This window comes from Podarcis pityusensis, assembly GCF_964106645.2.
Source record: "Podarcis pityusensis genome assembly, chromosome: 1".
Lineage (NCBI taxonomy): Eukaryota > Metazoa > Chordata > Lepidosauria > Squamata > Lacertidae > Podarcis > Podarcis pityusensis.
Genome location: NC_138028.1, coordinates 58149527 through 58293705, shown reverse-complemented (window position 1 = coordinate 58293705; position 144179 = coordinate 58149527). Strand labels below are relative to the sequence as shown.

Below are 144179 nucleotides of genomic sequence, written 5' to 3'. Positions count from 1 at the left end.
AAGGTTCACTCATTTCATCATGGAGAGACCAGTAATTTGATCAAATGCTGAGGTAATTGGAGAACCAACAATGCACACTTGGCAATAATGCAGATGAACTCAGCCCATATTTGGCACATGCAAAGGCAACTGTGGTAACCAGCTCTCAGTTTTCCTTTTAAATAATGTTAATGTGGAAGCATTTTAATTCTTGAAAAAGTCAACGTATCAAACTTTCCTCAACAAAAAATCAGCAGCTTTGCCATGCATCAACAAAACCGGCTTAGTAAAGCTAAAAGTTTGCATTAATAAAAAGTACTTTGTTACATGTGCCTTTCCATTTTGAAGAAGCGAGAAACAAGTTAGCAAAGAGAAACAATAGCCATCTTTAGCAACTTTTAACACTGCATCCATGGGGCTGGGTGAGCACATACGAAAACCAGAAAATAAAAGACTGCAGACCCTTGCCCTATTCTCCTACTGAAAGATTAAACACTAATCACGCAGTAGTTTTGTTCTTCTTGAACAAAATCAGACATTTCAAAAGGACTTCCAATCTCTGAAAGGGCCCTAGGTATACACGAATACTATTCTGTGTGAGGCCCCTCCACCTTGTAAAACAAAGTAAACAAAAATCTTTCAGTGAAACTGAAGCCAGGAGCATAAGAGCGCAATGTGCAGCAGCTGCTTGTGTAATGCATTTCTCCTTTTTAAAATGAATTTCACTTGTTGAAGGAAGAAGCATGTCCATAACTCATCTTGTTACTTTCCAGCTTCCCTCTCCCAAACCACCCATTTGGTACACAGAACCCTTACCTGTGGCATGTCTCAAAATATCGGTTCTTAGGAGAGCTGGCACAAGGAAGAGGAAATGTATTTATAGAAGGCAAACTTCCCGGGAGTGCTCTGACTTTCAGCTGAAACTGTAGAACAATGAGCCCGAGCCTGTGTAATCCTGCAGCCCAGCCTCCTCTCTCCCCTGCCAATCACACAGCACACCAAAACCAATTGATATGTAAAAGGGAAAAGGCTGAGGGGAAAGTGCAGGTCTTCTCAACAGAGTCACCAAAGGTGCTGCCAGATGTGGACAATTTAGCAGCATATGATCATTGCTATTCTGCTAAACTGGAAATGGAAAAGGAACTTTGCTTTCCAACTCTTAGGATACAAGTAACATTCTATAGCCAAGTGATCAGCCCATTTCCACAACTTCCAAAGTTTGGGGGAGCATTGGAAATCTCACTGCGCTCCAGAACAAGGTTGTTCCCTTCCTGCTGGAATTGAAGGGCAAGGGAAACTGATATAAGAGCAATGATGTTTGGAAACGGGAGGGTTAAAGTGCTAGAACTGCTTCCTAGAAAGGGGAAAGAGAAAGAGACCACAGGAAAGGAAGTGGCTAGAGATTGCCATCTATACAGCCCATTACTGGTCTATCTAGGCTAGAAGAGCTGTGCCATCTACAGTTGAGGAAATCGTACGGATGTTATTGCATATTAAAATGTTGGATTTTCTGACTTCAAAAAAAGAAACTAGAAGCTGAAAAGGTAAGATGTGGGAAGGGCATGTCTTGATCATGAATCATGCAGGTGCCCTATTAAAAATGTGTGAACAAAGCATGATTGTTTCACAGTAAATGCCCAGTAAGGAACCCATCCAAAGGAGATAAGATAGTGTGAAATATTGCCTTTGGAAATGGAACAGGAAGGTTGAAAGAGGAAATAAATGCATTTAGAACTAGAGAACTAGAAAGAAAAAAAGAATGGTTTTTAGAATACTTTTTAAAGAGGGCGTTATGTGAGAAAGGACCAAACCCACTTTAATATGAACTTGAGGGACTTGTGACATGACAAGGACTTTGTCTTAAAACCAATGGAAACATGACACAGACAGGCAACAATAATGTGACTGCAGAATGCACACATCCAGTGTACTATTTAGAGGAGGAACTCAGTCACTACACAGGCGCTGTTAGAACACCTGGGATTTGTAACCCAGGGAGCTGCTGCATTGAGTTACTAACAGTCCATAGCAGTGGAGGTTCCCATTTAAATGAGATGGCAGGTACACCCAAAGGCACATAGGTAAGTTCTGTTACCCACATCTGTGCACATTTTTAGTAAGGATAAGCAGCTAATAAAGAGAGGTGGGGGCCTTTGAGGGAGTAATAACAAGCACCATGCTGACATCAGAATGCCATGGACTGCAAATTATTGGGCAGTTTTCAACTACCATGCCCCATCAACACAAGGATTTCCCCACTCTCCTCACCTGTGTGTGTCCTTAGCCCTCCTCAAAACCTAGAAGAGATTTGGAGGGTGCACAGAGGAAGGAGAAAGAGACGACCTTTGCTACAATTTTTATATGTACTGTAAGCCACCCTGAGATGGGTGAGGTATTATTACTGTATTATTACTGTATTATTATTATTACTATTATTATTATTTCTTTTATACACAGTCATAAAAGCTATGTAGTGCAGCTGAGAAGAAGTCTCTTGTATTCACCAGCCACCCTTTCCCTCAGCAACAGAAGGGAAACCAGTCATGAGCCATCTGATGTGGTGTCTAGTTGGTGTATGGTGGCCGTTCCCTTGGGAAAAATGCAACAACCTCTAAGGCCTAGAAAGCAGTTTGAGGCTTGCCATTGTAGCCATTTCCCTTCAATGCCTATTTTCTAATAATAAATAGATAAATCACAAATTTATTTTCTCGTTTATTTAAAATATTTATATCCCACCTTTGTACATAAATACCATGGCAGGGAATAGAACATAAAATTAACCATCACATAACAGAATAACTAAAAACCAGTAAAACACACAACAATGGCAGCTAAAAACAATAGGACCGGCTAGATACCAGCATCCAATAGCCATGGGAACTCAGCAAGCCACCTTTCTAGTGCTTCCTTTCTACAGAGAAAGGAACAGCCAACATCCAAGGAGGCCACACTCTATCCTCTAAAAAAACCTTACCTTCAATTCAAGATTGCATGTTGGCCTGACTGTGGTTACTCAGTTGTGGGAAAGAAATCACATGCTCAGATGCACTCAATTCTTTGTAATGACTTTGTTATGTTCCAGAGATGATTTCTGGTACTACTCCTCAAAGTGCTAAATTAAGCCTTGGATTCTGCCTGCAGTGATGATTCTCCACTGGGAAAGTCTCTTGTCCCTCTGGTTATGAAGATCCACCCACTTCTGATTGACATGACCCACTAAGGTGAAATCGGGAGTAAAGTCAGACAAAAAGCAGAACACAGGCGGAAAATGTGTAAATGGACCGTTGACATTAACTATCACTCTTTCATCATATAGTCATCTGCCCTGTGTTAAATTACACATTAACCAATGCATTACTTTTTTGTTTGTTTCTTTGGAAAGTAAGCATGAAAGAAAATGTTGTAATAGACCTAGTTGCTTTTTTATCTCTCGATCTCTCTCTCTTTCTCTCTCTCTCATAATAAACCAGTCTAGCTGAACAAGGTCAAATAGGACACAGAAAGGCTGGACTGGATACAGGACAAACAATGACAGAAAAAGTTAAGGAACAGTGTGATTCAAAGGAATATCCATTTTGGAGGCTCCCATAAAAAAACAACAATAAAACCCTTCTGAGGTTTTTCACCTGAACTAGGTCCACACCAAGATTATTCCAGCTCTTATCCATTTCCAGTACTCCCATACTGTTTCATCCCAAATCAGTGTAAGCATTAAGGCTTCATGGTCCAGCACCATCCTTTCTCAATCCATGGGTTTATTCCCCCACCCCAAAAAAGACACTAAATCATACAATGAGGCAGCGTGCTCTTTTCTTTCCCTGTAAGCAAGGTGGGGTGGGGTATTGGGTTGCTGTTTTTATTTTGATTATATATTTTGTAGTTTTATATTTTGATTTTGTTCTATGAACCACCCTGAGATCTCTGGGTATAAGGCGGTTAAACGGTTAAATAAATAAATAAATAAATAAATAGGGGTAGCTAACTGGTGACTCCTGGGCCAGATCCAGCCTCCCAATATTAAATACTTAAGAAGTATTTCCTCCTCATAAGGGTCCTGGGCATAGGAAGGGGGGGGGGAGGGAAGGCAGGTGGGAAGATTTAACACTTGATGGTTCCAGTAAAAGCAAACCACGAAGTAAAAGCAAACCTCATCAGATTGATCTGATGGGCAGGGTAAAGAGGCAATATAGGTAGTCTGTGAATAGTGAGAGAGAGAGTGTGTGGAAAAAGTGAGTCTGCTGCTTGTTATGTATGAGAGTGTGTCTATCAGCTGTGTGTGTGATTGTGTGTGTGTGTGTGTGTGTGTGTGTGTGTCTTCCTCTCTGTGACTTTGAAAAAGAGCTACCCCCTCATCCACTTTGGCCACACCCACTTTGAATATGGCCACACAGACTGCTAGCATTCAGCCTTCAGACAGAGGGTTAGTCAATAGGGAATGTGCCCCTCAAGCCAAAAAAGGGTTAGGCACAGGTTAAGAAGTGTTCAGTACACCCTCCTGAGAGAAGCACCTTGGGAAGGGAAGATACACGAAGAAAGTTAATTTACTACTGCTGTGTGTGTGTCCGTGTCCCCATCACTTGAACTCATTCCTCAGGCATGGTCTACACTTGCAGAAGAATTATGTGGTAGAAACAGGGAATGGAGTGCAGCACTTCAAGCTGCCATTAGGAAACCCCATACTTTGAATGCTTCCTTGTGTGGAAAAAAGGTCTTACCAAGTAAAAAGCAAGAGCACCTGAGAAAAATGTTATAGCAGCCCAGCTCACAGTGCTGGACATGTACCTGGAAGGAATTTATGCATTCAGAAATGGCATCTCCCACCCGCAGTCTGAATTAGCACTGCCCATTTTATCACTCTACTTTGCTGCATGCGTACTAGAGCCAGACCCTCAGTTTAAAGTCCAGTGCAAATGCATATATGGATAGACTTCAGAGAGATGAACTGAGTATGAAATTAGAGATGACTAGCCTGCAATATCTTCTTGAGAAGCCTTCGGGGGGGAAATGCATCAGGATTTGAACTCAGTGGATTCCTTTCCTATCAGGCAAACTGATTAATACATATTCCTTTTGTATGGTCTAAGAGGTGACCATATAATCCGTTTTCTTAGAAACTGTCATGCAGCAAACAGTCCAGTTTTGATTCAGTTATGAGCAAGCTCTCCATGGAAAACTGGTGCTATGAAAGCTGAGTGCAGTGATGTTGCAGCCACTGAAGCATACTTCACAGCCTAAATCTCAATTCAGCTCTTTAAAACAGGGACTTAGCTACTGGTTAAAAAGAATGATAGCAGCATTAATGCATGCAATTAATGGGAGTACTGTGACCTGAAAATATCAGGAAGTTTTACTGCTCACAGTATTGCCTCTGGCTAGGCAGCGAAGCGGAAGCAGCATTTGAAGGGCTGTGTGGAATTACAACTTTCTCTTGCCCTGTTTATACTAGGCAAAGTTGAAGAATGGAGGGGAAGCCCCCATAAACACACGTTTCAGCTTCAAGTACCAAAACTCCATGCTCCAAAACTGCCTTACTGTGTGAAGATTGTGGAAACCCCAAATTTCTTCACAAGCCCCAAACTTTTCCTCGAGCACTTGATATGATGAGGCAACAGAACCTACATTAGCAGTACGATGCGTGGATAGAGCATATTAATTACCTCCATTTCTCTTAGTGAAGGCCTGGGTCCTAAATGTGAAATTAAGAGTCTACCTCTTAAAGTAGAGGTAGACTCTACTTTACAATGTTACAGTTGTAGATTGTTATAATGACAATTTGGGGAGCAAGAATTGCTATACTTTTTCCTGGCAAGGCACTTGCACCTGTTGACTTTCTGTTAAAGGTTCAAAAAGAACAGCAGCAGCATAAAAGGCAGAAATTCCCCATCATTGATGGGAGGAGTAAACCAGTTATTTCCTTATCCAACATAAACTATATACAGTGCAGCTAAAAACAAGTACCAGAACTCTCCAAGAGGAGCTGCCTGTTGTCAAGGTTTTCCAGCGTACTCAACGGAATACTCCCCATTTGTTCTTCTACCTGAGCTACTTGCCATGGGTCTTATTTCAGAGTACACTGAATTCTTTGTTACCAAAGCATAAGCAATTGATAAAGGGCAACTTGATAGACAAGGGGGAACAAACAGGGAATTTATTTCCCCCCACCCACCTTTTCTTTTTATTTCTCAGCCTTTCCTAACAGAGGAAGAAACTTGTGTCCATGGATTCATAGATCTTATTCTTTGCACACATAGTTCAGGCATACAGAAGCTGGGTCAGTCTCTTTTGTGGGGACCCCAAACACAACCCCGCTTTGCCCCTGAATTCTTCTCTGCAGGAGAGGACAAAGATGTGCATATCCGAGGCAACACCCAAAGAAGACCAGGCTGTGAGGAGAATGTGTGTTCAGGAAGAAGGCAGAAAGACTTGAATTCACCTTCTACGGACAATGTAAAGTCCTGACCTTGCCGCATACAATTTGCACAGGGCATGAATGGGCTTCCCCTTGGCGAGAATGAACCCCGACGGCTAAAATGCTAAACGCGATGACTTGCACCGATGGCATTTTACTTGCACAAAGTGTATCTGATCGGCTGCACCCTCCCAGGCATGCATCTCTCAGGAATAACTAATTTCAAATACGCTCCCTGGTAACACAGAGGTGCCTCTTTCCTAGTTGTTAAAAGTTATTTTTTCTTCTTCTTTTTTCCTCTCCTTCATTCACATAGCCGAGAGGCACTGGAAGGGGCGCAGAAGGGGAGGAAGGGGTTAACTCCGGCTCCTCGACATATTCCCGGGGAAACAAGCCTCCCCGGCTCCAATGGGGGACTTGCTCCCAAGTAAGCGCGCAGAGAGAATGGTTCCTTCAAAGTTGAGAGGGAAGCAGGCGAACAAATTAACCTTGTGAGCGCTGAAGCCGCCTCACGTCTCCTTCAAAACACCCCAACAGGCGGCAACCAGCAGCACAAGCCCCCCCCCAAAAAAACAGCCCTTGTTTACTTATCCCTCAGTGGGGCAGAGGGGCAGCGAAGCTTCTCCTTACCTGCGCCCGCGGCAGTGTGAGGCGGCGCGGGGCTTGGCGAGCTTTTCCGCCGGAGACGGCGTCGGTCTTGCGCTCTCCTCGGCGCGCCTCCCTGGTTCCCCCGCTACTACCCCAGCCTCAGTTCCAAAGGATCGGCGCGGCTGCTGCTGCTACTCCTCCCTCCGCCGCCACTTTTGTAATCCGTCATGTTTGTTTTGCCGCGGAATCAGCAAGGCGACGGGAAAGTTGGGCTGGGGATGTGGAAAGGTCCGGTGCGCAAAGGCGCCTGGCAACTTGCTTGGGAAAAGGGGAAGGGAATGGAGAGAAGGAGAGGGAGAGAGAGAGAGCTCCCCAGCTAGCTGGGCGCTGCGCTCCCGTGCACACGCTGCAAATGGATGCGATGTGACAATAGGCGACCGGTGCCCGGCTTCTTCCCCTGCCCGCCCCCCCTGAGGGGAGAAGAGCTCTGTTCACGCCTCACTTCCAGCGGCCCACCCCAGATCCAGGAAGGCGCGCGCAGAAGGGCACTGCAGCCGAGGCTCGGCGAGAGGCAACGTTTCCTGAGGGCACAGATGACAAGAGCCAACCTTGCTCTTGATTTCATACGCATATGCAGCTCGGATTGGGGGGGCGGGGGGGAGAGAAATCTCCACAGAAAGTGCCGTTGTGAGCAAGGAAGGAGCAGCAGCAGCTCTCTTCTCTCCCACCACAAGTCACCTCGGAGCAAAGCGTGGAAGAGCCGGTCGAGTGGGACCGATCTCTTCTGTTTGTCATTGACACAGTCCTTGCGCGCACCTAGTTGGGCGAAGAAGGCCATTCTTCAGCGTGCAGGTTATAGGGAGGAGCTAAGGGTGTCTTCCCAAAAGACTTTTATTTTATTTTCACACACACACACACTTTTCATTGCATTTCTTGCACTTGTCCTACATTTGCATACAAAATGAAGGTCGCATTGACCAGAAGATTCTTCAAGGGTCACTTCAGCTTTCAGTAAAACATTCACACTTGCCAGATTTTATATTTATCACACACACACACACACACACACACACACACAGTGCTTTTTTTTCTGGGGGGACACGGCTGGAGGCATACCCCTAAACATTTTGTTAATCTTAAGTTTGGTCTCACTGAGGGGCAATATTTCAATATGAGTAGGAAATATGAGTAGGAAAATGAGAGTACCCCTAAACATTGTTTAAAGAAAAAAAGCACTATATATTTGCATGTGTGACACTCAGTTGTTTGTTTGTGCCTTTAGAGTGCCTTAATGCATATGGGAAAACCTGAACTGGTGCCTGGAATGCATTTGGGAAAATCTAAAATCTAAAATCTAATTTTCAGCTTAAAATTAGGTGTCATGCTATGGACCGCAGTAGTATTAAAGAATGTCCCATGTCCACCTACAGGCTGGGAAAGACCTCTTCCTGGAACCCTGAAGAGCTGCTGTCAGTTAGAAAAGACCACCTAGGAAACAATTTCCTACATGTAGAAAACTATTATAGGTAGGCAGTCCCTGCCTTCGTCTCACTGTGGATAGGACACTCTTAACATTGAAAAATTGTAATATCCCGCAAATCCATAGCTAAGAAGGGGCAGGGAAATTCAGACAATTTGCCCTGTCATCCCTGCCAATCTGTTCCAGGGCTACAAGCTCTGAGCTTTGATATCTGGGTGAATTGTCAAGCTTTTGAGCTTCCAGAGCCATTGGACAGCAGTTCTTGGGAACTGAATGCAGAACTTAGGGTGACCATGTGTCCTACTTTGTAGACGATAGTCCTTTATTTGAGGAACTGTCTGTTCAAGTCTAGCTTAAAGATATCATATGAAGAAGAGAGAGCAGGAACCTTGAGTTGCCCATCAGCAGTGGACACCTGGAGAGTCAACTGATCACAGCCTTCACCACTGTGATGAAGTGCATTCCCCCCCCCCCATTTAAATTACAATAGTTATTTAGTGTAAATTAAATAGAGTTATATGCAAATGTTATGCCAATCTCTGCCCTCTTCTCCTTTTGGGGGGATGTGTGTGTGTGTTATTATTTATTTATTTTAAATACTGCCTTCCTGAGCAAAGTCATTCCAAAGTTCAGGGGTGGCCGGTGCCCTATGGGACCAGTAGCATGGAAAGCAGGGAGTAGTGGGTGGAGCCAGAGTCAAGGACAGGCAGAGCCAGCTAATTCTAGTTCTGTCCCCACCTTCCTGTCTGCTAAGAGAGTGAAAAGGAGGAAGCTAATTAGCTGGAAGTTAAGGCAGGCTGGTGACACTGGCTGAGGGCAGGCTGGGGTTGGTGGGGCAGTGCCCCATTTGCCCTAATGTGCCCGCCTCCACTGTGAAAGTGGCTTTAAAAAAACAATAAAAACTACATGTATATAGCAAAATCAATTTTAATCAAACCAGGAAGTGTTTAAAATGTCAGCATTACTAAAAAAACAAGAATTAAAACAGATTCAGTCAGAATTTCATTAACATAATGATACACTTGTCTCCATCCAGCAAGTATAGCCGCCTGGCCTGCTATGGCTCTACTGGGAACTCTAATGTGGGGAACTATATGGGGATATTCCCCCTTGAGTAAATCCTGGCATTGCCTCACATTGCCCTGCAATATATATTTTTCTCTGCCAGAGTGGGAAAACCTGAAATAAATTATAATCCTACCTTGCATATTCATTTAACTACCACCCCAGGTGGCTTTGTAGTAGTACATTTGCCCTCCTCATTACTGCCTTTAGACAACAGTTAATTTGACCACTTAGGACTTTGGGAATTAAATGCCCAGGGGTCCAACAGTTTGTGTTTCTAGATTTTTAAAGGTACAGTGAAATATGTGATAATGGCTTTAATTGTATGGCACACCACACTGTGCTGCTGGTTCTACAAGACTAACCTAGGATCTCTTGTCTTCTTAAACGTTTTAGCCATTCCCCCTTTTGGCCTAGAACATATGCATTAGTCGCCCAGAAATTGCCGGGCTCCCACACCCCATGGCAAATAAAAAATACAACAACTTTGCAAAGAGTCGTAGTCATGTCTCCTGCTGTGTAGGAGGAACTGAACTCCTGGCATTCACAAGGCTTCACTGTAGAGTTAGCTTACACTACAATGGTAAGTGTAGACAGCATCTTAAAAAGCAGAGACATCACCTTGCCAACAAAGGTCCTTATAGTTAAAGCCCTGGTTTTTCCAGTAGTGATGTATGGAAGCGAGAGCTGGACCATAAAGAAGGCTGATCGCCAAAGAATTGATGCTTTTGAATTATGGTGCTGGAGGAGACTCTTGAGAGTCCCATGGACTGCAAGAAGATCAAACCTATCCATTCTTAAGGAAATCAGCCCTGAGTGCTCACTGGAAGGACCGATCATGAAGCTGAGGCTCCAATACTTTGGCCACCTCATGAGAAGAGAAGACTCCCTGGAAAAAACCCTGATGTTGGGAAAGATGGAGGGCACAAGGAGAAGGGGACGACAGAGGACGAGATGGTTGGACAGTGTTCTCAAAGCTACCAGCATGAGTTTGACCAAACTGCACGAGGCAGTGGAAGATAGGAGTGCCTGGTGTGCTCTGGTCCATGGGGTCACGAAGAGTCGGACACGACTAAACGACTAAACAACAACAACAACACAATGGTAAGCCATTTCTACTCAGAAGTAAGTCCCTGTGTCTAATGGGGCATACTACCAGGTAAATGGGTACAGGATTGCAGCCTAGGCAGAAGAGGCAGAAGGGGACATGGTGATGTGGTCAATATCACTCTGCTGTGTGAGACACATGTGAGAAATATGCATCTAAGCCAGGGGTGGGGACCCACAGGTCTAATAGTGGGTGTCAGCTGATCGGTGGTGCCTGCAAAGCACTGTGCACAGGACTCTGCAAGTCTTGCTAAAAGGGGCTCCTCAGGTCTTGGTAAGCCGCTTGCAAAGTGTTGCACAAGATTGTCCAGTCCTAACTGCTGATGGGCAGCTTCAAGGCTCCTGCTCTCCTGTCTTATGTTTCTTTAGCTTCAATCTGGACTTGGACTAGACAGTGTTTCAAAGAGAGGTCCGTTCAACATGTGACTACACTATGGCCCTGCCTGTCTTTTCCTTCAATTTCCTCCCCAGAATCTATGTTTTCACCTCCAACAGCAATGAAGTCTGCATGTAACTCACTGTCAAAACTGGTAGAAAAAAGGAAGGGGGTGGTTAGGCAAGACTGCCTTAAAAGAACTGGAATAGCATCTCATCCCATCCCACTTTGATCACTGGTGTAACTGCATTCCTTTCTCCTTATACATTTCTCCTTGCATTTCTCCTTCCTAAGTTCTCTCCACTTTCAAATTTCAAACTATGAGCTCCTTGAGACAGAGGTCTGTTTTTGTTTTATTTTACTGATGCAAAAAGGCAAAACACAATACATATAAATCACATTGTGCAGTGACGGCAATGTGAAATAATAATAATAATAACAATAATAATAAATGTAAAAACATGGTTACCACAAAGGTACAGACAGAGGCATTAAATGCATTTGCAGGTGTAAAAACCATTTTCACATTTACTAGTTACAAGCCATGAAGCTATTTTATAGCATTTCTGTTCCCGCTGTTGGTTGTCCCTTTCTGTTGCCTGTTGTAAGCAAAAGTAAAAAGGCAGTTTTGAAATTTTATCCAGAAATCACTAGCAGAAAATGAAAGAGTAGAATCCATCTTTTAATGGAAGGTTTTCATTCCATCAAACATGGTTAACCAAGGTCTTTAATTTTTAAAGCATATGAACATTTCTTCTTCTTCCAGTTGACGAGAGGAAACTGACTAGCTAAATCCTGTTTCGTAACTCTAGGGATATCACTGAAAATAGGACAGCATGGTTCATGAAGAGGGATTCCTTGTATTCCATTTTCAATAAATGCATTGAAAGCTGTGACCAAACGAAAAATGAAAACCTTAAGTTCTTATTCTGGTAAAACCTGAAGCATTGTCATAATAATGCAGAAGATTTAGGAGGCATGTAAAGGTAATCATTTAGACTAGAAAAAAAATAGATGGAAAGAATAAGGCTTTGAGTGATGTGCCAAATATAACTAATATTTTCTGCAATGTGAACTTGGGGGCAATTATGCCAGTTTACCTCAGTTAAAGATCTCAGCTATTTCTGAGTATCACTTCATAGTTAAAGTACTTCAGCCTCCTGTTTCTGTGTGAGTGTGATGCTAATAAATATTGACTATTCCCCCAATCTGTATTGAAAAGGTACCACATACACTTACATGCACACACACTGTTATGTGCAATTAAAATTTGAATTCAGTTTGAAAAATAGACCAATATTAGGATGCTACATTTGCCTTTCTTTTTTGGTAGTATTTGTATTGATCAATGTCTCATGATGTAGTGATGATAGATTATGACACAGCATTGACAGGCGCAATCATTTTCACGGCTCATTTTAGCTGAGTGTAATAATGCTTGACTGTTTCTGTTACCATCAGACAATATGTTCCTAACTTTCCAGATGATAAGTGAGAACACTGCTTTATTTTTTGAGTAACACATTTCTATACTGCCCCTTAGCATCCAGAGTGGCTAACCATAAGCATAACAATTTGAACTGCTCAGAATCTCATCTGAACATACATAGAGAGGAGTAGGGATTCAGGCTCACAATCACTAGCCCTATCCAAACTTAGGAACATTTGGTGCATGTCTGAAAGAGCTTAATCATTTCAAAAGCACCCAAAGTGTATACATATGGGCTCAGGAACTCTACCTATTCAAAGTTTCCCCAAATGCACATACAGTTTACATGCACATAGGTGCTTTCACACATAGGTGTGAATGCAGATAGGAATGGAGCAGAGTTATTAGACCTAATTCCTCTCCCCACCCCTTTCCCAAGTCTGATGAACAGTGTTAAGATCTTACCCCGGGTTGAGTGCATCCCAGGGCCAGCACCAGGAGGCAGTACTATCAGACACCTGCTGAAGCCTGCAGCCCAGCAGAGGGACTGCTGATAACATCAGGAGCTTCTTGGCCCTGCTCCTGTAGCTGCATGTTCACCTTGACCTCTAAGAGAGTGCAAGCAGTGGCAAGTAGAGATGGGTAAGTTCCTCAAAGCTTTCCTTGCCCAACGGCCCCATAAAACTTGAAGTTGGAACTGAAGCATCCAATGAGTTGTTTCGAGATTACTGAAATGCATCATGAAGAAGAAAAATGTTATAATTGTCTTTGGGTTCGGATTTTCTTTACCTTGTGAGCGGTACACTTATTTTTAAGGTTGGTTTGTTTGTGTTGCCAATATGGTTTTCTAAGATTTATCATTCAATGAAATTGTGATGTCAGTGAGGTACACTGTTTTCTCTCTCTTTGGTACCTCAGTACCAAGCCTGTTTCATTTTATTGTCAACTTCTCTCTCTCTCATGTCTATATAATTATACGCACCTTATTTTCTCCTGTCACATAAAATACATGTTGCATGAAACTTAATTTTATTGGTATCAAAATAGACATCCTGTTGAATAGCTATTGAAATCTCATTTTTATTTTTCAGATAATCTGTGTCTATCTAATGTAGTGTATACCACTGCAACACAGAACCAGAGAATTGAAGCGTCGGGAGGGTCAAAGAGGAAGGGACTACCTCCGAGCCCAACCCCCTGCAATGCAGCGATATTTTCCCCAATGTGGGGCTTGAACCCACAACCCTGAGATTAAGAGCCTCATGCTCTACCAGCTCTACCAACTGAGCTATCCCAGCTGTGATAATGTACTTGTATATCAAGAGCTGGAAAGGAACTTGGAAGTCATTTGGTCCAACCGCCTGCTCAGTGCAGGATCTACAATGCGGGATGCAATTACAGTATCTTTGTCAGGCGGCTACCCAGTCTCTGCCTGTGAAGGACAGCCCATCACCTCCCAAGGCAGCCAGTTTAACAGCTAAAGAGCAATTTACCTTTAGGAAGTTCGCCTGACATTCAATTGCAATCTGCTTCCCTATAGTTTCCACTCGTTGGTTCAAGTCCTGCCCTCTGGAGCAAAAGAGAACAAGTCTGCTCCATCATAGTTCATCATATATTAAAAGACAGTTGTCATGTCTCCCCTCAAGACACTGACCTGACAGTGTGAAAACCATCCATATTTATTTATTTATTACATTTATGCCCTACCTTTCCTCCAAGGAACTCAAAACTGTGTGGTAGGTTCGGCTGAGTAGTGCAACTAACTCACAGTCACTCAGTCAGCTTCATAGCCGAGTGGGGAGTCAAACACTGGTCTCCCAGACCCTAGTTCAACACACTAACCACTACACAACACTGGCTCCCTTTCTAAGTAGCAGCTTGATGTAACTTGTGAATAATATTTTGCATGTGTTTGATCTGTTGTGCTTTATTCCACTGATTAAATCTGGAAGAATTTACACGCAACACTTCTCATATGTCTTTCCCACAACAGGGATTAAGATAGCAGTCTCATGCTAATCTTCAGCTTCCATAGGCAGTTGACAATCACTCTCTCAACCCCCTTGTGATCTGTTATTTCATTACATATTTCCAGCACTGTACACAATATGCTAGCGTAGTGTCCATTACAATGGCACCCGGATGCCCATGTGCACTTTTCTTACTCCAAAGTCAAAACCCTTTGGATTGTATCATACATTACTAGCGGTGGTGCCAGAACTGCTTCCCAATGAGTTCTTTCCATGTATCTCTGAATGCTTGCGCTCAAAAGGGCCAGTTTGTTGCATTCTTCTTCTTCTTCTTCTTCTTCTTCTTCTTCTTCTTCTTCTTCTTCTTCTTCTTCTTCCCTATTTATTTATCCAGGGACTCAAGGCAGCTTACATATTAAAATAAATACAGCTAAAAACATTGGGGTAAACATTAAAAAACTGCACACACACACACACGATCTGTTAAAAACTATCCAAATACAGTGGTACCTCGGGTTAAGTACTTAATTCATTGTGGAGGTCCATACTTAACCTGAAACTGTTCTTAACCTGAAGCACCACTTTAGCTAATGGGGCCTCCTGCTGCCGCCGTGCCGCCGGAGCCCGATTTCTGTTCTTATCCTGAAGCAAAGTTCTTAACCTGAAGCACTATTTCTGGGTTAGCGGAGTCTGTAACCTGAAGCGTATGTAACCTGAAGCGTATGTAACCCGAGGTACCACTGTAATTACAATAAAAAGAGCACAGCCCTTTAAAAACAGTCAGTTCCTGTTGGAACAAGATAGTATTCAACTGCCAGTGGAAGGAACAAGGAGGGAGGCAATCTAGGTTCTCTGGGAAGGGCCTCTCCTGTGTCCTTACCAAGTGAGAGAAGGGCCTCAAAGCCTGGGCAGGTTCGTATGAGGGAATATGGTCTTTCAGATGTCATAACCAGCACTTTGAATTGTGCCCAGAAACAAAGCAGTAGCCAGTGGAGCTGTGGCAAGCATCCTTCCTACTCCATTGTTGCTGGCTGAAAAGCTAGGCAAGTTCAAAGGTAAAAAGAATCCCACCAATGGCATTGTCCACAGGGTTTCTGGGCAGAAAGCAATCACGCCATGGCTGACAGCCAGCCATTGAACTATTTCAGAAATACATGTCATGTATGGGATAATGCAGTTGGTAGAGCATGAGACTCTTAATCTGAGGGTTGTGGGTTTGAGACCCATGTGGGCAAAAATATACCTGCATTGCAGGGGGTGGGACTAGGTGATCGTTGGGGTCCCTTCCAATTCTACAATTCTGTGATTGTGTGTGTGTGTGTGTGTGTGTGAAGTAAAAGCAATGCATAAGTGATTGTGGCAATCAGTCATAAACTTAAATGAATACTAAGTGCTGTTTCAGTCAGCTTATGCCTGGTGGCATAAGTTGAGGGGCATGACCACATGATCATAGTGATGCCCCTGTAGTTTTATTTCAGCCCCACCGGAGAAAACCCAAGCTTTGAGGATCTTATCAGAAGGGCAAATTACAACAGGTGCAGAGCAAAGCAGGGCCTTCTCTGCAGTGACCCAATATTTTGAAATATACTCCTTGACAAACTATGGAAGTGAACTTCTGTGTTGAGCTTTAGCCTTTTTCTTTTTTAAAAAAACAGCAAGTTTTAATTGGGATTTGAAGGCTGCCTGCTTTTTATTGCTGCTTTGATATACTATCATGTACATTGATTAATTTAGTTTGGTTTTGAACATCTGAGTGTTAGAAGTCACCTTAGATGTTTTTGAAGGGAAGGGGAGAAATTTATAAAATTAAAAAATTAAAAATAGCTTACTGTGTGATTAGGCTTCCACATTGTTCCAGTAGCAACTATATTGCCCAGATAATGGTTGCTGCTGAATCAGGTCACAGTCATCAAAGGGCTACAGACTTGTTAAAGTTAATGGACTGGATAATGTTTGGTATAATAATTAAAGGGTTATTAGGAGCTTTCATAGCAAAGCTTTTTTATGCTTTCAAAATTACCCCCTTGAAATTAAAAAGCTGTAACTATATGACTATGCACATGTATTCTTTTAAGGACATAGCCAATCTGGTGCAGACTTCTCCTAACTCAGGTTGCATTCACATTACTACACATTATGCATCCAGTGTGCTTCCACTGCTAATTTTTGAAGCCCCCTTCACACAATGTTAGCCACAACACATATAGATCCTGTAATTTCTTGACAAATACTGCTGTTGGATGCGTCCCCCACCCCAACCACCTTCAATCCAATTAAGAAACTGGATGTGGAGTAAGCAGTAAAATGAGCATACCCTAACTGCCATCACTCAGACACATGAACATGCAAGTTCAGATGACAGCTTAATGAATAAGAGTTCCAGGAAGGATGCAGGAACCAATAAAGTCATGTGCGTCAGATGAAGACATCCCTGCCGCTTCTCTGATGTGGACAACTCTGCACAAATTGGGGTTGAAATGAAGCTGAGAGAAATTACCTTGTTGTGTTTCAAGCCACAAACAGGATTTGATGGTTTTTTTGCTTCTGTGGTTGTACAGCTGAAACTTCTTACCAGACATAAGAACTGTTTGTTGTCCCTTTAGCAATGCTGGCTATCTCACGCCCACCTCTCAAACCAAAAGAAAACAAATGAAGTTAGTTTGGAGTATCTGCTGTACAAAAATAACCACATAATTCAGAGACAAAACATTTCAGCTGAAGCAATATGCCAATTAATATGCCAACACAGGCAATATGCCAATTAAGCGAGAAGCGTTCTGATGCTTGACTGTTACTAGTATTCATCATGCCACCAGAAGTCTCTCTTTCTAACTTCTCAGTGGTTGGACAGAGTTTATAGCCACTTTTCATCTTACTGTTTTGTGTTCCACTCCACATTGTTATGGAAACTTTGGGACCAGCTGTGAGAGCTGATTGCTTGCCAACATTCAGAAGTCACTGGTTGAAATTCACTAATGGTCGGAGGAAGGACATTTATCCTGAATGGGCAATCTACCTGCAGACTGTAAGACTGAGAGTGAGACCAGAGATAGAGGAGAATTTGAAAGTTTTGAACACGAAGAAGAAATATCTGAGAGTTAGCTACAAACTGAGGTGCAGCCTTGGAGGCTGCAACAACAGCTTGCTGAGAATTCAACACAATGTCAGCAGGCATGCTACTTGTTCTACAATACTTTGATTATATATTTGCAAATAAAAGAAATAATATGTCATGGTTGGATTTAAATTTTGCTCCTGCCTATGAGAATATCTCCAGAACAGAATTATACTCAGTGGGTGCCCTGCTGACAAAGCTGGGAAGCCAATTTTTGCCAATTCTAGATGGCTTATGGAAATACTTTCATTACTATATGTTATGTGTTGAAGTCAACAATGGGCCAGCGTAAATAACTGCTCAAAATGTTCCTAAGATCTCAAATTTCCATGTCCAGGTTCTGATAGCTGGTTCAACCATTATTATTATTATTATTATTATTATTCATTGGCACTGTGCCAGTTAAAGAAAGGTTTACAGACAATATAGTCAGCTCCATGTAAGAATTAATTAAAACCTTTGCTTCTGTTCCTTTTTTAAAAAAATAATTTTTATTGATTTTAACATATAAATTATAAAATGTACCACAAAACTTATCACTTATACAATCTTTTTAGACTTCCATCAGCACCTCTGATGATCCACCGTTTTAACCACTTCTTATGCATTTCTTAACTTTATATTGCCTTTACATCTCTTAACAAATCATCCTTCCCCTTCTCCATTTTTGTAATACTTCCAATAATACTCCTCACAAAACTTCTTGCAAACCTACAAACGTCGTCTGATCTTCACAAATACTTTTCGAATAGTCCGTAAATTTACTCCAGTTTTCTGTGAATTTCTGGTCCCGCCGGTTTCGAATCCTTCCTGTTAGTTTATCACCTTTGCTTCTGTTCCTAATTTGAATGTGTTGCCCCATCTAGCAAAATAAGGCAAATGCCTCAGGTGGTGGATCTGAGGTATCACTGAAGGAAAAACATGTTGATTATTAAATTTAGGATTGCCATTCAGAGTTGCAGGCTCATGTCAAAGGTGCCATAATGTCTTTTGATAGCTCTGTCAGAAATTCTGATAGTTTTAACCTGTGGGAATGAGTGTGTTGTCTTATATCACTGCTCTGTTTCCCAAAGATTTGTTCAGTTAATTAGCAACTTGCACCAGTCATTTATTCTAATCTGTGAGTTTCTTTAATTTTATTTGGCAGTCATTTCATGACAATATCCCTGAAACGCTAAAAAGTTCCTTTTTACTCCCCCCCCCCCGCTCTGCTAATTAACTCTCCTACATATATAAATTAAGGTAAAGCGTTCCTTGATAAATCTGTATTTTGGGGATACTGACAAGGTATTGTCTTTCCTCATAACTCTAAAATGAAAACACAAATAAAAACATAGACATCTTGTGAACAGGTTTGCAAACAGCTTGTCACACACAAATTATAATCAATGTGACATGAACATTCTACTTTGGTTTATTATTGAGCTGTAATTCTACCAAAGGGAGTTCTCTCATGCGAACGATAAAACCCAAATCGGCTGTTCACTTTCTATAATTTACCCGTGAGGTTTCTATACAGTTTTCCTTTTAAGGAGAATGGGGGGTGGGAATTGAATAAACTGCCTCTGACTTCATTTAATGCGATTCTTTTTAGAAATAAATATATTTCTAAGTTAGGTGTAGATTTGTTCAGTTTATACATTGCTTCCTGCTTTTAAAAAAAAAGCCTCAGAAGAAGAAGACGCAGCGAAAGAAGAATGGATACAAAAACCTATGGAATATGCAGAAATAGCAAAACTTACCAGAAAAATAAGAAACCAAGGTAACAAACTTTAAAAAAAAATAATGGAAATGGTTTCTTGAATATTTACAATATTTACAATTTATTTATTTACAAATAAATTGTAAAGAACATTGATAAGAACATTGGCAGGATTACTGTAATAACCTGTAGTTTTATAAAAGTATATATTTAAAGTAGATGAATAAATAAGTAGATTAAGTTAATTTGGAATATGCAGAAAATATAAAAAAGAGGGGGAAGTAAGTCGAGTTTTGAAATGTTAAAGATTGTAAAATTATTGAAATGTATAAAACTGAAAATCATAAAAATAATAATTAAAAAGCCTCCAAATGTTTTACAACCAGAGTAAAAACATTCAATAAAATCACATAAACAATGTTAAAAACAAATTGAATAGGACAATATAATATCATTGATGCTGTCCAATGCCCTGGGAAAACAAAAATGCCTTTATCCAGGACCAAAACAATGACCAGGTTGATGCCAAGTGGCTCCTCCAAGAGAGAGCATCCCCAAAACAGGGGGCTACCTTGGAGGCAGCACATAGAAAAGGCTTCAAATTATGAGCTCGGGGAAAAAGGCAAGCTCATGCGGAAAAAGGTAGTCCTTTAGGAAAAGTGATCCCAAGCCACTACAGTGGTACCTCAAGTTAAGTACTTAATTCATTCCGGAGGTCCGTACTTAACCTGAAACTGTTCTTAACCTGAAGCACCACTTTAGCTAATGGGGCCTCCTGCTGCCGCCGCGCTGCCGGAGCACGATTTCTGTTCTCATCCTGAAGCAAAGTTCTTAACCCGAGGTACTATTTCTGGGTTAGCGTAGTCTGTAACCTGAAGCGTATGTAACCTGAAGCGTATGTAACCCGAGGTACCACTGTATATGATATACATCAGATATGAGTCTATGTGACAGACATCATTGCAATAACCTATATTTATAACAAGCGGCATATGTTTCATCTCAGTTAAAGTGTTTTCTGTTTACTCTTTACAAGGTGAACAGGATTTTTAGTTAAAACATAAATTAAGGTATGCAATTTTTAAAAAAGGAAAGAAGCCGGAGCTGGTGTTGCATGGCTAGAGCTGCTAGGAATTGTAGACCAAAACATCTCAAGGGCATTAGGCTGGAGAAGGGCCACCTCCATATTTCATGTTAGCAACTTAAGTATGCCAAGGGTTTAACAAAATGCTTTGCTCTTACATGTCGTGTTTAGTGAGCATATAGAATTCAGCCACTTTCATTCCTGAAAAAGAAGGCCATTGATTGTAACAACTGCAGTACTCTTTGTGGCTCCCTGACTCTCTCCCTATTACCTTATAACCCCAACAATCAAGACCTTTAACAGTGCAGTCCTAGACAGGAAGAACTTGGGAAAGGCCTTGGGATGCTCTCTCTGTGCACAAGTTCTGCCCGGACACTGAGGTCCAGCGCTGAGGGCCTTCTGGCGGTTCCCTTGCTGCAAGAAGCCAAGTTACAGGGAACCAGGCAGAGGGCCTTCTCGGTAGTGGCGCCCGCCCTGTGGAACGCCCTCCCATCAGATGTCAAAGAGAAAAATACCGTATTTTTTGCTCTATAAGACTCACTTTTTCCCTCCTAAAAAGTAAGGGGAAGTGTGTGTGCGTCTAATGGAGCGAATGCAGGCTGCGCAGCTATCCCAGAAGACAGAACAGCAAGAGGGATCGCTGCTTTTGCTGCACAGCGATCCCTCTTGTTGTTCTGGCTTCTGAGATCCAGAATATTTTTTTTTCTTGTTTTCCTCCTCCAAAAACTAAGGTGCGTCTTATGGTCTGGTGCGTCTTATAGAGCGAAAAATACGGTAACTACCAAACTTTTAGAAGACATTCTAAAGGCAGCCCTGTTTAGGAAGCTTTTAATGTTTAATAGGTTATTGTATTTTAATGTTTTGTTGGAAGCCGCCCAGAGTGGCTGGGGAAACCCAGTCAGATGGGTGGGGTATAAATTATTATTATTATTATTATTATTATTAGTGCACTAACAACCATGGAATGGAACAGCGGAGCCATCTCCCTGTGCTCTTGGCCAGCAAACTGGAATTAAAAACATTCCTTTTTCACCCAGACACATTATTGTTCCTTTCAGCTGTGAGAGCATGTGATTGTTTTTGCATGTTTTTATTTTATTTTTCATCGCATAGTTTTCTCCCTGGTGTGTTTGTAGCTTGGGCCTCCTTGGAAGGAAAGAAGGGATATAAATTTAATTGACAAATACATAAATAAATACTTGCATACATATCAGATGTAAGATATATTAGATTCACCAAGTGTAAGGCGGAGAGTGCAGCCACAGTGTTACATCAATGTGATGTGACTACACTTTCCCCTTCATTTATTTTTGATGTACATGACCTACATGGCCTGCCATCCAGAGCTGCTGAGCAAACATAAGAAAAGAGAACTGTGAAATGAAAGTGTTAGTCTTGATCTGATTTAAATAATATTAAATCACTGCAATTAAATATTGTGAGGCAGCAGGGTAGATAAAAACATCTGTTGACCATATTGACAGTGCCCTGGGATATTATCTGAATGCCAGATTTTAAAATGGTGCAATCCAATTCTGTTAAAATCAATAGGAGTTTTGCTTCTTATTTTAATGAGTGTCTGGATTGCATCCACAGGCTACAAACCAATTATTTCCTAAAGTTCAAATGTTACATTATCTGTGCAACATTGTTTTTTCTCCATTGGTAACCCTATTCATCTTCTTCCACTTCCACTTTCCAGCAGGAAGGTGAGGCTGTAGGAGCAAGAATGAAAATGTGTGTTTTGCATTTCTGTTACTTTATGGAACTGGGATTACAGTAAAACCAACCTCACCACCACCACCTAAAAAACTACATCAAAGGAGTGAACTAAAATTTGGACTTGGAATTTTCAGGACACTGAACTGCGACTCAGAAATTTAAGAAAGCTAACAAGTGTAGCTATATTCATTCCTTTTGTGCTACCCCTAAGAGCTCGGCTATGTGACATTTTTACATCCTGGGAATTTGAAAGCTAATTTTTCTATGAAATGCTCAGGAGAAATGCTAATTTATATTCTGTGGTTATTTTCAAAAAATTATCTAGATTCTAGCATTTAAATTTGAGGATAAGCACCAGAGTTCAAACAGTGATTTTTGGTTGTAGCAAACACTTGTCTTTTCCTGCTGGTACGGAACATGTACTTCAGAGCTATTAAATATGGTAAAACCAAGTTCAGCTGTATATCTTTACAGTTTTTAATACAACAATTCACCACATTTAGCAACACTTAAAAAATATATATTGGGGAAAAGTTTAATACAATGGCCTGCAGAGCCTACAGTGTCAAGTTTCTTTCTAGTCAATTTTCTCTTGAATCAGGTAGAAGTTGAAAACTTTATAAGAACCCTGCTGAATTAGAAAAAATGTCCCTCTGGTTTGGTATCCTGGTTACTACAGTGGCAAACCAGATGCTTCTTATGTTAATTCAAGCATCTGAGATTACGTAGCATAATGTAGTGGCTCCCAAACCCCACCCCACCCCACACAGGTGCCTTGAAAATTGCTGAGGGTCTTGGCGGACCACTTTCTAATTTTACTGCCTATTGCAGAAATTGTAGTGCGCTGTCCATAGAATTCAAACTGCAGTGCTGTCGATTGCAATGTAAGAAATAAAAGCAATTAAAATACAATTAAAATTAAAATTTATCGCAATGGGTCCATCTTCCATCTTCAGTCACAAATCCACAGACATGCCAAGAAGAAGAAGAAGAAGAAGAAGAAGAAGAAGAAGAAGAAGAAGAAGAGTTTGGATTTGATATCCCACTTTATCACTACCCGAAGGAGTCTCAAAGCGGCTAACATTCTCCTTTCCCTTCCTCCCCCACAACAAACACTCTGTGAGGTGAGTGAGGCTGAGGGACTTCAGAGAAGTGTGACTGGCCCAAGGTCACCCAGCAGCTGCATGTGGAGGAGCGGAGACGCGAACCGGGTTCCCCAGATTACGAGACTACCGCTCTTAACCACTACACCACACTGGCTCTCTACCACAGTACCACAGGAAAAAGTACCACAGGAAAGAGGCTTGTGAACCATGGGCCACAGTTTGTGAACCCGTGGCATAGTGCCTATGAACCTGAAGGTTGCATATAATGAGTAGTAGCCATTGAAACAACTCTTTATTAATTTGTCAAACCCTCTTTTGAAAACATCTAAGAGGCCATAACCATATCCTGTGGCAGCAAATTAACCATTTTATTTCATTAATTGATATCGTTCTCTCTTCTTTGTTCAGAAGATAAATGTCTCATGTCTTACCTTATCGTGATATGGTGTTTTCCTCTTTAGTTTTCTTTTTCAGTTTTCATTTTAAAAGTTAACATATTTCTTTAAACCAACACAATTCATGGGAAAGTCAACCTTTTAGCACCTGTCTCCAGAAAGAGCAGCTTTAAGTTATAGAAACAGATTGAGAGGATCAGTAAGAAATGCAATTTCTTTCATCTCTCAGATTTCAGCACAATGCTTGGGGAGTAGAACATATGTTTTGTGGTATATTTCAGATAAGAGATAAACAAGCAGAATCACAAAACACTTTTGTAAATTTGCAGAAATGACCATGGCTGTGATGGAAGTGTTGGGATGCGACTCAGTTTGTATTGAAGGTTGGTGGTATGTCTGCATGGGAAAGAGTAGATTGATAGAGAGAACCTCCAAATTTCCTAAACTGTCCTTTCTGACCTAACCTGTGCTGACTTTCCCTCAGGAATGATACTCTCAGGGTTGCTGACCTCTTTCCCCTCCCCTTCCTTCTTCATCCTCAGCTTGAGAGAGGAGACATAGTGTGTCTCCTCTGCTCACAACAACAACAAAAGCATGGTTCTTTGTATCTCCACTGTAGTTACTTAGAACTGGGATCTTTCCTATCAAGCATGTATTTTGTTTAACAAACTTAGCATTTCCAAATTTATATCCAGGGTAAAATGTACTCCTCCAGTGGTGTGCCTTGGCGTGTTGCCAAAATGTTTACAACATGAGTGCCAGAGCTTGGGGGCCACTACTGAGAATGCTCTTTCACATGCCACCATACCTCAGACCTCTAAGGACACATTCAAGGGCAAGTTATACATAAGTGTTGAAAATTCTGGACTTTCACCACACCATGCTATCCTGAGCTTTTTGGAAGATGAATAGGATTCAAATGTCATAAATAAAAACAGGAACTTCCTCAGATTTACTGCATCTTCAAAAATTTGATTTGATTTGCACCAAGATGGATTGGTTTAAAATGATAATAATTATCAACATTAACATCGGAACTAATTTGTTTCATGGTAAATTTAACTTTAAATGAACTTTTCAATACCTCATCTGAGATAGACTGCACACTCCTGAAAGACAATCATATGAACAATTCAGTATTATTCGGCATTAACGGATTAATTTATAAAACATGCAAAACACTTTTAAACTAATAATTGATTTTACGAGCTTCACAATATTAATGCCATCAATACACAAAGCACTGTGGGGGAAAAGATTTGCCTTGGCAAATCAGAGTATTCAGGCACCTAATTCAGTACCCTGGCAGTCAGTACAGGTTCAATTTATTACTTTATTGAACAAAAATACAAGGCTAAGCAATGGCTAAGGATGATAGTCTCGTTAATGAATTCAGCCAGCTGAGAAGTACAAGAATGTGCTCAGTATAAACCTTGGGGTTTGAGTCATTATTATACTAATTGTCTCAGCATCCATGTCCAGCTAATATTAGCAACCATAATAGGTGCAAAATAGACTATTGGAGTAAATGATAGAGCTGCTAGTAAGTTTAATGGAGCTGGAACATACCCAAAGTATAATACAGAACTAGCTGTTTCACAGTTATTAGCACGGCTGTAAAAACTGAAGCAATTAAACATAGCTATGGAGGCAGATCTGTGATTCACATATACAGAAATATAAGATAGGAAAGGAATGTTGTTACATGTGGGTATGTTTAAGTCCTGATAATAAGAATAGTTACTTCAGTTTAACAAATATTAACTCCTTTTGGGGTTTACTGATGGTGCAGAATGCAGGTGGCAATTTACCAAGTAAGTATCATACCACAAAGTGCATGCAAACATGAGGAAATAATATGTGGAGTCTTAGCCTGTGGTAAGCTATGTAAATAAATTTTATTTATTTTACAATTTAAGCTTCTACATTTTTCATCAACAAGAAAAAATAAGAAATTGCCTATGTGGTAAGCAAGATGTTATACTTCACTGCTTTCCTAAAAAATTTTTATTAGATATTAATATGTTTTTAAGATCTCCTGAATAAGTGGGTAGATGCTTTACAGTCGTTGTTGCTTAGTCCCTTTGAACAGAGGTAAAGAAAGTGGAGTGTATTGCAGTTTAAATTTAAAATGTTCCTTTTGCTGCACCATTTATTTATTAAACTGTAACTAGGGTAGGGTCTTTTACACATCTTCTCAAATTGTCTGGACCCACCAAAGAAACAATATTTATTATTTCAGAAATGTTATCATAGCATTCATTAATAGGACATGGGCATTGTTGTAAAGAAAAATACAAACAGTGGGCCAAAGCAATATTATGTTTGCTGACTGGGAACAGTTATGGACCACAGGTATGAAGTTTACGGCATGTAATGCCCTAAGAGAGAATATTATGAAAATGATATACAGGTGGTACATGACCCCAGTCAAACTTGCAAAAATCTATCATTTGCCCGATAATAAATGCTGGAAATGTAAAGAAACTGAAGGTACATTCTTTCACCTTTGGTGGACGTGCCCAAGGATTAAGGCTTTCTGGGAAATGATATATAATGAACTGAAAAAGGTATTTAAATATATCTTCTTGAAGAAACCAGAGGCCTTTCTTCTGGGCATTGTCGGCCAATTGGTGCCAAAGAAGGACAGGACTTTTTTTATGTATGCTACAACAGCAGCAAGAATACTCATTGCAAAGTATTGGAAGACTCAAGATCTACCCACTTTGGAAGAATGGCAGATGAAGGTGATGGACTATATGGAATTGGCAGAAATGACTGGCAGAATCCGAGACCAGGGAGAAGAGTCGGTGGAAGAAGATTGGAAGAAATTTAAAGACTATTTACAGAAATATTGTAAAATTAATGAATGATAGAATGATGTTGAATAGTAATTAAGCGGTTTCTAGCTGTAATGCTTTAAGAGAATATGAAAAAAGGGTAATAAATGGGTTAAAATCTAATGGTAAGGATTTGCTGAACCAATAAATTGAAGTGGAATACAAAAAAGGGAGGTACGATGAGGTCCGGGAAACAAGTTTAAGGAAAATAAGTAACTGAAAATATGTGTGTTTTTAACTGTTTTTATTTTGTATTTTTCTCTTTTCTTTTTCATTTTTACTGTAATATTTCAAAAAACCTTAATAAATATCTTATAAAAAAAATAAAACAGTGGGCCAAAGCAAAATGACATCAAATGGCCCCTATAGAGTGAATACCTTTTAAATGTGTTTACTGAGACAGGGTTTGTTTTATATACAGTAGTACCTCGGTTTAAGAACAGTCCGGTTTTTAAGAATTATTTGGTTTACAAACTCTGCAAAACCGGAAATAGTGTCTTGGTTTGAGAACTTTACCTTGGACTAAGAACAGAATCCAAATGGTGGAAGGGCACTGGCGGCGGAAGGCCTCATTAGAAGAAGAAGAAGAGAAGAGTTTGGATTTGATATCCCGCTTTTCACTCCCCTTCAGGAGTCTCAAAGCGGCTAACATTCTCCTTTCCCTTCCTCCCCCACAACAAACACTGTGAGGTGAGTGGGGCTGAGAGACTTCAAAGAAGTGTGACTGGCCCAAGGTCACCCAGCAGCAGCATGTGGAGGAGCCGAGACGCGAACCCAGTTCCCCAGATTACAAGACTACCGCTCTTAACCACTACACCACACTGGTGTGCCTCAGTTTAGAAAGGGTTTTGGTTTCAGAACAGAATTCCGGAACAGATTAAGTTCGTAAACCGAGGTACTACTGTACAGTGTATAAGAGTTTGCTGTAGGTGGGGTATGTGAAGGGCTAAATTTAAATACTAAGTATCCATTGCTGACTGACAGTTGGCAGTTACTTAGATGCATAAAATTAGTCTGGGAAAAGCTGGTTTCTCTTTTATACTGAGTTAGAGGATTGTTAAATTTCACTTCTGATTGGCTTGCTGGATAGAAATTTATTGGATGGGGAAAGTGGTCTGATGAGGGGGTAGAATTCTATATCACTCCTATCTGATGGATTGAAGGATAGGCTAGCTGGACATAAATAAGCTAGTTCTGAGTGTGACTGGCTGAGGCTGAACCAGAAGGAGCTGGACAAAAAGGCCTTGGGTCTGAGGCAGGTGAAAGACAGGCAAGTGGTTTTTTTAAAAAAAATATTAATATTTTATTAAGGATTTTCTTGTTTTACAGAAGTGTAGTGCCTCATATTTTTTTTTCCATGTAACATTTTTACAAATCCGTTTCATTTGTTGAGGCATTGGGGGAGAAGAAAAAAAAAGAAAAAAGAAAGGGGGGTGGAGAGAGGGAAGATGGATGGGGGTGGGGTCGGGTGGCGGTGTTTCTATTATGTTTAATGTATGTAGAGTTTGGTGTCAGCGTTGCTTGTGTTGTTCACTTGTGTTCCTTTGGTGGTGAGAGAGGTTGGGGTTGGCCTAGGGTGTGATTGTTTGCTTGTGATTGGCTGTGGCGATCTTTGTTTTCGTGTGTGAGTGAGGTGGGTGGGTGTTTTGGATCAGGTTAGCCATATTGATTTGTATGCTGCTGGTGGATTATTGTCATTGTCCTGTTGGGCTGTGTATGTGATAAAGGGGAGCCATACCGGGGTGAAGGCGTCTTCTTCTGTTTGTCCCCGTGTCAGTTTCAGTTTATTAGTTAATTTTTCTAGTAGGGCTGTTTCCCATACTATTTGGTACCATTGGTCCATGCTTACTCCTGACAGGTCTCTCCAGTGTCTGGTTATGGTGTTTCTGGCTGCTGAGAGCAGGTGGGTTATGAGTTCTTTGTGGTGTAAATGGGCATTGTTGTCTTGGAAGATGTTTAGTAGGGCCAATTCTGGGGTGATGTCTATTACTTGCTTAGTTATTTTACATATTTCTTGTATAGCTGTTGTCCAGAATAGTTGGATTTGGGGACACTCCCACCACATGTAGAGGTATGTCCCTGTGGAGGTGCACCCTCTCCAGCATTTTGGTGAGGTTCCTGGGTGTATTAGCGCTAGTTTCCTTGGTGTTAGGTACCACCTGTAGGTGAGTTTCAGTGTGAGTTCTTTTCTTTTCGTTGATATGGATTTAAAGGGGGGTTTAGACCACATTCTGGTCCATTGAGTGGGGTTAATCTCATAGCCTATGTCATTCTCCCATTGTTTTTTGATTGCGTCTAGGGGATTTGCGGGATTTTGGAGTAGTATTTTGTATATTGCGGATACCGTCCCTTTACCGTTTCCCTTTGTTGTTAGGAGGAGGTTTCCGAAGGTTGTCAGGGGCCTAGTTGCTGCTGATTTTACTGTTGGGTTGTTTAAGAGGGCATGTAGTTGGTGTTGTGTTAACCAGGGCATTTGGGTGTCTTCTAGTTTGTCTTGTATTTCTTGTGTTGACAAGGGTTTGTTATTTTTATAAAAGTCTATTAGGCGATATAAGCCTTTGGTTCGCCAGGTTTTTATCTTGAGGTTTTGTGCTGCATGGTGGAATAATGGGTGGTACGCCAGGGGGATTAGTGGGGATGGGGTTGGGGATAGTTTGCCTATTTGTGTTTTCCATGCTTTGAGCATGGTCTGTGTGTACCTGTTAAGTGTTGTGGGAATTTTCTTTAGTTTGTTTGGGAGGAGTGGGTATGTTGTGGTGCAGGTGTTTTCAATTGTGTCCCTCTCTAGGTGTACCCATTGTTTTGTCTCATCTTCTAGTATATATGGGATTATGTGGCGTATTTGGTTGGCATTGTAATATGCTTCTATGTTGGGGATTCCCCATCCTCCTTCTGAGGTGGGGAGGTGCAGGTATTTGGGGCTTATTCTTGGTTTTTTATGTGAGAAGATGAAAGAGTGTAGTTTTCTCTGCCAACTGCGAAGTTGGGTTGAGGAGATCCAGATTGGGAGGGTTTGGAATAGGTAGGTTAGTTTTGGGAGTGAGTTCTTTTTGGGTGTGAGGAGGGGTGTTGAAGCACATAGCTTCTGACTTTGTAAAATTTACCTGTAGGCCCGACACCATTGCAAATGTGTTGAGTTCTCTGATTAGGGAGGTTGCTGTGCTTATGGGGTCTGGTGTTGTGACCATTAGGTCATCTGCAAAGAGCCCTAATTTATAGGTTCTGCCTTTTATTTCCACTCCGTTGATGTCTGTGGCTGCTCGGATGCGGATTGCTAGGGGTTCCAGAGCCAGGATAAATAAGAAGGGATACAGTGGGCATCCTTGTTTCGTGCCTCTTTGGATAGCTATAGTGTTAGAATCCATATTGTTAGTTCTGCATTTTGCTGAGGCTTGGGAGTATATTTGTTTGAGGATTTGTAGGAAGTTGGGGCCAAATTTCATGTTAGTTAGTACTGCTAATATGTATTTCCACTCCAAGCAATCAAAGGCTTTGAGGATGTCTAGGGACATAATTGTCAATGGAAGTTTGGTTGCCTTGCTGTGTTTGATCAGGTTCAGTAGTTTCCTGATGGGGTCTGTTATATTGCGGCCAGGGACAAAGCCAGTCTGGTCTGGGGCTATTAACTTGTGTAGGAAGATTTTTAGGCGGTTGGCCAAGATTGATGTGAATATCTTGTAGTCTTGGTTTATTAATGAGATTGGGCGGTATGATTCTACTTTGAGGCTGTCTTTTAGTGGTTTTGGGATGGAGACTATTTTGGAGTGGGTCCAGGTTTTAGGGATGGGGCCCCCTTTTATGATGTCGTTGAATAGGCGGGTCATGTAGGGCATCAAGGGTTCTTTTAATTTCTTATAGAATTCTGCTGTGAAGCCGTCTGGGCCTGGGGCTTTGTGTGGTTTCAGGTTTTTTAGGACCGCATCTATTTCCTCTGGGGTGATAGGGCTGTCCATGAATTCCTGTTCCTCATCAGTTAGGGTAGGCATTGTCAGTCCTGCTAGAAATGTTCTGATTTCCTTCTCTGGTGGGTTATGGGAGGTGTATAGGTTGGAGTAGAATTCTGCAAATTCTGAGGTTATTTCTTCGGGGGAGAATGTTATGTTGCCGTCTTTTTTGGTGATGCAGTGTATTCTTGTTTTGAGTGCTTTTTTTCCTACATCTATTTGCTAGTAATCTGGAGTTTTTCCCTCCATATTCGTAGAAACGTTGTTTAGAGTATAGAATGTTGATCATTGTTTTGTTAATTTCTAGGGAGTCTAGTTCTCTCCTTTTTTGTTCTATAAGTTTGAGGAGTTTTTTAGATCTTGTTTGTTTGTAGCGTGATGAGAGGGCTGTGATGTCTTGTTCTATTTTGCTAATTTTTGAGGAGGTTTGTTTTTTAAGGAATTTTTTCTCTTTTATGCAAGCTCCTCTGGTGACCGCTTTCATTGCGTCCCATAGGAGGGGGGTTGTTATATTGTTTACATCGTTTTCTTTGAAGTAGTTTTGGAGGGTTTTTGTGAGACTCTCTCTAATTTGTTTGTTTGTAGTTAGGATGGGACTGAAGGACCATGATGGGGTGGTTTATGTTCCTTCTCCTATTTTAACAATGACTTCTACTGGGGCGTGGTCTGTGATTTTAATGTTACCTATGTTTGTTGATTCTACTGAGGGGATCAGACCCTGTGTGAGTAGAATGCTGTCCAGTCTGGACACTGTATCATGGCGTCCCGATTGGAATGTATGGCTGATGTCTCCCGGGTTTTGCTCACCCCAAATGTCGTAGAGACCCCCTTTTTTTAGCATTTTTAGTAACTTGTAAGAGTTCCTGGTTGTTGGGGGTTTCCTTTGGAGGAAGGTTGCCCATGGGGTTGTGGGGTGGATATCTTTCAGGGATATACCTTTCATATTTAGATTGAGGTCCCCTTCTAGGATTGCTTCCCCTTCAGAGAAGGAGAGGAATTTGTTTAGTGTCTTCTGGAAGAATTCTAATTGTTTCGTGTTTGGGGCATATATGGAGCCGATTGTCAGTTTGATTTTGCCATCTAGTGTCCCTTTAGCGAAAATGAATCTGCCTTTTTTGTCCTTGAGGACTGTTGTGGCAGTGAAGTTCAGGTCTCTACTGAGTATTATGGCTACACCACGAGCTTTCCCTGAGCCTTGTGCGACCCACTGTTGACTGAAGCGGGGGTCGCTCAGGAGTTTGCTGCCTTTGGGTGGGTTGTGTATTTCTTGTAGGAAGGTGATGTGTGGTTTCATGGTGTTTATGTATGAGGTGATGCGTTTTCTTTTGATGGGGTTTCCCAGCCCCCTCACGTTTAATGTAATTGCTTTTAGGTTAGCCATCTTGCTTATCTATTATGTGGGGTGATTCTCTGCCAACCCGTTCGGGTTGTCTTGTGTCTCTCTCTTCGTGTTGTTTAAAGAACCAGTGGGGTTGCGCTGACCTAGGGTGTGGTGGGTGGGGGGCTAATGAGATTAGAGTAAGATTTGGGTTAAAGAGTAGGGGGTAAGTTGTAGAGAGTTCCCTATATGTAGTCATATAGGTGTTTGTTTGGGGTATTTTAGGCCATCTGGCATTTAGCCAGTTGGTCCTAGGTCTCAGCTGGTGTGGAAGGCCGTGTTCAAGGACAGGCCATCCCCCCTGTTGTTTGCGATAGGGGGTGATCAGTGAGACAGTGTGAAGTGACTTTGTAATGTCGCTGTCAGGTATAAGGTTCATAAGCAATGTTGCCAATGTTATGAGCAACATTGTTGGTGTGTTGGGGTGGGGATGTGGGTGCTGGTACGCTCTGGTGCCACCATAGTGCTGGTTGGGTATCAGATTTTAGCCTGATTGTGGGTTGTGTTATTAAGGTCGGAGGAGTTGTTTTTCCCTAGTATGGAGTATGGGGGTGTTGAAGGTGTGGGTGATGGGGAATGTGGTTGAGGTCGTCTGGACTGGTGTTGGGGTGGGGATTCCTGTGGGGGTGCAGGGCTGGGGGGGATGTTGATGGTGTTAACTAAATCTATGTTTTGGGGGGGAGAGAGGGGGAAAGGGGGGGGAATCACCAGTCCTTCAGTTTGTGGGTTTTTCCTGGTTGCTTCATTCAGCTGGGGTTGTTGTTGTTGTTGTAGGGTTGTCCATCTGCGATGAATTGGTTTGGTTAATCTTGGTCTGGTTTCTTGTGTCGTATGGCCGGCGGGACGGTTCTGAGCATGATGCTTGCCTGTATTGGTTTGCGTTGTTGTGCCGCTTCTGTTGTTTCTTTTTCTTCTGTACCGTTGTCCAGTTGTTTGCTGTTGTTTCCTCGTGGTTGGGGCTGTCACTTGGTGGGTTTGTCGGTTGCCATTCCAGTGGGAGGTCGAGTTCAAGGTTCTTTAGTATTTGCAGGGCCTCAGGTATGTTGGTAGCCATGTGTTGTGTTGTATTGGTTGTTACAATGAGGCGGAAGGGGAAGCCCCATCGGTATTTGATCCCTGCTTGTTGGAGACGCTGGGTGCATGGGCGCAGGCTTTTCCTCCGGTTTAGGGTATCCTGAGATAGGTCCTGTAAGGCCAGAATGGGGGTTTCTCCATATCAAAGGTTGGTTGAGTTTTTGAGGTGGTTCCATACCTCTTCCTTCTTTTTGTAGCGTGTGAAGCATACAATGATGTCTCGGGGGGGGGGCGCTGGGTTTTGGCATAGGTTTTAGGGCTCTGTGAGCCCTCTCCAAGTCATCTGCCTCAAGTTTCAGGCTTGGGATTGTGTTTTTCAGCCAGCGTATAATTAGGTCTGCTGGGCTTTTCTCCTCTGTTTTTTCAGGAAAGTTGCGGAAGCGGATGTTACAATGTCTATTGCGGTCTTCAAGGTCGGCTTGCTTAATTTTCATCTCTCTGTGTTCTGCTTCCATTTGGTTTACCAGTTCGTCCAGTTTCTTGTTCACACGTGCGTTCTCCTCCCGGTATTGCTCTATTATTCTTTCTTGCATTTGGTTCTTGTTCTCTAGAGCTTCCACTTTGGAGGTTAGATTGTTGCATGGGAGCCATTGTGGCCTTCAGTGTTTCTTCTAATCGTGCTTCTAATCTTGCTTCCATTTCCCTCAGATCTCGTTTCGTTATTGGGTGGTCATCATCTTGAAGGGGAGTTACCATCTTAGCATTGTTTGCCATCTCCCTGGTTGGTGTCATCTCGGTCTCCCTGATGGTTTTAGTTTGAGGTTGGCTTGGCGTCCTCTTGGGGTAGGGCGTGTGGTGGTTAGGAGTTGTGGCAGTGGTGATTCCTGGGTATTGTTGGGTTGCTGAGCTGATCAGGCTTTGTTGGCTGGTGGCTTTTACAGGCAAGTGGTTATTGAATCTAGCGAAGACCCAGACATATGCTCTGAACTGTTCCACTGCTCCCAAGGGAAGCTTCCTCTGTGTCTAGAAACAGCTATAGGTGGCGATTTTGAGATAAGATCACAGGCAGTGTTATTTTTCTAAAAAAAGAGGTGCCTGAACTCACCATGGTCACCTCCCTTGTTCTCTTATAATGGCGATTGGTGCCCTCCTGAGAGGTGCCAGAACTGAGTTCCAGCAAGTTCCAGCTGAAAAAAGCCCTGATCACAGGGGCAAAGACCTCTGTCCTCTAAGCACCATGGTACTAATCTTCCTTAACAACAGTCCCTTAACTTGAGACATTCTCCATTCAAGCAAAACCTCTCCTCAATCCATGCCTTTGTGGGAAAAAACATTCTGTGATGAAAGTCATAGACAGAAGGTCCCATTTAAGACCCCAATAGTTAGCATATTTAAAATCTTGGCATGGGGAGCCCGCCACAGGGAAGCTACACCATCATTTGAACTGTGAACACATTTGACACCAGCCCTTTGCTAACTACATTTACCTTGTTGTCTGTTGCAGTTTGTCCACCTGGGATCTAGGACTGCACTCAGCCGCTGTTGTAAAACAGTCTCTGGCTCATTCTGGCCTATTTAATTTGAATGTTTTAAAACGTTTTCGCTATGTTTTTTCTGGCCTGCCTTATAAATTATTTCAGCATCTTTTACAGCTCTTTTGTCCAAGGGTGGCAGATTTTAGAACACACTCTGACCAATTACTTTCTTTAACGGATTTAATGGCTTGTCTGGAGATTCCTTAAGTGACAAGGCTATAATTGCCATATTAAGCCCGCATTATTTTCACCATGACCATCTCTGAAATATATATTGAGATGTTAAAAGGGCTATCCTGCATGCATGTTCATAAAGAAAGGATGGTCTGGTGGGATGGAGTAGATTGACATGAGGAGTGTTCATGTCAGAGTGGAAAGTACATTAAGTTTCACAGCCAAGGACAGAAGAGCAAGAGACTTATGTGCCTTATGAGCAATAAGGCTTTCATTTGGAAGCTGCGTCTGTTACCACAAACTGCAAGGAGACCTGCTTTTAAGGCCTAATGCTCACTGAAGCAGTAGATCTGTGCCTCTGATGTACCACTTCAGACTCTGGGGTGAAGGTCATATGACTGAAAGCTCTTCCCTTTTTTAAAAAATATCGCTCCACATATAAAAAGGCTAGGCGTTAGGAATACTAGATTACCTATCCTTACCCTGGACATTTTTAAAATGGGCCCTTCTGTCTGAAGGAGCATTGTCATCAGCCCCCTTTTTGCAACCTGAAGTAGTCACAAACCCAGGTTTACCACCTGACTGAGAAGTAAACCCGATAAGCAGGCAGGCCTTGGATAGCAGCCAGACAGCAGTCTTTGGACTATGTTATGCTGAAGATATAGCTGATGTTCTATTTCCTGTGTCCTCATTTCTCAAAATATCTAGACGCCACTACAGTGTCTTTGTTGTCCCATTTTGTAACTTAGCAGCCTAGAGATATGCTCTTCTTCACAGCTGTGCTAACGTGGTCATTCATATGAGCAAATCTACAAAAACAAGTATCGCACATTTGCTGCAATGTAACGAAACCTAGACTTGAATTTTCCATCATGCACAAGAAAGGCAGCCACAATTTATGTGAAACACACACCAATTTTCTGAATGGCTGCAATGTGTTGACCCCCCCCCCCCGCAAAAAACAACAACCTGGGAAGAGATAACATCCCCAAATGTCATTTTGCTTTGGACTGTTTGCACAGGATTTAGCTATTTTGATAATGTGTTCTAAATTAGCTTATAAACAGAAGAGTAGCATTCCCTCCTATTTGATATTATATGTGGAAAACATAATTTCTACTGCTATATTAATTACAAAAAAGCTTTTTCTTCTGAAAAAATGATCCAAGTATTTCCAGAATTATATTTCTATTAAGCACACATGCTTCATCAAGAATATTTCCTTGGGTGAAAGTTTTTGCATGAGGATGTACGTTCATAAAAGCTTCGGTTTCCCATCCCCATTGACTGAGTCCTTTTACACATATTATTAGGGCAGGATGGCAGTATAGTTAAAATCAGCTTATGTGAGCTTGCTTGATTAGTGAAATAAGATATAGAACTGCGTTATATTAGGGAAAATTGCTAGCCAAAAGGCACGTATTAGGGAAGTTGTGTACAAAAATATACATGTTACGATAAAGGCAAACAAAAGTACACAAATTGATGTAGAAATGAAGCGAAATGGCATTAAGGTTGGAAAAATTACCGAGAAAAAATGAGCACCCATTACCTCATGATTAACTGCAGAAATGAATTGGTACTGTATGTTTTGCAGTGCAATACAAACCAAAGATCTGACAGGATGAATAAAGTTTGGGGTTTGTTGGATCTTTGGCCTTCCCAGCTGAGCTGGAGTTATGCCGCAGTAAGTACTGTATGTACCTTGTTCTGGCTGAGATGAAAATATGTTAATAATGTATTTATGACCCAATGCTACTCTGTGTACGTGACTGCACAGGTAGGAATGAACCATTCCTCAGATACCTCAGTGCCTCAGATACCCATCCTGAACAGATGGCCTGGGAGTATATATTGATCAAAAATATCAAAAGACACTGAGTAAGATGTTACTCCACCTGTCTCCCCCCAGTGAAGTTCATCCAGTATTTAATCTGACAGGTGCTGTTCAGCATTTCTGAATCATTTGTATTTTAAGTGTCATGTTGTAAGGATTGTGCTTTTGCTGATCAGAGTGGGCCTGGCTGCTGCTCTCTGTGCACTTAGCTTTGGGAAAATCTCGTCCCAATTTCATTCTGTATTCTGGGGCAGGTAACAAAGGCCAATTAATCACTTTTTCATTCCCTCAAACATTCTCACCTTCTTTTGTCTTTGAGCTGAGTGAAATGCAAAAACTAGGTCATAACCATATAGGCGAGATTCTGTGCCTCCTTTTATATTCTTAAACAGATGTTATCGAAACAAAGCTAACAGGGTGGGATGGAGCAAAGAGAGCTTGCCGCAGCAGCAAAAGTGTGTGCGGGGGGGATGAAATCAGCTGTACAATCTGTGCAAATTGTGTCCTCCCTAAAAGAGGGCACATGTTGCGGTGAGACCTGGAGACTGACCTCCTGTGTTGTGGGTGGGTTGGATTGGTTAGCCACAACACCCGATTGGTAGGTCCCTCAATGTTGGGTTCAATCTGGCCAATGGGGCGCAGTCTAAACAGATCGAGGGACCTTTTTATACCCATGCATGTGACCCAGAGCTTCCTCTTTCGGCTCGTGCATTCAGAACAAGCTAACAGTGTGTCTTTTGTGCAGCTGAGAGACTTACCTTCGACGGACTGTCTTGGTGATTTCTTTCCGTTATTCTTCCCCTTTTTGTTACTGCTTTCTTTATTGTTCCCCTTTTTAAGTTGTCCTCTTCCCCCCTTCCTTTCTTTCTAGCGGGGCTTTGCCCCATAGGGGCTTCAGCCCCTGAGTGCTCCCAGTTGCAGAGCTTGCCACTCCCCGTTGTTTCTCTGCCTACTCGGCTCTCCTTGCAGCGGCTGGTGTCCCTGGCTGCAGCTGCAGCTTGGGGGTTTTAGCTAACATGACTTTGGGCAATTTGCGATTGTCGCTCTCTGGCTGCTTTCGTTTAGCGCTTTGAGTAGTTTCGCTGCATTGAGAGTTCCCTCTCCTTGCAATATTGATTTCTGTGTGCCCCCTTTTGAATAAAGGCTTGTTGGGTATTGTCTAAGGCCGGGGAAAACCCCTTCTTTTCATTCTGGCCACCATTTTGGGTTCCTTTTGCAAGGACAGGTTCATCCCTGTCTAGTTTTGGTGGGAGTGCCATCTTGTTTTGGCAGGAGTGCCATCTTAATGGCCTGGGTCCCATTGGTATTGTGTGAACGTTGATTTGGTACCCCCTCCACCCGGTAAGGAAGGGATCCTGATGCCTACTAAAAGGAATCCCAGTCCTGCTCTCCCTTCTAAGAGGGTGATTAGAGGTCCATCTCAGTCACTGCGTTCAGCTCTGGCCTCTGCGGTCCCTCAGCTTAAGTTGTGTGTGGGCGAAGTGGTGCTGGAGGCAGCACAGGGAAGGGCTCCCAGGGGTTTGCTTTTGCAGGACGTTCGGTTTTCTGATGATGCTCACTATTCAAAATTCCAAAACGGACCAGTTGGGCAGAGGTGCCTTGATGAGCCCACCTGCCAGTGGTAAGCCCAGCCCTTGTCCAGTGAAGGATGCCAAGAGATATTTGTCACTTCGCCCACCTGGGGATGGTCCCTTCCTGGTTTACGGGGATGGGTCCCTGTTAAGGAGGCATCAATTTGCTGCAATAATGCGCAAGGCGCTGGCAACGTGTGGCCTGTTGACCAGTGAGTTTGCACCTCATTCTTTCTGCTTTGGTGCAGCTACTACCGCTGCGCACTGGGGCCTGTCCGTCGCTGGGGCCGCTGGAAATCTGACGCATACAGGGGTTATGTTTGGATGCAGCACTGAGGTGCAGTTATTAATGTTGTTTTGTTCATTCCTAGGTCCGCCTACCCTGCACATCTGGATAGTCAGGCACAGCATTGTCCACTGGGCTGGCAGGAGGGTGGTGGAGTCTGGATTCGGCCGCAGGCTTGGACTCCCCGACCACATGTGCATCTCCTGGGTGTCCAGTTGAGAAATGCATTGGGAGGAGCTTCTCCCAATGGTGCGGGCGAAGGTGTCTGTGGAATGCATGCCTGCGGCAATGGTGGTGCAGCTGGGCGAGAACGATTTGCCGGACGGTCCCGGCTTGAGCCTGCGGACCCGCATGCAGGAGGACTTGGAAGAGTTGAAGGCAGCTCTTCCTGGACTCAATTTTTTTTTTTTTGTCGCAGCTGTTGCAGCAATGTGTGTGGCATGGTAGCCAATGCCCATCTGCCACCGAGAGGGCCAGGAGGCATGTCCAGAGTGCAGTGGCCAAGAAGGTTCTGGCCTTGGGCAGGACAGTGATCTGTCACCCAGGGATTACCTTCTGTGATGCGTCCCTTTACAGGCTTGATGGGGTTCATCTGTCTGTAATTGGGAATGATTTGTGGCTGACCTCCGTGTCAACGGGGTTAAGGGATTGGTTACAGGTGTGAGTGGTTGGCGACGAGCGCGGTGCTCGTGTGGCGGATAGGCACTGGTTCAGGTGATAGGGATGGGAGAGCGGTCTCACCATCCCTATGTGAAGGGTATTCCGTTAAAGGAATCCAGGGACTCAACTGGTTTGGTCAACCACCGAGAGTGGGTTGTGCCTGTGCCTGAGTCCAGGGGGGCATCTGGGTGGTGAACATAGTCTGTTCCCGGCTTTTTGCCTACCCAGGTGTTCACCCTTGGCTGACCTATGCTGGTGCCCTGGGTCAGCCCTGCCTGCAAGGGTGCAGGGAGCTAGTCAAACCAGAGCCTATGCAACCACTCACCTTCAGTAATCAATAAAGTTGTGGCCTAAATTCTGCCAAAAACCAAAACTAAAATTTGAGTCAAGTGTGAATTTATTTAGGGGGGAGGTCTCTGGGTCTGAACACGCAAATGGCAGCTTCAGGGATGCAACCTATTTAGCAGTCTGATAACACGTATGCATCTCAGTTTGGAAACCCATACAAAGGCGTGCGCAATGAGGCCCTTGTCTTCATGAAGAAAGCAATGTTGAAAATCACAAAAGTCATTTCCACGGCTCAACTTTCTCCTGCAGCCCTTCAGATATGTGGGGAAATGGTACCTGAGGGTCAGGAAACCTTCCAGAGCAGCATACAGTGAGGCACAGAAGATGGTCAATGGATAGTGGTGTTGGGTGAAATGCTTTTTAATCAACCTCAGGTGAACAGAAAACCGGAATGCCCTGGTGCTAATGTTTTGTTATTTATTGGTCTTGTGTTAGCAAACAGGGAACAAATAGACAATGACGTTACTGTGGTGTTTTGGGTAAAACAGTAATATGTGTCTCCCATCTGACTTTAGTCTTGCTGAATACATATGAAACACAATCAGCAATGGCCAGCCCTCAGGCAAAGGTAGATTGCGTCAAAGTATTAAAGGGCAAAAGAGCACATTGAAAATGAAAAAAATGTAAGGGTCACTGTCAGATTTAGAGTGGTGGGGGCAACCCCCTCCCCAGGGTCCTGAACCAAGGGGGTATAAAATTGAGAAGATTCATAACTGAGAAGAACTATTTGGGGCACCAAAATTTGGCCTTACGCTAGGCGCCATATTGCGAAAGATTACCAACATCCACTCTCACAAGGGCAAGCTTCAGGCATAGCTGTTTATTTCAGAAATGCATTTTCTTCACAGAGAAGTGGAAAATAGAAAGCAGGATTTTTTTCTTCCAAATTACTCCACATAACACTCTTCAGACATACCTAGGGAGCCTCTAGAATCTTTACAATTCTGATTGTAGTTACTGTGAAATAAGTCCCACTGGAACTTGCTTCCACGAAAATCAGCTGGATCCTAACAACGAGAAGCAGAAATCTGTTCACAGAGCAGGGCCCTCCCTGCTCCTCTTCTCTTCTCAGTCCCCATTTGCTTCACACTACTCCTGAAGGCCTGGACACTCTGCAGTGAATGCAGTGTTCGAGGCTGAAATGTTGTTCCGTCTGCAGCATTTGGGAATCAATCAGCACAAATAGTGACTACCTCCTGTGATAATAAAAGTCTTCCACTTGTTCTAGGGCACTATTAGATCAAGTGAATGTGGTTAGGATTGGACTGAAGAAGACTGATGACTGATGGATCCCTTCCACCCGCAAAAAGAGAAAATTAAGGAACTACAAGCATGGCTGCCATAAGCAAGAAAGGCAATGCTTAAATAAAAAGCTAAAGACTGTTGTGCTGGGGGGGGGGAACCTACCAGTATCTAATGGGTAGTTCTTTGCAATGAATAATAAGGTTGTGGAAGGAATAACATGCATAGACACTAGAAGGCTGGAAATTAATAGTGGAATGAGCAAGCATGGGTAATTCATTAACTGGCATCAGTTTTAATTAATGAAGAGGAAGAGTTCTGTGTAAGTGCATAATATTATTATATCCGAGGAGAGAAAGTTAGGGAAGCTACGCACAAAAAGTGTTCCATGTAAGCACAAAGAATTGGACTTTTTTTATTAAATAAAAGGGGAAAATCAATATGTAGTATTAAAGCCACATCTATGATAACACAGCTCCTTGTGTGGTTTTCACAACCTTTTTCGTGTCTGTTTTTGTTCTGGATATAGTTTTATTTTATTTAAAACTTTCCCTGAATGCATTTGTTTGTTGTTATAACAAAGAAGTCAAAAAGAAAACCAGTATTTCTGTTGCATACCTGGAAGAAAGATCCAGTGCAGGTAATAGGTGCTGACAGCACACATCACCTTGCAGATGTTAGTTCAAAATTTGTTTAAATCCCCTGAAACAAAAACAAAGCTGAAGGAGTTCCATGTAAACATCTGTCACGAGCCCTTGAAGCATAAGAATGCCGACATGCTGTTACTTCCTTTTGCAGGGGAAGGATCTGACGGCCTCATCATATCAGCCGCTGAACTACGGCAGCACTAGGGGAAGCTGTAAAATCCCAGCAGAAATGCAAGGTCAAAATAATCGAGACAAGACTTCAGTCGTATGCCTGGAATCGTACTTTATTGCTGTGGTACAGAAATGCCACAAAAGGTCATAGCTCAATAGCAGAGTGCGTGTTTCGCATGCAAAAGATTCCAGCTTCAGTCCCCACCATCTCCAGCAGGGCTGCTAAGAGCACCTGCTTGAATGCCTGGAGAGCAACTGCCTCCGTTGACAATACTGAGCTGGAAGGACAAATTTTCTGCCTCGAAGTTAAGGCAGCTTCCTATGCTCCTTGCAATAAGGCAGGTTTTCTGTTGGACAGAAAAGACTCTTTTTAGAACCCTCAGACTTTGTGTGGTAACGATGTATAATAAAAGCGCTCCATTATTGCACTGCCAGGTCCCAAGAAACTATCTGGGAAACACTGAGCTATGTAGAAGACACATTATACAGATTCTCCCCTAACCAATCAAAACTTAGACAAAAACTTGCAAGCAACAGAAAGAATTTTATTATTATTATTATTTTGCTCTTTTTGCAATGAAATCACAGCCTCTCCAACCCCATCATTCAGCCTGGGCATTAAGATCTAGCTCTGAGGGCGTTCTAGCCATTCCCTCACTGAGAGAAGTGAAGTTACAGGGAACAAGGCAGAGGGCTTTCTTAGTAGTCGTGCTCACCCTGTGGAACTCCCTCCCATTAAATAAACAACTGTCTGACCTTTAGAAGACATCTGAAGGCAGCCTTGTTCGGGGAAGTTTTTGGTGTTTGATGTCGTATTGTGTTTTAATTTGTTGGAAGAGTGGCTGTGGAAACCCAGTAAATGGGTTTATATTATTATTATTATTATTATTATTATTATTATTAAACATTGCCTATTAACACACTGAGTTCAGCTGGGCTTACTGTCAAGTAAGTATTCGTAGCGCTGCAGCTTTATGCATCCATTGAAGAGAGTGAGAGATTTTGCACAATGCAATATTAATATGAAAATTATTGTTTTTAATTAATTAATTAAATTTGTATACTGCCCTTTGTCCAAAGATAACAGAGTGGTTCATAAAAACACAAAATAAGAACACAAAATACATAATGAAACAAAATTTCATAATGAAATAATAAAAATACAAATACCAAATAAGAACACAAAATACATAATGAAACAAACCAATAACCCCTGTCCCATAAGGACGTTTAAAAGGCTGTCAAATGTTTAATCAGCCAAAGGCCTGGTTATAGAGAAAGTGGGAAAAGACATTATGAGAGACATGGAGCTGCGCTGCCAGCATTCTGTATCTCTCCCCGTTTTTCCTCATAATTTATGGTTTCCTGTGGTATGGCATGTGATATCATTGGGTGGTGTGCTGCCTGCCTCTATATGCTGCTGAGAGGTGAGACGTGAGCTGTGGAAAGGACAGCACATGGCACAATTGCATCATGTTCATCTACATTTTGAGAGAGAGACAGCAACATTTTAAGAGAGGGACTGCTGTATTCACAGATGAAAACACTGAGGGGAGAATTTTGCAAAACATTATATGGGGGATGACAGTTTGGGCAATCTCTGGGGGTGGGGGAACCCAATTTTCCACAATTTTTTTATAGCAAATTTCAGCCCAGTACTCTTGAGGCACTGCTACATTTTATTTTATTTTTCAAACCCCAAACGCCCATATTTAGAGCTGCTGTGAACAAAAGGATGGAGCCAGAAAATTTACAACGAAAACGTGAATGCATAGCCAACCAGTTTAAGCATAGCGGATGAAAATCAGCAGACTTTGTAAAAACAAATGCCAGAGTTCCCCATGAGTATGTTTTCCTGAAATCATAGCCAAGTTTTTCTTTCATGCTCTGCTGAAGTATCTTACGCAAGCTGCTTGCTAAATTGGGTTCTTTAGGGTGACCATTGGTGCATCGCCAAAAAAGAAGACAAAAGAAAACACAGATGTGCATAAAAATTGCATATGCTAATTTGTACATATAGATGCAGTTTAGAAATAATTACTATAATTTAAATAGAAATACATTTAACCTTCGCGGGGAAGATTTTAACCCAATGGGCTGTGTCCTTTGCTTGGGTCCTGTTGATGGGCAACTTCAAGGCTCCTGCTCTCATCTCTTAGGGTTTTTATCTCAAACCAGACTCGGATGGGACATCCATTTAAATAGGACTCCTTTGACAGTCCTTCAAACAGAGAGCTTCCCTACTTCTGTGCTTTGCTATAAAAGCCCATGTGTCACCTCTGAGTGTCTTTATACCCTGTACTTACGCGTGCTTGTGACTTACTGTACCCAAGACTAGATTTAGGTTTGATGAGGCCCTAAGCTACTGAAGGTAATGGGGCCCTTTGTATGTCCAGCTGTCCTTTGTCAACAACAAATTGTCACTGTTTTTTGTGTTGCATATACGCTGTATGGTAATTTCTGGACCTAATAGATATCTAAAGCCATTTGCACATAACAAATAGGAGCCTACACAACACAAAACACTGTTGCTGTATGTAGGTTTTATTTTATTTGTTTTTTATCTTATATTTTAGAAATGTACATCCAAGTTTTTTTCCCCTTAAATTTTTTTGGGGGTCCCCAAGAGAGTGGGGCCCTAAGCTATAGCTTGTTTAGCTTATATGTAAATCCAGCACTGACTGTACCCCTGTAGCCCAGGACACAGCCCCAAAGTGTGAGCTAAACTGTAAAACTTTTAGACAGAATAACATTCATTGAAAGGAGTAGCGGAGAGCCAGTTTGCCAGTTCTGCCAACTTTGTGTAAGTCTGACACCTGCTGGTAGGTGGAAGGAAGTAAACCCCACTCAGAAAATTAGTGATGCAAAATCCACCTGACTACACAACTACATATGAGACATCTGCCATGTCTAATGTAACTGTTTCAGGGAAGAATTAAGAATACATTCAAAGGAAAACAAAACAAAAATTGTCTCATATGCTTATTATATAGACAAAACAGGCAATCGTGTGCTATAACTGTGTGTGTTTGTAGCTAATAAAATGTCCATAGTTTAAGAGGCGAGCTAGGGAATAATGAAGTAGGGCAGATTGTAATGCCACTATAGGAAAGCCACAGTGGTGTTTTATTTTTTCCTTTGCTTAGCTTAGACCACAGATCAGTTTTGACCCAAATCTGATCCCAGTATTCAAGGCCTGAACAGGCAAAAACCCAACTGAGCTTGAACAATGCTGGTGCCCAGACTAAACGCCTATGCATTGTGGGGAATGTTGACATTGCCCGCAGCAGCAGCCCTGACACATGCTTCTTCAAAAGGCTGATCAGAAGCCAAAGCAGCTAAATCTACAGAGCCTCTGTTCTTCATTTCCTGTTACACTGCTGCCTCAATCTCTTCTACTACCTGTTGTAAAGGAGGGTAAGATTCCATCAATGTGCCAGGAAGGAATAAGGTGTGCATTGTTTAAATGGGCTAGAGATTAGTGGCGTAAATAAGGCAGGAGGCAGTAATAAGCTGGAAACTTTTAGGTTTCTGGGTTTTGAGAGCAGAGAAAGTGTGATCCAGCCCAAAATGTAAACATCCAAACTAAAACACTGAAAGGCAAATCGAAAGTAAAACCTAACCTTACCTGGGACTCCCGGCCTTTGGACATCATCAGCCTTCATGGATTAAAAGGATGACTAGAAAGCCCATCATAGGAAAATACTGAAGTTGATTATTTAATCACCCTTCCACAGATCACATGGTCTGTCTTGCTGTCCTGCGATCAGCACGGCAATAACCACAGTGCTGTCAGATATTATTAGTAGTTTCCAACGTTTTCTGAAGTAATTAAAAAATCTAAGCAGAACGTTTGGCAGCTTCCCATATAAACTAAAGCAATTTATGCAATTAACATATCCTGGCATGGCTAGGATGTGAATGATAAATTAAAATTGCAGTATGAACGAGCAATAAATGAGTTTGCAGCAACAGTTTGAAACTTATCCTCATTGCACGGATCTGGGGCAAGACGCTATATAGCCGGGTGTGAAACAGGATACCAGACTAGATATGCTTTTGATCTGATCCAGCAGCAATTCTCATGCTTATGCTTATACAATAAAATTCTTAAAAAGACAGTGCACAAGTAGTACAATCCTATACATATGCAATGAACTTTCCACATTCTCTGAAACTCCAAGGTTTAAGCAGGTAAAATGTAACTAGCTAGTTTCTGTTACCCACTCTAAGAGCCTTTTTGGCTAAAGGGCAAGATATAAATTCCTTAAATAAGTATTTTTAAAAAAAATAAATTAATGTTTTGTTTTCCTTGGCCATTTGTTTTCATTGGTTTAAAAGAAATTTCACTAAAAACCTCTGCCTGTCCTGGTCTGCACAGTTCGTTATTAAACTTTTTCCTTCTGGGTATTTCATAAGGTTTGGTCAAAAGCCTGTGTGTACTGGGTTTTGGGAAAGTAAATAAAAAGTATGTGTAAAATGGAAAGATACCCTGGAAAGTGTGAGCTAACATTTGCTTTAACACTCATCACAAACAAATCAGAAGGAATGCTCATCAAATAGTTGATGTTGTCTAATCTCCCTGCAAACAAACCCGGATGAAAGCTCAACAAACAGGGTGTCCAGAACTACTCTCCTTTAGTTTAAGTGTGTTGGATGCTCTATACATAATAAACTTCCTGGTTTTGAGTATCTGTGGGGGGGGGGGCTCATTTCTCTGTCCCTCCTTTCTTTCTGTTCTCAGTAAGTGTTCTGCAAACCTTCTACCGATGCCTTGAAATGTAAATAAATCTGCAAAGCACCTGAAATATACTCAGAGTCGCAAAGTGATTTCATGCTCTTTATTCAGCTCATAGTGGTGAGGAGGAATGAATAATGTCCCCTCACAGTATCTGCTTTATATACATTATTTACACAATGGGCTGCACATGATTGGCTAATTCTGGAATTCTACTGTAAGCCAATCAGGTTGTGGATTCACTTCTATCTGGAGCAGGATTGGGTGGTTCCTGCCAACCAATCATACTGCTGCATTGTTCTAGGACCAATCAGACTGCTGCATTCTGAATCCTATTGTTCTAGGACCAATCAGACTGCTGCCTTTTGGATCCTATTGTTCTAGGACCAATCAGACTGCTACAGTTTGGATCCTATTCAACTCAGTACATAACACCCCTCCCCTCTAAGTTCCAGTCCTGCCCGGGAGGTCGCATTCATAGTCCTCAAGGTATGCCGGCGGCCTACGTGTGCGTTGTGGCCTGGGGTGTTCCCTGGTCCGGGCTCCGGGTTCTGGCTCGTGTTCCAAGGATGCTGGCTGTGATGCGGCTGTTTGGTCTGGTGCAACCGGCTCGCTCAGTCGTGGTTCTGGTTCCGGTGTCCTTTCGGCCTCACGGGTCCTCTCTGTATTTACTGATTCTGCCTCTCCTGCTGGCCCCTCCTGCTCTATGGGCCTCACTGCCCCGCTGTTCCCTTGGGACTCCTCTGACCTGTCCTCCTCCTGGTTTTCTCCCGGGGATCGTCGCCGTATCTGGTCGCAGTGGCGGCGCCAGCATTGCCCCCCATCCGTTAGCACCTCGTACGACACGGGGCCAGTGACCCTGGTGATTGTGGCGGGTACCCATGCTGGGCCTGCCCCAAAATTCTTTGCGTACACTGGGTCCTGGGCCTCGAAGGTCCGGGGGTTCCTGCCTTCCCCCACCACTACCTCATCCTGAGCTCTATCGGGGTGAAGGCGGTCCAATCTGATTGCAAGGCGCCGACCCATTAGTAGTTCAGCGGGGCTCCGGCCAGTCGTTGAGCTGGGGGTGCTGTGCTGTGCTAGAAGGAATGTGGCAAGGCGGTACTCCCAGTCCCCTTGCGTCATGCGGCGAAGGGTGTCCTTGGTGGTCCGCACCATGCGTTCTGCTTGGCCATTGGTGGCAGGGTGGAACGGCGCCGAACGGATGTGGCGGATGGCGTTCTGCGCTGTGAAGGTTTGGAATTCTCCTGACGTAAATGCAGTCCCGTTGTCTGAGACGAGAGTGTCAGGGAGCCCGTGGGTTGCAAACAGCCTGCGTAGTACCCGGATGGCTGCGGACGTGGAAGTGGACGGTACCAGTGCGACTTCCAGCCATTTGGTGTAGGAGTCCACCACTATGAAGAATGTTTTCCCCTGAAAGGGGCCAGCGAAATCCACATGCAGGCGTGACCATGGTGCTCGGGCGGACTCCCAGGACTGGACTGGGGCCCTTGGGGGGTCTGGGCGGGATTCTTGGCAGGCCTGGCAGTGTTTGACCCAGGCCTCTATCTCTCCATCGATCCCCGGCCACCACACATAACTCCTGGCAAGGGCCTTCATTCTTACTACCCCTGGATGTGTCTCGTGTAGGGCTGTGAGGACCCTTTTGCAGAGGGGCTGGGGAACAACGACTCTGCTTCCCCATAACAGGCACCCCTTGTGGGCCGACAGTTCATGTTTGCGGGTTGTGTAGCCGGCGAATTCTGGCCCGGGGCTGCTGCTGGGCCATCCCCTCCACACCCAGTCCAGGACCCGGGAGATGACCCTATCTTTCTTGGAATGGTGTGCAACTTCTTGTGCCTGAATGGGGCGGTCGGGAAGCAGCTCCAGGCTCATAACCTCTTGTGCAGGTGCTGGGTCAGGGCCTGTTTCCGGTAGTGGTAGCCTGCTGAGGGCGTCCGCATGGCCCATCGCCTTCCCAGGTCGGTGAATCAGTGCATACTGGTAGCTGGCAAGGAAAATTGACCACCTGAGGACGCGAGGAGACAGCACTTGGGGGGTCTGCTTTTCGGGGGCAAACAAGCCAAGCAACGGCTTGTGGTCAGTCACCACGGTGAAGGGCCGCCCGTACAAGAAATCATGGAATTTTTTTACTCCCTTTACGATTGCCAGACCCTCCTTGTCGATTTGCGAGTAGTTCCGCTCGGTTGTGTTGAGTGTCTGGGAAAAGTACGCCACCGGTACCTCTCTTCCATCCGGGAGTTGGTGCCCCAGGACAGCTCCAATGCCATAGGGTGAGGCGTCGCATGCTAGCACCACCGGCAGCCTCTCGTCGAAGTGTGCCAAGACCGAGTTTGAGACAAGCAAGTCCTTGACTGCCTGGAATGCGGCCTCCTGGCGCTGGCCCCACACCCAAGGGGCCCGCTTGTCCAGGAGTCTGTGTAGGGGCTCCGCTACCGCCGCCTTGTGGGGAAGGAAGGAATGGTAAAAGTTCAATAGTCCCAAGAAGGCCTGAAGTTCAGTCTTGCTCTTGGGCGCTGGGGCATCACAAATGGCCCGTACCTTGTCCCCTGTCGGGTGGACCCCTTCTGCGTCCACCATAAATCCCAGAAAGTCCACCTGAGGCACTCCTAGTAGACATTTTTCCCGCTTCACCTTGAGACCCGCCGTCTGGAAACGGTGCAGAACGGTGCGGAGGCGGTCCTCAAACTCCTCTGGTGTGGGGCCGGCAATCAACACATCATCGAAGAAGGGGGTGACGCCAGGAATCCCTTTAAGGAGAGAGTCCATTATATTCTGGAATATGCCTGGTGCCACGCTGACACCGAATTGCAGCCGCTTTACCCTGAACGCTCCTCTGTGCGTCACAATCGTCTGTGCCTCTGCTGTGGCCTCATCTACTGGCAGCTGTTGATATGCTTGGGCCAAGTCCAGCTTGCCAAAAATTTTCGACCCAGCCAGGGTGGCAAGGACATGGCTGACCACTGGCACTGGGTATGCGTGGGCCGTGAGGGCCTTGTTTATGGTACATTTGTAGTCTGCGCAGATGCGGACCGAACCATTAGGCTTGACGGGTGTGACGATTGGGGTTTCCCAGGGAGCATTAGGCACCGGCTCCAGCACTCCTTGCTCTACGAGTCGGTCCAATTCCTCGTCTATACGGGGTTTCAAGGCGAACGGGACCCGGCGGGCCTTGAGCCTGACCGGTCGTACTGCGGGGTCAAGCTGTAGCGCAATGGGGGGGCCCGTATACTGTCCCAATTTCCCATCGAAAACCCCTGGAAATTCCTTGCATATGGCGTCCACGTCCACTTGTAAGCTAGTGTGGTTCACCCCGGTGACAGCTAGCCCCAGTGGTCCAAACCATGCCAATCCCAGTAAGCTAATGTAGGGGCCCTTGACCACAAGCAAGTCCAGTTGCCGCGTCCGCCCTCGGTATTGCACCCTGAAGGTCCCCACCCCCATTGTGGGGACCTTACGTTTCTGGAAGTCCCGGAGGGTGAATGGGGCTGGCCTGAGTTTGGGACCCCCAGTGGGACACAGTTTCCTTAAGGTCCTTGCCGAGATTATGGATAGAGTTGAACCCGTGTCAAGCTCCATGCGGCATGGGGCCCCCTCTATCTGTACCTCTACATAAATTTTCTCTACGTTGGGGTGGGGCAACTGGTATACCTGGAAGTCCGTGAGCTCCGTCGAGTTGCCTTGGTGCGTTGGGCCCCGGGACCTGGGGCTCTTGGATTGGTCATCTGATGCCTGGTGTCGGGTGGGCCGAGCCCGACACACCCGGGCGATGTGTCCCGATTTTCTGCACTGCCTGCACTCTGCGTTGCGGAAACGGCAGGTCCTCCTCTCGTGACTCTCCCCGCAGCTTGCGCAGTTCCCTCCTTCTCGTCGAGGCAGCTGTGGTCTGTGCGCTGCTTGAGTGCGCTGCTGTACTCGGTGCACCTCCTCCCTGTCGGATCCTGAGTCGTCGGTGAGGTCTTCATGGTGGACCCTCGGTTGGGATGGCAGGCTCGGCCGTGCCTCTTGGGTCGACCTCTCGGCAGCTTCTGTTGCCAGGGCCTCCTCCAGAGCGACCTGGAACGTTAGGTCCTTCTTAGCGTAGAGGCGTCGTTGCAGCTTCTCATCCTTCAGGCCACCGACGAGGCGGTCACGAAGCATGTTCTCCAGCTCTGAGAAGTTGCAGAACCGGGCGGCTTGGCGGAGAGAGGTCACAAACCCAGTTATGGTTTCCCCAGGGGCTTGCCGCTTTGCGTAGAAGGCATTTCGACGAGCCACCACTGAGGGCTGCGGCGAAAAGTGCCCCTTCAGCTGTTCCATTATTGTTTTGTATGGAACAGTAGCGACGTCTTCAGGCGCAAGGAGAGCCCGGGCGATTTCAAACGTCTCCTCTCCGCAGACGCTGAAGAATATCGCCCTCTTCTTGGCGTCTTCTTCGTCGGTGACCCCTTTGGCTTCTAGGAGGAAGGTGAAACGGGAGGCGTACGCTTCCCAGTCTCCAGATGCTGGGTTGAATGGCGAGAAGCTGCTGTTGGCTGCCATTCTGAGTTCCTTGTGCCCCGGAGCTGAAGCCTGGATACACGGTGCGAGGCAGCGGTGCGGCAGTTGGCGGTGCTGCGGTGCTGTGTGTGGCAGTCAGCTCAGCGGGATCCCATCCTCGTCGCCAGTGAAATATACTCAGAGTCGCAAAGTGATTTCATGCTCTTTATTCAGCTCATAGTGGTGAGGAGGAATGAATAATGTCCCCTCACAGTATCTGCTTTATATACATTATTTACACAATGGGCTGCACATGATTGGCTAATTCTGGAATTCTACTGTAAGCCAATCAGGTTGTGGATTCACTTCTATCTGGAGCAGGATTGGGTGGTTCCTGCCAACCAATCATACTGCTGCATTGTTCTAGGACCAATCAGACTGCTGCATTCTGAATCCTATTGTTCTAGGACCAATCAGACTGCTGCCTTTTGGATCCTATTGTTCTAGGACCAATCAGACTGCTACAGTTTGGATCCTATTCAACTCAGTACATAACACTCAGTACATAACAGCACCGTTACCTTACTTCATGCAGAATACCTCTGTCAAAGCAAAACACACCATCTGACAGAGACAGGTGGGAAGAGAAGGCACACCCCTGCGGAAGCATAGAAGGCCGTAACATCAAATACAATTAGGCAAAGCTAAAGTTAAACCTTGACATTAAATCCTAAACTAGCACTCCTTTGGCACCGCAATTTACCTGATTTAGTGAATGGATGCACATTAGGCCTGGGTTGAGTGATTAAGTGCCACTTCAGTATTGTTTGTGCTGGGAAATCCAATACTGCATTTAAACAATGCATTAGTAAAACTTACCCAAGTTCCATTAGGAGAGACTTGGATTGTCACAAAGCAATACATCTTTCCCTTGCGACTCTAACATGAAGCACTCCATTTTTCACTTATTCTAACTAGGTGGGAGTGGGATGCATCCAGAATATTCAAGTGGACGAGAATCGTCAGTACCAGTTTGGAAGAAAGTGTAGGTTCATTGTCCTGAATGAACTGAAACTCTGAAATCTGGATTTCAATGCATCTTTTAATCCAACCATCACTGCAGTCTTAAGGTTAGATGTACCGGACAGTGTATCCCAATATCTGCCTTTAACACACATAAAATATTTCATACCAACTGGAATTTACAATTCGAGCCAATCCAAGAAGTTTGGCTGCCTGAAGCAAAGAGCACGAGATGATTCCTCCCTCATTCAGTGTGTAGAAGCCACTCAGAATCTTCAACCCAGGTGACAGGACAACATTCTCCACTCTACTGGAAGGCAGCCGGCTAGGTGAGATGCTTCAGTGAAGACTGTGTGGTACCCACTGCCCTGCTCTCCAACCCCTTGTGGCCACTGGCTCAGCATTCTGCCTGGTGCCTCTACTCTGTAATATATGTGCAAGTGTAATGCCTATTAAAGTATGTGATCTCAGCTGTCCATTTGCAAATATGGGGACAGATGCCTTGTTCTTGGAGGTAGTGTTATGAATTTGGGGAAACAGGTTGTATGTCGGAGCTCCTTCTAATTCCTGGATCCAGCACGGATTCAATTCCTGGAATAGTCAGGCTAGCTTCCTGGTGAGGTGATGGGGTCCTCTAAGTATGGGCCATAAAGGTAACAAAGGAAGTGACTCTGTGTCACACACCCCCCCCCCCGCCCTCTCAATTCACTGGTGGTTAGAAGGGCAAAGACCAGAGGTGAGAGTTGAGTTAGAAGCTAGAATCTGGGAAGCCAGAGACAGAGCCATGAATTATTTCTCTTGGAATCCAAGGCTGTGGCTAAGAGAGAAGCAAGTCCCTCTTGGGGTGTTGATGCTGTGAGCCCCTCCACCATAAGCTCAGGTTGTATATATGTGTAAATAAATCATATATCATAAAGGCAGCACAGTTTCCACTACTATCACTCCAGGGAAAACCAAACCCTGGGTAAGCGACTGGAACCCCTGGAATCTTGCATTGCTGGGAGATTGTGGTGGCATGCAAGAATACATTTAAAGCACTTTTTCTCCACCCCCACCACCCTCAATAATCCTGGAAACTGTGGTTTACCATCACATAACTATAATTTCCTGGTGCTGGAGGAGACTCTTGAGAGTCCCATGGACTGCAAGAAGATCAAACCTATCCATTCTTAAGGAAATCAGCCCTGAGCACTGGAAGGACAGATCCTGCACTGGAAGGACAGATCCTGAAGCTGAAGCTCCAATACTTTGGCCACCTCATGAGAAGAGAAGACTCCCTGGAAAAAACCCTGATGTTGGGAAAGATGGAGGGCACAAGGAGAAGGGGACGACAGAGGACGAGATGGTTGGATAGTGTTCTTGAAGCTACCAGCATGAGTTTGACCAAACTGCGGCAGGCAGTGCAAGACAGAAGTGCCTGGCGTGCTCTGGTCCATGGGGTCATGAAGAGTCGGACACAACTAAACGACTAAACAACAACAACTATAATTCCCAACAAACTACAGCACCCAGCATTATTTGGGGAGAGGATTGTGCATTGAATGTACTTTAAAATCATAGAATCATATAGCTTTAAGAGTTTGAAGGTACCCAAGGGGTCATATTCTCCAACCCTCAGCAATGTAGGAATCACAGCTAAATGTATGTGTGTAAAAAGCTACTCTGAGTAGTTGCTTTTTGAGTAGTTGCTTCTTGTGGGAGGGCAAACCAAGAAATCTGAATACATGTGTCCTCCTTAGGGCCTTTTCCATTTATTTCTTTTTTAAAAAATCATTAGTGTCCTTGAAACTTGACAGCTGCACATTTATTGCACTATAAACTGATTGACCAGAAAGGCCCTCAGAGTTTCCTACCCTGTGCTGTACAGCTTGCCACTTTTCCCCTTAGCTAATTTTCTACAAGGAGTTTTTACATTTCATGTGTGCCTTTTAAAAGAATATTGTCTGAACTGATTTCCTCCACATGAAAAACTTGCTCTTTAGTCTGCTTGGCTCTCTAAGCATTGGTGGTTGTCTTGGAAACGCAGCTCGCGTTCTCCCCTGCATTCAAACGCTGGTAATGAAAGAAATCCCTTTGCATCTCTGGGTCATGTCATGTTAATTCAGTGCTCGCTGTGCGTGTGGGCCAGACTACTGATTTAGCACATGGTGTGCAATTAAAAAATGCTCTTTACAAGAGTGCCGGGGAAAATAAAATAAAGCTGCTGAGTGTGGAGGACTTGCCTCCCGACATACAACAATGCCTGGCAGATGTACGAGGATCATCTGTGTGCAAAAAATATTACATACCGCAGCTTGCTGCCATGGAAGCTGCAGGGTAACAACAGATACCTGGATTTCACTGAGCAATGACTTTCTGCAAATACAGCAATGCAAACAGCCCAAGGGGTGTCGTCTAAGTATTCATTTGGAGTACAGCAGCCTTCATAACAAGATCCCAAGGACTGCTCTTGAGATTAAGTATTGCACACACAAAAGCACATATTTTAAGACTGTTACTGTTATGTACTGAAGTTCGCACCCTGGGCCAGCAGGATTTAAAGGACTATGTTGTTGGACATGTATCACTGTTGGTCTAAGTATGTGAAATGTAACCGATATGCTTGTGCCTAATTGAACCATTACGTGTAGTGCTGTATATAAGGAAACCATTACGATTGTAACTAATGCCTTATCTCGGTGGGGAGGGGTGTTATGTACTGAAGTTCTCACCCTGGGCCAGCAGGGGGATACTGTAGATAGTTATGCAAATGAAGGATCGAAAGTGACGTTCAGTGATTGGATAGTTTGTATGCAAATGAAGGATCGAAAGTGACGTTCAGTGATTGGCTAGTTACAGAAAATGGTTACTGTTGCATTCTAGTGGAGCTCTATATAAGCAGGCTGACTGAGCTCCTCAGTTCAGTTCTGTTCCAGCTTACAAATAAAGAGCTGCTTGGAAGAATCGCTGTGTCGTCTGATATGTTCGCCCACAACTTAACTGTTACTTTGTCTGGTTGCTTCAGAAGAGACAAGGGAAGGACTTCAGCACACCATCCATTACTACCTTGTAGAATTTGCTACCATGCTATATGGTTATGTCTACTAGTGGTTAAAAAGAAGAAGAGACAATTAGATAAATTATTGAGTATATATAAACAGGGCTTTTCTTCAGCTGGAACTTTCTGGAACTCAGTTCTGGCGCCTCTCAGGTGGGCTCCATTGCCATTCTAAGAGAACGAGGGAGGCGTTCATGGTGCGTTCCGGCACCTCTTTTTCTAGAAAAAGCACTGTAAACAGTTATTAGCCAAGACAACTAAATGGACCCTCCCTGGCCAGGAGAGGGCTATACAGAGGAAAGCCCTCAAATTTGAAGGGATGTTTTGTCCTCTCTGTGAAGGTTGTCTTCTGTTTAAAGGGCTGTCCAGACCATCGTAAAGATAAAGAACCATAAGAAAGAAGTACAAGGGACTCTGAAGAAGGGAAAGCTGGAGCCTTGAAGTTGTACATCTACATCACTGGTTCACAAGTCCAGATAGAAGGATCAGTCAATTTCAGCTCCCTCGTTTTCTCATTTTTTCCCACTCTCAAATTCAGTTCTGCAAAATTTTCAACAGCCCACAATTATTATTATTATTTTAAAAACCTCTTCAGCATTTTAGCATGAATAATAAACACAATTTTGACTAATTTGCATATTTCTGCATTCAATTTCTGCTAATACCATGCAATTTTTGCATGGTATTTTCACTAATACACTCATTTCTACACACATTTCCTCTTAATACATGCATTTTTGTAAGCATTGTTTAGTTGGAGAACTACACCCCAAAATTCAGATGAGTGTGAATTTGAAGGATTCTGTTCTCATACAGTCAACCCTCGTTTTTCACGTGTTCAAAGAACGTGTGACCGTGTATGTGTGGGCTGTTTTTAGACCCAGAAGAGGGCAGAATGGGGTGGAATGGGGGCAGGGCGGGGGTAGAATGGGGCATAACAAGGCAGACTGAGCCGGCCCCAAAGAGCAGCATGGAATTGTTTACTTTCAAACAGCTTAGCATTGGTCTTTGAACTTCCAGAAATCAAGGTTCAGAAGGACTTTCTAACAGCCCTGCACTGCACTTTGAAGTCCCAACAGTTGGAGCTTCAAAGCACAGCAGCATCTGATGTCACTATGATGTCTGGTGATTGGCAGGTGGGCAGCCCCATATTACAGCTACCGAAAGCATACACTGGGGTGCTGTCATATGCACTTTGTGGACGAGCTTCACTAGAGTAGCAAACTGTGACAATAGGGTAGGAGTGGGTTAAAACATGTATTACATGGCATACTTCTATAACAGGGGGAATGAGGAAAAAGTGTCCATTTGAATTCTTGTAAGGCCCCTTCCTGAAGAAGAGTGTCCACGCAACATGCTTTCCACACTTTTCAGCATGTTACATCTTTTTTACTGAAGTACATATTCATAGGTGCACAAGTACACTTGCAAAAATTATCATTATTCTTGAGAATCTGGGAGGATAAGCATGAATAGGAAAGATGTAACTGGTTCTAGGGGGGAACAAAGGACAAGTACGTAAATTTAGCAGGATTTCTGGTCTGAACACATTCTCAGCAGAAAAGGGGGTTACATATTCTCTCTCCCCCCCCCCCCAGGACTCAGCATTTACTTAATTCCTGTTTCACAATATATACCAGGCTGTTGATTTTGAATAGGATCCCACATGTATATATTCAAAATATAATCAAGCGCCTTCCATCATGAAAATGAAATCAGCTGCAATATGCAGATTCATATTCTGAGCATGGACAATTCAAACCTCAGTCCCAGCTGGCCTGATGAATATAGCTACAAGACAAGGACTTCTGAATACAGAATGTTGTTTTGCCGGAAAGAGAAAGAAAAGGGGAGATTTCCAGTTATGTATATGGTTATTGCAATGCTATCCATAGACACTGTCCTTCAAGAATCTGCTTCTGCCTATAATTTCTAAAAAAAGAATCAACACAGCATTCTGGTAATATCCTTCAGCAGTATTTTCTAGAGGTTTATTTGCTCCTTAGAGAACTGCCTGCCTGTCTCAGACTGAGTGATTCTAAGCTGGTGACTTTGGAAAACAACCTCAAAGTCTAACATCTCATTAAGCTACTATATTAATATGCTGTCCATAGGACTCAAGTAACCACTGTGCTGTGGCGCCTCTGTGAAGTGCATGGGGTTCCACACTCCCCTGCCCTGACTCTTTGAACAAACCTACAGGTCCCAGAATACTTCACAGATGCTCTTGTTTGGTTATATGAAAATGATGTAAAATGTGCAGGAAATGTCATCCATTTTAATGCATTGATTAAAAAGTAAGTGTGTTAATGATTAAAATAATTATTGATTTGTTGGGAGTTTAATTCCATTAAAGGCACATAAAGGAACACAGATCCGAAGGTTTGCCTTCTGCAAGTCCAATAGGTTTGTCATGTCACCACTTTGTATAGTTGTAGCATGTTTAAGGGGGAGGAAGGTAATTCTAAGAATATATTTTAAATTATGTATTTGGTCTTTGAGAATGAAAATACACCAGTGAGATTTTCCTTCTACACAGCTCCATTCTGAAGTTGTTATGTATTGGCAAGTTGGACAAAAAATTGCTTCCTTTAGAGTTCTTCAGAAATGTAATTTTCTTTTGATGGGGTAAATTTTTCCTCCGTTGAGTTTTTTATTGTCACTCTTAGAGCGACAATTTAAACTAACCATTTTCAGCATGCCTATTCTGAGAATATATACATACATATATATATATATATATATATATATATATATATATATATTGCACTCAGGGTCAGCCTTGTTATGAAGCAATGTGAAACAACTGCTTCAGGCAACATATGCCAAACAGAGGCTGATTCCCCTGCTCACCATCTTCATCAATGTGTGACATAAAAGAGAGTTTCAATGCAGAGTATGAGAGGGCAGCATAATTCTGACATCACTTCAGGCATGAACATAGTTGCCACCACATCCACGGTCAACAACATTTTCCCAGTCACATAAATGATACTCAGTCATGTACCGGATTCAGAAGAAGATGCTGGTGTACCGCGCGTCAACACTAGTTTCAAGAGTATATTTGAATCGTTTTTCTTTCTTGAGGCACTTGACATTTGTCCTTTTTAAGTTAACGTGCGAAAATATATACCCCAGCAAGATTTATTGCTCCAGACATTGGTGCTGAAATAAAATGAATAAATATCAAAGGGAAATAAAAATCATGGTGCTATGATGAAAACTATTGAGGAGATGTAAAAATGGGGGAGGGGAATGCAGGGAACAGAAATAAGATTATTCTAAAAATATTTATCAGATTTATTTTCTAATAAATGCATTCAGGGTTATATTGCTAATCTACTGCTCTGTGATGAAACATTAGCATTTTATTCTCCAAGCAACCACAATGGAGTACAGTACACAGGGATCTATTGGTCATGGATACTCCTTGCAAAAGCGATGAAATCGAAAGTGGGGAAATGGGCATACGCCTTCCTTTACAGCAGAGGTAGAAATTCAGTAGTCCTCTAGATGTTGATGGACTATTCAGTTGGTGCTTTTTGCAGTGGCGTAGCTAGCCACTCGGGCACCCGGAGCGGCGCACGTGCTGTGCACCTGGGGGCGGGCTGCCCACGGGGCAGGCTGGGCCGCCCAGGGGGGTGATTGGCGTGGCGATCCCCGCCCAGGGGAAAGATCAGCACAGTGAACCCCACCCATGGGGGCAATCAACGAGACAATCTGAGGCGATCCCAGCACAGGGGGGATTTTGTCACTCCCCTCAGAGATGGCACCCAGGGCGACCCGCACCCACCGCACCCTACTTCCTACGTCTCTGGCTTTTTGCAGTGTGTGTGTGTGTGTGTGTGTGTGTGTGTGTGTGTGTGTGTGTGTTTTACTAAAACCATAATTTTTGGATAGTCCAGGCCTCTGGGCCTCTTTTCATCCCAGCTCCAAGACTGCCTCACTCTTCTGTTGTCTTTCACATACACACACCTGCTTTGATGACATCAGCTCCAGCAAGGATGTGAGGCGGGAAAGACCTCAGAAGGGAATGTCCAGCTACTCCATTTCTACAATAAGTCACTGGTTTCAGACCAGCCTATCTGTTTTTGTTCAGGTGTTAATTTTCACCATTTTAGTAGTTCCCCATTTCTTCATAATCCAATTCTACAGCTATAAATCACAGGATTGGGGAGGACCCCCCCCCCCGCAAAAAAACCCACTCATTAGTTGGTCTAACACCAGTTAGTGACTGGTGCTAATCAATGCTGAACCAAAAAAACGTGGCTGTAATTCTCCTTGAAGTTTCACAAGCTGCAATGTTCATTTTAATTCCAAAAAATAGGGGTTGCTGGCAATTAAATTGCATATTGTCCCTGAAGGCTGGGATAGTGTGTGTGTGTGTGTGAGAGAGAGAGAGAGAGAGAGAGAGTGTGTGTGTGAGAGAGAGAGAGAGAGAGAGAGAGAGAGAGAGAGAGAGAGAGCGCACTTCTCTTTCTTTATAGGAATTTCCTACAATTAGCTAGATAGTCGGGAGTTCTATAATGAATAAGGGCATATGACTAAATTCCTCATCAATGCAGATAATCAATTAAAAAGAAAATCACTGTGACAGCCCACATAAGCAAGCTCTAAACAACCTCAAAGAACCACATGCCTACTGGCTGAAAGAAAGGAAAGCCTTATGTCTTACACTGGTTCACTATGAAAAACAGAATCTTAACCACTTACAGCCATTCCTTCCTATAGATCACTGTATTTCTTGCCACTACAGATTAGTGCAGTGGCAGGAGGCCCGTTTTCTGTATGTGAATTTTGAGGGATGCTGTGGAAGCTGCCCAGCTGCCCTCTATGCCAGGCTTTTTCAGGGACTTGGGGAAGCTGTCAGGGTGAGGGGAGAGTCACCTTCTACCCCTCCATTCCACAGGTGCTTCTTTGTCTCCAACCCTATACCAACAAATGTATTACATTGTATTACAAATGTATAGTTTGGTACTGGGTTTCTTTGGCATCTTAAGTCACGAAGATAGATTACTATTTGTTTGTAGACTTTACTTACTTTAGTTAACCTGGTTGGGTTAACTAGGGACATTACTAAAACTCCAGGACACTTTGCTACGAATCGCATCTCAAAACAGCTTCTTTTTTTAATAAACAAATTAAAACAGACTGTTCTGGTTGCTTATTCATATCTGTTTAGTGGCTGTGCAATTAATGCAAGTCACATTAGCATTACATGGTTAATTACACAATCATTAAAGCTCCCAATAATTATGATAGCATATTTGGAAGGATTATTATTTATTTAGCAACTATTACTTTTGCCTAACAAGGGCAGCAGCAGAAGGTTAATTAAAAGCCACTTAATTGGCCAAAGCACTCAGGGACAGTGAGAGGAAAAACAAGCCCAATGTTCTGGCAGGTAAATTAACCACACACTTATGATGATTTCACAAAAACAAAGCATTATGCTGAGACTTGAGGGGTGTTGAAATGCATTTCTGCTATAAGGGTAAAGAAAATCAAACATCTACAGTTTGTGTAGTTGATTGTGAACCAGTTTGGCATCGTGGGATAGAGTGCTGGACTGAGCCTGAGAACACCCAAGTTCTAATGTCTGCCCAGCCATGAAGCTCCCTGGATGGCAACATTCACCATTCAGTCAGATGCTTTACACACAAGCATGCTATTCACACAGGAACTAGTCATCATTAAATGTGTGCCTGAAGTTGAAGGAAGCAAGAGGTCTTTGTTCAGCGTTAAATCCTGTTAAATCCTTGTATCCAAACATGGAGTCACATAACTACTCTACAGATGGAGGTTGCAATCCTGATGTGTGAAACCACCAGGCCAAAATAGTTGGTCTTTGGCCTTGGGCTCCATGATTCCAAAGCGCTCCTGGCTCTTCTCTTCCAGGGAGCAGCACATCGGTCAGACTCCTTTAAGAAGGAGGCAGCTCAATTCAGGCACATGGAGCAGTGCTACACCAACCGCAGTCTGCCTTCAGTTAGCACCCCCACCCACACACACCTGCCTTCTTACTTATAACCAGTCCAGGGGGTTGCACGGCCTGTCAGCTTCCTCCTCCTTCGGCCCATTGTTGTCCTCACAGAACTGAGCAGGGAGGAGAAGGATGGGGACAAAACTAGAATGAATTGGCTCTGCCTGAGAGTTTCTCTGGCTCCCCGGACTGTTCATCTCCCTGCCTTTTGCCCTGCTAGCTGCAGTGGACACCAGTCACCATCTATAATAGATTTCCCTATCCCAACCTTCCCCAACCTGGTTCACTCCATTTCAGATGGCAACTCCCATCATCCCTGATCATAGGCCACACTGATGAGAATTGTAGTCAGGGGGGGAGGGAGGCCTGGGATGTTTTGCCTCAATAGGCAAGATGCGCCCCTGCCACCGCCACCACCAGATCTGAGCCTTTCCCTGTCCCCACCATTGCATCCGCACTGCCGCCAGCCCTGCCACAACTGCACCCACAGCTGCGCCTGTGCTGCTGCCACGATGCAGTGGCAAGGGCACAGCATTAGTGGTGAGGGCGAGGGCACTGTGGTGGCAGCAGCATGGGCAAAGTCACAGTGGGGTTGGCAGAAGAGGAGCCGGGCTGGCAGCAGCACAATGGTGGAGATGAGGAGAGGGTTGGATCTGCCACCTGAGGCAAATTGCTTTGTTTTACCTCATGAAAGCACCAGCCTTGGGCACGAGGTTGGGGAAGGCTGCTCTAACTAAACTGGCATTTCACTTATGTTACAGATGATGCACTGGTTATGACATAGGACTGCCAAGTCTTCAGAAGTTGGAATGTTTGCAAACATTCCATTATATTACAGCAACTCCACCAAGAGAAACTTGTATTAAATGGAGGGGGGTAAATCCCATGCTGTTATTATCACAATGCCAATGGGTAATTAATTAATGAGTGGCTACAATTCATCAAATGACAAAGTCCTGTTAATCTTAGTAGCAGGATTTTACCAACTGCTCTTAAAAAAAGTAGAAAACTAATAGTAGCTAGCATGATTTTAGATGTGACAAATGCTATTTCAAAACTCTACCTAGCAATGAAGTTGACTTGGTAGCCTTGGGCAAATCAGTCTGCTTAAGTCATTGGGTTCTTGTGAGGATAAAATGTTCATATTAAAGCCATACAGAGCTCATTGGATATTGCATATGACATTGAACATCTTATTTCAAAGCATGAAGTATTACATCCCGTGGTGAGCAGTTTTAGGAAGCTTCCTAACTGCAATAACTTCTTTAATAACCAATGAAGGATTTTCTAAGGATCCTTGTCATTTGAATGGAAAATATGGGGTGTACATAATATGGGGTGTACGTATTTGAGGCATCCAGAAATGACAAAATCTGTTCAGTTAACATCACCTTTATTGTGTTTTCAGATTAGGCAGTGAGGGAAAGCTTAAACTAAATTTCCAGAGAAATTTGGTAGAGAAACACCACAAGATAACATTTAGCATATTCAAAAGCATTTGCGATGGACAATGGAGGGACCAGATTCCTCATATTCATCTTTGCTGATCCACATTTGCTGGAAGGTCGAAAGAGAAGCCAATATGGATCCCCCAATCCAGACAGAATATTTACGTTCTGGAGGTGCAATCATCTAGAAGAAGGAGGGGGATGAAGAAGGGAACATACAAATTAGGTGACAATCATTCTCATTTTAGTCATCATGTCTTCTAATCCCTATTATTCTCATTCTGGAATATGCAAGCAATACAAGCTCTTGGTTGTGTGACTACGATAGCTACAAAGTGGTATGCAAGTCAGGTCAATTATAAATCAATAAAACCATAAAATTATGTATAATCCTCTGCTTTATGACAAATTTGCAACTAAGCCAATTAGATGAATTCAAGGAGGATAAGGCTATGAATGGCTACCAGCCATGATGGCTATCCTCCCCCACCCTGTTGGCGACATTATGCCTCTATATATCAGTTGCTAGAAATTGCAAGTGAGGAGGGTGCTGCTGTACTTGGGTCTTGCTTATGGACTTCCCATAGCATCTGGTTGGCCGCTGGGAGGACAGAATGCTGGACTAGATGGAACTTGGCCTGATCTAGCAGGGCTCTGCTTATGTTCTTATCCATTCAGCCTAGCATCTTCCAAAACACCCCCCAAGTATCTCAAAAGCAGGTCACAATGGAAATAGCTATATTCAGTTAGAGACTTAATTGTTAGCATGGTGTATATAGCCACTGACAGACCTATACTCCGATTAAAGTGAGGAAGAGCAATCAGGTGGCTTTGAACAAAAGCCACATAAAATCTGGACATAGATCTCTTGTGTTCTAGCTTCTAACCTCCCCCCCCCCCCCCAGAAATCACATGCTCTGGCCTATTCATGGCCTCTTAGATTGATGTTAGATGTAACATTGACCTTGATCTTCATTGTACTTGGAGCCAAAGCGGTAATCTCCTTCTGCATACGGTCCCCAATGCCAGGGTACATGGTGGTCCCTCCAGAAAGCACATTATTAGCATAAAGATCTTTACGGATGTCAATATCACATTTCATTATGCTGTTATAGGTTGTTTCATGGACACCGGCAGACTCCATCCCTGGAAAGAAATGAAATTACGAGGATTGATTGATCACGTATGTCAGGGGTTCAGGAGCAGAGGCAAGGGCAAGGGAGGAAACAGAGAGCGAGGGGGAGGAGGCAGAAGAAAAGATGAGTGATGACGACGACCCGAGATCTCCGAGTCTTTCCAGTGAATCAGAAGATTCACAGAAAGGAGCACCAGTGGCCAGGGCAAGGGGGGAGCCTAGGGGGACACCCCAGGAAGATAGAGCCAGAGGGGACTCAGAGGGGAGCAGTTGGAAATCGGGACCAGCGTCACCGCCAGAGAGCAGGGAAGAGGAAGGGCGCCAGGGATCAAGCGCTGGCAGCTCACAACAGGGGGGAGGGCACGAGTCAGGAGTGGCCACACCTCCATCGGGGAGCGAAGAAACGGTCAGACGGAAGGTGGAAGGTTGGGCGCGCGCGACAAGTTCAAATGCACAGGAAGGTGGCGCAGTAGGCAGCCCGGAAAGGGAGCCAGGTCCTAAAGCCCGCCGAAAGGAGGGAGAAGAGTCAGGGGGGTCAGCGTCAGCGTCAGAGGAATCCCGGAAGGAAGAGACCCCGGGGGGCAGAGGGACCCAGAGAAGAACAGTCAGGCGGAAAAGGTGGAGCAAGGCTAGGATATTAAGTTGGTGTACAAGGGGCGGAGACTCAGATGGGGCTTCGCCGATCTAACCATTAGACGTAGGGTTGCACGCAGCAGCTTGAGAATGGAAACTGTAACTCAATAAAGACTTTTATTTAATGATCGCTGGCTAGCGTGATCCTCTGTGAGCTAGGATCTGGAAGCAACTCTGACAACGTATTTCTAAGCAAGCCACTCTCACTTTTTTAAAAGAGTGCGAAAATGTGATACAAAATAAAGAGAGGCTGATTTTAGATCTTTCCCATTATTTTTGATCAGTAGGGCGGGACATGATAGTGAAAATATTTTTAGGTGGCTGGTCCAGGTGCTCAGTTGGAGGGATAACAGCAATCTAGATTACGCAAACAACAGAAGCTTTATATTTATCCACCAGAGCCCTATTTTGATATTAATTAATCTTGTATAAGGACCCCATGCCATCCGTATGTATGTGTGCCACAAAATGTACTTTTTTCTGACTGACGGTCGAATAAAAATGATGATGATGATGATGTATGTGTGCCTAGAAAGTGTGGGGCATAATATAAGTGCCAATGAGTCCTTTGTGTAACGGATGCTTTTCCCTAAACCAGTTTGTTTGCCATCAGAAGTTTAAGGTTGCATAAGGCATATTATCCAAAGTTTTAAACCTGCAATGTTAACCTAATGTGAAACATCCATTTTCACACACAAACACATCTTTCCCTTTAAGATACACACGAGCTTGATCCTTTCCTAGTAATGAATGTATTTTTTTAAAAGAAAACAGTGAGAAGTCCCCATATACACTCCTTAAATCTGATGCCAATAAACGTGCAGTGGACGCTTGGGTTGCGAACATGATCGTGCGGGAAGCACGTTCACAACTCGCAGCACCGCATCTGCGCATGCACAGGTTGCGATTCGGCGCTTCTGCGCATGTGCGAGTGCCGAAACCTGGAAGTAACCAGTTCCGGTACTTCCGGGTTCGGCGCAGTGCGCAACCAGAAATCACGCAACCCGAAGAGTCTGTTACCTGAGATATGACGGTATTTAGTATTTAGGGGTAAACATTGTTTTAAGTCTTATATGAAGCAAATTCTTGTTAGATTGCTCTGTCTTCCAGGGTACCTCTTCCCATGTATACCAACTACTCAGTCCATTTTGTTAACCGGATTAATCTACAAATGCTCATGCCAAAATAAATTAGACACAACAGCATTTTCTCTCATCTTTACTTTTTTTGTTCACATAGCAAATATGGTCATGGCATCTCCAGTATAGCAGTACAATAGCATGTTTTCTTCGCCTGTTAACCACAGCCACGGGAAACAAGTGCAGACCCACCTATGAACGATGGCTGGAAGAGAGTTTCAGGGCATCGAAACCGTTCATTGCCAATAGTGATGACTTGACCATCGGGGAGTTCGTAGCTCTTCTCCAGAGAAGAGGAGGATGCAGCAGTGGCCATTTCGTTCTCAAAGTCGAGAGCCACGTAGCAGAGCTTCTCTTTGATGTCTCGCACAATCTCACGCTCGGCTACAAACATCAAGCAGTGAGGTGTAAGACGATAGCAGAGGGCTCTTGGGTTACTTATCAGAATCCTTATAAGCACAGTCTTTCCCAGGATGGAAAATTGGTCTCCCTTGGCCCTGCCGCACAGGCAGAACAGAGAAATCCCCAAGAAAACACTTGGGCTACAGCTTTGTCCTTTCAAAGTATGTCTTTTTTAAGAGCTACAGCTTTCCTAACAAAGAGCCAGCCTCCATTTCTCCAAAGAGAACGAAGGATATAACTGCTGCCACTTTAAAGCACACGATTTGAAAATCCCTTCGAAATGTCATGTCTACCAGGGTTAGCCTGAACAACTTCCTTTTTAATTAGCACCTTTCCAGCCTAATCTTTAGGCTCTGAAAGGCGTTAAGAGTGCCTTCCTTATGTAAAAGTCAGCTGACTGGTAGAGCATGCTGACTTAAAAGCCACCTGGGTTGGATCTAGACACATCAGTTTAAAGTGTTGTAAATTTAAACAGGGAAAACAGGTAGAGAAAAACGGGGCTCCACGTCGCCATCTGGTGGCACAATGTTATATCACACATACAACACATATAAATCGTTTTTTCTTTACTAATCTAGCTGAGCCCCTGGGCTATAAATTTGGTATACGGTCCTCCCTTTCCTCTGTCACCTCCTTCAACCATCAAAGGTTGCTATGTGCTGAACCTACATAGGTGATCCCTCCCTGTGTGAGTATTAGGACTCTTCTTGAAGAACCTTAATATAGGATAGCAAGCTTCTTAATTCTTAAGTACCCATCTGCTTTCTTTTAGCCTTTTACGCATTATAAAACAAATGAAATACTCCTAGTAAAGGCTGAGAAAAGATTCTTATTTTCACATGAAAACAGCACAAATCGTTCATTTGATTTCTTCCTGTCAGATGAAAGAAATCACAGAAGTTATTTTGAAAAGTTGGTCAGCTCAGTCCACTTTAATATTCTGGTGTTTCATAAGGGACAGATGTTATCCCTAATGAAGCCAGAAAGCTACTGGTATACTATGAGTGGGGAACCTCAGGTCTAGGGCCAATTGTGGCTCTCCAAGCCTTTCTGTCCAGCTCTTGAAACTCTCTCCAGACTTTGCCCACCCATCGACCACCTCCCTTCTCCTGGCCAGGTCTTCAACCAGCTATAGTGCAATCCCTCCTCAAGTGCTTCTGTCTGACTTGAACATGTCACTGAACTGTGGTATTGCCTCATGCTTGCCAGGATGGGAAATGGAGACATGTGTGGGTATAGAAAGCTTTGCTTTTTATGTAGCTCAAACATAGCATATTACCCATTTTTCCTCTGGTTCCCAAAAGGTTGCCTACAAAGGACTGAGGCCACCAGGCTCAAAAAGGTGTCCCACACCTATGCTTGATTTATGAACTCTTCTTTTGTAAGAAAATCCAGCAGTACACCTGGACAGAGAGAGATCCTGGATGGATCATGCAATGAAGAAATCAATGGCAGGAGCTGATACAAAGCCCAATACTTGAAGCTAGCAGTAAGATCTTGATGTTGGGCTGACCTTCATTCTAACGACCCTTGTATTTCATTTTTGCACATTAGACGGCACAGTGTTGGAAGTTTGCTCCTTATTAAAATTAATTGGGTGTTGCAGTCTTAAACATTTGGCATAGTTTATAGGCCTTTTCCCTTCTTACTCCATGCTCCAGGCTGAAGACTTGACAGTTCAGCAAGCTGTATTCGCTCTCACCATAAGAAAAGTCCTAGATTAGACCAAGGCCCATCTAATCAAGCCTTCTGTTCCCACAGTGGCCAACAAGCCTGCAAGCAGTACCTGAGTACTGCACCCATTTGTGATCTCAACCTGATCTAGAGAAGCATACTGACTCTGACAGTGGATGAAGAATAGCCATTGTGGATGGTAACCATTGATAGCCTTATCTTCCATGAATTGGTCTAATCGTCTTTTAAAGTCATCCAAGTTGGCAGCCATCATTACATCTTGTGGAAGAAATTTCCAGTGTAACTATGCACAGTGTTAAGTCATACTTTCCTTTTGTGCATGCTGAATCTTCCCACATTGCTTATTTTTATGTACCTCAGTCATGTTCCCCCTTACTCCCACTTCCTGTAAAGTAAAAAGCCACAACTGGTGTAACTTTTCAACACAATGGAAGTGTTACAGTCCTTTGGCCATTTTAGTAGCCCTTTTCTGAACCTTTCCCAGCTCTACAATATCCTTTTAGAGGCTGCAAACTGTGAAAAGTAATTCCAAATGCAGGCATACAATAGGTTTGTTTAATGGCATGATGATGATGGCAAACTTATTTTCAGTTCCCGTCCTAATAATCCTTAGCATGGATTTCACCTTTCCCACAACTGCCACATAACCTTGAACTATCAAGGGGTGAGGTGCGAAAGAGTGTGCTTAGCAGGTTGCTGTTAAATCTTTCTTGTCTTTTTCTTTCTTTTTATTTTATTGACTGCTTTTATATTTTTGTATATTTGGGGTGGAAGTGGGGAGCATAAAGAAAACTTTGATTTTTTAAAAAAGAATTAGAAAATCAGAAAATCAAAGAACATAATTCATGCCTCGATGCTAGGTGGTTCTTCAATAACATCATGTTGATAATGATCAAGCCATTTTTTGAAGAGAGAAATAACATATGGTACTTATTTATCCAATATGATAACAGAATATAGAATCTTAAGAGTTGGAAGGGACCCAAGGGCCATCTAGTCCAACCCCCTGAAATGCAGGAATCTCAGCTAAAGCATCCATGATGTGGCAGAATAAGACAGCATTATCAGAAGTAAACAGGAGGTGGAATTGAAATAATGAATCCCATTAGCAGAAGCCCTGCAGAAGGACTTCTGCTTTTGCAGAGGGGCTTCCCCCTCCTCATCTATCCCTGAAATGGTGAAACAATTGCCTTAGCACAACACTATATTCCTCCCTTGATCTGTAAGAAAAGCACTGATTACCTGTAGTAACAAAAGAGTATCCCCTCTCTGTAAGAATTTTCATGAGATAGTCAGTGAGATCTCTTCCAGCCAGATCCAGTCTCATGATGGCATGTGGCAGGGCATAACCTTCATAGATAGGTACGTTATGTGTGACACCGTCCCCTGAGTCCAGAACTATCCCTAAGAGAGAGGAAGAAAATTAGAAGCGTCAGCATTCTTCTCTGTAGACCTTGCCCTGCCCCACTCTTTCTGCTAAATTAAACCCTTTGACAACAACTGGGATTGAAAGGAGAGACTGCAAATGATAATCCCTATTGTCTCCATGCTGAGTGGAACTCAGAGGGAAATTGCTGGCCTATACAAAGAAGAAATTGCCTTCATGTAAGAGTCAGAAATTGCATGGCATTGTTCTCTCTGAAACAGATGCTAATGATAATGATCTTCTTACATTTCTATAGCCTTTCACCAAAAAAAATAGGATCCCAAACAATTTGCAAAGAATATCAAAATGCTGATGTATAAACATACAGATTTGCCACTAAAATGTGCAGGGTTTTTTTTAATGGAACAATAAAACAGCAGCTATCTACAAGGTAACGTATATTGCTGCAAAAAGGCCCACCTGTGGACTCCCTTCCACAGAGAACTCGTGGACTCTCCCTGAACTAGGTGTGAGACAGCCACAGACTGCCCTAATAAACTCAAAAGCTATAGCCACTAAAAACTCTGAATTTTTGAGCTGGATTTTTTTTCTGGCTAGTTGACAACCCTATTTAATGGGCACCTCCAGACTGTCAGTATTTTGCGGGAGGAATTCAGACACAAGCTGGAACTTCAGGTTTCCACCGTTTAAAATGGATTAAAGCACCCCATTGCTCTAGCAAAACAAACCCACTTTAAAATAGAGGACTTTTTGTGGCTTGGGAAAGTCATGGAGAAATGCACTGAAAAGTGGTGGGATGAATGCCTGACTAACAAGAAGAGGTATAAATGCTCTGTAAGCAAATCAAGATGACTGGAGGATGAATGCTCAAGAAATATTGAATATAATCTAAACCAGGGGTCAGCAAACATTTTCAGCAGACCTTGTGGGGGGCCGGACTATATTGGGGGGGAATTAACAGATTCCTGTGCCCCACAAATAACCCAGAGATGCATTTTAAATAAAAGCACGCATTCTACTCATGTAAAAACACGCTGATTCCTGGACCGTCCGGAGGCTGGATTTAGAAGGTGATTGGGCCAGACCCGGCCCCTGGGCCTTAGTTTGCCTACCCATGATCTAAACACTGAGTAAGTTTTGTGCACACAGATCTTGATGAGTGCTCAATAAATAGGTTGTCTGGAGAGGCACCCTGGATTGGTGAAGTTAGCCAACAAGTCACAGCCCTGGTTGGTAGGGTTGCCATGTACCCAGACAGGGTGGTGGCCATGTGTTTCCCGTTCGTGGGGCAGTTGCCAGGAATTTATAGTAAATATAAGATACTTTAACTCAAAGCCAGGAGCATAATTTTCACTATGTGTAATTTAGTAACTAACCCACCATACAGTCACAGTGTAGGCGCTTTCCTTCTCCATCTTTTTGGTGCATAGTTAAGCAAGTTTTCATTCGGCATTTGAATGTATTTTATAAAGCTTGCTGAAGAAAATAGGTCATATCCAATGCAATTAGAAAACAGGCTACAGTTAAATATGCAGCTATTATTTTGTAGGGGGACAACAATTGCTTCAGGAACATTATCAGGGATAAAAGGGTTTTTCTTCCTGTGCACACCAGCGGGCCGGTGGGGGGCGGGGAGTATATGAGTGGCTGGCTTCCAACCACTTTGATTTTTTGATTGGAGAAGGGAAGAGTTTAACTATACAAAACAGCAGTTCTGATTGGTCACAGGCAATTATTGGCTGGAGAGTGAGTGTTCCCAATTCTCTCTCTTTTCTTTCCCTATGTTAATTCAGTATGGTAGGGGCTTATCAGAAGATCTGGTTTTCTCATAATAGCCTGGTAAGGAAAAATAGGGGCCAGTGTATCAAGATACATACATGTGAGGAAACCTTCTTTTTTTAAAGATGGTGACATCAATTTCAAACTCACCAGTAGTTCGGCCAGATGCATAGAGAGAAAGAACCGCTTGAATGGCCACATACATTGCAGGCACATTGAAAGTTTCAAACATGATCTGTAGGTGGCAAATGAGAGGGTCTTAGGATCTCTAAGCATAGAAAGAGAATGCTACAATGCTATTAAAATCTGGTTTTAAGATACCCAATTTTCCTAGCAGCATTATATGCTTGGTTCCAAATTGTGCACAGGAGCTATAGTATCCAAGATAAATCATACTTGCAGTGGTGGACATATGAGAATAAAGGTATAGGAGGACAATGATTTCCATTCCATCCGATGTTTGTTGCTTGCAGCGCTGCTACAGTTCCACTGCAGTTTGGCTTCCAACAAAGCCTATGTTATTTGTCTCACTGTCCACTGTGGTGGAATTTTACAGATTAATTACACAACTAATTAAATTATCTTCACATTATTCCACACCACGCCTAAGTGTATCTTTCAAAGTCCCTAGTGAAGGAAACTGAATGAAGATGACAAATGATCCCAGACGGTTTACACCAAACAAGACATGCAATTTCATTAACAGTATTGAGCGTAATAAATTGAAATAATGTGGTTTCCCCTCTGGATTTTTTAAATGCAGAATTCTGGGCTTGCTGTCTAATTGCAGCCTGACAGCGGTGAAACCCCTTTTATTCTAGCTTTAATCCCTGTTTCTTTTGACAGTAACCTGACTCAGCTCAACTGAAATGGCCTCTAAATTCATTAATTCACAGTCTCTCCGAAATGAGCAGCTCAGCAGTATACTTCTCTGAGAAAAGGTGGATGACTAGCATTTCATTATCTTTCTCCACTTCTGAAGAGCAATAGACCTTACAGACCTACCACTTATCAGAAATCATTTGCTGCAAAACTGTGAAATTGCTCTTTTGCAGAGTCCGCACAGCCATTTCCGCAGCATGGAAGAACAAAGGCAGGGAAGCTCTGCTTCTGATACTTTGGCAGCAGAAAGGTAAATAATTCTGTGTTCTCGGGACATAGAAACTTAGAAATTCGCAATGCATAACTGCTCCTTGTTTCGGTGGTTATCTGTTTGCACTGTAGTCTAAGAGGGTATTCCAGATAGGGGCCTTATGTCTACTGCAAATGGGTCACAAAGATCCTATTATTCTGTTTGTGCATCTGGTATACTTTCATACTTTCAACCTGTCAAGGGACTGACATCAGAACAGGGGAGGGAGGCAGGGGAATACAGAGAGTCTCCAACACTTCTGAGGAGCAGCTCCTCGTCCAGCAATGGGGAAAGCCACACCTCCAGTGGAGCAGAGAGGGAAGGTGCCAGCCAAGTGAGGAGAGGACTCGAAGATGCTGCGAAGAGCCCAAGCGCCTCACCTAGCCCGGCTGGCCAGGAGGCAGATACGCAACTTCCATCACCCAGTTTGTGCAGAGGGGTGAAATGCAAGGAGGGGAGGCACAGATTTGGGATGTCTGAGTTCTTATGTTGGGGGAGAAACTGGAAGAGGCCACTCCCGGATTCTGCAAGTGACTAAGACGGACATGAACTTGTTGGCTCTGCATTGTAAATAGTTTGCACCAATAAAACCTGTAAAAGACAGGTTGGAGTCCTGCCTGGTTACTTACGAGCAACCACCACTCGCATCTGACACAACCCTAAATATTTATTGATATTCTGCAGCTTGTCATCCATACCAGTGGGTGGAGCTTGGTGGAATGCATCTGAGCTGTCCCTGCCCCTCCCTGCCATCACTCCATCCCAGCTGCACCGCCCCGCCCCCCTTTTGGGCATGACAGCCACAGCCACTTTTGTTTCTCTGCTAAAACTGGAGTTTTCTGGCACAGTAGGGAAGCAACATCCAAATAATTACCTGGGTCATTTTTTCTCGATTAGCCTTGGGGTTTAATGGCGCTTCAGTCAGGAGGACAGGGTGCTCTTCTGGGGCAACTCGAAGTTCATTATAGAAGGAATGGTGCCAGATCTAAGGGACAGGTGGTTGAAGGCAAACATACAGGCAATGTGTGTTGAGTGTTGCCCAATGAATCTTTGCATTTCAAACAGCAAATGTAGCAAAATGAATACATACATCATTAAGTCAGAGGTCAAACCAAACCCCTGGACAGTAGTGGCAAGGCTGGATAGAGTGACACACCCACCTCTACTTCTATGGCCCTGCTACTAGTGCCAGTCAGGACAGAACATGAGGGCAAGGAGAAATGCCCTTCTGCTCTGCCAGTTCCCAGGCAGCGAAAGGGCCTGGACTGGGCACACTGCCATCACCGGATGGCAGCAGGGTCAGCACATTTCCACCCCTGAAACACCCCATGTTGTGGGTTTCTGCTGACTACCCAGCATTTGAGTGGGAACACTGGGGGTCTCCTCTCCTCCCTTCCCTGCCGCAGAAGAATCTTCTCTTACAGTGAAGGCTGATAGGGATGAGTGGAATTCATTTCTGCCATTTCGGTCTCTGTTTTAAGGGAAATTCTATAATACCTTTCTGCCAGAAATTTTAGCTATCTATCACGGAAGTACCCTAACAATGTTGTACTCTCAGCCAGCGAGTCTCAAGTGCTGTTTTATATTTTATATCAGATGAAGTGAACCAATTCTTATGAGAACTGCTGGTGTTGTTTGGTCTCAGGCCCCACATCTACGAATGACACTTGGTCTCCAGCAAAAACCTACAAAGTGCCAAGTATAGAGGCTCTCCTATAAAAGCTTTTATCTGGACCCAAATGATATACTCAAATGAGTTGTAGTCATAGTAAATAAGACATTTTCCACACTTAGGGACCAATTCAAATGTGCAAGAGTGTACACAGTATAATCGTCCTCACATAATTGTGTCACGTGGGAACTGCATGACTGAAAAGCTCATTAAAATTCTTATGCATATGGAAAATTAGCACAGAAGAGATGCTCGCTTTTGTTTCTCCACAACATGCTATCTTCCCACTTGCTGGGAGATTCTTATTTAAGGGTACTTTCAAATAAGCAATCTTCGCTTGTACGCTGAGGTTGTACAGGCCCTCACAGCAGCTACCTACCTGACAGTTTGAATAAGCTGTTTGTTCATTGACTGCTGCAGTTTAAGTGCCCTCATCCAAGGATGTTCAATTCAAAGCCTTTAAGATTTTATAAGAGTGGGAAAACTAGCGTGGTTCATATGTGATGCATTACATACCAAACCGGGAGTTTCCGTACCCATAGTACAAAGCTTTTTATGACTGACTAGGTTCCATTTAAGCCCTAATTCCTTTGATTTTGTGAACACCAAAGAGAGATCAGATCTGTTCTCCACAGGCCACCATGGCATTCTCAAATACTTACAATTAAAATGTAAGATGGGGATGTGACCGATTTCCCTTCCATATGCCATTCAAGAGAAATGAACAGCCTCATTAGACATTTATGAAGTCAGAAGAAGAAGATAATGCCCCATTCTTGTGCTCCCCCCCCCTTCCTACATTAAATGTGCAATAGCTGTGAATGCATTAACACTCCTCTAGTACCCTAAGTGAATGCTCACTCTGGAAAATGGAGCAGCCCAGATTTGAATATTGTGAACTGAAGTATATGAGCTGGAGAATGCTTCATTTCATTGCCCATGCATTCCATCTCTCACAGCTCCCTGGGAATGTCCAAATGCCTTATGGCAATAAAAACATGCACATATTTATAGAAACATTGCAATAAATGTGTCCTTTCTGTGGCTTACATCCACTAAATTGTACTGTAAGCCCACTGAAACCAATGGACTTAAGGTTGTCAGGTTCTTTTATTTCAGTGTGTTTACTCTTGAGTATGGCACCATACATGTAAAATGACATGATTCTGCTTTAAAACAGTCATTGCTTCCTTCAAAGAATTCTGGAAGCTGTTAAGGGTGCTGAGAGTTGTTGGTAGATCTCTGTTCTCCTCACAGAGCTATAATTCCCAGAGTTCCCTGGGGGAGGGATGGATTGTTAAACCATGCTGGGAATTGTCACCCTGACTGGGGCCATGCAGGCTGGGGCTGGTGGGCAACATCTGGAGGGCACCATGTTGGCTACCGCTGGTGTTGAGACCAATGTTTCCATAGGGAATGTATTTATTGAAATATTTCAGTACTGCACTTCACCAAAGAAATTCCACAGTAACGTACAATATTTAAAATAAAAAGGCTTTGGCAATGGAGCCATTGGTAAGTGTTTGGGCCCAATCCGATTGGGGTGAATTAAAAGTGAGTCCTTTGCTCCTGCTCTTCCCTAGCCTTGCTTGTGGCAATGGATGAAGGAGGAGAACTGGCAAAAGGACTATTAGAGGAACAGCATCTGCAACTGCTCTCATCGCTTGCTTTGTGCTTTTAAGGGGGTCGGCATGATACCAGGATTGCCACAGCTGGCAGCCTGAAGGACACGGCCTCAAGAGAGCATAGTGAAGAAGCCAATTCAGATGCTGCCTCTTAACTGCAAACCTATGTTGCGACACAGAAAGCTGACATTTTAGGAATGGCGAGGGTGAATTATTGAGATTTAGTGTATGTGTGGGAATCAGGACTGCGTTCCCTGAGGCAGTGAAATGAAGCACAGTGAGAAGTATATGGAAAAGCTATACTTCCATCTAGAGGACGGAGAGTGTAGTTTTTCTTTCCTCTACAGAAAAGCACAGGGAAACTCAGAGGCTGTTTCCAGATGACCTGAGCATGCATCCTCATTTCTTGACAGAAGGTTTGTGGGGAGACTAGATGATGCCAACTGTTTATTGAGCATTCATTCCTCATTCTCTGTGGGGAAGACAGGTGATGTTGCATCAAGTGTGTGGACGGAGGAATAGGGAATGGCCAGCCTTTGCCAGGTGTGAGGAGTTGAACCTTTTGGGGTGGATCCAGCCAGCATATATGCCACTATTAAGTTTAGCCAGGCAAAGCAATGAACTATAAGATAACCAGCCAGACCTGTAAAGAAACCTATTTGATTGTAGTTGGCCAGAGCAGATAATATGGTAAGTTTGGACCTCTATTAAATATGTCTGTGCTTGTGGCTATTCCCTGCTACAGAATTTGCTTCCTCACAGAGGAATAAACACGGCCCCTTACATTTATTGTCCTGGCCATTTAGCTTTTTAAATGCTGAGCCAGCAGTCTGGGAACCATTTCTGTGTGGTGTGATCCCATGGTACCCAAAAGTATGAGTGAATAATGCAGTTGTGCAGCTTTTATATACACATATACACAGCACCTTAGCAGGCGGCGGGGGCAGGGGGGAGCGGGGAGAGTACCAATTAGCTGGGAAAGGCCCATGCAATCAGCCCCATCCATGAGACCATATTGTTCACAGATGCTTCCCTGCGGAGTGGGATTGAACCACATGGAAGCAGTTACCATGTGGTTGGTTGGGCATGAGAAAGGGACTCTTCCATCTGCCCCTGGATATGCCTTAGGTGGTTTTTACTTGCCAGTTCAAAGTGTTGGTGCTGACCTTTAAAGCCCTAAACGGCCTCGGTCCTGTATACCTGAAGGAGCTTCTCCACCCCCATCGTTCAGCCCGGACACTGAGATCCAGCGCCGAGGGCCTTCTGGTGGTTCCCTCATTACGAGAAGTGAGGTTACAGGGAACCAGGCAGAGGGCCTTCTTGGTAGTGGCGCCCACCCTGTGGAACACCTTCCCTTCAGATGTGAAGGAAATACAGTGGTACCTCGGGTTACATACACTTCAGGTTACAGACTCCGCTAACCCAGAAATAGTGCTTCAGGTTAAGAACTTTGCTTCAGGATGAGAACAGAAATCGTGCTCCAGTGGCACAGCGGCAGCAGGAGGCCCCATTAGCTAAAGTGGTGCTTCAGGTTAAGAACAGTTTCAGGTTAAGTACGGACCTCCGGAACGAATTAAGTACTTAACCCGAGGTACCACTGTAAGCAGCTATCCTATCTTCAAAAGACATCTGAAGGCAGCCCTGTTCAGGGAAGTTTTTAATATTTAATGCTGTATTGTTTTTAACACTTGATTGGGAGCCGCCCAGAGTGGCTGGGGAAACTCAGCCAGATGGGCGGGGTATAAATAAATTATTATTATTATTATTATTATTATTAAAAAGCAGAAAATAATCACAAATTGTGACAAATAAACAAAACCTACTGACCTTTTCCATGTCATCCCAGTTAGTGATAATCCCGTGCTCGATGGGATACTTCAGGGTCAGAATCCCTCGTTTGCTCTGTGCTTCATCGCCAACATAGCTATCTTTTTGTCCCATCCCTACCATAACCCCCTAGAAAAGCAAGCCATCAAAAGGAACATATCAAATTCAGTATCACATTGCAAATGTTTGCCAAGAGTCACTTCTATTGTCATTTCTGCAACATAGAACAATGATAATAGGACCAACAGTGCATGTCTACTCAGAAGTAAGTCCCACTGAATTCAATAGGATTCAATGCAGCTTACTTGCAGCAGCAACATCCTGTACGACACCAAAATTCACCCTCCTTGCCTTCCTTTCTACATCATAGTTGCAGTGCCCCTTATGGCACCCCCAAGGCTCTGTGCTCAGTGTGAAGGAACCAGTTGCTCTCCCTTAAAGCTGCCTCTGTTCACAGGAATGTGTGCATAGGATTGCAACGTCAGTAGAAAAAAAATAGTTTTACATGCTTTTCCCATTTCTTTCTTCAACAGTTTCACACAACCACCTCCATTGTTCTACTCAGCAGAGTTAGTTCCTATTTTATTGAAATGACTTTAAAGCAAAAGTGCAGGGAAATTCTTATCCAATAGTGTTTAAAATTAATTTAAAACATTTTCAGATTATGGTAAATTATTTTACCATTTCAAATGCTCGTCTTAGAAGGTAAGCATTTGAAGTTTAGTGTCATCTTCAATCTCCTGCTCATTGGACTTTGGAAATCTAAATACCACAGGAATGAAACAATAAAAGTGAAGCATCTTTTAAGCTGTTAGAATTAAGTGCTAACTTCACAATCCTATGCATGTTTATTTGGAAGGAAATCTCACTACTGTATATTCAATAGGATTACACTACAACCATTAAAATCAATGGAACTTAAAATGCTTAACTTTGGCTGAATTCCACCCCAGCAATAAAATACTTCTAAACAATTCTTATGGAAAGCCAATGTACATTCCAGTTACTCAGTCTCTGCTTTCTTTTGGCACTGACTAGTATGCAGAAGTTACAAGACTTTGATTAGCTTCCAGGTTTTTTTGTTTTGTTTCCTTAAAAAATACTATTTGATGTCAAATATTTTGGATTCCTTTCTTTAAATCTAAATTGCTGACTTGGTAAATTATCAAACTGTGGGATTGAAAATCAATTCAGTGATTGCATGGTATCTGTGGAGGGGTGTTAAATAGTGGTACATATTCAGCAGTTTTTTAAAATCAAAAGTTCTAAACAGCAGCATGCAAGTAACAAGCTTTGCAGCAAGAGTAAAGTAAATCTGACAACTGGAAAAAACAGATTTAATGGGCAATGCTTATTCTGTTTCCTTAGGCCTGCATTAATTAGGCAATTATAAGTTTTTTCCATTGTATACATATTTTTACTAGATGCTTGTTAATTTCTTGATGACCTATGGCATTACTTAACAACTATGCTTACAAATCAAGCTACTAATAGGCATCACTGCAAAATAAGATCAACCATATATGTTGCTTGACATGACATCCACAAAATTTTATGCAGCTCCAAAAATGGTTTATGTATTTCAGTAACAGTATGCACATAGCATTAAATTTAAGGACTTTAAAAAAATGTAAGAACTGTGTTGCAGAATCAGATCAAAGGTCTATCTATTCCAGCATTTTTTTTCCAATCATAACCTAGATGCTTCTGAAAGTTGACAATCTTTTTTCCAGCTCCTCAAATCCAAACAGACTTGTTAAACCAAAAATCAAATGGGTCTGGGAAGAAGCACATCAGGGATAGGCAGTGGTTCTTCATGGCAACATGGAATAATAGAGAGAAGATAAAGAGTTATCTCTTTAACACTGTTCTTGCTAGCAAAAAATGATGCTCTGAAGCTACTGCTGGTGAGCGATCCAACATATTCCGTTGAATAAGAACCCTGTATCTCATTGGGCACATGTACCATGGTTTAGTGGCCTTCTTTATCCTGCCTTAAACATGCCATGGGACTTTTCCCCTTTGAACAGCAGACACCTCACTTCCCCAACCCTGTTTCCCATGCGCAATGCTATTTTGGAAGTTCTGTGTTTCAAAAGTGTCTTGCATGTGGTAGATGTAGAGATGGAGACCCACATCTCTTGATTGTGGGCACAATTTCCCCTTAAAATAAAAACTGACCTGGTGCCGGGGTCGTCCAACGATGGATGGAAAAACAGCCCTTGGAGCATCATCTCCGGCAAATCCAGCTTTGCAAAGTCCAGAGCCATTATCACAGACAAGGGCTGTGGTTTCTTCATCATCACACATGGCTCCTCAGGGTCCTAGGCTGTGGAAACAGCGGTTCAGGGAAAAGCCGATCTGGATTATCTGGGAATAATTAAAACTACAAAATGTAATGTTAGAAAAATGGAAGAGAGAGAGAGAGAGAGAGTAAGTTCTCTGGTAAAGTCAGCAAATTTATGAATCAATCCTTTAAATATATATTGTATATATAATTATTAAATAAATAGGAGCAAGAACCAAACGTAGATTTAAACATATACATAGAATACTTAATTAAGCATAGATGGGTGAGTAAAAATTTATAAGAAAAATTAAAAGATCAGTTAACACAGCTATATGTTTAGGGAAGTTTTTAATGTGTGACATTTTAATGTATTTTTAATCTTTGTTGGAAGCTGCCCAGAGTGGCTGGGGAAACCCAGCCAGATGGGTGGGGTACAAATAAATTATTATTATTATTATTATTAGGGATGGGCTTCAGAAGTACGAATCTAACAATATGGGCCTTCAGTTTAGGATTGAATTGTAGCATAGATCATTCTTCGTCGAATATCTATCATGGCATGTCTTGACTCTGGCCTTTTCTATCTGTTCCTAAGAGATCCTTTTTACTTGTGCTCCATCAAATTTAATGACTTACATTTTCCAGCAACTTTTGACTGTCATTAGCTGTTGTTTGCTCTCTGTGCTCTTTTTATGCTGTTTTAGTGATATGCTGTTATTTATTTGACTTTTTAAATTGCTGGCTATATAATTATTTTGATTTTGTTTGTTTGTTTCATATTGTTGACTCGAGCAGGAAAGGCGGGCTAGAAATTTTATTATAAATAAATAATCCCGGTTTCCACATGAAGCCAAAATTTCCCACACTCCACATAACAGACGGCAGCATCACCCTGCTGAATGCACTGCGCTCTGGTAGAAGGGAATATGTTTAGAGAGTCAGGGACCTTGAGCAAGAGGAGACGTCCTAAGATAAGTGAAGCAAAACAAAAAGAGGGTAGTGGTACAAGAAGGAAAGTGGGAGCGGGGACAGAAAACCAAGTGGCACATGGAAAATAGACAGACAACAGACAGAGAGAACCAGAGGTAGACAATACAAATGGGGGGAGGGTGAGAGAGAATGGTAAGATTATGAGCAAGCATCAGGGATGAGACAGAACACTGGGAGCTGCTTTTTGCTGAGTCAGACTGTTGGTCCACCTAGCTCACTATTAGTCCAGTTCCAGCATCCCCAGGGCTGGTGTTTGATGCACATGAAGTTAGCCACAATCCAGGTAATCTGTAACTTCCTGATCAATGCTGTTTAATGAGCTGTCCCTTAAACCAGCTTCTATCCAAGTAGAAACATAGCTGAGGTGTGTACACACATGACCACTGCACACCTGCTGGTTTGCTAAACTGACAATACAAAAGTGCTACCTTTGGACATTTCAAAGCATTGAAATTATAAAATGCACACGTTGTTCAAAATAACCATTTAAGTCAGGGATGGGCAACATGTGGCTCCATCTTGCCCAGCCAGGATGACGAATAGTCATTTATGATGGGAGCTGTAGTCCAGCAATATCTGGAGGCCATAGGTCCATAAGCCCCACCCCTGATTTAAAGAAACATCTTATTTAAAGCACCACCAAATCTCTACATTATTCCCAAGGATATAAACAGTCATAGCAGCAAAGATCTAAAAATAGACCTTCTCTGGAAAGTGTTGGTTAATGTTTTGGAATGGCAGCTGTTCTCATTAAGTGCTCACTTACAAGAACTATTCTGTATCTGTGAACTGTAAATTCCTTATCAAAAGGACTCTTCTGGGAAGTGCATTGAGACAAGTCTGGATCCACTGACCAAAGACAACTTGCACATGTGCCTTCTGTTTGGGATTCTTCAAGTTCAGTTGCAAGGGAATAGGTGCGTCCCTCCAACTAGCATCAACAGTTGTTGGCATCTGTCTTTCTCGAGAGACAATGGTGTGCACCTCCCGGAGGAGGGGGTCAAATTGCTGTGTTAGCAGCACCAAAGTGACCTTCCCAGGGTACAAGCCTGGGCAATGTGTATGGAGGTTCTGGGCTGCCCAGACAAGGCTCCTTTCTCTGCCTCGCTGGTCCAAAGGAAAGCAGAGCAATACGTTTGGCACCAGCTTGGCTGCAGGAGTTGCCGGAAGGAGGTGTACAAGATGCCATCCAATCATCTTAGGAACAGATTTGTGTAGGGTTTACTCTTTAGTCTTTTCTTCTCCTGAAGGTATCTCATAAGGCAGCAGAAGTTTAGGACCAGAGTTCTTCTAGATGAGCTACCTTCCTAGGTTGATGAACCCTATCTGCTCCTCACTTCCCACTACAGTACATGCAGAAACCACCTTCTTGACTGTTGGACCCACTATTGTTCTCATCTGTTCAATCCACCAGAACCTGTCTTCGCATGCAGGACAAGTCACTAACTCACTGAGGGACTGAGACCCATTAGCTACCCTCACCTGGTTTAGCCAGCCAGACAAAGCCATTCCTGGGGTGTGGTTGCTGTTGCACGCTGACAGCTTTTAGGAGCCACAGGTGAGAGCTGAATGCAGGTTGGGAACCAAAGGTGGACAAATTACTCTAGAAGGAGCACGACATGTCCCCCACCAGAGGTATTACCCCTTCTCTAACATTCCATATGCCCACAGCAACAACAGAAACAATGAACAAATTGCTTCACAGCATAAAGCCAAAAACAAACAAACAAACAAAACAGAATAAAGCACACAAAAACAAGCACTTTAAAAAAATGGACACATTTAGTCCACATTTATGCTCAAGTCGATTTGTTAGTTCCTGCTTAGATAAAAGATCTATTTTGAGGAGAACAAAAAAGTGGTTCTGCAAGACTGACAAAATTGGAAGAAGAAGAAGTTGGAAAAAGAAATTGGAGGCAAGAAGGAACAGGGGTGATAGTGTAAAAACATAGCTTGGGGCTAGGAGCTACAGTAACAAAACTATCAGTACCAAGTGCATATCTGGTCTGGGTTGATATCCTACATGGAAGCAAGTTTCACAGAAATGTATTTAGGATTAGGATGCTAGCCAGCTGGACGCAAATTGATTTCTACTGATGCCTACTTCTGTATGGCGAAACAGGCAGTACTTAAATCATCTCCAAAGCTTCAATTCTAACATTTGGCTCGTCGTTTTTCTGTGACATGTTATCACATCCTGCATGAACACTAGTACTTCTGCCCCATGGAGAGATGTATGCACTCAAGACGTGTGTGGATACATCAGCCCTGTATGGGGTGATGAGTAGGTTTACATTGGTAACTAATTCAATTTGTTTAGGCCTATAGTGTTAGTAACCTGCAGAGTATCCCACTGGAATAGCAGCAATTCATACAGTTCCATCAGATATCAAGTGGTTTTGACAGTCACCAAATGATAGTCAATCTAAAATCAAGGCACTATTTAATATGCTGCTCCAATGGGGTAACTTGAATTAGAAGGGAATGCAATTGTTTGTGTCCTCACAAGGAACAAGATCTTCAAGTATACAGTGGTACCTTGGGTTACATACACTCCAGGTTGCAGACTCCGCTAACCCAGAAATATTACCTCAGATTAAGACCTTTGCTTCAGGATGAGAACAGAAATCGTGCAGCAGCTGCGCAGCGGCAGCAGGAGGCCCACTAGCTAAAGTGGTGCTTCAGGTTAAGAACAGTTTCAGGTTAAGAACGGACCTCCGGAATGAATTAAGTTCTTAAACCGAGGTACCACTGTACTCAGAAGACCAGACACTCTCCCCCCCCACACACACCTGCAGTAACATCAAGTCTTGTTTTATCTTCTAAAAGGTGAAACAATATATGGATGATACTTACCAAACACACCAGGGAATGGTGAAAAACAGCAATAGCTCCCTTGGAACAAATGAAATGATCTCACCTTCTATTTCATTTATATCCAGCTCATGGAATGAAATTCATAGAACGCCTAGGTCTGCCATGCCATTTTTGGAAACATTTTTTTTCCTAGTTTGTGCTTATCAAAGCAACAGCTTAAAGGGCTAGATAAATTAGGGCAGGGTTTCTGATGCCATTGGATGCCTTCCCACTCTAAAGTGCTGACAATGGCTTCCCTCACTTCCTCCACTCTGCCAGTCTCCCTTTTGTCACTTCCTTTTCCAGTTTACACATAGGCTGAAATAATTTCTAAGCTCATGCCTAGAACTAGGGTTTTTGTTTGTTTCATCAGTACCTAGCTCTATGTTTATAGAGCTCTATTTATAACTCTATTCATACTTAACAGGCACTGGTTTCAAAAGCAGAATTTACCATGTACAGTAGTGGTGAGCAAACTGTACATGTTGTTATCAGGATTCTGTAGTAGAGAGGCAGAAAATAGCCACCTTATCTTGAGATGAGGTGACTCTATGCTGAAAATGGGATATGACTCAGCAACTAGTCACTTACAAAGTGATAATTGCAGTTACTTCAGTTCTGTGTCATGCACTTTTGATCTGTGTTGCCTACAGCACATTTTAGTATCTGGTATCTCAAACACTGGAAAATGTATTGTGTGTCCGTCTCTACAGGCATTGGGTTAACTTGGGGCAACAGAGTTGTAGCCATCAGGCAACTTTCAAATCCAGAATTGTTCATAAATGCTTGGCATCAGTACCTACTTTTCAATAGTATCTTTTGAATTTCCTCTGCTCAGAGAGAGCTGACACATGCATTAAAAACTTCTTAAAGGTGACTTATGCTTGTGTCAGAAGAACGTTTGACTCACGTATAGGGGTCTTGCAAACCGTGGCCCCTCACATCCAGAAAAAGCTACTCCAAAGGCCTAAGGGGCTGTCAGGGTAGTAAATAATGCCGGTGATGTGAGAGACTTACACTGGGGGTATGTGTGCAATTGGAGATTTTCTATATGAGAATGGAAGTGCTTCTACTCATACAATTGGATCTATAGATCTAAGCCCAGGTGCAACATAGAGGACACCTGGAAACCGTGCATTTTTGCTAACACTACCTCCAGGCTGGTGCACCACAGAGGCTCAAGTTGGATCCTCCATCTGCGACTAGTCTGGTTTAGAACTATTGGCTGTCCCAGCTCTGCCCCTATTCCCACCCTCTCCCTACTCCCAATATGAGACATAATGGATCCCATCCATTATTCTACTGTGAAAACCAATTGGCACTGTGCCTTAATGGAGAGCCAGTGTGGTGTAGTGGTTAAGAGCGGTAGACTCGTAATCTGGGGAACCGGGTTCGCATCTCCGCTCCTCCACATGCAGCTGCTGGGTGACCTTGGGCCAGTCACACTTCTTTGAAGTCTCTCAACCCCACTCACCTCACAGAGTGTTTGTTGTGGGGGAGGAAGGGAAAGGAGAATGTTAGCCGCTTTGAGACTCCTTCGGATATCAAATCCAAACTCTTCTTCTACTCTTCTTCTTCTGCACTCCTGGCATCTCAAAAAATGTCTCCTATGCCGCTCTTGTTGATCATCTAGGCCAGATCCTCAGCATAATGAAGAGCAAATTGGAATATATTCCACACCAATATATTCAGAAAAATATTTACATGCTGCAGCATGCCCTGTGTGGGGCTCAATGATGGTATGATTATGACAAGAGGTGGTGAAATTTTCTGATAAACATAGCTAGCTTCTCTTTCTGTGTATTGACTCCTATATGCCTATTTACCCATGTTTGAAGCAACAGCCATTATTAGCCCAGCTTCAGAAAAATTCCCAAAAGCTTCCCCTTCACATTATATTCATCCTCGCAAGGAAGTCTGTTAGGTGAGAGCAGCATCTCCTGACTGGTCATGTGGACCTTCCAGCATTCTCGGTATGGATCTACTCTTCTCAGTGAAGTTCTAGCTTTTAACAGACAGCTACACTCTGCTTTTCTATTTATTATAGCTGAGTGGGTGTCTGGCACACCCTATGTACCCCACCTCTGTCCATATCCAACAACTTAAATCCAATTTCTCTGAGGCAGCCACCTTGTGTCTAGGCATTGGAATCCACTAAATAAGACTTCACTCTCAAAGGAAAGAATTTAATATTAAGTCTCTTGCTCAGAAGCAAAAGTTTCAAAAACCACACTTGCTATCACACTTGCACTGCAATCCAGAGGTTTCATGGGCATCCACAATTTTCTCCACATAATCACTTCACAAAATCCCTGAACTACTTCTTAGACTCTTCAATTTACTTTAAAAGCAGCTAAGTATTTGGCATGAGTTCAATAGCGAATGGAAACTACTACTCACAGAAGCATAATAGTCCCCTCTGAAGTCTTTTTATTCTAATGGCAAACAGAAAGCACTTGCAGTTGAGGACTTCGCAGTAGGCATGTTTTCTTCTTCTGAATGTTCATATCTGACAACTTAATCAGATGCTAGTTCAGTTGCTAGTAGTTTCCTTTGGGACTCAGCAGACAATTTCATTTTATGTGACACATTTTAACAATCAGCCCTTTAGCTGTCACATCTCTTTAGACACTTCCTGGTTCAATCATAACTATGGGCCCACTTGCCTTTCCCACCAAGTTTGCTTTCCAGGTGTTCATTTGCCACGTAGGACACAGCGAAGGAAAGCTATCTGTGCATGCATGTCTCTTTCTCAGTGTCAACAACTGCTGATGTGATTATTGTATAAACATGTTTGATCTTTGAACAACTGCCACTGTTTTGGAATTGCATGCCTTTAAAGTGATCTTTTCATGAAAATAATGGATTCCTGTAATTTTGGAGATGGTGCTTGGAACTACCTCCTCTTCCAACCATAATTTCACTGTGATTGCTACATATTTCAACATGGAAGAGATTGCTGAGTGACTAAAAGCACTTTCAGTTTTACAAGGCTTTATTCCAGTGACTAATTTTGGTGCAAAACCATTCTACGTAATTATTATTATTTTTTTTGTACAGTGGTACCTCGGGTTACATATGCTTCAGGTTACATACGCTTCAGGTTACAGCCTCCGCTAACCCAGAAATATTACCTCAGGTTAAGAACTTTGCTTCAGGATGAGAACAGAAATCGTGCTCCGGTGGCGCAGCAGCAGCAGGAGGCCCCATTAGCTAAAGTGGTGCTTCAGGTTAAGAACAGTTTCAGGTTAAGTACGGACCTCCGGAACGAATTAAGTACTTAACCAGAGGTACCACTGTATTGTGATCACTACAGATCTATCTGATCTTGGACTCTTGAGAAATTATCGACCACATGCTATATTAGAATGATGCTATAATACAAGGACACAAACAGAATAAACACTTTATTTCAATATGCAAGGAACAGTTTCAACTGTGTTTGTGGATATCGGATAATTAAATAAAAACAATGGATAATTAAATAAAAACAACTTTGGCTTTGTCTCAATCTATCAATATAAAATGAATAAATGAACAAACAGCGGATAATTAAATAAAAATAAAAACAACTTTGTCTTTGTCTCAATCTATCAAAATGAATAAAGCACTCCATGGTCCTGGACTAGTTTCTGGGAAGCTCAGAGAGACCATCCTCCCTTGCAGGACAGTCTGGCCCAGAATAGGCCCAGAGATGTGGCCTTTTGGGATGGTGGAGTTAAACAAAAAAGAGTAGTTTGGCTAATATTTACATACTGATGATATGGGGAAAGGTTGTCATTCTGAGCTTTTCCATTTATAAGATGCCTGTGAGACGCAAGAAAACAAAAAGATGCAGGGCCACTAAGTAACTGAGAAAGAAATAGCGAGATTTTGCCCTGCAAGTCAGCAATTGGGAGCGGCAAAGTCTTTGTCCCCGAATCCATCTCCTGAAAGAAAGGGCTCCTCTTTTTACCTGTTTAGAAAAGAAGCATTTGGTCCTATTAGCATTGGGCATTCATGCTTTCCAATCAAACCCACAAAAATAAACACAAAAGGTGGAATTAAATGAGAAAAAAGTGTGTCATAGGTAAGTTGTGTAGGGTCTTTATTGCTTTCAATTGCAAGTGATCCACATCTATGCCATAAGATACTGAAGTATTTACAACACAACAACTTAGCATCATATTATGAACCTTGATGATTCTCCAGCAACCACTTTGTAATGTGGAGCAGTGGTGTAGAGACCGATATATATAATGACTGACATCTTGTGTAATAAATGCTTTTCAATTTTTAAGAGCCCAGGTATGGATCATTTGTTTTCCATGGAGTTCCTATAGCAACTGTTGCATTTATTTATATTTCATATAGTTATGTACCAAAACAGTATCTAACCAGTTTACAAAAGATTACAACTACATCTTTTGTTAAACACTCAAAGACTCTTTTGGGATATAAATATATAAAATAAATACAATACTAAAATACCCTAATCCTAGAAAGGCAAAACAACCCCAAAGCAGACACTTTAAAGACATCTGATAGGCCAGGAAAAGCCTATCAGAACAACTGAGTCTTCAGTTGTCATCTGAAGCTCATCACATTTGCAGACTCCTATACTGCAAGAGAAAGAGCTTCCCAGAAGGTCAGTGCTGCCACAGCAAGGCCCACTTCTAAGATATCATTACTGAGGGAAGGAGAACAGATAGCATGTGGTCCAGTAACAATCTGGGAATCTAAATTTCCCAAAATTGAGGTGTGCTACCATTACAAATATGGGGAAATCTAGTATTCCCACCCCCTAACTTCACAGTGAAGGATTTTCCAAATTACTTCAGCTATGATCGAATACTCTTCCTATCTGCCCACACCCCATTCCCCACCCCACCCCCATCACCAAGGGGAAAGCAAGCTTTCTAAGGCTTTCTCTTTTTTTGGCCACCCTGATTTGCAGAGGGAAAATAGACATGTATTGGGGGGTGATCTGAAGAGCCATGGGTGGTCGAGTACTTGCACATGAGGGCTTTAAAATTATCTCCTTTCAGCGTCAGTGCCCCATGGCCTCAAAAAAGATTCCTCTAAGGTTTGGTGCCCTCTGGAGGAACACCCAATGACACTCAATGGGCCACCACCAGACCTGTACCTCTGTGCATGTAAAAGTACTGTACTTTCTATCTACTTATGCGGTAGAGCACAGTGAAGTAGGAATAGGATAGCAACCTAGGTAATTTGGAATCAGAACAGAAACATGCTCCAATTTAATATCTGTATCTTTGATACCATAATAGCTCACCTTCCCATACACAAACATTTTTATGTTTGGCCAACCAACCAATCAACACAAGCCTTATCTTGATGATAAGAATGTATCGTTGTGCCCATTAACATTGCCTGCTGATGCGACAAGGGCAGAATCACTTACATAGGGCAAAAATATATACATCTTAAGCCTTAGCAAACTAATGGAGAAGTGTTCTGGGGTGTTTTTTTAAAAAAAAAGTTGTACTGCTCTCTAATTCAATTGCTGGAAACAATTTTAATATTCAGATATTTTAAAGGTTAACACCAGTATTTCAGCGAAAACCCTTTCGAAAATAAATGACTTACAATTTGGTATTAGTCATCCACATTAAAGAAAATAATGTATCAGATTTACTTTTAAGATTTATAGGCTTACCTTACGTACTACCGTAAGTTCACTAGCGTTGATGATGAAAGGCTGCCTTTCCTCTTCTTCTACCTGAAAAGCACATTGTTCAGATGCTGACCTGGAATCAATCAGTTCAAGCCTAAAAAAAGAAATGCAAAAGGCTTATCAGATTCAGGACACTTTTAAACTGCTATTTATCTATGCTGATCATTCTTTGAATTTTAACTTGGGATATCAGCCCTTTTAAGGAACCTGGTTCATCTGAACTGAGTCAGATCCTGTAGTTAAATGGAATAGGTAATTTCATTACAATTTTATTAACACTCCTTTATTATTGGAGTAGTAACCTTTATTCTGGAAACAGCAAGTAACTGGCTTTGAAGCCCATGCTGCTTGCATCATGTTCATAAGCATATACATGGATGGGGTATACTGTAATATATAGGGCAGGATTCAGTGGAAGCCCTGCACAAGGACCCCTGCTTGCACAACAGGGATTCCCCACTCTCCCCACTCCCACCCCATGGAATTGGTTCAGTGGACCCATGAGAACCTTAAGAACAGCAGGGGGGAGGGGATGGATTATTCTGCCTAGGTCTGGAGACGCCATTCAATCTACAGCAATAGATGTATGAGATGTATATGTCAAATATGGAGCACTTATTGAGTCTTATTGATAAATTGCTCCAATGCAATCAGTGTTTAGGGATGCTGTTGGGCTTGGCCAGCACTGGTGGTGGGCAGGAACATGAAAAGCACACATATACTTATCACACGCACACACGCACACACAATATACATCTCTCTAATAAAGAATACTAATTTATTACTTATACCCCACCTATCTGGCCAGGCCTCCCCAGCATGTGAGTTTAACACACGGACACATTCATTCATACCAAAATTCATGCTCTCAGACAGCCGTTCTTGCATCCATTCTCCCCTCTTCCCAGCTCAGTTCCTATTTTCTCTCAGTCCTTCACTATCTGCTATTGACCCATCTGATTAGCTGGGGGGTCAGGTCTGCAGTGTGGGGCCATGACACTGGCTGCAGTGGACAAAGGAAGCCCTACTGATGAGCCATCAGCCAGGTTCATGAAGAAGACTGATGTCCTGGGCTGCATCTGGAGTGTTGTGGGGAGGTTAAAACAGCACAAGGACAGTAATATTCATAAATGGGGATGGGGATCACTGTGGGGGAGGAAGGTTTTAACTTCACCCTGCCCCCAGCATTCCTGATGCAGCCAGCAATCTTTCCCATGAACCAGTCTTACAGTTGACCATCTGTACACTGAATATAGGGGTGGCCAGGTCCCCTGAGAGTTTGGTGGGCTGCAATGAGAGTGACCAAAGGTTGCATGCATGGGCACATTACAGGTTGCCTGTTTGTGGCCTACCAATATCAGCACAGTTCGAGATCAGCCCCAAATACCTTTCACACGTGTTGCTACCTTTTAATTTGTTCTTCCAAGAGCCCGAGGGCCTCTTCCGCAGCTTCCCGTCTATTCCTCTCTTCTGAGAGAGTCCCCATTAATTCCAATAAAGTTGGTTCTTGCCTCTGTGCAAGCCTAGAACAAACCCAAATTCCAAAGGAGGAAAAAAAATAATGCAAAGCAAAACTAGTTTGCTTTATGTAGTAGTTTGTTCCTATTGGATTATTGTACAGTAATTATTCATCTTAGGTGGTTAAAATTTATGATATGATAATCTTACATCTTATCAAGAGAAATGAGCTCTAGGTTTAAGACCAGTTAATAAAGCATACTTTACAAATGAGTAGAAATAATTCTGACCTTCCGTTGATTTCAACGAAGTCCATGCTGTCCATTTCAATGACTTCAGCTCTTTCTTGAGGAGCTCCTGGAGGGAATTCTGCTTGAGTCTCACCCTAAACAGAGCAATAGGGATATGCTGCTTATGTGGAAACTTCATAAAATCAAAAGATTGTCTAGTACCGTTAACTGATTTCACAATATAGTACTGTATGCAAACACTTCCATGTTTATCTTAATTCCAAAATGAATAATTAAAGTAGGAAGGATGCATGCCCACAATTGTTAGGAAGACTTCTGGAACGCAGGGGAGAAACTGGGTGCATGACAGAAGTGATAGCTCTGAAGAACTATGGAGTGGAGTGAAAGCAAACTTTGGATAAGAAACTGGTTCCTGGTTTAATCAGACCTGAATGTCTTTCTTAAGAGCGGAAATCTCTGTCAGCAGACCTGAATGTCCTTCTTAAAGGTGGAAACCTCTGTCAGCCTGGACCGTGGAAAGCAGAGCTGTTAACAAGACCTAAGATAGTATACCAGTGTGAAGAAAATGTGGTTCGCAGCACTAGGCAAACCTCATGAGTTTTCTTGTACCCTGAGAAGACTTGAGAACAGATCAATCTCGTAAAACAATGTTTCTCAAAGGGTGTGGTGCAGGAAAGAATGATAAGTGTGGCAGGAAGATTCAAGGGCAATCAAAGAAACATTTAAACATTTCAATGTAGGATAGTATAGTTTAGTATAATATCATTTTTTAAAAAATGCAGAATTTGGTTAGATATGGAGTTTGTCTCAAATTAGACCTAATATAAATGAGATTACTGGGCAAAACCAAGCTCACACCTCTCATTGAGTTTGTACACATACTTAAGGTACTTATGTAAGGGGCTCGTTTATAATTCTATTCTGGGGTTGATTCATGTTCTTATGTAGCTGCGTTGCTTTATACTTTTTGGGTGTCCTATGATCACATTTTATTCTGTGAACCGCCCTGAGACCTCCAGGTATAGTGCTGTCAATAAATTCTAATTCTAATAATAATAATAATAATAATAATAATAAATAATATAAAGTAGCTGTGTTTTATGTTATAAATCAAGCACTGCTAGCTGTTTCTTTTGGTTTTCCAATATTATTTCTTACAAATAAAAAAAAATTGGAGTGGCACAAGCAAATTTTAATCTGAAAGTGTGGCCCAGATAAAAAAAGTTTGAGAACTACTGTCCTAAAACAACACACAACTATTTGTGGCCCAGATAAAAAAAGTTTGAGAACTACTGCCCTAAAACAACACACAACTATTTCTGCTGGTGTCTGCCCCTGACCTACCATTTGCCAATACAGTCGTACCTTGGAAGTCGAACAGAATCCATTCCGGAAGTTTGTTTGGCTTCCAAAACTTTCGGAAACCAAAGTGTGGCTTCTGATTGGCTGCAGGAAGTTCCTGCAGCCAATAGGAAGCCGCGGAAGCCACACCGGACGTTCAACTTCCAAAAATCGTTTAAAACCCGGAACACTCACTTCCGGGTTTCGATTGTTCAGGAGCCAATTTGTTCAGGACCCAAAGCATTTGAGATCCAAGGTATGACTGTATAAACTATATTATACTGTTATGGTTGCTTTTTCCCCTCCTCAAGAAGCCAAAAGAAAGTCTGGATTGAGAGTGCTGCTGTCTTTCATCCTTGCCTTTAAAAGAGAAGCTCATTAAAAAAGAAAAGAAAGCACTCCAGGAGATTCATCAGAGAAAGTGTGAAGAATTTGACTCCAATTTATTGCTTTTATACTCTCTGCAGAAAAGGTTGGACACTGATACATCTCTTCAGGGGGAAAAAGCAAAAAGCAGTCCCACAATATATAGTCCTCAGAAATTGATTAAATTGGATTTTGTGGTAGGACAACTCCCCAGGCAAGTTTGATCATGGAAAGGAAATAATAAAAGAATTTTCACAATTAACAACAAAGTTTGCCAAAAAGTCAAGAAGAAGCAAAGCATTTTAAAATTGTGTTGGAAGATATGAGATGAGAGAGAGGAATTCATAAGCAACCTAGAGAAATCAAATATAGAATTATTCAATATGAAAGAGACATTAAGACATGTCAGTGAAGAAAACAAGCAACTATTGATGAGATTAATTAAGAGCAACCATTTCCAATCCCTTGGACAAAATAATTAAAAATGATACAGAAGTTGGTAATGTTAAGTGGAACTTCTATATTTCCATTGCATTCCATTGTTTTGAAAACAATTTTTCTTGCAAATTCTGGCTGGAAAATTAGGCTTTTTTCTTAGCCAGGACAAAACATGTTTCTTCTTGCATTTATTTATAATTAAGTGCAAAGAAGGGAGCGGACTCCAACCTACTCACGGACCTCGGATCAACATATCTAAGCCTCAGAAAACTTCTGGGGCACAGATATATAAAACAATTGGTATTACCTGAAGTGTAGATTTGCGAGTAGGGATGCTGGAGCCAATGGGATGGGCTATGTCCTCGTCATGTGACGCTAGGCAGGAGCAAAGAATTGTGTGAAGCAGGCTGGACTCCTCAGTTTTCTGGATTTGCCAAGAGGCAAACACTGATGGAGTCACTGAAATAAAAGGTCTGCCTACTTCTGCTCAAAAATCTAAAGGAAGAAATGTACTAGGTATCTGAAAGGCAAGGAAATTATTATCAATAGACTATATCTTCAGTAAAGTGCATCGGAAATCTCCCTTGGCTCCAGCATCCCTACCAGCAAATCCACACTTCAAGTAAGACCAATTGTTCTATTTACTTCGTGGGATGCAAGAGCCAATAGGATGGGACATACCACAGCAGATGAACAGAAAATGGGTGGGTCCCAGATCTGAAGATGCACTGGTTGTAAAACCTGATGGAGAACAGTATGGCCAAAGACTGCCTCAGCTGCAGACAATCAGTCCAGTTTATAATGTCTGGTAAAAGTGGTGGGGGACGCGGGTGGCGCTGTGGGTAAAACCTCAGCGCCTAGGACTTGCTGATCGTCAGGTCGGCGGTTCGAATCCCCGCGGCGGGGTGCGCTCCCGTTGCTCGGTCCCAGCGCCTGCCAACCTAGCAGTTCGAAAGCGCCCCCCGGGTGCAAGTAGATAAATAGGGACCGCTTACTAGTGGGAAGGTAAACGGCATTTCCATGTGCTGCGCTGGCTCGCCAGATGCAGCTTGTCACGCTGGCCACATGACCCGGACAGCGCTGGCCCCCAGCCTCTTAAGCGAGATGGGCGCGCAACCCCAGAGTTGGACACGACTGGCCGGTACGGGCAGGGGTACCTTTACCTTTACTAAAAGTGGTGGTGGACGACCAGGTGAAGGCTTTACAGATATCCAGCAAGGGTGTGTTAGCCACGAAGGCTGCAGAGGTGGAAGCTGACCTTGTTGAGTGCAGAAGCACCTGAGTTGGCTGGGGCAATTTGAAGGAATCATAAGCAAGGAAAATATAGGCTCTAATCCACCTCACCAAAGTAGCACTGCTGACCCTAACCCCCAAGGACGATGGGTGAAAGGATAAAAATACAGAGTCTATTTTTTGGAAAGCCTTTGTCCAATGAATGTATACTTTCAGAGCTCTGCTCTGCCATGCTTTTCCCCTGGGATATCTAGCGTTAGGACAAAAGATTGGTAAAACCAGTTCTTGTTGAACATGAAATCGAGAGAGTACTGAAGGAAGAAACTATACGTAAAACCACCTTGTCTTTATGAAAAACACATGTCAAGCTGTCGAAAGAGCAGAAAGTTATGACACTCGTCTAGCTGTGGTGATAGCCATCAAAAGACTTTAAATGAGTTTTGAGGAGAAGTTTGTGTGTGTTTGTTTGTTTGTTTGTTTGTTTGTTTGTTTGTTTGTTAAAGACAGAAATCTAGAGAAAATGACAAGGAGGTGAAGATGAGATGAAACAAGATAGACTTATCTGACGAAAAAGGAGAGCCAGGAGGAATGACTACTGTGTCAGGCAGGAGGAAAAAACTCAGGAGTCCAGCTTGCTTCACACAACTCTTTGCTCCTCACGTGATAAGGACATAGCCCATCCCATTGGCTCCAGCATCCCACAAAGTAAATCTACTCATCACACAGGAGGTCCAGCTCCTCTCATCGCAACTCTGGCAGGACAAGACAAAGGATACCTTCTCTGCCAATGAAGTTGGATCCCTGCTTGCTAATGATCCACACTTTGCTGCCCATGCTTCTCTTAATACTTCCAGTGTCACTGCCAGAAAAAGCTCCCTGATCCCCTTATGAGGAAACGAGGCAAGCTGCTTTTACCTGCTGAAGGCTGAACTCCAACTGGCTCTCAAATTCTCTCTTTCGATTTGATATTCTGTTTTCTTTCTTTTTAAGTTCATTTTTACTACGTAGGTTGTCCTTTCCAAGTCGCTCTATTTCAGCCTTTGACTCATACAGTGAGATATTCTGTAAACAGAGTTTTTCAGTTAGCTTCTGCAGGTCTTCATTTGATTTTGCAAGCTTTCCTTCTGCACTGTTTAAATCTTTCTCAATTTTTTCACTTTCTGAATGTGACAATTTCACAGATTTTTCCAAGTCCAATATCATCTCCTGATATTTAATAGAATCCTTTTGCAACTGGTTGATCTCCTGTTGTTTTCCCCTCAAAAGTTCTTGCAACTCTTTAGTTTTGTTTTTTGTCTCATGATTGTCTCTCTGAGCAGTTTTCAGTTTTTCTTCAAATACTCTGACCAGATGCTGCTGTTCTTCTTTTTCTCTTATTGTGTTGCATTTCTCTGCTTTCAAATTTTCCAACTGCTCTACAAGGAGGCTGTTTTGTATCTGTGTGGCTTTCAGTCTGTCTGTTGTTTGATCCAATTTTTTGATGTGGTTGAGCAACTCTGTCTCCAAAAATTCTCTCTCATTTTTTACTTTATAAGATATTTCTTGAACATTTTCTAATTCTTCTTGTAAGAGACATTTATCATCCTCTAATATTTTAATTCTTTCACCAAGACTGACTATTTCCTGATTAAGATTTTTACAATCGTTTTCCAACTTTAATAAAGAGCTTTCCTTCTGATGCAGAGATTTTTCAGCATCTTTCAACCTTTCTGACAAAGTTTTGTTCTCTTGCTTTAAGATCAACATGCTTTTCTCTTTTTCTGAAATCCCCTCATTTAACAAATGAATGTGTTTTAATAACGACTCTCTTTCACAGAGGGAATCACTTATCTTGGACTGCACATCACACTTGTTCAATTCCAACCGTGTTTGGAGGTCCCCGAGAGCAGATTTTGTTAGACTAAAATCCTTAGAAAGCTCCTCATTTTCCTTCTCTGTTTTCTCCAAGGTTTGCTTTAAAATTTCATAAACTTCCTTTAATTGCTTATTTTCCTCCATTAGCTGCTTGCTCTGAAAAACAGATTCATCAATTTTTCTTTGATAGTCTTCCAAGCACAACTTGTGCTCAGATGCTTGCTTTTCAGCTGCAATCTTTAGCTCACTTATTTCCTTCTGTTTAGCTTCAGTCAGCTGTTTCAGTTGTACACTTTCATCAGATGCTTTTTGAAGCAGCTCCTTAAGTTTATGTGTATCGGCTTCTCTCTCTTTTACTCTGTGAAGAGCTTCCTGCTTTTCTTTTCTAGTGACATCAATAATGTGCCTCATTTCTGCTATTTTACTACTAATATTCTCATAGGCCTGAAGCAGAGACTCATACTCTTGCTTTAATTCACTGTGTTTAGCTTTCCAACCTGTTAATTCAACTGTCTGAGAATCTTTTAAGGAATTCAATTGAAAAGAAAAAGCTTCCTTCTCTTGCCCTATGGTCTGCATGGTAGACTTCAGACTCTCACATGCAGCAGTTAGGTTTTCATTTTCAATTAACAATCTAGCATTTTCTGCCACAAGAGTCTCCTCTTTATACAGTGCGGTACTCAAGTTTTGTTTTTCTCTACCCAACTCAGACCTCAGCTGTCCAAGGGTGTGAACCTTACCAACCAACTCTTTGTTTTCCAAAACTAGTAACTCCATTTGATCTTTAAGAGTTTTGTTTTCCTTCAATGCTTCTTTACGTGATATTAAAGCAGCTTGTAGCTTTCTTTGGAGACGTTCCCTGTTTTTCTCTTCAGCATCATACTTCTGCAGTTGAGGTTGATAGCTTCTGCCATTTACATTTTCTTCTATCCGTTCCCGAGACATTTCTGTTGGTAGAGGATCTTGATCACCTATTCTTTCAGTTAATGTTTTTATTCCTGTATTAGTGACATCTAGCGATTCTCTTTCTGTGCAAGTGACATCTTCCAATGAACTACAGAAGTCTTGGCCTTGAACACTGTTCTCCAGCACATTATCAGAATGTGGCCACAGAGTTTTTGCGTCCTCTCTTACACCTGCCACATTTTTGTATGCACTAGAAACTGGCAAAACCTTCTCACGCAGCATATTGAATTCCATCAATAGTTGCTTGTTTTCTTCACTGGGATGTCTTTCAGTTTCTTTCAGACTTGTTAGGTGATCTTCATGTTTTCTGTGGAGCTGACTCTTTTCATTATTCACAGTTTCAACCATAGTTTTAACAGCTTGCAATTCATTTTTATATGATTCTAGTTGTTGCTTTAGCAGACCTTGTTCAATCAACATATTGTCTCTCTCTTGTTTATACTGCTGTTCCTGTTGCTCAACAGAAATCTTCAGTTTTACTGCTTCTTGCTGTACGCTACCAAGTTCAAGTGACTTATCTTTTAACTCTTCCTTAAACTTTTCTTTTTCTTCCATAAGTCTAGCATAGTTCTCATGAAGTTTCGCCATCTCAGACTCTTCCATTGTCATCATACTTACCGTCTTTCCTGATTTTTCAACCCTGACATCAGCCTTCACATTTAGCTCCCCGGACTCTAATGTTTTCTGCTGAGCATTTTCACTGTGCCTAAGAGATGTATCGGTGTCCAACTTTTTCTGCAGAGAGTATAAAAGCAATAAATTGGAGTCAAATTCTTCACACTTTCTCTGATGAATCTCCTGGAGTGCTTGCTTTTCTTTTTTAATGAGCTCAAAGTCTTTTGTTAGTTCATTAAAATCTCCTCGTAGCTTAGCAAGTTCTTCTTTTTGCTTCTGAATTTGTTTAGTGCTTTCTTTGCGGACCACAAGCAGTGCCTTAAGTTTCTTTTGCAGGATTTCCTTGTCTTTCTGCAGCTCAGTGACTGGATTCATTTCATTAGGTTGGTGTGTTTTGTTACTACAGGAACTTTCGCTATTTAGGGTAGCTTCCGACCCATTCGTTTCCTTGAATGTTTCATCTCTCTTTGCTATTTCACCTTTGAGATTTTCTATGGTTAAGAAAAGTTGTGAACGTTCCTCTCTATGTATTTGATCTCTCTCATTCAGCACAGACTCCATTTGTGCAAGCAGACAATCCTTCTCTTGAAGATGGATCAAGTTCTTATCAGACATACTTTTTTGTTCAGCTATAGCAGCTTTGAATTCTGTAACTGCTTTCTCCAGCTGCTCCAAGTGTTCTGCCTTGGCTGATAAGGTTTCACTCATGTCATTTATCTTCACCTCTTTTTCTAACAATTGTGTCTTCAGTCCTTCAAGTTGGGATTCGAGATCTTTGTTGTGAGCTTCAGCATTTTCAACCTGCTTTACTAAGTCATCAATTTGCTCCAGAAAACATTCTGTCTTTTTATCAAGCTTCTCATTTTTCTGAATTAAGTCCTTCCTTATTAGCAAAGCTGCTTGAAGTTTCTTTTTCAGATTCTCTTTTTCTTGATTTATTTTTTCCAAAGTAATATTTAGCTGCGCCTTCTCACACACCAAGTCTTTTATGGTAGCTTCTTTGTTGGTCAACACAACTTGACTGAGTTCAAGTTCTTTCTTATATTCTTCTACCTGCTGTGATAATGTACTTACCTCTTCTGTCATGCTCTTCCTTATGGCTTCTAGTTGTTGCAATTCGATAGCAAGCACATTTTTTTCCTCAGAGAATTTTACCATTTCATTAGACATGGATTCCATGACTTGAGAAACTGAGCAATCCTTTTCTTTTAACTGCTGGCTTAGAGAAGTAATTAAATCCTTCTGTTGGTTAGTTTGGGAACTAAAGTTTTCTATCATCTGGTTTTTATGCTCTATTTCTTCTAAAAGTTTTGCTGCTTTTTGACATTCAGTGTTCAGTGTCTTGCAACTACTTTCAAGCTCTTTTTCTAATTTATCTGTCTTCTCCTGGAGGAAAACCACCTCCTTCCTCATGTTTGATAATGCAATGTCCTTTTCTTCACAGACAGATTGCTGCCTACGTAATGCATCCTTAGCAGTACTCAGTTCATTTAACAGATGTTCAATCTCAGATTGGTCAGCAGCTTTGGCCTTTTTAAAGTCATTCTGCATCAACTCTTTCTCTTCCTTCAAGGACAACATGCTTTCTAGCTGATTATTCAGGTGATGTACTTCTTTCTCTCTCTCTAAAATAGTCTGCTGCAGTGCCATTGCTTCAGCTTCTTTGCTGATAATAGTATCTATCACAGCAGAGAATTTTTCCAATACAGTCTTAGCTACTTGCTGACCAGCGTCACTGTCACTGTCTTTGAGGAAGTACCTACTACTTGACAATGCAGACAGATGTTTGGCCAACTCTGTTTGAATAATGTCCTGTTCTTGATGCAAAGATTGAATTTGATCCTCTTTTGATTTCAGTTTCCTTTCTAAATTACTCAGTTGCTCAAGATTAACATCATTTTGCTGAGTTGCCCTAGCATGTTCTGCTACCCATCTGTTCTCACTGGCTTCTAATTTTTCATGAAGTTCTTTTAGCTCTTCAGATTTTTTCTCTAATTGCTTCTGGTACTTAACCAAGTCTTTGTTTTCCAGATTCAGTTTATCAAAGTTCTCTTGTAAAAGAGCTTTATCATTTATTAAAGAATCTATTTGTTGTTGCAATTTTTCTATGACCTCAGAATTTAAATATTCAATATGATTAGCCTGTTCAGTGCATTTTTCCTGTACAACCTGTAGAGCTCTCTCTCTCTCTTGAATATTTTGCTTCCACAGCTCAACTTGTTCTGATGCTTTATGGTGCTCTGATTTTGCAGATTCAATTTCTACTATCAAAGAGTCAATTTTCATCTGGCTACTGGCAATGCTTCCATCCTTCTCTTGCAAAAGCTTTTTTAGTGTAGCAGCACTTTTATCTAGCTCTTCTCTAAGTAGCTCAGTATCATTGGTAAGAGCCTGAACATTGCTTTCTGATAGTTGAACACCGATATCTTTAAGAAACCCAGTGAAAATCTCTTCTTTTTTACTCAGGGAAGCACTGAGTTCATTTTTTTGTTCATACAGAGCATCAAATTTGCCCTGCAAAGTTAAGAAAATGTTTTCTTTTTCCTGGGCTAGTTCTTTTAACTTTTGAATTTCTTGGTTCAGTTCATTTCTTTGACTATGAAGTTGAGAAATTAACTGTGACTTTTCTTCATTTATTTTTAGTTCCTCTCTTAGGGTTTTCACAAGATTAGTAGGATCCAAAACAGAAGCCTCTTTTTCTGCTAGCACCTGGCTAATGTCATTTATTAATTTATTCTGATCACTTATTTCCTTTTTCAAACAAAGATTTGATTCTTCTGCATCAGTAGCTTGCGTCTTCAAAGTCTCACATTCATTCTTTTTATCTTCAAGTTCAGCCTTCAGTTCACTATTAATCAGTGAAATGTTATTCACTGCTAACTCCTTCTCCACAATGACTGCTTTTAATATTTCTGCTTCAGAGGTCAAACACTGTACAAGTTTATGCTGCACAGAGGAAGTCTCAGAAATACATGTTTGTAAATCAATACATTCCTTCTCCTTTTGTTTTAAAAAGTTATTTTTCTCTGTAATTGACTTGTTTAATACTTCATTGTTTTCTATCATATTTTTAAGTTGACTCTGGAGATCAGAAATTATTTCCATATTCTCAGACAGTTGAACTCTAAGAAAATTAGACTCGTCAGATTTACTTTTAAGTAATTTTAACTCTTGATCTTGCTTCTTAAATTTATTCTCTTTCTCTTGCACTTCCTGAGTAAGTTGACTAACTTCACTATCTAGAACCTGTACTTGACTTTGCAAATCTGAAATAATTTGCAAATTATGCTTTTCATCTACATCTTTGTTTTCTTTCATTTCCTGAATCAAAACTTCCCTCTGGGAAAGAAGAGCCTCTTTATCACAAAAACTGCTTTTTAATGTTTTCATTTCGCTAACTAAGGTGTCAATTTGGTCCATAAAAACTAAAATATTATTAGTTTGCTGAGACAATTGTGCACTTAAGGGCACTAGTCCTTCGCAATTTTTCATTAATGTAGCACTGGCTATTTCTATATCTGCTTTCAATTTTTCATTTTCTAATTTCAGCATATGAGCTTCATGTTTTGTGGACACAATTTCAGACTGATGCTGTGTTAACTGATGCTGAAAAGCATCGCATTCATTTGACTTAGCATTGCAAACAGCCAAAGCACTATCCTTTTCATGTTTCAAAACATCCACTTCTTTCACTAATAGTGCTAGCTGATCATTTAATTTGGTACACTCTTCTGTTTTTTGTGAAATCTGCCTGCAAAGATCCTCAAACTCCACCCCTTTAAATAATAGAGTACTGTCTTTGTCTTCAAGCTGTTGAGATAGCTTTATGTTATCACATTTAAGCTTTTCTACTTCTTTTTCTAACACAGTCATGATAGCTTGCTTTTCTTTTACTTGCTTAAGTAATGCATCACCATGCTCAGTTTTTTCTTCAATAGATCTGCTTTTTATTTTAAGCTCATTTTCTAGGTCTTTAACCTGTTTCTGTAATGATGAGGTTTTTTCCTCCTCCCGATTAAGCTGTTGGACCATCTTATCATACTCTGTCCGAAGCAATGCTTTGTTTTGCTGCTCATCCTTTAACTGAGTGATATAAGACTGTCTTTCTTTCTCCAATTCCTTTGTTATCTCTCTGCTTCTGGAGAGCTCATCAGCTAAAATGCCACACTGTTTCTCTTTCCCCAGTAACCGCTCTGCAAGTGAATTTTCTTTTTGCTTTACAAGGCCTGAGAGTTCTTCAACTTTCCTTCTTAAAGTCTCTTTATCGTGACTGACCTCTGAAAGCATTTTCTGGTGTTCTGTGGCATTGGCACACAACTTACTCTCCAACTCAGCCATGGATTGAGCACGCATTAACAGTTCACACTCTTTCACATCCAGTAATTTTGACAAACTCTCATTCTCACTAATCAGCTGTTGCTTCTCTTTCTCCATAGTACGTATCTCATTTCTAAGCTTTTCACTGGCTTTAAGCTGATCTGCAAAACCTTTTTCTTTCTCCTCAAGAGCTGCTTGTAACTGCTTGTTAGTCATGATGACAGTTTGTCTTTCGGTTTCCATCTTATTAATTATTTCATGTTTTTCATGCAGCTCATTATTAACTTCTCTCCACTGCATTTCCTTGCTATTCAGTTCTCTAACTAACTTAAGCTTTTCCTGTTCATTTTGCTGCTCCACAACTTTGAGCTTGTCTTTTAGGGATATCACAATCTCTGCTTTTTCTTGCAGTGACTTTTTGACAATTTCTAGATGCTCAGTATGTTCAGCAAGTTGTCTGGATAAATTAGCTAAATCTTCATCTTTTTTAGCATTTTCTAAAGTGAGCTGGTTGTGTGAATCTTTCACTGATTTCAGCTCATTCACAAAACTTTGTTCTTTGTTTTCTTTTTCTTTTAGTAATTTGTTCAATTTCTCCTTTGCAGAGATATGTTCATCGACCTGGGATTTAAGATGGTCTGTTTCCTCCTTACATTTTATTTCTGTTTCTTGCAATTTTTTAGCTGATTTACTTATTTGTTCTTTAAGCAATTTAATTTGTGACTCACACTCCATGAGTTTGTTGTTGTAAGTAACATCACGAGTCTTGATTGCAGAATGAAGATCTTTAACTGTTTGGCTAGTCTCTTTGATTTGCCTAACAAATTCTTCATTCTCTTTTGTTTTAATAGCGTTTTCAGTTTTCACCTCTGCCAGTTCTGATTTTATTGCACTTAACTGCTCAGAAAGTTCTGAAAGCTTTCTGCCTGCACTGTTCACATCTTCGGTTTGTACATCTTTCAGCAACTGGGCTTCCCTTTCAGCCTTGAACAGTGCTTCTTCCATGTCTCGCATTTCATCCTCTTTGCACTTGATCTGGCATTTCAGAATATTAATCTGCTCAGAATACGCATTTATATTTGAAGTAATAGCAGAAATTTCTTTGTCTTTTTCAGCTAAAACCTCTCTGAGGTTGTCAAATTCTCTTTCACGCCTCTGGAGGTCTTGAATTAGTTGAGACCTCTCTTCTAAATGACTTGTGTTTAATCTATCAAGTTCTTCATTTGTCTGTTCAAGATCCAGTTGCATTAATTCTATGGCAGCATCCTGTTTCATGGTCTGAAAACAAAAATAAAGGGGGGAAAATGTCTAAGTGCCCAAAATTTAATATTAACTCAACAGTACTATTTGTAGTTGGAATCCAAAAAGATGTTTAGGTTCATCCAGAAAGCCATAATTTTGGGGAAGTAGCAAAGGGATGGTGCTAACGCAATTTAATTTTCCTTTTCTCCCCCCCCCCAACTGGATGAGTGGCCACCTCCTATTTCCATATAATATACTGTTGCCATATACTTCTTCTTTTAACTGTTGTCGTATCTTATTGTATACCATATCATATATACATGATATGATGTGTATACCATATACTGTTGCCATCTTACTTTGTTTCAGCTACATTTTGATATGATGCATAAGGAGCTGCTTTTCAGGAAAAATGAGCCTCTAAGTTTCCTTGGGCTAATGAAACTACTTTTACAGTTCTGTTTATAGCTATTTGTTATTTTATTGCTCATATATTACATATATCACTAAACAGACAATGGATTGTATCTAATGAAGTTGCTCTGTTTACCCAAGGACTTCCACTTGCACAACTTGCCCTTTCTCTACTACCCCTGCATGCCTCCACTTCAAACCTGTTCCGGGAGGGTCTGGAACAAATTGGGAGGGGGGAAGAAAGAGGGGAGGGTGAATTATGTTGCCAAAGCAGAAATCCTTGCACAAACCAGACAACTTCATTGAATCCAACCTATTTATGTAAGAAGCCACAACAAAAGTTTGCCCTTTTTTACCTTTTCTTGAAAGGCGGTTATTTTTTCTGTTAATGCAGTAATAACTGCTTTCTGTTCTGCACACTCTTCTCCATAAGCACTGCACTTCTTCTGGACATCTTCCAGCTAGTTTCAGGGGGGAAAACATTATTCACTGTTTTCAGTTGTGACAATTCAATTCAATTGTGACAAAAGGACAATATTGTCCATTATATAAGTATACTGACATTTATTTAGTTCAGGGTACAATCTATGGAAATTTACTTAGCTAATTTACTTAACTTCGCCAGTGTTTATAATATGCTTCGATTGTTGGTTCACACATAGGGGGATTGTAAGGATTTCCAAAATGCCAGGGGAGGGAGCAATTAAATGTTCAAAGAACTACTGAGTAAAAAAAAAAAAAAGAACTACTGAGTATTTACCAAAGATGGCAAACTGCTTGACCCAGAAAACAATACAGTGGCACCTCGGGTTACATACACTTCAGGTTACATATGCTTCAGGTTACAGACTCCGCTAACCCAGAAATAGTACCTGGGGTTAAGAACTTTGCTTCAGGATGAGAACAGAAATCGTGCTCTGGCGGCACGGCAGCAGTGGGAGGCCCCATTAGCTAAAGTGGTGCTTCAGGTTAAGAACAGTTCCAGGTTAAGAGCAGACCTCCGGAATGAATTAAGTACTTAACCCGAGGTACCACTGTACAACTTGACTGACTCAGAACTGTAAACAACTCACCTTTTGTTCCCTCTGCAAAAGCTTTTCACTTAGTTCTTTGTTTAGAAGGTCTCTCTCATGAACTGACTTTCTCATGTCTTCTGCCTGTTCTAGCTTTTCATTTGTACTTGAAAGCTTTTGCTCCTTTTCCCCAAGCAAAGTTTCAAGCAAGCCATTTCTTTCATTTAATCTACCAATAAAATAAATGATCAAATATATTATGATAAACATTCTCAAATATATGTGGACATCAATTGTACTATGGGAAACATTTGGAGACATAGCTCCCTGTCTATATCCAAAAGCAAGATCAACTATTCCATTAATTGCAAGAAAAAAAACTAAGAATGAAAATAATCTTTATGAAAGGGTTTCCCCCCTTCAATTATCTGCAGCAGGTAAAAGTTTAAAAACATTTGACAACATATACACCAACGTTCAGATCTGAATAACATATGGGATATAGGGTAGGGAGGCTGGGGAGGGCTATAAATGTTCTATTTTACCCTTTCAGTTGTTCATTCAAACTGGAAACAAGAACTTGGTGTTTTTCTGCATCACGTGCTTGCTGGTTGCGCAGCTGTGTTAGCTGGGACTGTAAACGGTCATTTTCATTCTGTAAGAAAATCATTTACACAGCTGGTATTTGCACTGACTATAAAACAGGGTTATCTTTGAACTACGTGAGTTAGATTCTACCATTATAGCTCATTTACTACCAGCAAAATGTCATCAGAAATCTTTGTTCCCAGTAGAAACAGTGAGATTCTGTTTGAAATGCCTCATTTCTGGTGATCTTATCCTGTGACAATCAACATGGAAAGAGACATCCTATAATATTGATTTCATATAAAGCACACCATGCAAACATGCAATGTGTGGGAGGAGCTTACTTTTAACAGATGTTGCTAAAAAAAGGGGCATGTTTTTAAGAAGCTCCAGTGATGCCTAACAGAATTTTAATTTTAGCATAACTGATCCACACAGAATTAACTGAATTATATTTGTTTTTCTTTGCACTTGTCCAAAAATCAACCAGTGTGTGAAGTAGCAAGGTACAAAATAAATTCTGGAATGTAATCCACAGGGAATGAAGCAAGCTCCACTGACACAGTCAATTTATTATGGCATCTAAATATGTTAGTCTACCCAGCTTCACAAAACTGACACACAAGATTAAACTGCAAAAACACACCATCCAAAACCAGAAGAAGCTCAGAAAAATCCAAAATTGTAATTAAATGCTGGGTAGGTTAGACACAAAATATCACTTCTATGTAAAATAAACTATCACTTGGGAATGGGCAGGACACACCTGTACAGCCCTCAATAGCTGCCCTTCTTCCTCTACACCAAATGCCACCTGTATTGAAATGCTCTGTTACAATGCAATATACATTGACATTATGCTGCATGAGAAAAATATTTTGAGTGACCCCTCATTACACACATGCATTTTAGTATGTTAAGGAAGCTATTAGTCGAACCTTTAGACGAACATATTAATATTTAAAATTGCACACTGTTTGTATAAAACTTAGAAAACTATGTTCATTGTATGTTTTTCTTGTTTCTCATGAAGACTTATGACTTTCATGGGTCTGTTTTGGGGGTACAGTGTATTGTCAACAACACTGCACATTCTCCATTCATTTACACACACCCCTGGGTAATTTATTCCTGCTGTAATAGTACTTGGCTCTCACCAGAAGCATCTTGTTGGGTGAGATGGAGCTGATGCACAAATGTCCTGGCCACAAACACATACAGGAATGGGGCGGAACAGGTGGCAGAGAAGTTGGCATGGGGACACATGAGTGAAGCCAATCTAGTGCACCTGCTGGTGCATTTGCACCACCCAGGAAACAACAGTAACCCATTTTCCAAGAAGCTAGAGCAACTGCTCTGCGCTACCCATTATGCTGCTTCTGCATTTTCTTCAACCAACAACACACAGTCCTTCTTTTCCAAGGACTTTGTACTGGCAGTTTAACTCATTAGCTATCAGAATATCTTTGAGCATTCCATGACTTCACAGTAGTTCAGCCAATGAGCGGGGAAGGCTTATTTTAATAAAGTGAAGTCATTGCACTTGCAAACATTAGCTAGGGAGTAATAGAAAAGAGTATCAGCCAATTGATTAGATGTAACTGATCAAAAGTACTCTTTATTCCTGCTGTCACTCGAGGATCCAGGAATAGAACAAGAAGCAGTAGCAAACTCTAGTCTGCAAATCTGCTTTTTCAGATGGGGAGAGTATGGTCCTTTTTACTGCAAGTAAACCCACCTTCCTAGGTCACAAGTGGCCCCTGATGCAATCTGTCTTGTTTGGCTTCAACTTCAATTTGTTGGCCTTCATCAAATCCTTTCTGCACTCCAACACTAATTAAGGATTTGCCCTACTGCACCTGGACATAATATCTAATGGTGGGCAGAACAGAACTAGGTGTCCTCAGCTTGTTGGAGACACTGCACACCAATCGCTTTGGATGGTCTCTCTCTTAGTGAGTTCATGTACACCTTAATCAGTTACTAGTGACAGAGTAAAACACCACAATGTAGTTTCCACAAAGTCATGTAGTAGTCACCAATAGAAACTTCTTTGACTGCCTGCTTAGGAGTAATTGTAACAGGAATAAAGGAGTGAAAGTTAAACCATATGGATTCTATTCCTGTATAACACATATGTAGATTATATGTTTTACCCTTTTAAATAAAATTTGATTTAAAATATGAAACAGCTGGTGACTTAAAAGCAATATCGAGTAGCTTCTCAAGACAGTTTTGAGGGCAAAACTCGATGTCAAACAGCAACCATATGCATTTTATCTATGTCTGCCCAATTCACATCTGAAGTGGCAGAGAAGAGTATATTTGTTACATAAAATGGTGCATTGGAGGAACAACTGGCTAATGCTTATCCCCGCTTTATCCTTCTGCATTGTGTTCCTTTACACAGTTTTGTTGCAGTCCAATTAACTTTCAAGGCTGGCTAGCAGAAAACAACTTAAAGAAACAAAGCGCAATGAGGTAGGGTAGAAATGATCACCTCTCCTCTGCACTCCTTTTCATGTAATGAGTAATCCCCTATCTCACGGATTTAAGAGGCAGAAATCCAGGCATTATTATTTAAATTGCATTTTGGTAAACAAAATGGATACAGATTTAAGCATTACTTAGATTGAATAAAGTAAGAGAAAATAAGGTAAAATAAAGGTTTTGCTTTTATAAAGTTAAAATATTGCTATGGTTGCATATCTCCCTCTTTTCTTAAAAAAAAGACACCCTATAATAGTAGCAAGCATCTAAATGCCCTTCCTTACATTATTTCCCATTCTAGCATGTACCTGTAGAGCTTCCAGTCTGCTCTGTAGCTGCAATCTATCTTCCAAGTCCTGGCAACGTTCCTCCAAGAAGAGAATTTGTTCTTGCAACTGATTTCTTTCCAATTCTAATTCTTCCACGACAGTCCGCAAACCTTTTTAATGTGAAACACACATTTTATTTGAACTGCCACCAATTTAAAGACATTTTACTTAACTCATAGGATGATCTAATCCATTAGTTGCTTAATTAAAGCTTTTTAAATGTGCATATTAACAATAATTCTGAAGAACTACAGTGGACCCTCTAGTTACGTACAGCTCTGGATACGTAACTTTTGGGTTATGAACGTGGCAAAGCCGGAAGTGTATACTTCCGGGTTTCGCTGCACGCGCATGCGCAGAAGCGCTCTGCGCGCCGCACACGTGTGCATAAGCAGTACCTCTGCCTATGGACTTTTCAGGTTGCCAACGGACCCCCAGAACGAATTTAATTCGTATCCGGAGGGTACACTGTATTTTGTTTTTATACAACAACCACATGGGTTGCATCAGGTACATCTCTAGAAACAGAAGAGTGCCTCTAAGGTTGCATCTGCTATTAATTTTTTGAAATAAATTTATTTTGTTAAAAACAGAAAACAGAAATCTACTGTCTGATATTCCCCTGATATTTTAATTCAATTGACAAAACACTGCAGCTCTAATTTTACTGTCCAATATTATACATTTCATGCAGAATTCTTCTGGAAATCAATCCATTCTATTTTAAGCTTCACTAACTTAAATGACTATGCCCTCAAGCTTAACATGCAAATAGGAGCTCAGTTTAGTGAAATTCTTCCCAATGATTAAACAAGTAAAACCTGATTTATCAACTGAAGCCCAAACCATTAAGTATCTCACTGGTTTGGGGTATTTTTTAGAAACTGGGGGGAGCTTCTTAGTATAAACAATTAGCTTTTAGTTTAATCAAGCTCTTGAAAATAGTTTTCTGTATATTTAATTTAAAAAGCAAATATTTTGTTCTGTCCTTTATTTCATTTCAAGAGGCACAGATTATTTACCCATTATTTACCCAATTTGTAAGGTCAGTAGCAAACTGGAGAGGAATCTCCTGTGAAATTTTCCTATTTTTAATGTAACTCATAACATAACTTTAGTAGATCTTGGCAGAACAACCCTACTTTCTGAAAGTTTGCTTCATTATTAACATCTAAAATGTATAGGTTGTTCAACGTAACTATCACTGAGATACAAATAGAGCTATCTTAAGAACTGGAACAGGGGTCAGCAAACTACAGTCTGTGGGCCGGATCCAGCCCAATTGCCCTCAAGATCCGGCCCGCGGACAGTCCGTGGATTATGTGGATTCTATTCGTAAAAAAAAAATTGTTAATTTTTTTTCTGCGCCATTTTTTGGGGGCGCCATTTCCCCCCCACACATACCGCGGCACCTCCTCCTGGCTTCTCCCTGCCCTTCTCCCCGCCCTGCGTAGCGGAGGAAGGGGGCTGGGCTGAGCTGGCTGAGCGCCATTTTAGGCAGCGCCTCTCTGGAACCAGCCGACAGCACCACAGGTAGGCGGGGGGAGGGGAGGGGCTGGGGGAGAGGGGGGGAGAGAGAAGCCCCTTCTGCTGCATGCGCGCACACACATGCGCACAGTCCAGCCCGCCACAAGGTCTGGGGGATGGTGAACCGGCCCCCTCCCAAAAAAGTTTGCTGACCTCTGAACTGGAACGTGAAACAGAATTGGGAAACAAAGACTACAAGTGGACTAAAAGAGTGGAAGCATTTTCACAAGAACAAAAGAACTGGAACTTAAAAAAAAAAATCTTACCATTAATGACAATAATCTTTATTCACAAGTGAGAGTCCAAGGTATTAAACCACGATTTGAGTTCTAGTTTTGAACCAAAACTAGACAGTTCATCCAGCACGCACATGCTTCAAAATGAAACAAAAAAGCAAGCCAAAAAAAAAATTCAACTTAGATACAAACACAACACAACATGGTTTGTTAGTTGAATTTGAGAAACAAAAATGGGACAAAACAGACGCTGTGCATGCTTTAATAAACTGTCTAGTGGTTGTCACACCTGCATTAGGGGAAGTGTACTCTGGCCACCAACCTCCCATGTTCTCTCCTTCAGCTGAATCTGTACTATCCATGGTGACATTCAGCTCTTCATAGCAATGTTTTCCATTGAAGCCATAGTCGTCCTACATGCGGGGGGCAAGGGTGAGAAAGAAAATTGTGAAATTAACAACCAGTCAAATGCACATTGTAACATCCACGGCCAACACCACACTAAGGAGAGTTTCAATAATAGATTAAAGGAGGCAATGTTTCAATAGTACCAGTACCAAAGTCACCATATCCATTTTCAATCTCCCACTCCACATATTAAGGAATCACATATGCTTGGAGCACAATAGGAAAAGTCTTTCTACTGATTACACCATCAAATAAATGTGCATACAAAAATGCAAACAACCTTACCTGGAGTTTCCTGCTCGACTGGGCAGTCATCCTTCCCTCCGGCTGCATTCTTCCAATCCCTTGACCTGCGGCCAGTTCCTCCTCCAACTCCTGCTGCCCTGAGACTATGGCTGGATCAGAGCAGCCAGGAAAGAACCAGTCATCCTCAATCAGTTTTGTGCCACAAGAAAGCAATCATACATCAGACAAACATACTGTACACATTCACAAAAGGGGATCAGTGATACAGACAGAGGCTTATGAAGGATTGGCAGGAATAGACACACTCCATATCATCATTCACCTTGTGATTTCCCTCTCTACACAGCACATGGGGACAATTTGAATGCCATTCTTTTTAATAGAAGCCATAGAGGATACAAAATCTCAAAGGCAATTTCCCCACCCAAAGAAAAATAATTTGTATATGGATACCAGCAAAGAGGGCAGCCACTTATATAACCAAATTAGGCCTACAGGTTTTCAGTGTTCAGATATAGCTGATATGTGGTAAAATGCATCACCTATGCATATATTATTCAGCTATGCTTTCACTTTATGAAAAGGCAGCAAGCCTTGCTTATACATTAATATTAAAGAAAGCTCTCGTTCCAGGTAATATGAGGAAGTCACAAGTCTGCATCATACACTGCAAACTGGCATCAAGCCATATCAATTAATTTGTCAATAGCACACAATAATTTCAGACAGTAATTTCAATAGCTAAAATTAATGCAATCTATTGTGAAAGATTATTTTTATATATTTTATTTTATTTTAAGGACATTCCCATCTGTTTTGCGTGATCAACGCAGTACATGTATGTGATAGATGTTTCATATAAAGCAGACAAAAGTCAGCATAAAGGAATGAAGGCAAAAGTTGGCTCCATACTTTATCCATTGCTAAAACAAGAACTCAATCGCAACTAATCATCTACAGCAAATTAGTATTTTTATTCAAGATTAACACCTGAATAAATTTGGTACAAACTATGTCCCAGTCTAGATTTAATAAACTGTACAGGAATCTGTATAAGAATAGAGCAATTTGGTCTACTTTCCATATGTTGATCATAGACTCATCAAGTCTTTTCAGATGTGCAGCATATTTTTAGTTACATGGAGGTACACTCATCAGGGGCATGGGCTGGTTGTTGTTCTCTATTTGTTGTGTAGTATGAGAAATGTCCCATGGCCAAGAATTAAATTAGGTTCCGGAAAAACTGCAACACAGCCTCTATCACAATTTGTCAATTAAAGCTCCACATTTATTTTCTCAGGCATTTCAAGAAAATTTCTAGAAAATAATGGCTGGTACTAAAGGAATGCCAATAAACTTGGCTCCAAAAGTTAAATATTTTCAATTTCTAGACTCCAGGAGTAGTCAGTGAGGAGGGTCAGAGTTGTGCCCCTAGCCTCCTAACAGCACAGTCACTGCCACGTAGCAAGGCAGCAAGGAGGTTGGTACTGTGTGGCTGCACTGGCTGGAGCATAGGATTGGCTCTGCTGATGCACCTGAGCATCACTCCCCAATCACCTCAGCCCTTCTCCTCTAGGTAAGCGACAGCAACTCCACTGGCAGAAAGTTTGTGCATTAACTACGGCCTTCCTCACCAACCACTGCTGCTAGAATCTGTCTACCTCTCTCTTGTACACACAGGAAGTCCCATGTGTGCAAATTAACTTTAATGGCACTGTCAGGTTCATTTTTCATGATCAGTAGTTTCATTCATTCTTATGTAGTTTATGTTTGACTTGCTAGTGCTGAAATTTCTGTATTCCTTGAATGTATGCTCTGCCCGCATTACTGAAGGGAATATTTAGTTAATTAACATATATATAAGGAGGTTTCTCACAGCTCAAGATGACTCACACAGAAGCATAAAAAAGCAAAAATCGAAATAGCCAGGAATCTCTCACACTCGAGCTTGACTCTAAAGAAACCCAGAACTCTGCTCATGCAACAGGGTTTCCCCAACCCATTCCTCCTCAATAATGCACCTCCGTACTCCTCCTTAAAGACACTCAGAGTTGGGAAATGGTGCAGGCCATAGCATAAAGTAGTGGAAGCAGAAAGGCCAATCTCACACAGGTAGATGTGCTCTCTGTTTGAACTAGGCACTTTGGAGGAGTCATGGAAATTCTGTGAGTGCCTAAGAGCACCCAGGTAGCTATGGAATGGTTTGATACAGTGTGTGACACAAATGTGATACAACCCAGAGTTGAATACTGTATAGCTTCCACTGCTGATTATAGCACGTAGAGCTATAAAAGGGCAGTTTACTTTCGATGTTTGATATTAATATGCTTTCCAACTTAAGACACAATGTGAACTTTCCAATACTATATACATTTTAGTTATGTGTCAATAAAGATTAGTTATAATGAAGTTTCAGCACCTGCAAGTCAACACACCAACCCACAAGAGCTAAGGACCAATGAAAGAATCTCATTACAAATTGCTCAAAACAATTTAGAAGTATTTGGTACTATTAGTCAAGCTCTGCAGCTTAGGGGGGGAAACCTGATTTTTTTCTGATATATTTTTTTCTTCAAGTTATCAGACTTAGGGCTACAAATAGATGAAGCAGGCAATACCTGTCTGTCTAGCAGTGCCATGCTGTTACAAACTTTGAGCATGATCTCACAAAAAAATCAGAACTTTTGATTTCACTAAGAAATCTAAGCTAGGGCTGGAGATATAAAATAGTTTTCAAGCCACTTGAATGTGATTTTAGAAAAGCTCTGGTTCTTCTGGTATACACACATTTCTTTTCTCCCACTGTTAGCTCTAGATAGACAGGTGTTGGAAATAATAAGATGTCTACCAAACATCCTTTACCATAGGCAAGGGTGGTAAGAAAACTGCACATATAGCAAGAAGATATCACTCTTTAAACCATGATCAACATTACTGGGGTGGGGAAAACTGACCATCTGTTTCTAGCCTTAAAACTCCCTGAAAGAATACTTTCATGGGATTGTGTTCTAATGCCTTGAGAGCAGTGACATTTACACCTATGTAAGTCCTGTTCATGATGCTTTGCAGTGGCCCATACTAGTAACATCATTACAGGGCTATGTCTTCAAATGAAAGCTTGATTTGTTAATAAAAAAATATGACTGCTGCATTTACTATTTGAATATTCTTTTGAAATATTTAGTGTAGTATCTATTCATATTTCTGGCCCTCCAAAAATGTTAATTAAAAACCCCTACAGGCATACTTTTTAATACTGAAAGTATGACTTATTATAAACTGTGCAATTTGTCTGGTAAATATGGAGTCAGCTATTAGTACAACAAAGAATGAAGATGATTTTGTTAACATAAATGAAGAAATAAGCATTGCAAAGGAGAAGAAAATAGAGTTTAAAACGGCATTTGTTATTTATCTTAATAAAAAGGGGGGGGAACACATGCCACCACAAACAACTGTTATACCACACTATTGAAGATTTCCCACGAAAGACTGTTTACAGAGGAAAATCAGCAACAGTACACCATAAGCTGTTGTGGCTGCAGAATCCTGCATGCACAAAACTGATGGGAAACTATGTTCTCAGTGGCTGACCAAATCGCAGTGTAGGTTAGGAGTGGAGGGGGAAGGGACACCAAGTGCTCATCAGGTTTAACCGCAAAGAGGGGGAGGGAAACAAAACAGAAACATCATGCTTAACCCAGGGGGGAAATGCAAAATTAAATACTGATCAGACACACAAAGAGATCAACATTTGACCATATTAATGCATAAGGGCTTAAACATAACAAAATATTTGAGCCCCCACGCTCCCTTAATTTGGTATTGCATTTGTATAAGTTTGGGGCTCTCGGGTCCAAATAATAGGCACGAAAGGAAAAAATACACAACTAATAGCTAATTTAACTAATGCCCAAGGTAAGGCATTCAGAAATACAACAATCATGAGTCTTTGTACAACGTTCCTATGAATGCTAAGATTTGCCCTTGCATAGATTGTTCCTGTTAGTTTAATACTGAAGACACTTCATGGGAATGGCGATGTTACTTGTTGCTCAAAGTGACAAGTGTCACTTTGATTAGGTCTTTTTACATCATTTATACATCTGTCTAGTTAACAGAAACATGTGATAAGAAACTCTAGGACTCGTGAATTTTGTTGGGCAACTCTCTGCTCCATTATCAAGAGTTGTCCATTGCCCACAGATAAAGAATTATGTGCAATTGTGGAAATTCAAAGGATATTCCCCCTTTATAGTTCTAAAACCAGATTAAATCCTACAGCCTGATCATGAGACTAGATGACAGTAGCCCTGTTGCAGTGCTCCTTTTCCAGAATCTGCATAGTACACACAATGGACTTATTCAGAGCAAAGCTGTCATAAAGAGATTGCCAAAAGAACCCTTTATAGCTGGATCCAAAGGTTGAAGTTATTCTGAACTTCCTGCACTCTTGCAAAAATTTAGTCTAATTTCACTACCTTTTGATGGCCCTGCAAGCAGACTGAATAACTTTGCCCCATTTACAACATTTCAGACATTTTATTTATTTGTATTTATTTTATGGCTTATTTATATAGCACTTTTTAGCCCAAAGCCCCACAAATCAGTGAACAGAATAGTAATAATACAAAATAAAAATACAATTAAATTACAATTAAAAATTAGCTGCAGTAGTAGGCAATTCTGGAGCTAAATCTAACTCTTAGGATCAGGCTAGTTCAATAAACTGGACAACAGCAGCAGCAGTCAGATACTACTATATGTCCAGCTGCATAATTCTCACTACAACAGTGATCCATAGAAGACAGATATAAATTTTGGGTGACACTGTCAATTTGCTTTCAATATTTTCCAACCTAACAAAATGACCTAATGTCAAATCAAAATCACCTTCTCTCTCCTCTTCAATCTGTGACATTCTTAGAGCCATAGCAGATTTCTCCTCTCTGATTTGATTGTGTGCATCTTCAGACTCAGTTACAATTTCTTGCCATTCCAAAAGCTGACTCTGCAGCTCATCCACACTATCAGATTCACTAGCCTGCAGCAAGTGAAGACAGGATATGGAAATAATACAACCAATTCAAGAAATATGAGGAGCTGAATAACCTGACCATCAGAAACGCCATATAAATCAAGTTTTCCTTCACACAAACCTAACAGATCAACAAAATACAATTCTATGGTTCTGTGAGTGTAAGTAAATATCCAGTTTAGGGGGGAAATAAAAACTGAAATTTTAATATTGCATTGGGAAGGTGGGCTCCATGTCCTTTGATGGGGGCCTATTTTTGTCCAGTGGGAGAATGAAGGCTAATTGAGACCATCCTTGGAATCAGGCCTGACCAGCACAGAAAAGTGGAAAGACTGGCCTATTCACAGGCTATAAAATAGGTTGAAATAAAAAACAGCAACAGGCTTTCTTTAGATGCAATAGGCAAACAAACCAATATGGTAAACATAACAATACAGAAACCTATGCTAACGATTCACCAGATTTTTGGTACACCATTTTTTAACAGTTTTCCAGTTCTCTACATAACTATACTTCACTATTTCTACTAATAGCAATTCAACTAAATTCAGTACACCCCAACAGTAGCAGACCTGCGAAGCTGCCCTCTTCGTAACTTGTTCAAGGTCTGCTTGCAATTTTTGCTGCTGCTGTTCGTATACTTCCAGCTTATCCAGCAATTCTTCTGTAAAGACAATTATTATTAAAGACAATTATTTACCGGGAAAAATATTTAGATGAAAAAAATTATATTCAAGCTACAATCACAGAAATATTTAGTGTAAGAATGATTTCTACAGACAAAGAAGTGCAGTATTGAAAAATTTGTCCAAATAATTTTTCTGTATCCTAGTAAATAATCTCAGTGCGATCAATGGTTGCTTTCCGTGATCCACTGGCCCCAGCTGGACTGCCAATCTTTTGCTGAGTAATCACAAACTGTTTTTAACCTCCGAGCCTCCACTGCATGTGTGGCTGGCTATCTTGCTAAAGCTTCTCTGGATCAGGGCCTCTCAGGTGTCTTTACATTTTTAAAAAAGAAAAAAATAGACTGCAATCATAAATCAATATTTACTTGGATGTAAGTCTCACTTACATGGTTTTGATCACACAACATATAAATACCAAAGAAGAAGTAAAATTGAGCCAGGAAGCCCAACTGGTTATATCTCACACAATAAACCTGCATACCAGGCTGACAATGGTTTAAAATCCAGTTCCATATATCTTGTTGATCTTTATTTGCTTACTTCTAAGGCTAATTATTGTTTGCAATTTAGTAAGTGGAAGGGGGGGGGACTGAAACTCTAAACACTATCTTCTGACATTATCTTAAGAGACACCTGTTCAACATTATCAGAAAGACCGAGAAATTTTGTCACTTCTTACCATTCTGAGCTTTAAGTTCAGAAAAAGCTTGTAGTGCAGACTGCAGCTCTTCCTTTTCCTGTTCCAGTTCTGAAATCCGGTCATGCAAGGCAGTTACACTCTTATTTGATGATGTAGCCTATCCCAAAAAATTTTGGTTTCTTTGTTAATTTTCTCCCAATACATAGGTATGTTTAAACAAAACATTAAATTGAACCTCAGACTCTTCTAATAACATCTCTGCCACATCTGTATCAATCCAAAGCATCAATTTTTCTATAAACACATTGATAAAATTAGTTTGTAGCCGAATGACCCAATAATACACTAACTGTTCAACTAATAACATATTTTGGTATACTTCAGGAGAAATGTATTTATTTTTCTTGACACTCTGGCACATTTGTTTTGAAGTTTTACATACATTTTTAAGCTCATCTTCAAGCTTTGTAATTCTGGATTTGTACAAAGCTTTCATCTTGAGGAACTTAGCTTCAGATTTGCTGGCCTCTTCTGATTTTAGTTTCGCTTGAGCTTAAACAAACAAAAACCTCAGTTATTATTCAGAGTTATTGCAAAACTATCACTATAAAAATGTGGTAATGGTTTAGCCAGGATTATATAGGTTTAGCTAGGATTACTTAAGTATCAACAGTACGAGTTTAAAAAAAGAAATTAATAAACCATATTCAAATGTGACATTTCAGAATTACTAAGAGTTTCTTTACACTGACCAGGTTTGCACAGCCCAGTAAGATGAACTATGGCTTTGCAAAACAGCATGAACATGTGGGTTTGTTCCTGGCTACAGATCATGGTTAGTAAGTAGAGAGTTTAACCATGAGCCCCAGTTCAGATGACACACTATGCCAAATGTTGTCTTAGCACAGCACAGCACAGCAGTAAAAAGCATCAGGGAGGAGCAAAGTGGCTGTGAGCTCCCATCCAGGAAACATATTTCTGCTATTTTGCTAGGCTGTAGTTTGACTTACCATGTTGTGCATATCACTGTGATAGCTTAGATACATTGCAGTACAAAGAAGCAAGCCTCAGGGCTGCATTCTTCCCCCATCCCCTGGTCTATGAAAAAGGCTACACAGGATGAGTGTGTGATCAGAAGACTTAGTATGAATTCAATGCATTGAGCAAGTCATTGTAAGAGCTACTGTAGTTTACCTTCTAGGTTCGCCAATGTTTGTTTCATTGCAACATCTAAATTACTTTTGTCACCGGAACTTAATTGTTCCAATTGCTTCTGAAGCTGAATCAGGGTTTGGTCTTTCTCCTGCAGCTCTGTTTCATGCTTCTCTCGGATCTCCTGCATGTCAGCATCATATTTCTCTCTGACTTTTCGCAGTTCAGTCTCATGTTTCTCCATCATGTCTCTTAGCTGGGCTCGCATTATATGCTTTTCAGCATCTAGTTTGGACTGGAGGTTGTTTTTCTCTAACTGGAGGTGATTCAGGTATTCATTAATTTCCTGAATTAAAAAACAATAATATTTTAAACAGAAACACAATTCCCTTTTTATAATTTGGGAAATGCATTTATTGTGCATACATACACACTTTTGTATATATCTCAAATCTGTCTAATACTACATCTGCCATAAAAGTAACCAGATCCTATTTTCTGAAGTAGGAGCAGCATTTAGAGATGCCACCACACTTCATTTTAACAAGCATTCAGACCCTAATTCCAGCTGCTGACTGATGTGGAATCCTTTCTTGAATGGAAGGCCCTGGTCCCTCTGCAGCATGTTCCAGTCCACAAATGACTAGAAATTCCCAGTGCAGAAAGCCCCATGTCCACAGGCCACATGCTTCTAATTTGGAGAGGAGATACCACCTTCCATTCACTTTATCAGAGGCCTGAGATAATGCACAAACTCTGCAAATGCCTGGAATGGATTGTGGATTTCACTACAGATTGTACAACCTGCCCTGAAGTTTTCTAGAAGAGAGAATCAGATTGAATCTGCTGTCTGCAAAAATGTTCTGGAAGAAACAGCAAGCAACTCACATGAGACTAAGCTGCTCTTCCAAACATTATGTCAGATATATAATTACTTGACTATTTGCTTAGGGGTTTTTTCCTTTCTTTTCAGAATTATCTCAACACTCAAGCAGGAACCATATCCAATGTGAAATAATTAAAATAATGAAAAAGTATAACCACTGCATTTTTCTTTGGCAAAGGTGATTTTTAAATTATGTGTTGTCTCTTCCTTATGATTTTTTTTCTTGTTTATAACATTTATTTATTTATTTTCAACTTCTATGTTGTTTATCACCCAACAGGTCTCCTAAGTATAATCAATACTACTACTACTACTGCTACTACTACTACTAAAGCTACCCATGAATATAGTCAAATGCATGCAAATACTTTATTTTCTATTAGCCTAAATAAGGTTGGCAACCAAATTGCTTGTAACTTTTCAATCCTTGTCCCCTGTTCCTTACTTTTAGCTGCTGGTCCTTTCCATCCAGTTCTTTTTGCAACATGAATATCACCTGTGTCCTTCCTTGCATAACCTCTTCTTTTTCATGTAGCTTCTGTTTCAAGGCTTTCAGTAGCTGTCGCGGATGAAAGGATTTTATTTTATGGAATGGGAGAAAACAGAGTTTCTCAAGAACTGTCTACTTGCATCCCTGCCAACTCTATCCACTTAATATAACTAAATTTCACTTTTGTAGGATGTATGCAGTTATAGGAGTCATCTATTTCAGAAGTATTAACTATAAACACCAACAGTTCTTAAGGGTATCAAAGGCGGAGAAACTCAATCCCTAAAACTATGAAAATGTATCTCTACATTTCCCACCAAGTCCTCTACAATTCTCCCTACATCACTATAAATTTTGTTTCACTTTGCTACAACTCTGTTTATAGGACAACAAGTAACAACAGTGGAGTTTTAAACAAACTAAACAAGTTATTGGTACCTACAGTGAGGGCTTAGTGACTGCAGGAGAAATATCAGAGAATGTCCCAAGACAGAGCCCATAACTCAGAACTGAAGGCTGGTTACAAAGGACGGGAAAAGAAAACAGAAGGAATATTGGACTGGTTTTGTTTGCCTAAATAAGAGAAATAGGGTGTGTTCTTCTGCTCTGCTCTCTGGAGAGAGAAATGATTTAACTGAGAGGTTATGCACATCCATGAGTGTACTGACTATAGATACAAAACGACACATAGATTATAGACTGTTGACTAAAACACCCTTTCACCTACCTGTTCTAGATCAGCACTAGCATCTGATTTGGCAGCCAGCTTAAAGAGTTCCTGCTCATGTTTCTGGGCCACTCCCATGAGCTCTTTTTCCTTTTCCAAGATCATATTCTGAAACACGTGGATCTTAAAAGCAGAACAAAAAAGTTTCTATACAACTGATCTACAGTGGTACCTTGGTTCCTGAACTCAATCTGTTCTGGAAGTCCGTTTGACTTCCAAAACATTCGCAAACCAAGGTGCGGCTTCTGATTGGCTGACTGGCCCGGGAAACAATGCTGGCAGCTGAAATGGACATTCAGCTTCCCAAAAACATTTGCAAACCAGAACACTCACTTCTGGGTTTGCGGCGTTCGGGAGCCAAGCCGTTCAGGAACCAAGGTACCACTGTATACATAACAACATCATCAAAGCTTGAATTTTCAACTTTATCATTACGTGACTACTAATATTCCCCTAAAATTAGAACAATTTTGGATTAAAACAAGTTAGCTCAGGAAACTCCTTGAAGTCCTACCTTGAAGAACGACATATAGATTATTTGTGCTGTAGGAACTGAGAAACAACGGCACAAACATTGTGCAAAAAAAATCACTCTGTGTCTAAAAAGACACAGAATCCCACATTAGTATCATTTAACATACTTCAAAAATATTCTTGATTTCCATTATGTTCACTAACCAAGTTTCTTCAGGGCTCCTTCAGCTTTTCCTTTTCTTTTTCATTAAGAAACTTTAGAATACAAAACAATAAATAGCGAACAGCTCAACAACAAAATGACATCACTTTTTTAAAGTTACAAATTCAACAGAAGATCCTTTCCCATTTTCCAGCACTAAGAAATTATAGTGCTAATGATACCAGTACCAGTATATATCAACACCAATCTTCAGAATGTGAATTAGTGACTTTGCCCACTATTGAGATTTCCAAATTTAAATGAATTTTTAAGGGGCAGTCTATTTTTCATAGTGTGAAAAATTAACTCATTTCACATAGCAAAATATTATTCTGGATTCATTATACTTTTGAACCTACGTATCTCACAGGTAAAGCTTCTCGGATACAGCTGCCTTCCAAACACTACTACAGCATCAGGGTATCTCCAGCCAGCACACCTAATTAGGCCCAGCAGGGTTCCTACTTTGGCCCCCAAAAGCCATTTTCACCAACCCATTCCAACCTGCACTACATTTGACAGCATTGTGTCAGCAGGTGTGAGCAGGTAAAGAAGCAGCCACCAGGGAACCATCAGGAACTTCAAGTGTGCTCCTGATTCTTCCTTGACAAGCAGGCCTCCCCTTAGTACAGATCAGCTAACTGGTGCTGACAGGGAGTCCCACAGGGATCAACTGCTCTAGGAAGTTCCCCATCAGAAATTCACTAGTGCAGCCTTTACAGTCCTCAGCACCGATAAGCTTATGGACACCTAAAACCCCTCTGAAGTCTGTTTACAATTGTTCTGTATTTATCAAGTGATTGACAGGTGGGCAACCCAACCCACCTGTCAAAAATAGGCCCGTAGGGAGCGAGAGGAGGAAGGAACTGGTGGATCCAGTTTCCACACCCTTGGCTGACTGTATCAACAATCCATGGACAATGCTATAGAAGTTTTCTAATTTTGTGTAATTACAGTTCTAGCCACAACCAACACAAAGCATGCAAGCTTTTTTTGTGTCACATGTGTGTTGTCTGCTTCAAACACAGAAAGCAGTATATGAAAATTTTGCAATACTTTGCCCTATAATCAGGAGCCAAATCCCAAACATTGAAGAATTAATTGTTTTTGTCAAAGGCAAGCTTACATTTTGTGTATACATTGCTTCTCTTTCCTGGAAATGCTCCCTCTCTTTAATCTGAATGCTTTTAAGGTTTTCATTTTCTTCCAGGAGGCAGCTGCATCTTTGTTCATTGTCTTCAACTTTCTTGATAAGGTTCTGAACCAGAAGTTGCATACTCTGCAATGAAGCCTCTTTTGTGGATAGTTGGTTCTTTGAAGTTCACAAGAAATGACAGTTAGAGGACTAGGATGAGAATCATTCAGATCAGATTAACAGCATGGACAAACAAGTATTTATAAGTAGCAGCAATTACTGTATTTTTCGCCCTATAGGATGCACTTTTTCCCCTCCAAAAATGAAGGGAAAATGTGTGTGCATCCTATGGGGTGAATGCAGGCTTTCGCTGCAGCCTGGAGAGCGAGAGGGGTCGGTGCGCACCGACCCCTCTCGCTCTCCAGGCTTCAGGAAGCTATCCCCCCAGCCCCACAAGATCCCAGAGCAATGCCGAAGCTGCACTCAGCTTCGGCATCGCTTTGGCTCCCGTTCTGGGGTCAGGGGAAGCTCGGGCTTCCCCCGCCCCCAGTCCCACAAGATCCCAGAGCGATGCCGAAGCTGCGCTCAGCTTCGGCATCGCTTTGGCTCCCGTTCTGGGGGCTGGGGTTGGGGGAAGCTCGGGCTTCCCCCGCCCACAGCTGCGCAAGCTCCCAGAGTGATGCCGAAACTGCGCTCAGCTTCAGCATCGCTCTGGCTCCCGTTCTGGGGGCTGGGGTCGGGGAAAGCTCGGGCTTCCCCCGCCCCAGCCCCGCCCCTGGGGGGGGAATAATTCCCCCCCCCTTTATTTCCCCCCCCCCAAAAAAAACTAGGTGCGTCCTATGGGCCGGTGAGTCCTATAGAGCGAAAAATACGGTACTTTATACTTGAGACAATTGGATGCTTATACTTTCGTGAATAATGCTCAGTATGCTGAGAAGTTGCCGCATCAGCAGAGGAACACCCTAGGTAACGGGAAAGATGGCACTTTTTATATAGGTTCACAGCTTAAATATACCTTTAATTCACTGTTTTGGATTAGTACTTCTTTGGCATCAGCTGATCCACAGGCTAGCTGTAAATCAATTATGAAGGCTTCTTTTTCCATTAATTTTTTTTGCTTCTCAGCAAGCATAGCATCCATTTCAGCACCACGCTGGTGTGCAGCATCCAACTCATCAATCTAGAAACAATCAGAAATGTTGTTGCTGGTCACACTAGATATCTACCCACTAAAATCAGCTTCATTTATCTTCTTTGTTTTCCATTACTTTCTCTCCTCTAAGTATCATTCCCTGTTTTCAGCTTTTCCCACCCACAAAATACTCAATAGCTAGGTTGGCCAAGATGGGCAAATTTGTCTCTTTCATTTCTGTGTGGTACTGGAATGTTACTAACAAGGATTTCTGCTACTGGTATTACTTCAAAAACACCAACATCATCAATACTGATTCCACAGCTGGTAACATTGTGGGTTGAATGGGCAGAGAATTATAGAATCGTAAGAGTTGAAAGGGTCTCTGAGGATCATCTGGTCCAAACCCTTGCTCTCAACTGGAAGCCTGATATGGATGACTACTGAAAAATCCACTCCTTCTCTGGAATTTAAATATTATCAACTTCAGGAATTCTTAATATTTTAGAGCCAATAAACATACTACAAGCCAGTTTGAATGAATATGGGCTAGCTTCACAAAACTGCCCTGCGATCCTCAAATGAACACTGGTACAGTATAGAAATCTAATTTAAAACATAAAAATAGCTGCTCAGTTTTTAGACATAATGCAAACACCCTAGATAAACAAAATCATTACAACCTTGAACAAACAACTACCTTTTTCTGCAGCTCTTCATTTTTTTGGGCATTCTTTGTTTCTAGTTCCTCAACTTTCTTTTTAAGTACCAAGATTTTTCCACGACTTGCAGCCTCAAATAAAAGAAAAGGAGAATTATTTGGGCTATTATCAAAAACAGGGGTACTATAAGAAGACTATTTTTCTCCATTAGACATAATACATACACACTTATTAGGGAATAACTCTAGGCATGTCTATTCAGAAGTTAAGTCTTACTGAATTCAGTGGGACTTACTCCTGGGAAAATGGGGTTAGGATTGTAGCCTTAGTCTAATTGAACACAATGGGACTAACTTTTGAGTGAGCATGGATAGGATTGCACAGTTAAAACCTGGATCATAACCAGTAACATGTACACACAGCTAGAGCTTTGCTTGCTGTTTTCATCACGAACTTTCAACTGCTGCAGAGATGTCACTGATTACCTTAAGAAGCAACTTGCAGTAACCACTTCAGCAAAAGCAATAAACCAAGCACCAGACAGATGCATGGGATCACTCACTTACCCAAATCTGCATATGCACACATTGTGTATGTGTAACCAGGTTTATAAAAACAGAAAATGAGAGATCAAACCAAGACATTACCAATGCCTATTTGATTTTTTTTAAGGATAGAACTCACTCTCTTTTGCTCAGAATTTCCTTCTTGGGTTTCGTCTCCTGATAATTGATTTTTGAGTTCCTCTAATTGTGCTGTTAAGGATGTTACTTTGGCTTTGTTCTGCAGCTTTAATTTGGAAATCTTGGCTTCAGAAGCTTCTTTTTGTGCCTGAAGATTATTAACAGTTTATTTTTTTAGACAAAATGCAATCTGCTCAAACAAATAACTTACAAGCATTAGAGAGAGATCTACATATATGAAAATAACAAAATACAAAGCCATTTTTTCCACTGAAAGAACAGCAGAACCAGGTGGCTTTAGGCCTTAAGTGGAGTTATACATTACAGTTACCATTAGCAATTTGGAATGGATAATCTTAACCCTGGGTTTATTAACAGCATCTGTTCATACTTGGAATACATTTGCATTTTGAGTGACAAACAAGTCTGGCAAGTTATCAAAACTTAAACTAGATGGAATCTGTACCTGCTAATTAACATCACTGTTGAGACACCATTTTGAAATGCAACTTTTAGCTAATATTTAGAGCAACTTGCTCGTGAGACAACTGAGTTCATTTTCATTTCTATAATAATAAACAAACTTTATGTACATATACAATACCTTTAATTGTTGTTCTTTAAGGCATAACTCATTATCCTTGTCCCTGACAAGTTCTTTGAGTTGTGCTACCAGCTGTTCATTTTGGACCAGTTGTTCTGTCAAATCTGTCACAGACATGCTTGCTGCTTGAAATGGGCCATGAGCCTAAAGATAGAGGAGTTAAGTTTGCAACAACAAAATGATGCAGGCAAGACAATTTCAATACATTATTGGAATATAATATTTCCCATATTTTGGTATAAGAAGAGAGATACAGAAAAACTCTTGAATAATTTAAAGCTAATTGCCATACCTGCTATTTATTGAAGGAGACCACTTGCAGCACACACTGAAATTCCCTGCAGCAAGAACTGCACCATTCACTTCAATGGAGAAAGAATGCCTTTCTGGAGGCAGAGCTTCCCTTCCACAGAAGCAAAAGGCAATGAAACAGTTTTTAGAATTGATCACTATTATTCTACCCAGACCAGGAATGGGGAACCTCCAACCAATGGGGTGAATGTAACCCTCTAGACCTCTCTATAAGGCCCTTGGAGCGATCCCCAGGCCTTAATGCTTTTGATCCTGTTCCATGCATTCCTTGAGTGCCTCGGACTGTCTGGAATGTGTAACTGAAATGTGATGGTGCCTTTTGCTTGCCTGGATGGAGATAAAATTGGGATTAAAAAACCCTGGCTTTAGTGTGGCTGGAATGTAGCCCATAGTACAAAAGAGCGACATCTGTTCAACATCTTCGTACTAACACTTAAGGCCGTATACATCCCAAGACCAACTTACTTCAGAGCCTCAGAGACTTCTTTATTGGTTATGTATGCAGTTGATCACTACATTCTGCACTACAGTTTCTCTTTAAGTTCCAAAAGTAGTTGATGCCCACCCTAGAGCAACTTGGCACTGTCCATGTCCATGTGGCTGCCCCTGTTCAGACGACCGGCATTCCTGCCAAGACACTGCAGGCATCCACTATTTATACTTTCTGGAAACAACTGAATACTTTATTTTTTTACAAGCTTTTACAGCTGGATGAAAAGGTTTCTGCCACAGATCTTCATGTTATACTGTTTTAAAATCTATCTTAAGCGGGTTTTTTGTATTGTTTTCTAAATTATTTTTAGCTGTTTTATTCTATGTTTGTAAATGGCCCGGATGTACATGTAGAAAGGGATTCACAAATGAATGAATGTTGCTCCACCCATCTCCCCCAAAAGCATGCAACTCTGGACTCTTAGACTGAAGAAGTTTCCCCACCCATGACCTAGATTCAACTTGCAATCATATGCATACATACTTGGAAGTAAGCTCATTAACTCCATGGAGCTCATCTCTAAGCAGACATGTAAAGGACTGCACTGTCAATGTATTAAAACAGAAGTCTTGGTATTTTGTACAATTTATCTTGAGACAATTTGAGTCTTGAAAACAAAGAATGTGCTGGGTTGCCCTTACTTTGTTTTATTAAAGCTGAAAGCACAGCATTCAGTTGTTTGAACCCAGTCCCTACACCCAAACAGCCAGTCAACTGGATTTCAGCTTCCTTTAAAGATAAACCAAACATGAATGGAAGCCTGCCCCCCCACGTCTAACCCTGCCCCTGCTTGGAAAGAGTGAGTTTTTAAAAACTAAAATATGCAAACAAAAGTAGCCCAATGCAGCTTCAATGCTGAATACTAAATAAATATTTAATATTTGATACTTAAGAATCTAAAATAATCAGTACAAAGGTTCTTTGTAAAGGTGTTTAGAATAAATGTATCATCAAGTACAGTGTATAAAATTCAGTCAATTTCCCCCCCCAAAGTACTTACTCCGGAGTTAGTAGCTGAAATATCACCGCTGCCCCATTTCAGCATAGTTTTAAAATAGCTATAGAAAAGCAGAGAGAAATTAGTTTACACCAGTAATTTCAGTGCCAAATATTACCTTCAGCTAAGTTCTAGGTGTACAAATCTGTATACAGCTCCAGACCAGGATAGCATATATATAACCTCACGCCAACTGATCACTGACGTATACAGGAAAGGATCCTCCTGGTGATACCATCTTATCAGAAAATTTGTTGCATACAACATAGGAATCAGGCCTTTAGGCTGGAGGCACCTTCTTATTGGAACTTCCACCTTTCTTTTTGGCAGTTATTGAGGACTTCATTTTCAACAAGACTTTTAAGTGGGTACATCAATCCCATTCTGTACATGCTGTTCCCCCTGCAATCCCATATCTGCAGCTGCTTTTTTGTCACGTGGGTTTCTGGACACATGTTTCCTGAGTTTCAAGGGAAAGTAACCCAGGTTGCTGTTAAAAATAGGCTGGAGCAGGAAGAATAAAGTGTCTGCCTTCTGCCCTCAATGTGGGCTACTATTATTCACTACTATTTGTTCACTGCGTTCACTGCTTCACTCAAAGCCTGACTTTGAAGGAAACAGCTCCACCTATCCTAAAATGCTAGCAATCTTCACATTATCAAAACACACAAACACTCTCTCTCTCTCTCTCTCTCTCTCTCTCTCTCTCTCCTCAACTATATACAGACATGCATAATTAGAGTGATCAGGGTGCAGCATATTCAAAGTCAGGAGAAACTAGTTCTGCTAGTTTCCAGCAGAAGTTGACTGTTGATTGGATTCAGAGAAAAACTTGCAGGAAGGAACTGATTTTCCCCCTCCAGAAGCACCCCTCAACCTCTGTTAGGGGTCAGAGGACATAAGGTGGGCTATGGTGTGAAGGGTTGTGCAGGCTGCTGGGAAAAGAGGGGGTGCATATAGCTAATGACTGACTAGCGCTTCCACCATCAGAGCAGTTTAAAATCGTCACAAAACTTGTAAGGTGCTTTAAAAGTTTTAAAAGAAGGACAGCCCCACATGACGCATAGCAGAATAGCCAAAAAGGCAGTGGAAATCAGCACCTGATTTGGAAATAAATATGTGTGTTGTCTAAGAAGGCAAAGAGAAGCCTCATAAAGAAGAAAAAAACTGCATGGACTCCTGTTTATACATGTCTGTACACACCCTTATGCCTAGACTCTTGATACAATTACATGGAATTAAGTCCCATTGATTTCAGTGGGGCTTGATTTCTCACAATGGCCATAATCCGAGGCCTATTAAACTTGTATATAGGCTTAGATGAGTACAGCAGCATTTTAAGCTTTCCGTTGTAAACAGCAGCTCTCCCATCTTTCATGGAATGCTGCTTCCAACAGTTTTGGAAACAGATTTTGATTCAGTACCAGGAAGCTGCTATTTAAAAGGGGAAAGTTTAACACATCATAGCAGGCATAGATAGTATTACATCTAACTTTGGATCAGAGCCCATTACTTCTGCAGCTAAAACTCTCTAGTCAATCACTTGAATTTTAGTAATTGCATTAGGAATCTTAATAATGAAAGTTATTGTTCAGGACTCACAAATGTCACTAAACAAGTTTTTACAGCACCCCAAGAAGCTCCCTACTCACTCAGTGTACGTGGAGTTATTTTAGCAAAACAAGTTTTACTTTTTACCAACCATCAATGGTGTTTTAGCATGATTAAAACACCCAAAGGCTTGGGATAGGCAACTGCTTCTTTAAAAGCAATACTGGAATTACTAATACTCGATATCACAATTGTACCATAAAGGCTTTTATTTTAAAAAGTGTATGTGCTGTGCTAACCTATGGAAAAAGTTTTTTTGGGCCCCAGGTTTCATGAGTGGTTGAAGCAGCTTCAAGTGCATACACTGTTTTGAACCACTGGTGAAGCTAAGGGAAGAGAAAATAACCTTCTTCGACAGTAGCAACATTAAAATTACTTTATTTACACACAAAAAGTTCTCTAAGCAGCTCTCACAATAAGAATAAATCTTAAAAAGCAACATAATGAAAATTCAGTAAGATATAATACAGCAGCAAAACACCAAATAAGTGCAAAAACAAATAAAAGAGAAAGGGGAGAAGATTATAAAACAAATAAACAGAGCTGGACAGGAGTATGTCTGGCACTGGACAGACATTAAAGACAATGCCAGGCTCAGCTCTATTTGGAAGACATTCCACAACCCTGGAACTACCACTGAAAAGGCCTGCTCATTCATACCCACCTCCTAAACTTCACTTGGCAGGGAAGGATAAGAGGCATACCTCTGAACTTCTGGGAATCACAGGTGGGAAGAGTGCTGCTGCACACAGGTCCTGCTTTGGGGCTACTCAAATGCATAGCCGACCACTGTGAGGACAGGATGCTGGACCAGATGGCCCATTTGCCTAATCCAGCAGGATTGTTCTTATGTCCTTAAGGGCCTCAGATGAAGAGGTAAGTAGCTACATGTGGGAATAAGTTTCCAAGCTATGGAAGGTCTTACAGATCAAAAGCAATGCTTTGAATTGGGCCCAGAAATGGACTGGGAGCCAGTGAAGATAACAGAGTACCGGCATAATATTTGTGCAATACTCAGTTCTATTATCTATCTTGCATCTATATTCTGTACCAACTGAAATATCCAGAGTTTGTAAACGCAGCCCCACAAACAATGCACTGCAATGATCAGAATGAAAGGTTACCAGGCATAGATCACTGAAGAAAGGCTGTAAGTAGGGTCATAGCTGGCATAGCAACCTAAACTTGAAGAAGATGCTCCATGGCACAAAGAGCATTTGTCATTTTTATGTGCACGTGCACCTATCCAGAAGTGCTATCCATATAGGAAATTTGAAGCAACTCAAAGCATTTTTCTTTGTCCTAAAAAGAGCACAGAATATTGAAATAATATATGCTTTAAAAAGTGCAAAATACTTTATAACCTGATCAGGCTATGAAGCTTTTTGTACTTTAAAAAGTACATTTTATTTCAATATTTTGTTCTCTTTTAGGGCAATGAAAAATGCATTAACAGCTATAAGTTTGCTGTATTACTAATTCTTTTGATTCTATCATTACAAATAGATTCCCCAATGCTGTTGTACCTTGTGGCAAGATGCTCTGCTTGCCTTAAAGTTACTGTTGTATGAATAAAATCTGATACAATGTTATCCATAACTTTAGGAGCTGTTCTTCAAACGTACTACATATTGACAGTTTTATAAGCACAGGTTGATTGCACAACACGTTCATCCACAAATGAAAAGGGCACGCTAGAAGCTGGTTTATATTTACTGGGGAATATTTTTACATTAAAATGCTTCCACAAAGGTAGTGAGAAGATCACTCAGAAGCCTAGGTGTGCATTACTTGAATAGAATACTGTGTTGTTTTACATGAAGTGTTCTCTTGCAGAATACTTCCAAATGGGTGTATATGGATAAAATTCCACATCCAGACTTGAACACTTAAACATTCTTCATTAAATTATCTTTCCATTGATATATAATTTTATGGTATTACTCCAAAAAAAGTGGTGTGATGAGCCATCATTGCCAAAAGAAGATGACACCTGATTGGCTCTCTAAACCATGGGTAGGCAAGCTAAGGCCCAGGGGCCGGATCCAGCCCAACCGACTTCTAAATCCAGCCCGCGGACAGTCCGGGAATCAGCGTGTTTTTACATGAGTAGAATGTGTGCTTTTATTTAGAATGCATCTCTGGGTTATTTGTGGGGCATAGGAATTTGTTCATTCCCCCCCCCCCAAAAAAATATAGTCCCGTCCCCCCAAGGTCTGAGGGACAATGGACTGGCCCCCTGCTGAAAAAGTTTGCTGACCCCTGCTCTAAACACTCCTTTTTCTGGTTATTTGGCTGTAACTTTTGATAGAATACAGATAATTGAACAAACCTTATTGCATTACATTCATCATTAAATTACCTTTCCGTTGATATATAATTTTATGGTATTGCTCAAAATAAAAGTGGTGTTATTAGTCATCAAACCTCGGAAATACACTTTCCCCAAAAGGTTTCCACAATTTTGGCCACTAGTGTATTTCAGCCCTGACTTGATGACACCAACCCAATGCTTCTTCCATAGACCACATCAGGGTACAGAAAACTGACTCTCAGTCCTATATCCACTCAGAGGTCTATCCTACTGGGTCCAACAGAACTTACTCCAAGACAGGGAGGGTCCTATGCCTCTAGCCGACCTGAGCCCGGTCTTGGCTCAGGAGGGCGGGGTATAAATAAAAATTTATTATTATTATTATTATTACTTAAGCAGTCGCGATAGGAACTCCCCACCCGCTGCACCCAATGAGCAGCTACTGAGAAAGGAGCAGTTCCTGACTTCTCAGGTGAATCCCAAACACCACCAAAACAAGGAAGCAGCTCCCTAAAGAACTCAAATGACTAACCAAGCTAAGGAGACTTTCCTTTGCCCCTCCATTCCCCGCGAAGGGTTGTGGGGCGAAGGACCTCGGCTCCTCGAGAAACTGCTGAGCGACACAGTCGCACTTGCGGGGGGGGAGTAACTCCCCCCGCCCCGGTAAATCAATCTCTCTCTCTCTCTCTCTCTCTCTAGACAAGAAATAGTCCGGTTTCGAGAAGGATCTCAAAGGACGGACAGCCGTGTCTCTCGAAGGCATCCAACGGACTGGACTCCTGGACAACGGTCCTGCCTCCCTGGAGTTCCAGGTAAGAACCCCAAGGGCGAAGGGGGCGGGGCCTCCCTTCGGTTCCGTTGGGCTAGGCGACCCTCGCTCTCTCTCGCTGCAGAAGCCCGGATGTAGGGTGGGGGGGGAGGGGCCGGCAGCGCCCCGAACTCACCTGAGGGAAGGAAGAGTGTCGGCCGGGAGCGACGCGCTCACCGTCTCCTCAGCGGGACCCGAGCGGGCGCAGGCCGGAGCTTATAGGCCGCCGCCGCCGCTGCTCCTCTTCTTCCTCCTCGGCCTCCTCCAGGTGGAGAGCCAGCCGGGAAAGTCATCCCGACACACCAGCGAAGGCCGCTGGCCGGGACCGGGTCGCTTTTCGGCGTGACGGCAGTGTTGTGCGTGCGTGAGTGCGTGCGCGAACCTGGCGTGCGTGCGCAGAGGCGTCGAGCGCAGCCAATCGGCGAGCAGGGTTTCCCAAACCCGTCCGGCCACTTTCCCCCTCCCTTGCGGTGTTGGGCCAACTCTTTCCATCCACCTGCCGGTAGGTGTCATGGCAGGCGGGAGGGGGGGGATGCAAAAGCCTCGTATCCCGATTTTAATGCAGGTCATTTCTTCGCGTGGCATTCGGAAAACGAGAGCTAAAGGGAGGGTGGAAAGGGTGGAGAGCGTCGTGAGCTGAGTCTTCTGCTCCCCACCTGGAATTTGAGCCATTGGTCGAGCATGGGCTGTGGAGAAAGCGCTGCTCAGAGGATCTCGAAATGCACGTGCGTTTTCGAAAAAGAGGACTATGCTCTTTAATAAGTTACTCTGTTGGCTACAGCAGTGTATGGGGTGGTGCTGGCTGCGAGGCTTTGCCAACAACGGATCTTTTATTAAGAAAATAGGTTTGGTTGGTTCCTCGGTTTCTCATATGTTCAGCCTATACTTTTTACCATTCTAAGGCCATGTTCAAATTTGTTCTTTCAACAAATATGGTAATACCCAGTGCTTTTTTCTTCTTCTTAAAAAAAAAGGTTAGCTGTGCTCTCATTTTGACTCAAGAAAACCACCATTTTATAGTTCGAATAGGGGAAAATAAATACAGAAAATGGACAAAAGTATGTACAAAGATTCACAACATGTTTAGGGATATGCGTACCCCTGCGTACCCGCCCCCCAAAGCACTGGTAATACCCAACTCTCTTCTGTTTAGGTCGCTTTTTCTTTCCTTTCCATGGATTCTAGAACCACCACTAGAGGTCCTCTCACTCATTCAGAATGAGTAGCCCAGGAAAAGCTCATGATTTCAAAACACTCAGTAATAGAAACACTTGTCATTTTCATCCCCTCTCCTCCTTCCTCCCCAAAGGTCCCTTACCTCTCCCGCCCTGATCTCGCCACTGTGATCCATGCAACGGCCACTTCCAGGCTTGATTCTTGTAATTCACTCTACGTAGGGCTGCCCTTGAAACTGACCCAGAAACTCCAGCAGGTGCAGAATGCCGCGGCGAGACTCCTTACGGGGTCTTCTCCGCAGGATCACATTCACCCGGTGCTATACCAGCTGCACAGGCTCCCGGTGGAATACAGGATCAAGTTTAAGGTGCTGGTTTTAACCTTTAAAGCCCTATACAGCCTAGGAGCCTCGTACCCACGGGACCACCTCTCCTGGTACGCCCCTCGGAGGACCTTACGGTCTACAAATAATAACGCCTTGGAGATCACAGGCCTCAGAGAGATTAGGCTGGCCTCGACCAGGGCTAGGGCCTTTTTGGCCTTGGCCTTGACCCCGGCCTGGTGGAACATTCTGCCACAAGAGATCAGGGCCCTGTGGGATTTGACATCTTTCCGTAGGGCCTGCAAGATGGAGTTGTTCCACCAGGCCTTTGGTCAGGGCTCAGCCTGCCTCCCCTTTGTATAAGAACTAATACAAGAACTAATATGAAAGAGGCCCGGGCTTCCCCCGCCCCAGCCCCACGCCTGGGGGGGAAATAATTTTTTTTCCCTTTATTTCCCCCCCCCCCCCAAAAAAAAAACACCTAGGTGCGTCCTATGGGCCGGTGCGCCCTATGGGGCGAAAAATACGGTAGTTGCTGTCCTCAAGCACTTGCAGAAGTGCATTATATTTTAAGTGAACTGCTTCTCGAGCCAGGGTATTTCTCTTCCCAGAAAAGCATTTTTCTTACGTGTGAAAACTGGTAGGGGTCATTCAAAAGAATTCAACTTGTACTTTTTTTTTATTATCACTTTATGTGGCTCCTCTTATTAATTAAAAGAGATTCCAGAGCTAAGTACTGCTGAACATCCATACAAGTTAAGCCTAAGCTTGGGAGGGGTGGAGGAGATAGCAGTAGTTGCTTGACAGCTCATTGCTTAAAATAGCCTGGCTCAGCCTTGAGTCAGTTTGTTCTGATGCATCTTTCTTTTTTGGTGGCTGGAAATGCTGTTCAGGCACAGCAGTTGCTTGCCTTGATGCGCGCACACACAATGCTGTATTTAGCTAGTTATATGAGTATGTATTGTTTCATTCTGACTTTCTGAAGCAAAATGAAGTTCAGCACAGCTTTATAAGTTGACGCTCCTTTAGAGGCACAAGCATTTGAATTTTTAAAATGAATTTGTATTTATTGAAAAAATGATTGAGTTGAACAGACTTTATGAGAGTGTAAATGCAAGCTCATATGTATGCAGTACTAGTCCCCAAACCATGCCAGCACTCTGAAATATTAAACTAGTTCTCTAGCAAGATTCAGTCGGCTGTCTTTTGGTTTCCTTGTACATACTCCTTGGAAATGAGTTTCATCTCCCACTGTGACAAGTGCTCAAAAAGTATTCTTTTTCTCTCTTATTTGAATGAAGGCATAATTGCAAGATTCTATGACCTTTGGTTATGCTTTGATCAGAACTAGGATGCATATATGAGAAAATGGGTGCAAGATTTGGGTCAAAGAATAACCAGGAAACAATGGAACTGGATTTGGGACAACTTCCATTCTATTATAATTTCTTCCTAAAGGAGAACTATTTAAAAACCCTCTGTATATGGCATTTAATGCCTTATGAATTGAATATATAAATTAGGATCTGATAAATGTTGGTGATGTGGATTAAATAAAGCAGATTACAGACATGTATTTTGGAATTGTTCTCAGACAGAAATATTCTGGAAATATGTTCAGGTTAATATCTCTGATATGTTAGGATATCACATACCCTTGGAACCTATTTTTTCTGCTTTGTTATCTGAAAGATGTTATTCTGGAAAATGATCAAGAGATAGTACTCAACTTCATAACTACTCCTTAGATTATATAATAGCTAAAATGCCTTTGACCATTTTATACTTCTCATTTCATGGGATCAAAGGGCCATCATGCTGAAAATATTTCACATACAATAACCAATGCTAGGGAAGGCCTGATGACATGTCTTTCTCCTCCAGTGTTTGGTCCTTTTCATCTGCATTCTTTTTTCTTTGGTGTTCAAGGATCCATTCTGTGGGATCTATGTTTAACATTTTCCTTACCCACTCATCTCTTTGCACTCCATCAACAAACTCTTTCAGTGAAATTTTTCCTGGAAGAATAATTTCAAAAATGGATTAAAAGAGGTTCGGCCATAACTTAAACTTCAGTGTATCTGAAGAAGTGTGCATGCACACGAAAGCTTATACCAAGAACTAACTTAGTTGGTCTTTAAGGTGCTACAGGAAAGAATTTTTTACTTCGACTATGGCAGACCAACACGGCTACCCATCTGTAACTTAAACTAGTAGATCAGGGTATCAAACACAAGCTAGGAGACACATCAGAACTTTAAGGAATCTCCCGTGTACGCAACAAAGGTCAGAATCATCTTTGGGACTGGGAAGCCAACGCTTTTCGTATCATGGAAGGGATGGCTTGCCATTTGCTCTTACTGAATAGTGTAGGGACTATAGTGTATATTCTAAAAAGAGAATTGCTGTGCAATCCCAGATGGGTGAGTACCGTATTTTTCGCCCTATAGGACGCACCGGCCCATAGGACGCACCTAGTTTTCAGGGGGGGAAATCAAGGAAAAAAATATGATCCCCCCCCCCGCAGCTCTGGGAGCAGCGGACAGGCTGCACGCAGCCTGTGCGCTACTCCAAGACCTTCTTCCTGCTTTTGCGGGAGGTGGCAGAATTCCCCCACCTCCTGCAAAAGCCCACGGGAGCCACGCGAGACTCCTGCGGGCTTTTCGACCAGGAGGGAGAAGGGACTGAAACGGCCAGTCAGTCCCTTCTCCCTCCTTGGGGAAAAGCCCCCAAGAGTGGCGCGCTCTTTAAAGGCTGCGCGGCTCCTACGGGCTTTTCTACGAGGTGGGGCAATTCCCCCACCTCCTAGAAAAGCCAGCAGAAGCCACGCAGCCGCTTTAAAGAGCGCACGGCTTTTGCCTGCTTTTGTAGGAGGTGGGGGAGTTCCACCATCTCCCACAAAAGCCCACAGGAGGGAGAAGGGACGGACTCCGACAGTCTGTCCCTTCTCCCTCCTTGGGGAAAAGCCCCCAAGAGCTGCGTTGCTTTCTCCCACCGCCAGCCTCCAAGCCGGGTTGGAGAGTAGCGGGAAGGCGTCGTGCGCCTTCCCGCTGCCCCCCATCCTCTGGGGCTGGCGATGGGGGAAGCGCTGCTTTCCCCCACCGCCAGCCTCAAAGAGCAGACTCTCCTGGCTTCAGCAGAAGCAACGCGAAGCCTCTGGAGCGCAGGCTTCGGAGGCTTCGCTTTGCTATCGCTGAAGCCAAGGAGCCTGCATTCGCCCCATAAGACGCACACACATTTCCCCTTCATTTTTGGAGGGGAAAAAGTGCGTCTTATAGGGCGAAAAATACGGTAATTATGGTTACTCAAAAATTTTGCTTTAGGAGCCCCCAGGGCACAGCAATATTTCATTTATTGCCCTTTTACTGCTATAAATGTTTAAAGAAAGAGAGCTTAAGCCCCCCCCCCTTTAGTTGTATATCGGATTGAAATTGGTGGTTTGGCATGTTACTACATTTGTTGGTGAAAATATGCCTGTGGCACTCCTGGTCCTCTACTAAGCATGAAATTTGTTCCTCTGAGCTCTTTGAGTTTGACATCCTTGCTTCAGAGCAAGTGTTCTGTAGAGTGGAGTCTTGTTCTGCCACGGAAAGACCAAAGTAGATTATCTGTTATCATTACCCATAAATGAATATTATCTTACATGCAAAGTACTTCATTTGCTGAGCTCCATCATATTATACGATAGGCCAGTATTATTCCCATTTACATAGGGGAAATGGAGTCTGAGCAACAGAAAGGGGAAACAAGTGCAGAGTGTTGCTTTGCAGCTCTTCTTCCTCCCAGCCACTGTTGGTCAGACATGGAAGGACAAGAGAAGCCATGGGGGCATGTTGTACTTGCAGTTTCCTGAAGCCAAGCCACTGACCTCAGTTTTTAATCAGGATACTTCTTAATAAACAATAAAGTCAAAACATTATTTTCTGTATAGTTTTGTGAATCTTAGGTTCCTCCCAGGGAGTCTTTTAAGTGAGTCACTAAGAACTGTATTATTCTGCCAGCCAAAAAGTTATGCAATTGAGCAGCTGTCCTGAGACATCTTATTTCGATAGCCTCTATTGTGTATATATCATAGCTCACAGCTGAGGCATTATCAGAAAAGCTTAGCCCTCTTTTCTACATGATTGGCCATTCTTCCCAAATTCCCCAAAGATAATTAACTTAGGCTGCAATCCTAAACAAACTTTCAAGGGAGTACGTCCCATTGAATAAGGTGGGACTTGCCTCTGAACAAACAGCTGTAAAGTTAGTGGCATTTGCCAGTCTTGCATAACTGGCAGCAACCAAGCGTCCATAACAGCTAATGCTCAAGACTCCGTCACACACCAGTGTAACCAAAAACTGGAAGGCAAAATGAGAGGGCTGTGCAAATAGTTTGCAAACTGTTATGTGTTTCCCTGGGGGGAGAGAGAGGATCCAGCAATAGGCAGAGCCTGGGGGGCACTTTTCTCTCAGCAGCAAAGCTTTTGTATAAAACTGACCCGGCTGCTGTGCTAAAACTAGAAGCTACAGAGAGGCAGTGGGTATGTGGGAGCTTCTGGACAGAGGAGTTCCTCTCACTCCTGGCTAGCATGGTTTAAGCCCTGTATGATTAATTCTCAAAATGCAGGTCTTCATCCACAAATTAGTGAGCTACATAACATGCAACAGTCTGTTGATATGAATAGCATTCGAGCCAAATGGCTTCAAATATTTGTCTTCTGTTCTTGAAACATGATGTGTCAAGAGCAGAGATATGTCTGAAAACTAGTATTTCTGTGTTATACTGAAAATATGACTGCACTGACGGCACTGTGTTATGCAACAATATTAGAGCTTACAGGCTCTTGAACTTAAAGTGTGGTACCTGACAGGGCCTAGAGGCAGAGGTCAGAGTATTTGGATGATTAGCCTAGGGTTGAGCCCAGCACTCTTTTGTGGGTCCAGAACAGTACCCTTCACTTTTGGAGCAGATATGGGAGTAGCACCTAATACAAAAGCCATCCATTCACTTAAAGTGCACTAAAAGACACAGATGCTGGGGGAGAAACAGCCTGGCACTTTCCTTTTTTGGCAGTGAGCCTGAAAGCTAAAACTTGCCAGTGCATTTTTTCCGAATGGTCAGCATTGTTCCCAGGTAGTATATCTCAACATATTTGTTCAAAGAGGGATTGTTGGCATCTCTCTGTCTCAGAAGACAGTGGAGTGCGTCTTCAGGGGTGAAGTCAAACAACTATGTTAGCCACACCAAAGTGACCTCCCCAGGACACAAACCTGGGCAGTGTGTGTGGAGGTCCTGGGCTGCCCAGACTACAAGACTCACTGATGTGGTCCAAAAGACAGCAGAGTGACACATTTGGCAACAGCTTGGCTGCAGGAGTTGCCGGAAGGAGGTGTACAAGGCGCCACCTGTGTTAGGGACTCTACTCTGGAATTATGTAGGGTTTACTCCCTAACCATTTTTCTCTCAAAGATACCCTACAAAGCAGTGGAAGTTTGGGATCAGAGATTCCTTCTCCTAGAAGAGCTACCGGTACTTTCCCAGGCTGACGAGCCCAATCTGCCCCTCACTTCCCCCTCTACAGCAAATGCAGAGCCATTGGACCCACTTTCACTTACAAGCCACTGCCACTTTTTGGAAGCCCACAGATAATTCTAACAATAAAGTACATTTACCGTCATTATTTTCATCCATAAGTTGAAATATTCTGTTACACACTTCCTCCAGGGTTGACATCTGAGTATCCATATTTCTTGCCCATCCTTGTTTGACATTATAGACACTCTGGGAGAAATTAATTTAATAATTAAAAAAAACACACGTATTTATATGGCACCGTCCATACATGGCACTTTACAAAGTCACTTACAAATTGGTTGTCAACACACAAGGGAAATAGAAGAGGAAGGGGACGAAGGCAGGGGTAGAAAGTAACAAACATAGCGAACTAAAACCCATGCCTGGGTAGGCTTGCTGAAATAAACAGGATTTCAGCAGGCACCTAAATCAATATACAGTAGTGAGAGCATTTGCCTAATGTCAGTAGGCGGGGGATTGTAAAGGATAGATTTTGCTGCAGTAAAAAAAATGTTCCTCTGAAATGCAGAACAAACATTATATGGCATTTGTAAACTTCAAGTTCCGTTGATCAAAGTGGTTGAACAGGTATGTATGAGGCAAGATAATGTCGCAAAGTAAACTTGTCCCAAGCCATTAGCAGTTTTATATACCAGCAGTAAAACCTTGACTTGGCCTGGTAACAAACTGGCAGTCCGTGCAAATCCTTTTGTAAACCACTTAAGAGACTGTTTGTGTATTAAGCAATGTATGATAAATCTTCTTGCACAAATCAATGCTCCCACTATATGTGCTTTAATGACACACACACTGGCCAAGATCTGGAGCAACTTCTCTGGGGTGAGACACTATCTGTGGACCAATATGGGCATAGATTCTGTTATTCTTCCTGACATTGTTTTTATAGGTTGTTTTCTCCATATGTTTTTTTATAGGCTATCAGCACTTTTGGAGTTGATGTATCTAGCCATTTATTTTCCCAGGGGAGGTTGGGAGATTCCTGCATGCAGCAGCCAGTATAAAGCTTATTCCTGTAGTTCAGTACCCTAAATGTGGAGGCATTATTTTGTCAAACTCCCACAGATGAGTCTGTTTTCATTCGGAGCAGATGGAGGGACAAACCATGTATACCCCAACAGAGGAGGGTGCAAAATAAGGGAGCAGTTTGTGTCAGACAGTGAGTGAGGTGTGCATAACAAGGAAACAAGGCAGCGTCAGCAAATTAGACACTAGCAGCAGCAAGTCAGAAAAACTGAGAAATACATCCACAAATCCCTGGACAATGCAACCTGAACTTCAGGTCAAAAATTATGGCACTGATTCTTTTCAATACAATTGGGGTTCTTATAAACTAAGGCAGCCTCTCTAGATAAGTACAGAAAGTTGCTAAGAGACCTGGGAGTTCCTTACTCCCCACTCTCAATCCAGAATTCGTATATATACTGTATATATTTTTAGACTTTGTCCCAGAGTAGTGATCTGTCCCTTTCTTTCCATGTCCCGGTCAGATTGGAAAGGGCAGCTGTGTGTATGCATATTAATGATACCAATGAAAACAATCTCTCATTTTCCTCCTTTCAGTATGATCATTGTGCAGCATTCAAATTTTGACTTAAATCATGCCATAAGGCTGATCTCTTCCCCCCCCCACCCCATTCTTCACCTGACACCTGGGATGTATAGCGCACCTGCCATTCAGCTTACATTTCTTTTAGTAGTCTTTTAGATTCAGCTAAAAGTCAGTGTAGTGGTTAGGTTGTTGGACCTGGGAGACCAGAGTTCAAATCGCCACTCAGCCATGAAGCTCACTGGATGGCCTTCCTCCAGACGCCACCTCTCAGCCTAACCTACTTCGCAGGGTTGTTGGGATTGTGTGAAGACGGGGAGAATCATGAGCACCACCTTGAGCTCCTTGGAGAATAGGTGGGATATAGATGCAGTGAAATAAACAATAATTCATGGTAAAGAGGTTCAACCATTCTCATGGTTTGGCGTAAACCTGCCAAGTCATTGCTGGGGGGGCCCTCTTCCTCTAGAAGGACTTCTTACCTTCACCATTTTCCTTAGTTCAGCCTTATCAAGAAAGCCATTCCTGTTGGTGTCGTACACTTTAAATGACCACTTCAGTTTGTGCTCAAGTTTCCCTCTGAGTACTAGGTTTAAAATTGCTACGTATTCCAAAAAGTCTATCATGTTATCCTGAAACATTAATAGAAAAGCAATCACTTGAAAACATCAATATTTTTAAAATTATCCAAACAGAAATGGCAGAACAATCATAATTTTTGCTGGGTGCTTCTAGGATAATTCCAACCTGAATTAGATGGATGTACACAGAAGTTATCTACAAGTGTTTTTGAAAATTATACTCACCCCATTCGTGTCAAAGGATTTAAATGCATTCTCAGCATATTCAGATGCTTCACTCTGGCTGGTAATGCCAAAAAACTGCTTAAATTCATGCAAATGGAGACCTCCGCTGGGGCATTCTAGAACAAACTTTTTGTACATATCCTGTAATTCTGCCACCTCTGTTCCTTTCATGTTACCAGTGTGGAGCTGCCCCATGCTCTAAGAACAGTTAAACCCCAGTGAGGCTTCAAATGCCTTATAAATATTCTACCCTGAAAGTGTAAGTAATTTATAGTGATGTTATGAAACAAAGATTTGTCTTAAAGCTTTAAACCAGAACAAAGGGCAGCTTCTATAATCCAAACACAATGCCTTTCTTATTGTGTCCAGACAATTGAGAGCATTTTCTCTTAGCAGAGTAGCTTGCATCATAGTTATATTTTTGGAGTTCTAATAATGCCAATGCACTCATGTTGACCACATTGCATGCAGTCTTGGAACTGGGCTGCAACAAAGTACAACAAACCTTAGCAACAACATGGCTACAGCGGAGGCATCCTGCAATTGGAAAAGTAGGGCAAGGGCATTCAGTTAGATCACTTGTTGGTTGCAATCCCCCTGCACAGGAGCCAATTCCTAGGGGCCATGGGGGCTTTGCCTCCCACAATAAAATATTTGAGGGGCTGCCTCCCACAGTTGATGGAGATTCCCATTCAAATGGTGTGTGTGCAATGTGTCATGTGATTATGTGGGATGGGGCTTACCAGGGCTCCCACAATATTTTATTCAAGCTGGCACCCTTGTCCCCTTGTAAAAGGTTATTAACAAATATTTAAAAACAATACACACATTATTCGGGCTATCCACTGTCCATGCAGAAATATGTATATTGGGGAAAACATGTAAGAAGCTTAAGACTAATGAATACCAAAGTAACTTTTTTTTACAAAATAGGAGAAATGGCACTTTTTGGTGTTTGTTTGAGGCATAGCAGTGTATGATTCTGACAGCACAAAAAGATGGGGTTGTGGAAAATTCATGACTGGATCTCAGATTTATAAAAGGTTAAATATAGCTGCTGGGAACCCTGATATGGATTGGGACCATGGCACGAGGGAAAGCAGGTTTAACTATCCTCACATATAACACACACAGATTTTGCCAATAGGGGTACAGTGGTACCTCAGGTTACATACGCTTTAGGTCACATACGGTTCAGGTTACAGACTCTGCTAACCCAGAAATAGTACCTCGGGTTAAGAACTTTGCTTCAGGATGAGAACAGAAATTGTGCAGCGGCGGTGCAGCAGCAGCAGGAGGCCCCATTAGCTAAAGTGGTGCTTCAGGTTAAGAACAGTTTCAGGTTAAGAACAGACCTCCGGAACGAATTAAGTACTTAACCTGAGGTACCACTGTACAAGCATACATTGCCCTGCTTAGGAGGTGGAAGAATATTTTTATCATCACCTTTGCTACATAGTGTTGGCCAATGTGGCTAACAACAACCAACATACAACTAGGAACAACAACAGCAAAAAGATAAACAGCCTGTTAAAAACAACAGCAGATAGAACATATAAGTTTGACAGGTCAAAAGCCTGTTTAAATAAAAAGGTGTCTTAAATTTAGTTCAGAAGAGCAACAAAGAGGGGGCTAAATGGTACTCCCTGCAATGGAAGTTCCACAGCCTGGGCACCAAACATACTTCAGACCTTGGTGGGACAGCAAGAAAGGAATCTTTCAGAGGTTTGTGTAGAAAGCGGACCTAAGTGAGGTTAGGATATGACTGCATCCTGTCCATTGTTTTCATCATAAAGCAGGAGCAGGGACCAGAATGACAGGGACAGAAGTCGTCTCTTTGAGATTTTAAAATGCTAGCTGCCGTGAAAATGCTTCATAACCACCTAGTTTTCACAAGAAAAGGAAACAAACATGCAGGATGAATCATCACATGCCAGGTTTAATTTGTTGTGACTGAGCTTTGATAACAAGAGCCTGAGAAAGGTCAATACAATACATTGCGTATGGCTTGCCATTGTGGCATCTGCAGAGATTCAACATAATGGGAAATGAGACATCTAGTCTGGACCCAGATTTTCTTCATTGAGGAATTATTTACCATTGATTCTATTAATTCTGAAGAAATACATAGTGCTGAGGAAGCTTTACAAAGGGAGACTGTGTTGCCATCCATCAATACAGCTCAGTCTACCATGGGGAAGTTATTCCAGCAGATTTATGACACAAATGCAATGAAAACTTCAGATATCAACTTTAAGGTCAGGTTCCTGCAGAGAGGGATGATTCTGAGAGTGTGTGTGTATGTTGTCAGGAATGCTGGCCAAACCCAGCAGGCAGGCCTGTCCATGCCATTTATTAGGAAGATATCTTGGTGGTCCATGATAGCTGGTGGATGTTTCCTCAAGAGCCAAGAAACAGCCAGAACTCACCTGACAGTTCTGAATGGGGAGAAACTACTGGAGAAGGTCACATGCCTCCCTCCGCCAAGCTAAGGTGGACTCTGTGATAAAGATCATTTTAGACCAAGCTCAAGCTTTAGTGTAAGCTAAAGCATATAGGGACTCATGTGGGTCCTTTGGGGGGAAACCATATAAACTTCCCTAGAGCATCAGCCACAGTCTGAAGGTAAGAAATCCTTACCTAACAGCATCTTCTCCTCACTCCTGTGCTCCTTACAAGGAGGTGTTCAGTGTCTTGCTTGAGCTGAAGTCTTCTTACAAAGACCTTAACCAAACCAGGGCCTCCCCTTCAGTTCCTGGGGCAGCTGCCTCAAGCTACAGGTGTGGCTGAGTATCGAGAAGCAGAACAGCTTCCCAGCTATCCTGCAAGAAGCTACAGCTTCAAGTCCAACTTGGTCATCACTACCTTTCAGAATTTCATCAGTGGTCAGCGCCCCCCAAACCCCACCTATGTTTCTCAGCCTCTTAATGCAACCTGTGTGTTGCCTCCAACACCATTTGTCATCTTGAGCTGTGTTCATAGCCACCCCCTCCCCAAATGGTTGTTTGCTTCCAGCTATTTGTCACTGTTACCTTTCAAAACTGCGTCCATGGCCACCCCATGATCTATATTTGGTGTTAATTAGTGAGATGGTGCTGTGGGTTAAACCACAGAGCCTAGGACTTGCCGATCAGAAGGTCGGCAGTTCGAATCCCTACGACGGGGTGAGCTCCCCTTGCTTGGTCCCAGCTCCTGCCAACCTAGCAGTTCGAAAGCACGTCAACGTGCAAGTAGATAAATAGGTACCGCTCTGGCGGGAAGGTAAATGGCGTTTCCGTACGCTGCTGTGGTTCGCCAGAAGCAGTTTAGTCATGCTGGCCACATGACCCGGAAGATGTACGCCGGCTCCCTCGGCCAATAAAGTGAGATGAGCACCGCAACGCCAGAGTCGGCCACGACTGGACCTAATGGTCAGGGGTCCATTTACCTTTACCTAGTGAGGTGGCCAAGTTTGCTAATGATATCAAATTACATTCAGGATGTTAAAACAGAAAGGGGTTAAGGAGGACTCTACAAAGGCCACACCTACATCTTATATTTAAAGCCATATTATACACTTTAACAGTCATGGCTTGCCCCAACAAATACTGGGAGCTCAAGAATTTCTGGATGCCTAGATCCAGGTTTGGGGCAAGTACTCTTTGGTGAGAGAACCCAGCAGAGATTTAAAATCACAAAATATGCAGCAAAGTAAAATGTGGAAAGATGGGCTGTTAGACCTTTAAAATATGCTCTGCTCAGTGCCTTCCAAAGTTCCCCTCTTCCCTTAGCATACAAAAAGACCACAAGTTCAGTAAGTTTAAAATGGTTTACTTATTCCTTTTTTTATTTCTTCACTTTATTTCATTTAATTGAAATATTTTCAACAAGATATAAACACATTAAAAATGGTTTGCTTACAAACTCATCAGAGGCCAGATTCATGTGCTTTTCCATACAGCATTCAAAAAAATGTTGCACAGGCAATAAAACTTGGCTTAGTTCTGAAGTAGTGAATATTCCTAACTTAATTGGTATAGGAACTCAAGAGTGGCTTGTTGGAACCATGCGGTCTGGCCTTGGAGCAACCAGCTGAAACCTCACACACTGAGCTTCTCACCTACTGGGAGAAAACAATAGGCTTGATTGCCTAGTTGCTCCCAAAATGAGGTAAGCCTGGCAAGATAGTTTTCTCTATGGTCTTACCCCTTCATGCATTAATCAGACTTAAGTATGATGATTGTATGAGGCCGGTTATCCCACACTTAATCCTTTTCAAGAGCAGCTGATA

General features: G+C 42.1%; 4 protein-coding genes and 1 long non-coding RNA gene across 15 annotated transcripts in view; 1 reads left to right on the top strand and 4 right to left on the bottom strand.

Annotated features, from left to right (window-relative positions):
- SHANK2 (SH3 and multiple ankyrin repeat domains 2) overlaps positions 1-7276 on the bottom strand; it is a 343989-nt gene extending 336713 nt beyond the window's left edge. For 3 of the 5 annotated variants that reach the window (XM_080982491.1, XM_080982492.1, XM_080982493.1), the window contains exon 1: positions 7019-7274. The gene's annotated coding sequence lies outside the window, so the exon portion shown is untranslated. Of the gene's footprint in view, positions 1-7018 lie in introns of all 5 variants that reach the window. The other 2 variants (XM_080982494.1, XM_080982496.1) reach the window with 2 other exon arrangements.
- A 54513-nt stretch (positions 7277-61789) lies between these two features.
- Positions 61790-82661, bottom strand: LOC308486309 (actin, alpha cardiac muscle 1-like). Of its 5 annotated transcripts, none has more exons than XM_081023040.1 (9): positions 82424-82640; positions 78469-78616; positions 76288-76416; positions 72038-72148; positions 70182-70266; positions 68108-68269; positions 64961-65152; positions 62826-63007; positions 61790-62045 (listed from the first exon to the last, which is right to left on the bottom strand). In XM_081023040.1, the coding sequence occupies exons 2-9, from the start codon at positions 78595-78597 to the stop codon at positions 61902-61904; spliced, it is 1134 nt and encodes a 377-aa protein (XP_080879166.1). In that variant the 5' UTR covers positions 78598-78616; positions 82424-82640; the 3' UTR covers positions 61790-61901. The 5 variants fall into 5 exon arrangements, with proteins under 5 accessions (XP_080879166.1, XP_080879164.1, XP_080879165.1 ...); XM_081023038.1 differs by having other exon boundaries at positions 78469-78673; positions 82424-82639; XM_081023039.1 differs by having other exon boundaries at positions 78469-78657; positions 82424-82639.
- LOC308486325 lies at positions 62957-64950 on the top strand. Its single transcript, XR_013991021.1, has 3 exons — positions 62957-63055; positions 63823-64099; positions 64166-64950. It is a non-coding gene; the product is annotated as an uncharacterized lncRNA (long non-coding RNA).
- A 3154-nt stretch (positions 82662-85815) lies between the features above and the next one.
- LOC308463704 (uncharacterized protein) lies at positions 85816-130846 on the bottom strand. 2 transcript variants are annotated; one of them, XM_080982285.1, is made up of 25 exons: positions 130618-130846; positions 125752-125809; positions 123947-124090; positions 123344-123490; positions 122698-122790; positions 121881-122045; positions 120857-121042; positions 119055-119177; positions 118283-118396; positions 116994-117297; positions 116242-116351; positions 115839-115956; positions 115043-115134; positions 114326-114476; positions 109472-109626; positions 109068-109191; positions 106995-107125; positions 104154-104263; positions 103669-103837; positions 102952-103056; positions 94103-102217; positions 89849-89943; positions 89507-89623; positions 88083-88194; positions 85816-86378 (listed from the first exon to the last, which is right to left on the bottom strand). In XM_080982285.1, exons 2-25 carry the CDS (start codon positions 125794-125796, stop codon positions 86220-86222), a joined length of 11184 nt encoding a protein of 3727 aa, XP_080838411.1. In that variant the 5' UTR covers positions 125797-125809; positions 130618-130846; the 3' UTR covers positions 85816-86219. The 2 variants fall into 2 exon arrangements, with proteins under 2 accessions (XP_080838411.1, XP_080838410.1); XM_080982284.1 differs by lacking the exon at positions 130618-130846 and adding an exon at positions 130206-130252.
- Positions 130847-133019: 2173 nt separating this feature from the next.
- On the bottom strand, positions 133020-143096 carry LOC308464689 (guanylyl cyclase-activating protein 2-like). 2 transcript variants are annotated; one of them, XM_080984175.1, is made up of 6 exons: positions 141315-143096; positions 139910-141070; positions 139586-139735; positions 137635-137743; positions 135431-135559; positions 133020-133997 (listed from the first exon to the last, which is right to left on the bottom strand). In XM_080984175.1, the coding sequence occupies exons 2-6, from the start codon at positions 140102-140104 to the stop codon at positions 133828-133830; spliced, it is 753 nt and encodes a 250-aa protein (XP_080840301.1). In that variant the 5' UTR covers positions 140105-141070; positions 141315-143096; the 3' UTR covers positions 133020-133827. The 2 variants fall into 2 exon arrangements, with proteins under 2 accessions (XP_080840301.1, XP_080840302.1); XM_080984176.1 differs by lacking the exons at positions 135431-135559; positions 141315-143096.
- Positions 143097-144179: the final 1083 nt, after the last annotated feature.

Excerpts from the sequence above, each read along its gene's own strand:
- LOC308464689 (XM_080984175.1), bottom strand. The coding sequence starts at position 140,104 with ATGGGGCAGCTCCACACTGGTAACATGAAAGGAACAGAGGTGGCAGAA. Across the intron at positions 139,736-139,909 it reads AATCCTTTGACACGAATGGG|GATAACATGATAGACTTTTT; the intron begins GTGAGTATAATT and ends TTAATGTTTCAG. Across the intron at positions 137,744-139,585 it reads AACTAAGGAAAATGGTGAAG|AGTGTCTATAATGTCAAACA; the intron begins GTAAGAAGTCCT and ends AATTTCTCCCAG.
- LOC308486309 (XM_081023040.1), bottom strand. The coding sequence starts at position 78,597 with ATGTGTGATGATGAAGAAACCACAGCCCTTGTCTGTGATAATGGCTCT. Across the intron at positions 76,417-78,468 it reads TTGGACGACCCCGGCACCAG|GGGGTTATGGTAGGGATGGG; the intron begins GTCAGTTTTTAT and ends TTGCTTTTCTAG. Across the intron at positions 62,046-62,825 it reads CAAGTACAATGAAGATCAAG|ATGATTGCACCTCCAGAACG; the intron begins GTCAATGTTACA and ends TCCTTCTTCTAG.
- LOC308463704 (XM_080982284.1), bottom strand. The coding sequence starts at position 130,237 with ATGGAGGGGCAAAGGAAAGTCTCCTTAGCTTG. Across the intron at positions 124,091-125,751 it reads TTTCAGCTACTAACTCCGGA|GCTCATGGCCCATTTCAAGC; the intron begins GTAAGTACTTTG and ends CTCTATCTTTAG. Across the intron at positions 115,135-115,838 it reads TGAACTTAAAGCTCAGAATG|AAGAATTGCTGGATAAGCTG; the intron begins GTAAGAAGTGAC and ends TTGTCTTTACAG.